Below are 144,179 nucleotides of genomic sequence, written 5' to 3'. Positions count from 1 at the left end.
TTTTCTCTTTATACCTTATTCATGTGAGTTCTTATCCCTGCTGTCCATACCAGCAAAAGTCCTCCCAGAACATTGACAGTCATTTTCTGCAAGAAACTAGACACAAGTGACAATGGCTTAAGGGAACCCTGAAATTAACATATTAAGCTTCCAGATATCCTTCCTCATTCTCTGAAGCACAAGTTCCTTTTGTGATGATATTTTGTTTATGTCTTAACAAATAAAGCTTACCTGAAGATTAGAATACAGAGCTAAGTCACTAGAGGCCAGGGAATGGTGGCACACACTTTTAACCCCAAGATTCAGGAAGCAGAGGCAGATAAATCTGTTAGTTCAAGAACACTTTTGGTTACACAACTTTGATCTTGTCTAAAAGAGAATTAGAACTCTCAACAAAGATGTTCCCAGGACTTGGGTTCACATACCTTTAATGCCAGCACTAGGGAAGTGGAGACAGGAGTGATATGGCTCAGTGGAGAGACAAATACATGGCAGGAGGAGACAGGAGCTCAGTGCAGTTTGGGGCAGCAGTGTGAAGCAGTCAGTCTGAGGATGTTGTCTGAGGACAGGATTGCCCTTTTGATCTGAGCATTGGTAGAGGGAAGAAGACTAGTGTCTGGCCACTCTGCTTCTCTGATCCTTCAGCTTTCATCCCATAATAGCTGACTCTGAGATTTTATTATTAATTCCATTTAGACTTATTGCTACATCCTTGCTATTTGTTTCTTCACATATGCCCCGCTATAGTATAGCATACTGATATATTATATATGTCTAGATAAATAAAGCTTGCCTAAAGATCAGAAGGGAAAAGATAAGTCACTAGAGGTCAGGCAGTGGAGGCACACACCTTCAATTCCAGGATTGGGGAGATGGGGCAGATGGATCTTTGTGCACTCAAGGCCTTCCTGGGCTACCTGAGACTGATGCAGAAAAAAATATGGGTGTTGGTGCCTCACACTTTTCATCCCAGCACTAGAAATATAAAATGGGAAGAGAGAGAGGCTCTGTCTGCTTAGTCTGCTTGGTCTGCAGTCACCAAGTACTGATAGAGGTAAGACTTCTCTTAATTTGACTCCTTTGGTTTTCTGGTTTCGAGTTGAACCCCAATATCTTTCTCTGAGTTTTTACTGTTTGTGCTACACTACTGTCAACACAAACCAAATACCAAACACTGTGGAGGATTTTCCCATATTTTCCATTTCAAGACAAAATTAGTTTTGTCAAATATGACCTCAGGATTCACATATTTCATTTTTATCTTTCTAATAAAAATTACTATAGAATTGAAATTACATTGCAGAAATTTCTTGCCCTGTCCCAGTTTTTTGAGGTCAGCTTCTAATATGTTAGGGCAGTAAATGTGGTGGTATGCAAGCTGAGGTGTCAAAGAGTCATTCTTTAACAGAAGCAGGAATGTGTTAGCATCCTTTATCTCCTATGATCTTGATGTTACTATAAAAATGGGAATAATATCTATCTCTTCACATAACGGATGGGACACACACACATATACACACAAAATAGTGTGTAAGTTGGTTTTAAAATGTTAGCTTATGTTCAGGCCACTCCAGCCACTGAAACAGGTAGGCTAATTGTAGATCTTCACCTCTCTGTCTCTCTGCTCCTCCAAATTCAATTCCCTGATCTCATCTACATTTCTGAGACCTCCTCTGGGCTGCCAACTCTCATCTTCATTGAATCACATATATCTTCTCTTTAACTTTTATTCCCCAACTCATTTGCTTGTTCCAGTCCACAACTCTAGCAGGTGCTCCTTAGAAACCCAAAGGACATTATGACAAGGGAAATAAGTAGACTCACTAAAGATCTCCTCTCCAAACATTCCTCTAAATCTAATTCCGCAGTCTCATCCTACCATCAAGAATAGGCGTGACCTCAGGGTTAAAGGGAAGAAAATATATTTCAAAAAAATGTAACTAAAAATAAATCTGTATAGCCATTAAATATCAGAGAAAATAGGCTTAAAATTATAATTAGCCAGAAGAGATAGATTCTTTATTCTCATCAAAGGAAAAGCTCAAGAAAAGGACATTGCAGTTCTTAACATCTAATAATCCAACACAAGGGCACTAAAGATCATAAAAGAAACAATGCTACAGTTTAAATCACATATTTAAATTACACTCTCTCACACACTCATAATGGGAGACTTCATTCCCCAACTCTTGCCTACAGACATATCAGCCAAACAAAAATTAAACCAAAAGACAACGGAGCTAACTGATGAAATAAGCAAAATGAATCAAACAGACATTACAGAACATTTTAATTAAACACAAAAGAATATAGCTTCTTCTCTGAACCATATAAAATTTCTCCAAAACTGACCAAATTCTTAGATGCAATGCAAATCTCAACAGATATAATAAAATTGAAAAAAAAAAAAAAACCAGCTGTGTCCCAACTACCACGTTTGAAGCTGGGTAGCAACAACAACAGAAACAATAGAAAGCTTACAAACTCATAGAAACTGAAAAACCTCACTACTAAATGACTGACAATTGTGTCAAGACAGAAATTTAGAAAGAAATTAAATACTCCCTAGAATTTAATGAAAGCTAATACCAACATAGCTAAATTTATGGTGGACAATGAAGGGGGTTCTAAGGAGCAATTTTATAGCATCAAAGTTTTGGATAGATTTGATGCTAGTAACTTAACTGAAACCTAAAAGCTCCAGGACGAAAAGAATAAATAACATTTAAAAGAAGTAGTCAAGAAGACTAATGAAACTTATAACTGAGATCAATAAAACAAAAAAACACATAGAATAAATGAAAGGAAGAGTTATTTCTTTGAGAAAATCAATAATATTGCAAAACTTTTATCCAAATTAACACAAACACATAGGAAAATATCTAAACTAACAAAATCAAGAAGGAAAATGGGACATAACAACAGACAATGAGGAAATTCATAGAATCACCAGGACATACTTCAAAAAGAAGTACCCTACCAAACTGGAAAACTTAAAAGAAATGGATCATATTCTTGATACGTACAAATAATCAAAGTTAAATGAACATCATATATGCATTTTAAACATAAATGTAAACTCCAATGAAATAGAAGGAATCATTAAAAGTCCCCTCCCAATAAAAACTACAGGGCCATATAATTTTTGTTCTGAATTCTACTAGAATTTCAAAGAAGATTTAATGTAAGTACTTTTAAAATTATTTCACATAATAGAAGGAACAATACTTGCAAACAGAATCAAAGAACACATCAATAGAAAAGTATCCACCTACATCAAGTATACTTCATTCCAGAGATATGTGAATGGCTCAACAAATGTTATTTGATAAATGTAATCTATCATATAAACAAATTTAATGAAAAAACAATACATCATCTCATTAGATGCAGGAAAGACCTTTGGCAAAATCTAAAAACCTTTCATGATAAAACTTATGGAGAGTTTTGGGGAGCAAGGGATATACCTAAACATAATAAAGGCAGTTTATAATACATGCATAGCAAGCATCAACTTAAATACGCAAAACACTATCAGGAAGAAGACAAAGTCATTCAGTCTCTCCATATCTATTTGACATAGTACTTGACATCTTAGCTAGAATAATATGACAAACCAAGGAGATCAAGAGGTTATAAATTGGAAAAGAAGTCAATGATGCAAAATTAATAAAAACTCAGTGAGATAAATTGGGGTTCATCCTGAGGATCTGAAAAGCCAAATGTCCAGCCACTGACTCTTACCTCAGTCTCAGTCTGAAAACGGTAATCCTGTCTCCAGGAATCTCAAAATGAGACTGTGTCTGAGAGCTGTCTCCTCCCTTTTTATAATATTCTCTCGGGTTGGAATTAAAGCTGTGCACCACTGGGATTAAAATCATGCACTGCCTGGTTTCTATGGCAGCTAGTGTGTCTATGTGGGTTAAAGGTGCCTGTCATCATGACTAATGGGATTAAAAGTGTGTGTTACCATTACCTGGTCTGTAAGGCTGACGTGTAGGGCTCACATCTTCAGGTAAGCTTTATTTATTAAAATACAATTGAAATGCCACTACAAGTCAAAGTATTATTTGCAGATGATATCTTAATATACATAAGTGTGTAGTAAGTGTTTGCTCCAAAGGCAATCATGGGCTATCTGGCCAGATGGAGGTGGTACTTCTCATCTGCCAATGTGACCTCTTAAAAGGAAGGAGAGAGGGCATCATGCTCTTAGGTGGTGAAAACTGGGTCAGACTGCGTAACACATCATGTGATTGGTCCATAGATTTCCAAAGGACTCTGTAACTGGATTTACCTATCCTGTATTCGTGAGGGTATTTTCCTCTTTTTCATATCTTAATAAATTCCTATTGCCCCTTAAACAGGTGCATATTGATTTCTCGTTACATAAGTGAGCCTAGTAATTCCAACGGAACTCCTAAATTTGCTAATCACATTCAGTAAAGTGTCTGGATACAAGATTAACTCACAAAAATCAGTAGCCCTCCTATATACAAATAACAAGTAGTCTAACAAAGAAATCAGGGAAACAATATCTTTCACAATAGCTTCAAATACTATAAAATATGTTTGGAAAACTCTAACCAAACAAGTAAAGAACTGTATAATTAAAAATTTCAAGTCTTTGAAAAAAGAAATTGAAGAATACATCATATGGTGGAAAGATCTCATAGGCTCATGGACCTGTAGGATCAACATAGTAAAAGTGGCAATCATACAAAAATAATCTATAGATTCAATACAATCCCTATCAAAATGAAACACAATTATTTTTTGTTTGTTTGTTTGTTTTTCTAGACAGGGTTTTTCTGTGTTGCTTTGGAGCCTGTATTGTAATTCACTCTGTAGACCAGGTTGGCCTCTAAATCACATAGCTCTGTCTTCCTTTGCCTCTCGAGTGTTGGGATTAAAGTCTGCACCACCACAGACATTGAATGAACAATTCTCAGCTTCATATGGAAAAACAAAACAAGTCAAAAATTACAGGATAGCTAAAACTATACTGAAGAATAAAAGAACTGCTGGGTGTATCACCATGCCTGACTACAAGTTGTATGACAGAACAGTAATAAAGTAATAAAAATCACAACATATTGACAAGAAGATAGGTTGATTTAAGAGCCATTAATGAACCCACACACTTGTGTAGAACTGATTTTTATAAAGAAGCCAAAACTATACAGTGAAAAAAGGAGAGCATCTTCAACAAATGGTACTGGTTAAATTGGATGACTGCATGTTGAAGAATTCAAATAAATCCATACTTATTATTCTGGGTGGTTGTTTGAATAAGAATTAGCTCCATAGAGTCATATATTTAAATGCTTAGCAACTGGTACTATTTGTAGGGATTAGGAGACGTGGCCTTGTTCGAAGAAGTGTTTCACTGGAAGTGGGCTTTGAAATTTCAAAATCCCATGCCAGGTCCAGTGACTCTCTCTTTTCCTGCTGCTTGCAGATCCAGTTATAGAACTCTCATCCCCTTATCTAGTTCCATGTCTCCCTAGATTCATGCCATGCTGATAGCAGACTAAAGTGAAACTATAAGCAAACCCCAATTAAATACTTTTGTTTATAAGAGTTGCTGTGGTCATGCTGTTTCTTCACATCAAATATAGGGCTAACAGCCAAATTATCCAAAGTATTCAAAATAACTAGATATCAAGAAGACAAATTGAAACATGGGGTATAAATTTAAACAAATAATTCTCAAAAGAAGAAATTCAAATGGCCCAGAAACACTTTAAAAATGTTCAACATCCTTAGTTACTAGGGTGTTGCAAATACAATCTACTTTTAGATGTTATATTTTACCTGTTAGATGTTCTATGGCCAATAAAACAAATGACAGTTTGTGCTAGCAATGATGTGGAATAAAGGAACAGTCAACAGCTAAAGGCGGGAGTAAGAACTTTTACAGACACTGCAAAAATCAGTGTGAAAGTTACATGGGGAGATGTGAATTAATCTACCCAGGATCCAGGTTATACCACTTTTGCAAGTACACCCAAAAGATGTCTTACCATAGAGACATTTGCTGAATGATGCTCATTGCAGATTTATTCAGAACAACCATAAATTGTAAACAATCTAGATGTCTCTTAAAAGAAAAATAGATACATAAATTATGGAAAGTTTATACAATAGAGTATTAATAGCTGTTGAAAATGAATATCCTTAGTAAGATATTCTTGATACAGAAAGACAAATATGGTATGTGTTTGCTGATTTATAGATATTAGCTGTTAAGTCAATGATAACCAAGTTAAAGTCCATAGAAACACAGAGGCTAGGTATAAATTAAGGAACTATGAATGGATGCATAGATCTCATTAGGAAATGGAAATAGAATAGAAAGATATAGAAGGGTGATGGGGAGTGGAACAGGAAGTTCAAGTGGGAAGGAGACAGCAGTGGTGGGATGAGGAATGGAATATTAGGAGATACAAATAAAATTAATGTCTAGTTGAGGGGTAGTATGGAAACCAAATAACTAGAACCTTCTTAAAATGTGTGTATATGGGACAGTACTCTAAATCACATCCCCAAACAATGGAAGAGACAGAGTCCCAACTTGCCATCTTCTGTCACCAAATGAAGATTCCAGTACTCAGAATGGGTTATATCTAATTGAGTTGTTGGCCAGATGCATACCATAAGAATCCCCAAGCCACTCAGACTGTTGTCAAGATTATTGTTTGCTCTTTGCTATCTGATTGCAAGGCCCCATTGCTAAACACTGCACATACACAACTCATTGAACACAGAGAAGTTAATATGGTGCCTGTAAAGAGCCTCACACCAATGTTCTAACATGTTTGGTATAACAAAGTACTCTGCGAAAAAAAAAAAAAACATAAACATCAACACCACCACAAACCCTTTGATCTACAATGATGTCCTGCCTGCAAGATATTCTACTGCAATGGAGGAGTAATGATTATGAGAGTAACCAATCAATATCTTATTTTACTTAAGGCCCAATACACAAAATGAAACACATACCTGTAACTTGTATCTACATTGGGTGACTAAGAACCAAGATGAGTTAACCCAGAAATCTAGGATAAAACCAAGTACACTGTTTAAAATTAAAAACTAAACACACACAAGCACACATACATAAACACACACATGCTCAAAATGTGGCCACAAAATGACTCTTCTATATTCAGAGATCATAGATTGATGCCTTGCTCAGCTTTCATTAGAGAAACTTTCTCCTGCAGCAGATGGAAACAAATACAGAGACCCATTGCCAGATAATATGCAGACTTAGTGACACAGGAACACTCAGGTTGAAATGCCTTCTCTCTATCAAATCCCTCAGGTTAAGGCTCTCAGAAGAGAAGAAAGAGTGTTAGAGCCAGAGTGGATAGAGGACACCAAAAACAAGGCCCTCTAAATCAACTGAGCTAAGCTCATATGAACTCACAGAAACTTAAGTAAGATACACAGAACTTCACAGGTGTGTCGTAGGTCCTCTGCATATATTATTACTTTCTGTCTATTGGTTTTATGGGATTTCTAAATGTGTGAATTAATGAATCTTTGGTTTTGTGCCTTTTGAGATATTTTACTTCTATTGGTTGCTTTGCCTAACTCCAGTGTGCGTGTGTTAGATTTTTTTCTCTTTTTTAAATCTTATTTGATTATTATTCTTTAAGAAAAGACAAAAGTTTAATAATTCTCTCTTAATTATGCCATTTCCCCACAGTGTTTATGCTCAATTATCCTCTCTCTCTATCTCTCTCTCTCTCCAACTTCAGGTCTTGGTTCTCACCTTTCAACTTGTTTTGGACAGAACCTCTTTTTTGTTGACCACTGTGCACACTGGGGTAGCTGGCTTTCAGACTCCCAGGGATTCACCTATATTAGTGCCCTTTCTGTCCTAGGAACATTGAGTTACAGATATGCATTACAGTATCCCGTTTAATAGGTTCCCTGGGGATTTGATTCAGGTCCTCACACTTGTACAGTAGGCTACCTTCCTAGCCATCAGTTATCCTATTTCTATTCTGCAATTGTTCTAAAATATTTTCTGGGATCGTGAGTAAGCTTTCTCCTGTTATGACAAAATACTGGGGAAAATAGCAGCTGTGCAGCTATCTCCTCCATTCTGAAAACTTCTTCTCTAAAAGAAGAAGTTCATGAGACTCAGGAAGCTAATAAAATATTTACTAGACTCAGGAATCTCATGAAAGTTACAAGAGTTTGGAAAGTCACAAATTTATGTAAGCTTTGAATAATTAATGGTAGATAGGAACCTCATGCAAGTAGAGTGGGAAAATCCAAGTATGGCATTTTCCTGGGAGCTGCCCATATCCAGTTGGATTCTTTGGTAATAAAACTGGCTTTGAGTAACCATGCTGCCATAAGCAACTCCAGTAAACCCATTGTTTCACACACACAAAATGAGTCAACTTCCTATAAGATCGAACCACTTTGGTAGAAGAGAATCTTAATGAGGAATCATCTAAACCAGAGTGGTGTCTCTGTGGGTGATAGTCTTGATTTTTAACTGAACTAGATATTTGTGGGTAGCATCATTACCTAGGCTGGGCCAAAAATTGTATAGTGACAAAAACTATCAGAGAAAAACAAAAGAAAATAAAACAACACCATGCACACACACACACACACACACACACACACACACATGATACACACAAACACATGCACTGCAAGCAAGGAGCCATAAGGTCTTTGCTTAAGGTCCTTAAGCCTTAAGGTCTCTTTGCTCTTGACTGTGATTGCGATGTTTTAAGTTCTTGCCTTGTCTCATCTACCCTCCAATAATAGAAATTGTAAGCCAGATAAATCCCCCTTTCCTTAAGGTCCTTTCACTCATGTATTTGTTACAGAAGCAAAAAAAAAAATTACAAGAATATATTCTTGCTTATATATATGCAGAAATATTTATATCTACATTTATCTATACACACGTGCACACACAGAGATATACACATAGAGATACAGTTGATAATATGAATATTGCATTCTTTTCAGTTAAAACTATGTAGACTGCACTCATTACAAACAAAAGTACTACTGTAAATATTATTAATTCACAGGAATTTCCAATTCCCAGAGTGATAGTCATTGATTTATAGCAGCAGCAACGCTAAATCAAACTTTCAGATTTTAAAGAGTGTTTTCTATTTATCATCAAAAATAAGCCTTTGGAAAAAGAAGAAAATGATGGATTAAAATGTCTTGCGTCTAATTCATGTGGCAAAATGACTATAACTTGAAGCTTATTAAAAATCTACTTTGTTCTGAAACATAGAGTAAACATTTGCTTTTGTTCTTTACCATTGAACCCTAGCAAAAAATTGCACTGATTTTCTCATTCCATGTAGCAAACTATCATATATGCTTAGGTACTTTCAAAATAAGTACAAAATCTTTAAAGGTGTTTTCTTATATTTAAAGCTCAAAATGTGCCTGAAATTTGTAAATGAAAATGGAATAACTCTGTCAGAAATACATAATATTGCCCCAAATTAGAGTTATAGATTTTTAAGATGTAATCATTTATATTTTATATTCATTAATTTTTCATACTGCGGTTAATTCATTGCTAAATTCATATTAACAATATTTAATTCTCATATTTCTTTTATTATTGATATAATTTGAATTTGTTCCTGAAATTGTTTCTTTTCTCCATTTTCTCATCCAGACAAATTGCCTTTAGAAATACTTTCCTAAGCTTCATTTTTATCTACAATCAATGTCAAAATAATAATTATGATATATAAATAGAAAAAAATTTTAGAATAATTTTAATTATGGTATCCTTTATTGTTAAGAATGAACAGAGAAATTTCTGTGGCGGTTGTGAATTTTTCATTAGGTTCAAATAAAATTTTTAAAGATTATTTCAGATAGTTGACTGTCATAATATTCAAACCTGCTATAAAGTTTGCTTTTAAAAAATTTTTTGAATATGAGTTTTGTGGCTAGTCATGTTTATGCCATTAATATTCTAGGCCTAGAAAGTAAAATACACAGAACTTTCAACTCTGTTTTTTCCATTTTATATCATCATCATCATCACTTATGCCCCAACAATTCTTATGCATGCATAGGCAGTCAATTTATGGTGGTTCTCCAGTTGTTCTTATCCTGGGAAGTCCTAGCTGTTTTTGTTATTCCTCTTTGCCTTATGCTGTGCACTCCTCCAAGCAGGGCTATCTTTAGGTGTCTGCCGTCATTCGTTCTCATTACATGGCCAACGTATCTTAGGCGCTACTGCTGTATCCTGTAGTTTACTTCTTTCTGTATATGAGATGTTTGTTAATGTTATTTTTGCACAGCTATCTCTTTGTATGACACCTAGAATCCTCCTAAGACATGCCATCTCAAACACATTCAGCCACTGTTCTGAGGAGCGTTTGTTGTTGAAGTTTTGGAGTAGTAAAGAAGGCAGCTCAAGACAAGTGTCTTATATGCTTGTAATTTTGTTGTTATGTCATTTGCTGACCAAACTTTTCCTAGTGCCTGGAATGCTGCCCTTACTATCCCTAACCACCTCTTGATGTCTGAAATAGATCCCTTCTTGGAACTGAGGTTTCTTCCGGTATAAACAACGTTAGCTGCTTGAGGTTCTGATTTTTTATAACAATGTTAAAATTCTTGTATATTTTTTCCTATATGTTGTATCTCAGTCTTCTCGATGTTCACTTTCATACCAAGGTTTTCACTAACTTCCACCACTCTATTTACCATGGCCTGCAGCTCATTTGGACTTTTAGCTAGTAATGCTGTATTGTCGGGGAAATGCAAGTTATTGATTCATACACCACCTATCTGCATGCCTATCTCATCCTCTAGTGCCGTTGCTAACATCTATTCCAGGAATATATTAAAGAGTATTGGGAAAAGACGCATCCCTGAAACACTTTTATGATTGTCTTGAACTGATGACTTAGTTCTTCACAGACTTTGGCTGATGCGAAGGTATCTTTATAGGCATTACCTAGTATTCTTATTATTTTTCTCTGGGTATCTATAAAACCTCATTGTTTCTCAAAGTCCTTTCCTCCAAATACTATTGAATGCCTTCCTAAAGTCGATGTAACAGACATATAAGTTTTTTCCAAAATCTTTGTATCTTTCTGCCAATTGCCTCAAAGTGAAGATCTGACCTATTGTGCTCTTGAATCAGGACTGGGCAGCTACTAAGATTTCTTTATTTCTGCCCTTGATTCTTTGAAGGATAATGAAGGAAAAGATCTTGCTGCTATGGCACAACAAACTAATGCCCCTGTAATTTGAACAGTCCAATTTGTTCTTCTTCTTGTGTATGGGAATTATGACTGAGTGCTTCCATTCAGTGGGAATCACTTCATGTTCCCATATCTCTTTGAAGAATCTGAGAAGTGTCTTGGGCCCTGAGCCTATTGTAGCCACCTCCAGCTCCTCCACCATGTTGTCATCCACTCTTGGGGCCTTTCTACATTTCGCTTTCTTGATAGCTTCCTGTCTCACTCCTGGCAATACTTAAAATTTCTTCCTCATCTATGTTGTTCAAGTGGTTGCGGGAGTGTTTCTCAATGTAGTCTATATGGATGACATTAGGGTCATTTTATAGGGTGTCAAAAGTATTGTCTCCATCTTTGCTTTACTTCTCCTGGTGGCTGTTAATACATGACCCTGCCTTTCTTTAATCACCTGAATCTGAGGAACATATCTGGCAGTTATCTGTCCGATAATTTCATAGACAAGATGTGTTTATTATGGAGTCTAGAGTCTTTGACCTTTTTGTATATACCTTGTACATACAGCTTTCTATCCTTTGTTCTTCTTTTGACCTCCCTGCACAAGTAGTTGGATGTTTTGCTGCCTGAGGATTGTCTCTTCATTTGCTCTTTTGTTTCCTTCTTCCTTCCTCCAGATTGTTCATCTCTGTAGTAAGTCATTCTACTGGTGTTGCCTGTTCTGCATAACACACATCTTTGGTGCCTCCTGTATAGCTCTTTTGATTTTCTCTCATTTGCTTTCTATATTTGGAAAAAAACATTTTGTTTAATGACTTCCCTCATCTTTTCTTTGGTGGTTCTTTTATACTTTCTCTTTACAGGTGGGTTCATCAGTTATTTAAGTCTGATCTTTCAGTTTGTCTTGCCTGGATTACCTCTTCTAAGTTTCAGTTGAACAAGTTGGTGATCTGACTCTAAGTTAGCACTGGGGAATGATTGGCTGTTTTGGATGTTAGATAACAGTTTCCTGCTGGCCAGAATGTAGTTAATTGTGCCTTTGTCAGGGGATTCCCAACTCCAGTATCTTGATGGTTTGGCCTGCTTGAACTTTGTGTTGGATATGTATAAGTCATTGGAATAGCAGATGTCAAGTAGTCATTCCCCTCTATCATTCTTTTGTCTGAATCCATATGCTCTCATGACACTATAGTCCATTCTTGCTCTGGATTACACTCTTGCATTAAAGTCACCCAATGTGATGAGTATGTCATTCATATGCTCCCTGCTGACCTTATTCTGTAGATCTGTGTAGAAACTGTTGATGACATCCTCTTCTGATTCCACAGTTGATGTGTATACCCCTATGGCAGTTACTGGATATGTCATTGTCTGAAATCTGGCTGATATAATCTAGTCATTTACAGGTCTGTACTGAACATGCATTTTTGGGCAAATTGGATAGCACTAAAGTTATACTTGCTGCATGTTTTCACTCAGTTTATAACCTTGCATCCATTTATTACAAGTTCTTGTGTTCCTGTCCAATACGTTTCTGCCAATCCAATGACATCCCACCTGAAGTGACTGAGCTCATGCATAAGCAAGCTGGTTCCCCTGACTGTGTTTAGTGTGCTCAAGTTCCAGCTCCCTATTGTGGTGTGAAGAAGTGTCTTTCCTGTCCATTTCTACCAGCTCTCCTTCTCCTTTTGGCTTTAAGAGAGAAGCATCATCTATCTGTTCTGTGCTTTGGACATGGATTTACTGGGGCACTGTCAGATTCTGGGATTTTAACCCAAGTGTTTCTGTTGAACTTGTCCATATTGGGTTTCATGGTCAGAGTTGATGAGGACAACAGACTAGGTCTCTTCTTCTTCATGTGGAGCCTTTAGCCAACCAGCTGGAGCTATTTCCACTCATGTATTAAATTTCCCGGCTTTGCAGAGGACTTGACTGGTCATTTCCAGTCTTGCCATTGAGGAAGCAGCTACCAGGCGACCTTTCCTTTTCAGACATAAATATAAATAAAAAGGATTTGATGAATGTGAAAGCACAGGGAGATTTTTGCAATTATGTCACTGAACATGGATGCTTCAAAGAAATCTCACACTAGCTCAGAACTGAGTATAATAGAGGGTTATTTATTTAGGGATAGACTCACAGATCACAATCCTCTGCTGGAATGGGGAACAGCAACCTAATCCCGCAGCCAGAAAAGAGGCTTATGGCTGCTTTACATTGGCATATGTAGTATAAGAGGACACACCCAAATAGGAGGGTAACTTAAAGGCTACTGGCAGTGGTAATTCCTATGGCACATCACTACTTCACAACCTCTACTATTAATTAATTAATTAATTAAAATTAATTTATAGTTATAGATCTGCTGGCCAGTTTCTGTACAATTGATCTGTGCTTCATTTCTCTCCACTAATCCTTTAGTGTTAACTCCCAAAGCTGAGTAACATTCATTGTATCTGACAATTGGGAAAATCCCCAGAACCACAAGTCCCTTCTTGTTTCCTAGAAGGTGGGATCCCTTTGTACATTTCTAGAGGAACGCAAATGCCTTCTTGGTATCCTTTATATGTGTCTTGTTCAGAAGATACTTGGTTTATTCACATTTGTCTCCTTCATGGCATAGAAGTATTTAGTCATCAATTTTCCTCTTCATTGGCTGAAAAACACTTACTGTGTGTGCAAAGAATTGGTTCTCTTGTGGCAGTAAATTGATCAGGAAAGATTTGGCTCTGTGCAGATGCTGTCTTCACAAACCATTCCTTTTCTCTGGACTGTGTATAGGCAGTTCAGGATTCCCTACAGAATGCTTTAGGAATCTCAGTCAGGAAACATGAAAACTAGAAGGGAAAAAATGAACAGCATTATAGAGGACCAGCATGGAACATTGGTTATCAGGGGTTTTCTTCTCTCATTGTGCCACTCATATTATCAAAGAAATTGATGATCTTTTAGCAGTACACAGAGATGCAACAATTGAAGATCTAAAGAAGCTGAGCACAGTCAGATTTTATTTTGTACATTGGCACATTTTACCTCTTGAAGGATGTGTTCATGTTTGTATGTATGTGGATACAAATGTGTAGGAACATGTATAGGTTTGTAAATCTCAAAACAAATAGATTATTATTATTTTTTTTAGGTTTCCTAGTCCCAGTCTACACTTTTCTTATCAGCTTGGTAAGACATTGGTGTGATCTATAAGATGCTTTGATAATGAAGGCTTTCAGAACTGGAATGGGATATTGAAGTACCCAGGAACAACACCAAGAATCATTACTGACCCTAGTGTGCTACGGGAGCACATTCTGCTTCTTCAGCCAATAGCCTTTAAGATACCAGCCCACTGGGGTGTGGTCTCTTATACTTTAAAAATGAGTGGGGTAGGTTGATCCCGAAATTCCTGAGATACCGCCACACTGTTTTCCAAAGTGGTTGCACAAGTTTGCATTCCCACCAGCAATGGATGAGTGTACCCCTTTCTCCACAACCTTTCCAGCAAAGGCTATCATTGGTGTTTTTATTTTAGCCTTATTATACAGGTTGTGTGGGATGTGCTTTATGAACTAGCTCCATCTGTAATCAGGACACTTGACAAATGACTCAGTCAGATTCCCAGAAGTATTTACTAAGCAAGAGTTCCTTACCAAGATTTACATTTACCTTCAGTCAAGAAAAGGATCCAAGATGAAAAATGAATTGTTTTTTCTCTACAATTCAAAAACAAGGTGAAATACCAGGAGTTTTGGAGTAAATGAATTTCCACGAAGCATTATTTTGCATTTTATAGGGTCTTACATCACTCTAAATGTCTTAGCATTGTAATGTCAAGAAAGAAATTTTTATGTGTGAATGTTTAAGAAATTTGGCAATGTTTAAAGGACAGTAAATGTTTTGTGCAATAATCTAGTTAGACATTTTACCTTTAACTCTAGATTTAGATAACATAACTTTCAGAAAGACATAATATTTTTTGTTTGTTTGTTTTGTTTTTTCGAGACAGGGTTTCTCTGTGGCTTTGGAGCCTGTCCTGGAACTAGCTCTGTAGACCAGGATGGTCTCGAACTCACAGAGATCCGCCTGCCTCTGCCTCCCAAGTGCTGGGATTAAAGGCGTGCGCCACTATCACCCGGCTAAGACATAATATCTTTATAACAAATTCTTTTGTGCAGAATATTTGCCCTAAGCAATTCTATGAAAATGAAATGTCTAGTGAAAACTCAAATTTGAGTTATGATCTTAAAATTTTAAAGTTAATCTTTAGTTTTATCTAAGTTATGAAATAAAATATTCATACATAAAAACATTAATATTTTAATGTATTAGCATATTAAAATATATTAAATTACATATTGAATATATTAAACTGTTGAATAAAAGAGCAATAGCTGGGGACCTAAAAATCACACTAAAACATTCTTTTCAGCCAATAGTGAAAATATGATACCTCCATACTAATATTGACTGCTGTTCAATCTTTTCTTATTTTTGTTAGCAAAGTTAAAAAAGGAGGAACCTAAATTGAAAATCTATCTTAAAACACATAAAATTCTCAGTACCAATGTGTCCTAGTTCTTATTTTAAGTATGTCATGATGAATTCTACATCATTCCTTTTTCCCTTGAAACTTAAAATATGGAGTAATATATTTTTTAAACATTGATAAATTATTGTAACACTTTCTGAATGCTAACCCAAAATAAAATGTTATAATCCCAATGCCTTAAATAAACAGCCAAGATAAATTTGATGACTTTGCTGATGTCCTTTTTTCTGGCAAATCTTCATCCAAGTGTGTGTGTGTGTGTGTGTGTGTGTGTGTGTATTTGCTTGTGTGTGTGTGTGTGTGTGCGTGCGTGCGTGTGTATCCCAACTGTTTGATATTGAATTTCTATGTGTTTGCATTGGAGTCTCTCCAATGGCAGGAGTGGTTATTGTTCCTACACTCAAGAATTTGTTTTGCAAGTTTGCAAGTTTATTTTTCATGACTTTCACTTTCATCATTATCACTTTCTCTTTCTTTGCATAATTTCATTTTTTGATTAATTTTCTTTTAAAAATAAGTATCAATCATGAGATGATAGATAATCTAAAATATAGTGTATATACACATGCTGAGTAGTGTTGAGTAAGGAAGAAATCATTTATTTTTTATTTATTTATTTATTTTTGAAATCTTTCATTTATGACAGCATAGATGGAATTGGAGAATATGATGGAAATGTGAAATGCCCCAAAACATGAGAACACATATATCAGGTGTGGCTACATATGCATAGATTATAAGGAACAGAATTTATAGAAGAAAGAATAAAATGGTGCTTTCTAGATGTTGTAGCAAAGTGATAGCCAAAGGCTACAGGGACTTCATTACCAGTAGTGATTTTCCAGATGATGTGAACTACCCATTGTTGAAGATCACTGCATGAGTTGTTGATTGGGCTTGCAGAAGCTAGGCAACTAATTTATTATCTGAATGTGAACTCAATAACTATGTGTCATGACCCTTGACCAGAAACTTTTCAGAGAAATGATGCTAATTGGCCATTGATCAGAAAGTTTGATATTATTTATGATAACTATTGGATTGAATAAAATCAGTAAAGTTTAAATGTCATGCACTTCCAGTTAATGCAGTGTGGAAATTAAGATTTGATTCACTTTGTTAGTAGACACCTTTTATTGACCTGAACCATGGAAATTGAAATTCATTTGTAAGGGGGAAGGTATTCAACAATTCCCGTACACCAAAGGTCCATTTATCACTCTACTGCATAGTGAAACTACTGTTAGATTTTGTTGTTATTTTAAATACAATTTTGTATTGTTTATTTAATTTTAAATACAATTTTGTAATTTTTGTATTTTAAATGCAAAAAATAAAATAATTTTTATTCATAAAGTCATAAGTTTTTGATAATAAAGTTGATTTGGATTTTTTCTTTTCACTTTATTATGTTAATAATGACTTTTAAAAGTCACATGCAATCATCAACTGTTCTACACTATAGACCCTCCTGTGAAAGTTTTTAACATAAGTGTCCTTTATTAAGAAAACATCATAAAAGGATGGGGAAGAGAAGAGAGAACATTAAGAGAGGTGGAAAAACTAAGAAAAAAATAGAGGGAGAATGCTATGTGGTTACAGCTTCCAGGCTGAAACTTTCCACCTTGGAAGGAAGGAGGGAGGAGCTGGAAGGAAAATGTACAGGTACAGTAAGCTAATCTTACAGGAGTCAACAAGCTCAGAACATAGCCAAATATGCCAAGACCTCTAAACAAGATGATAAAAGCAATAAGGAATCCCTGGTGGTAGGCGAATCTCTTTGGTGGAACTGCCTGCAAGTTGAACAAAGCTTTGAGAATAAAATTTTCTAAACTCATCACCTTAGCTTGGTTGGTTTTCTGTGGTGCATTTCTCATTGGGTCCTGTTAGAAACCTTCCACTCATGTTCCCACAATCAACCCCGGGAAACTTGCCCTTTTACTAAGCTAGACTTCAATGGAATTATTTCTGTTGTCTGTTATCAGTGCTCTGTCTGAAGTAAATATATATTTGTTCTTAATTTCTTAGGAAAAGTCACATAACAAAGATAATAAATCCTCAAGAGTCTCATTTTATCAAATGATTCTCCCAGTAAACTTTTCCATTCCCTAAACTCCTTTCTCTAGCAAATTGTCTTCAGTAAACTGAGGTGAATGTGAGCATAAGGAGTAATGAATCTTTTAAGTGGGATCAAACCGGAGCAGTAGCTTTGGGCAGGGTGTAATTCTATGTTCTTGAAGATCTGTGAATATCTTTGATAGAATGCTCTTTTCCTGGACCTTAAACACTGACCAAATGCCTATTGATTAGGATAACTGCAGGAAGGCAGATCTCTGTGCTTACCTAGGTGAGAGGAATGGTGCCCTGGCAGGGAGAAATTGTTCTGAACTAAGAAGTTAATTCCCAAATATGTAACAGAAAGGGAGTCAGATATAGTGAAAGTCTACAGCAAAGGGCAGACACTTTATTCACAAAGCAATAATGCCAAAAAGTCTTTCCTTTTGGTTTAGCCTTTACCAGATCCCTTGGTTATGGTAAGTCACCCACGAAAAGACAACTGAGCCATTACTGTATAACTTTGTGGCTTATAGCAGACAGATGCATAAAACATAAAAATATTTATGGTGTATCATATGAAGCTTGCAGACACACATGTAAACAATATCAAATCAACTTAAATATACCTACCTTTTAAGCGTATAAAAATTCTTCATAGTGATATGCCTGCTCCCAATCTTTTCTCCCAGATCTTTCAAAATATCATTATTTATCACCATTATACTGTATATAACACATTAGAATTTATTACACTTATCTAACTGTGAATAATTATCCATTGAGCATCTTATTATGTCTCCATAAAATAATTAAAGAAGAATAAGTTTTTAAGCTTTCCATATTAAAAATATCAATTTTTAGTATAAAATATATTCAACAAAGAAACAAAAGTACTAAATGTGATTTCTAAAATGAAGCTATACTAATCACCAGTTGGTAGGGTTGTATGAGAAAATGTCTCATGTCACTACTTATTCAGGAAAGGCAAGTCAAACCACAATTAGATGTTAGCTCACACTACTGAGAATGACTATCAACAAAGTACTAAGATCAAGAAGTACTAGTGAGGATGTGGGGAAGTAGCCCACTGGTTCACTGTTTATGGAATTGTTGTCACAAGAAATGGTATGGAATATCCTTTAAAAACACAAACTACTACATGGTCCATATATACCACAACAGGGTATATAATCAGCATGCAGATGGGACATTGGCCTTCCAACATTTATTCTAACACCATTCACAGTAGCCAAGAAATAGAAATAATCAAATTGTTTATGAAGTGATGAACCAAGGAAAACATGGTAGACTTACTCAGTGGAATAGTACTCATTCACAAAAGAAGAATGAATTCTGCTTTTCATGAGAATATATGTGGACTCTCTTAGGAACCGAAAATGATGAGGGTAGGGACATATTGGTTCTGAGTGTTAACTGTGACTCCAATTCCAAATTGTCTAGATCCAAACCTTCTATAATGATGAAATAAAGGCAGATGCACTAGGCTGAGCTCCCAATGTCCAGTTGAAGATTGGAAGGAGTGAGAAAAAGAAAAAAGAGGTCAAGACCATGATGTGGACACCCACTGAAACCATCTACCGGAGCTAATGGGAGCTCACCAACTCTAAGCTGACAGGGAAGGAACCAGCATAGGACCAAACTAGTCCCTCTGAATGTGGGTGACAGTTGTATGGCTAGGGTAGACTGCAGGACCACTGGAAGTGGCACCAGAACTTATCCCTACTGCTTGTACTGGCTTTTAGAGAATGTATTCTCTTTGGATGGATACCTTGCTCAACCTAAATATAGTAGAGAGGGCATTGGATCTTCCCCCAAGCAATGTGCCATAACCTCTCTGAGGAGTAGATGGAGTGGGGTGGGGGAGTAAATGAAGGGACTGTGAGGAGGGAAGGGAGAGGGAACTAGAATTGGTAACTAAAATGAAAAAAAAAGATGGCTTGTTTCCTTTTTTAAAAATAAAAATAAAGTAAATAAAAAAGAAATAAAGGCAAATGCAGGATTTGGCATCAGTTTGGAAACTACACATCAGTTGAATCTTGGGCTGTAGCTTTCCCAAGCTGGATGAGAACCTGCAACAGGGATATCATTAATATATCTTGTTCATGCCGGAGGCATACTTCCTTCAGTGATTCTCTCTAATTTGACCAGATGATTTTTATATAGTCTGAATTGTTGCCAAAATTAATTCTCAAAGATATATCAATTTTTCTTTGGTTTTTCTGAAATGCTACTAGGGAAAACATGTCATATTATGGTCATTCTACTTCAAAGAAGCTTAAATACTGACATTCTATTTCACAGATCAATCTTGACAAACTTTAGACACTTCTTTGGTTGTGCAAACTAACTTTATAATCCAAGTATTCTTTATTGTTTTTAATCCTTTATTGTTTTTATTTTTCTAATCATTTAAAGTAACATTAAATAATATAAGTTAAAAACTGGGATATTTTTTATTAATTCTCTTAATCTGTATTAGTGGAATTTAGCCTTAGATAAGATCAATATAGTTGAATTTAAGGAAGGTACTAGACTAGGCTCAGTGATTTGTCATTTGATGTGAACAACACATGGTTTTCAAGTCTGCTGCTCTTTCATGCTGGAGGGCATCTAATTACTTCTCTGGAATAGATTCTACATATTGATTTACCTTGAGTCTTCTGAAGTGTAAGGTGGTATATAAAATAAACATTGATTTTATATGAACCAAGTAAGTTGGAAATCAGGTCATAGACCCATATTATCTAAAGCAGCACTGATAAAGCCTGGGAAAGGGTTAGTTTAGAAAATAGTAAAAGTCACAGGCTCCATGGAAAGTGGAGACCTAGGTCTTTCCTTGAGAAGGTCAGGCCAGTTGATACATCCACAAAAAGGATGCTTGTGTGCACTTTTTATAAAGACCTATAGCAAAATATCAGAATATCACTTATGTCCTTAAGCAAACATAATAATTGTCTGTTAGTATTATCCAGCAATGATGGAAGGTGGAGGGAATCACATTGTGTCTCTTTCCATTGCCATGTAAACTAAGACAAACTTATCAGACTTTTGAACACATGATCAGTGAAGAGCAAATCTCCTTAAATATTATGGCAAGAAAGGGGATTGGAAGAAAGTCTACATTTCTCACTGACAAATTCTGTAGCAAACTACGTTTTTCTCTAAGACTTTTTATGTAAAAAAATTCCTCACAAAATGTATATGGATTATGATTTCCCATTTCTCTATTTCTCCCAGTTTTTCCCCATCTCTCTTCCTATCTGAATCCCCTTTTATGTCTTTCTCTAGAAAGCTAACAGGCTTCTAAAAGATACAAGCAAAATTAAATAAAGTAAATTAAAATAAAACTAATGTCATCAGAATAGGATAAAACAAACAAATAGAGGGAAAAGAGCCCAAGGGGAAAAAACAAGAAATAATTACAGTGGACAAAGACCCAGTCATTTGCATACTGAGTAATGCCATAAAATCACTAATCTAGAATCCCTAATATATACAAAAGCATCTATAAGGTAAAAAGAGAATATATATTTTTCCATATATATATATATATATGGAAATAAAATTTAAAAAATAAAATAAAAATATGATATAATAAGACAAGGAACCTTCAAAGACATTATTGAGTTCACTTCCTGTTGGTCATCTAGTACTTGCATGCAGCCTACTCTTGAGAGCAGTTTCTTTTTCCCTAGTGGTTCTCCCTTATATAGGTTTGTGGACTCTATGTAGGCACCAGCTTGGCTTCTTCCTGTTCAGTGAATGTGTAAGTGTTATCATAAGCAATGGAATTCTGCCTTCAGTTTGTGGAGAACAACCTACATTCTTGGCCACAACCTGGGTTGTATGCAGGTTCCCATGGGTTCTCTTTCCCTAACAACTCAATTAAAGGTAACACTGTCCCGGGACTGGAAGCTTCAATTAATGGCAAGAGATGTCCAGTGGCGTCTCTGTCTTCCCCATTATCTGTACATTTCATTTAGATTGTCTTTATGTATATATATATTTTAGAGTTTATACTACATTAAGAGTTTATACTACATTAGATTTTCATATGACCCCTGGGCTCCATAGTCTAGCTCACAACTCTGACTACTTTACAGGAGACCAGGCTAGATTAAGGAACCCCAGGCAAGACACTGCCCACCACGCACTAATACTCCTCAAAGTCCAACCAATAGCCAAGGAGTTTACCCACTCCCCTGGGCTCCATATCACAACATAAAACTTTGGCAGAAAACTTCTGTCTTACTGGAGGTCACACTGTACTAGGAATCCCAGAGATCAAGCAAGTACCCAGCATCCCAGGAGCCGCACAGATACTTGAAACTGAAGAAGTGAGAATCCGAACCCCAAACGTTTTATAGACTGCAAAAACCTCAGGGGAGTTTCTCACTAGGTACCAGAATTTCCGACCAGTTAGGCTGTAAGACCAAGAGGAGACAGAAATCAAGGAACAAAACACTCATCCAACAAACACAAACTTGTTTGGATACCAGTATGGAGGTTTCTCAGAAAACTGGATATTGACCTATCTCAAGACACAGCTATTCCATTCTTGGGCATATAAACAAAGAATGCTTTACCACACATCAGAGCAACGCTTGCTCAGTTATGTTTATAGCCGCCTTATTTGCAGCAGTGAGGAACTGGAAACAACCTTGATGGACAAAGAATGAATAGCGTATAAGGACCGTATTATATAAGCCCGTATTTCTACATTGTATGACAGTTAAAATTTTGAGCGACCTGCCACACCAAAGGTGGTCACCTAGCCCTTTGATAGTGAGACAAACTGACACCAAACCAGCCACATAATATTTGAGCTACAGTTTTCCCAGCCTAAAATGTGTGCTGGGGTAAAGGTGGCACAGAAATTATTGAAATAGTCAACCAATAACTGGTATAGTCATATAATGAAACTCATATCATGAAAGGTAGTCCACCTACGGCACAGCCTTGAGGGCTTTGATCCGGAAGCTGGACAGCCCAGAGACTTAGGATAAAACCAAACATGATTAGAAAAAAAAAAGATATATATAGGCAGTGAATGATTCCTAATGATATTCTGCTATAATCATAAATTTGTGTTCATCCCAATTATCACCAGAGAGAATTTCCTTAGCACCTGGTAGAAACAGATGCAGACATCAACAGCTGAACATTAGTTGAAACTTTGAGGAAGAGGGGGAAGAAGGATTAAGGGAGCCAGAGGATTTGAGGGCCTCATAATAAAATCCACAGAATCATCTAACCTGACTTCATAGGTGCTCACAAAGAATAACTGCAAACCAGAGAGCTTGCATAGGACTGACCTAGGCCCTCTCCGTATATATGACAGTTGTGTAGCTTGGTCTTCTTAGGGACCAGTAGTGAGAGCATAACTATCTTTGACTTTGTTACCTGCTCTTTTATTCTTTGTTTTTTTTTTTTTTTTTTTTTTTTTTTTTTTTCTGAGTTCTGAGACAGGCTTTCTTTGTAACTTTAGAGCGTGTACTGGACCTCATTCTGTAGAGCAGGCTGGCCTTGAACTCACAGAGATCTGCCTGCCTCTGCCTCGCCTGGAATTAAAGGCACGCACCATGACTGCCTGGTGAGACCTGCCATTTTTTTGGAGAGAAAGGAGGAAAAATGAAATAGTGTAATAGGGGAGATTCTGAGAGAGACTGTGAGGGGAGGAGCTAGGGTGGGAAAAACATAATATGGATGGATAATTAATTAATTAATTAATTTTAAATTAATGGATATTATTTGAATTCCTCTACATCCAGCCATCCAATTTGACTTGCACCATTTGTTAAAAATGCTATCTTTTTTTCCCACTGTATATATCTGTTTTTGTTATAAAAAAATCAGGAGCCCATAGGTTTTAGGTTTATGTCTGGGAGTTCAATTTGATTTCATTGTTCAGCATATCTGTTTTTGTTGTTGTTGTTGTTAATACTGTATGGCTTTTATTATTTTAGTTCTGTAATACAATTAGAGGTTGGGATAGTAATACTTCCAGCAGTTCCTTTATTATTCAGGATTGTTTTAGGTATACTAGGTTTTTTTGTGTTCCTATATGAAGCTAGAAAGTGTCTAATCAAGGTTTTTGAAGAATTATTTTGGAATATTTGCTTGAACTGCTTTGAATCTTTAGCTTGCTTTCAGTAAGACTGCTATTTTTACTATACAAATTCTATTGGTCCATAGAACCATGGAAGAACCTTCCATCATTTCTTTAACTTAATTCTTAGATACTTAAAATTTTTATAATATGAGTCTTACACTTACTTGGTCAGAATTACCCGAAGATATTTTATATTATTTGAGGCCATTATGAAACGTGTTGTTTCCCTGATTTTTCTCAGTCACTTTGTCATTTTTATATAAGAAGGCTACTGGTGTCTTTTTTTTTTTTTTTTTTTTAGTTTATTGTGTATCCTGCTACCTTGCTGAAAGTGTTTATCAACTGTTCAACTTTCCTAGAGGAATTTCTAGGGTCACCTATATATACTATGATATTATCTGCAAATATAATAGAAAAGTCAAAGACATTTGAACTTCTTTCTTTTCAATTTGTGTCTTCTTGATCTCTTTCAGTATCTTGATGCTCTAGCTAACAGTTCAAGCACTATACCAAATAGGTATTGAGAGAGTCCACAACCTTATTTTGTTCTTCAATTCAGTGGAATTACTTTGAGTTTCTCTCCATTAAATTTTGACTTTGGCCATGAGATCACTGTAAACTGCCTTTATTATGTTGAAGTATATATCTTGTATCAATAACTCCTCCAGAATTTTCATCATGATGGAATATTGGGTTTTGTCAAAGGACCATTCTCCACCTATTGTGATGAATATGTAATTTCATCTTTCATTTTGTTTTTTTATAATGTTTTTTTACATTTATTGATTTATTGATGTTGAACCATTTTTACATCACTGAGATGAAACCTTTTTGATAATGTTGGATGATCTTATTAGTGTGTTCTTGGATTTGTTTTGCAAGTATTTTATTGGACAGATTTTCATATATGATTATAAGGGAAATTGTGCTGTAAATATGGTTCTTTGTTGGGTCTTTATGTGATTTGTGTATTAGAGTAACTGTAGCCTCAGAAAATGAATTGGGTAATTTTCTCCTTATGTTTTTACTTTATGAAATGATTTGTGGAATATTCGCACTTACTGTTCTCTAAAATTCTGGTGCACTTTGCTGATGTCATGTGACCCTGTTTGTTTTTGTTTTATCTTGCATTTTTGTTGTTGTTGTTGTTTGGAGATTTTTAATGATTTCTTCAACTTCAGTAGAGACTATAGGTCTGCTAAAATTGCTTGTCAACTCTGCATTTAAGTGTCATGTATTAGAAAATTAGAAATTCTTTATTTTAGATTTTTCAGGTTGTTAGAGTACTTATTTAAATCTCAGGATTTCTTTGGTGTCTGTTTTTATGTCTCCCTTTTTATCTCTAAATCTCTAATGTTGTTAATTTGGATATTCTCTTTCTTCCTTTTACTTAATTTAGATAAGACTAGCTAGCTCATTCATATTTATTTTCTCAAAGAAACAACTCTTTATTTGATTGAATTTTTTGCAATGTTTTCTTAATTTGTTTGTTTCAATTTATTGATTTCAGTTCTATGTTTGATTGTTTATTCCCATCTACTCCTGTTGTGTATAGTTACATCTTGTTCTAGAGCTCTCAGGTGTGTTGTTAAGTTGCTAGTTGGATTTCTCCTATTATTATTATTATTTTAATGTAGGCACTTAATGCTATGAACTTGCCTCTTAAAATCTCTTGCATTGTGTTCCATAAGGGTATGTTGTATACTCATTTTTATTATAGAAGTTTTTAAAATCTTTCTTAACTTCAGACTTTACCTATTTTTCTTTTAGTAATGAGTTGTGCAGTTTTTATGAGCCTGCATGCTCTATCTTGTTTTAGTTGATGTTTAATCTGAGATGGTTAGAGAGGATGCTGAGTGCTATTTCAGTGTCCTCACAGCTATTAAGATTTTTTGAGACTGAGAAGCTTCTGTAAAGCAAAGGACACTGTCACTAAGACAGAAAGGCAACCCACTGACTGGGAGAAGATCTTCACCAACCCCACAACTGACAAAGGTCTGATATCCAAAATATACAAAGAACTCAAGAAATTAGACCGTAAAAGGTTAATCAATCCAATTATAAAATGGTGCACTGAGCTGAACAGAGACTTTTCAACAGAAGTTCAAATGGCCAAAAGACACTTAAGATCGTGCTCAACTTCCTTAGCAATCAGGGAAATGCAAATCAAGACAACATTAAGATACCATCTTACACCGGTCAGAATGGCTAAAATCAAAAACACCAATGATAGCCTCTGCTGGAGAGGTTGTGGAGAAAGGGGCACTCTCATCCATTGCTGGTGGGAATGCAAACTTGTGCAACCACTTTGGAAAGCAGTGTGGGGGTTTCTCAGGAAAGTCGGGTTCAACCTACCTCTCGACCCAGCAATACCACTATTGGGAATATACCCAAGAGATGCCCAAACATACAACAAAAGTATATGCTCAACTATGTTCATAGCAGCATTGTTTGTAATAGCCAGAACCTGGAAACAACCTAGATGTCCTACAATGGAAGAATGGATGAAGAAAGTATGGAATATATACATATTAGAGTACTACTCCGCAGTAAAAAACAATGACTTTTTGAATTTTGCATGCAAATGGACGGAAATAGAAAACACTATCCTGAGTGAGGTAAGCCAGACCCAAAAAGAGGAACATGGGATGTACTCACTCATATTTGGTTTCTAGCCATAAATAAAGGACATTGAGACTATAATTCGTGATTCTAGAGAAGCTAAATAAGAAGGTGAACCCAAAGAAAATACATATAAGCATTCCCCTGAATATTAACCTTCATCAGGCGATGAAAGAAGACAGAGACAGAGACCAACATTGGAGCACTGGACTGAAGTCTCACGATCCAAAGGAGGAGCAGAAGGAGAGTGAGCACGAGCAAGGAACTCAGGACTGCGAGGGGTGCACCTACACACTGAGGCAATGGGGATGTTCTATCGGGAACTCACCAATGCCAGCTGGCCGGGGTCTGAAAAAGCATGGGACAAAACCGGTCTCGCTGAACATAATGGACAATGAGGACTACTGAGAACTGAAGAACAATGGCAATGGGTTCTTGATCCTATTGCACGTAATGGCTTTGTGGGAGCCTAGGTAGTTTGGATGCTCACCTTAATAGACCTGGATGGAGGTGGGTGGTCCTTGGACCTCCCACAGGGCAGAGAAACCTGCTTGCTCTTTGGGCTGAGGAGGAAGGAAGACTTGATTGGGGGAGGGGGAGGGAATGGGAGGTGGTGGCCGGGAAGAGGCAGAAATCTTTAATAATTAAATAAATTAATTAATAAAAAAAAGAAAATGAAAAAAAATAAAAATAAAAGATTTTTTGTTTCTGAGTATGTGCTCAATTTTGGAGAAAGTTCTGACAGTTTCTGAGAAAAAAACATATTCTTATGTTTTTTGAGGATTATGTGGGGGTATGATATGTTCTTTACATGTCTGTCAGATCCACTTGGCTTATAATGTCAGTTGACCCTTCCATTTCTCTGTATGACTTTGTGAGAATGACCTGTCTATTGGTGATAAAAGGGTATTGAAGTCTTTCACTATCAGTGTTGAGGGGCAATATGTGCTTTAAGATGTAGTGATGTTTCTTTTAGGAACCTGAGTGCCCTAGTTTTTGGTGCAGGCATGTTAAGAATTGTAAGGTCCTCTTTTTGGACTTTTTCTTTGATGAGTATGTAGTATTATTCTGGTTAGTTTTTATTTGAAGTCTATTATTTTAAGATATTAAAATGATTACACCAACTTTCTTCTTAGGTCCACTTGATTGGAATATCTTTGTTCTTACTTTCAGCTGGAGGTTATGTCTATACTTTTAAAATGTGTTTCTTGGATACAACAGAAGGATAATTATGTTTTCACCTTCATTCTGTTAATCAGTATCTCTCTCTCTCTCTTTTTTGGTTTTACTTTTCTGAATGAAGACCACAGGTTTTGAGATATAAATGAGCAGTATTTATTGCAGCTATTTTGTTATTAATGTGTGTTTGTGTGTGTGTGCATGTGTGTGTGTGGTTTCTCCTCTCTTGATTTGGTGTTTAGGAATTATTTATTCCATATGTTTCCTTGGATGTGGAATTTTCCTTCTATTATCTTCTGTCTGGGTATATTTGTAGATAGCAATGTTTTAAATTTCATTTTATCATGGAATATTTTTTTTCTCCATTCAGTTTGATTGAAAAATTTCTGGGTACAGTAGTCTTGACTGGTATCTGCTGTCCTTTAGAATCTGCAATATATCTGTCCAGGCCTTTCTGGCTTTGGGTGTTCTTTTTTGAAGTTAGTAATTATTTTAATTATTTTGTTATTATTATTAATTATTTTAATTATTATTTTATAAGTAACCTGGTATATTTCTCTTAAGCATTTATTATTCTGTTTTTATTGTTTTGATTATTCTATACAAGGGAACGTTCTTTTCTGTTCCAGTATATTTTATCTTCTCTGTTATTATTTTACATTGATAGCCGTTTCCTGCTTTAGGTAAGGGAAAATTTTTTCTATGGCTTTGGTAAAAATATTTTCTGTGCCTTAGACCTGGGTATGCTTTCCTTAGTCTCTTCTTATTAGTATTGAATCTGATCTTCGTATAGTGTTCCAGATTCTCTGGATGATTTTTAGATTATCATTTTCATCAACCAAAGTATCCATTTATTCTTTTTGTCTCCAATGCCTGAGATTTTCTTTTCCATGTCTTGTATTCTGTTGGGAATGCTTGCCTCTGTGATTCCTACTCAAAGTCCAAAAATTTTTCATTCCTAAATTTCCCACAATTTGGGTTTTCCTTATTGACTCACTTTTCATCATTAGACATATTTATTCATTCCCTTTCAGAGTTGGTTTGTGTTTTAATATGTTTACTTAACATATTTATTCATTTCATATTTAAGGAATGCTATTACATCAATAAATGCCATTTTAAAGTCTTTTTCTTGTGCTTCAGCTAGGTTACAATTCTCAAGGTCTACTGTCGAGGGACTGCTAGACTGTAAAAGCAGATTGTCTTGGGTGTTATTGATTGTGCTTTTATTCTGGTCTCAAGTCATCTGGATTGGGGAAGATTGTAATTCTTGGAGCTGGTCTTATATTGCCTTTGTTTGGTTGTTGTTTTATTCCTATTGGTTTTGATTTTACTCTCTAACTCTTAGCAAAGGGTGTTGGCATGAAATTCTGGAATACTGTTAGGTGTGAACCCTGGAGATATATCATTAAATGTGTTTTTAGGTATTGGAGGATGAAAAAAATGGAAAGGACTAGGAAGTATGGGTTGAGGGGCTCCAAAGGAGGGAGGAAAGGACGGTATTCTACTAGGATCTACTTAGTTACTTGGGAATAGGTACAGAGAGTGAGGGAAGATCACAGCAGAAGGTCTATTTTAGTGCTGGGATAAGAAAGTGGGGTTGCCACAATTAAAATTCAAGCACAATTATTTACAGACCTAGAAAGAAAAATACCGAAATTAATATGGAAAAACAAAAACCCCAGGATAGCTAAAATAATCCTGTAAAATAAAAGAACTTCCAGTGGTATTACCATTCCTGATTTCAAGTACTAATACAGAGCTATCCTAATCAAAACAACATGGTATTGACATAAAAACAGACAGGTTCATTAATAAAATAATTTAAAATATCCACATACCCATAAATACCCAATTTTGACAAAGAAGCCAGGAATACATAATGAAAAAAAGAAAGCAACTTCAACACGTGGTGCTAGATATCTGCATGTTGAAGAATGCAAATAGATTCATATTTATCATCTTGCACAAAACTCAAATCCAATTGGATCAAAGATCTCCACAGAAAACCAGATGTACTGAACCTGATAGAACAGAATGTGCAGAATAGCTAGCCTTGAAATCATTTGCACAACTTCCTAAACAGGACATCAACAGTACACAGGCAAAAGACACTGACAATAGGACAAAACGTCAGCCTACAAAATAGGAAAAAAATTTCATCAACTCCATATTTGACAAAGAACTAATATCTAAAATATAAATGAACTCAAGAAACTAGATAATCCAATTAACTACATAATAACAGGCATTCCCTCTTTTAATTTACAGACTTGCGCAATCTCAGTGTCTTAGACACAACATGACAGGGTAGTGCTGACTTTCATCCTGATGTTTTTTCTTCCTAGTTGTTTCGTGAGTGCCTATCTCCAATTTGGTCTTTACATTAAACATTTATGTGATATGGAACACGTCAGATGGGAGCATACGAATCAAATAATCCCACACTAGCTCTGGATAGGGTATACCAAAATTTTTCTTTATTAAAAGGGAAACTCACGAAACACAATGAGGAAATATGAACGAGGCCGACATCCAGGCGTGGTGCGAGGGGAAAAGAGGGACAAGTGAGCAGGACCATGACTTTTTGGTACCCAAAGACACACCCCAACATTTCCAGCCTCTCAAAGGCCATTGGCTGAAGGAGGTTCCCCATCACTTATGAAATTTTGTTGGTAATGTCTACAACATGTTATTTATGACTTTATAATATTACATCTTGAGGAAAATAATTTCATGAAGGAACTTTGTAGAGACCGATACAGCAATGATACTCTGAGGCCTTATATTTTCAGTTTTGATACTGATTTTATATGTTTCATATTCATTAACTGACTTACTTGGTTATTGATCAGTGTATAAATGAACATGTATTATTCAGACTGTTCATCATGCATAGGGTGGTACATATAGTGGTGTAATATGCTTCATTCAGGCACTCATTTGAGAGTTTATTTTCATTTCCCTAAATGGAGTTGCTATAAAATCAAGTAGCAGAGGCCTGTCTTTGAGGAATCATGCCACTAAAGGATGACCCACAAGAAGACAGAGGCATTAAGAACATTCCAAACTCCTGAAACTTACAGAAGGCTTTTAACAGAGCCCCAAGTCACTTATAACCAGCCATTAACAGACAGATCCCCTCTTTGTTCATAGACCCCTGCTCTTACAGCAGAGCAGTGGCATCATCCTGTAACTTGTGTGAAGTTACACAAGGGATAAGTTGAGTTTTGCCAACAATTATGCTCTTCCTTTACAAAATATAATTTATCAATTACAATTGGAAAAAAACTTTATTGGTTATTATTGTGGATTATCTTTTTTAATTGATTTTTATTGAGCTACACATTTTTCTCTGCCCTCCTCTCTTCCTCTCCTTTCCCATTCAAACCTCACCCAAGTTCCCCATGTTCACAATTTACTCAGGAGATTTGTCCTTTTCTACTTCCCATGTAGATTAGATCTATGTAAGTCTCTCTTAGTGTCCTCATTGTTGTCTAGGTTGTCTGAGATTGTGATTTGGGGGCTGGTTTTATTTGCTTTATGTTCAAAAGCCACTTACGAGTGAGTAAATATGATAATTGTCTTTCTGGGTCTGGGTTGCCTCACTCAAAATGTTTTCTGACTCCATCTGTTTGCCGGCAAAATTCAAGATGCCATTATGTTTTTCGGCTGTGTAGTATTTCACATTTTCCTTATCTATTCTTCAGTTGAGGGGCATTTATGTTGCTTCCAGGTTCTGGCTATGACAAACAATGCTGCTACGAACATAGTTGAGCACATGTCCTTGTGGTACAATTGAGTATCATTTGGATATACACCCAAAAGTGATATTACTGTGTTTGAAGAAGTTTGTTTCTTGATTTTCTGAGAAATTGCCACACTGACATCCAAAGGAGCTGTACCAGCTTGCATTCCCACCAACAATGCAGGAGTGTTCCCTTTACCCCACAATCTCTCTACCATAAGTTGTCGTCAGTGTTTTTGATCTTGGCCATTCTTACAAGTGTAAGATGAAATCTCGGAGTTGTGTACTCATCAGATGTTTCTTTAACATGGAATTATCCTCTATTCCATTTAGGTCTTCTTGGGAACAAATGAAGCTCTGAACAGGAGTTGACTGCATGGGCTGATTTCCCTTCATTCTGTGCCATGAGCTGATGTTTTAACATATAATTTGCCTAGACTTTTACTTTATCATACCTGAATACCTCAAATCAATAAGAAATTTCATGGTTGAAGGAGAATAGCCTAAAAATATTTAAGAAAGCACACTTGTTTGGACAGTGTTCTTTATCTCAGCTCTGTTACCTACAATGACAAGATGGCCACATTGATAAAGACTAATAATGTGGCCTGTCACTGCTGAGACTCCTTTCTGTCATCCGTGAAATGCTAATGGACAGAGGACTTCTGCAGAGTGTTTTAGAGTCCTCTTTTAAGAGTCCATGCCTTTGTAACCTAAATACTATTATTAAGCTTAGAAGTGCCCCTGTGACTTTGTAAGTAAAATTAAATCACTTTGTGGCTATTACAGATAAAAAGCTGATGTTTTGAGACATCTTTTTGTGTTTGAAAATATGCATTTGGCTATGTGGGACAGCTTAAAAGAAACTTTATGACTTAACGTAATAAGTAACAGCAGTAGTTCCAAATTGTTTTTAGAGGTCCTCTACTTCTGAAAAAAAAATCCTTTAAGATTGAGTGTGTGACTCTTAGCTAATATATTCAGGCAAATCAAATATATTATTAACATTCTGAAAATCATAGTCTTAGTGAGAGTCTTTCTTATACTATATGCTATTTTATCCTGGCATACTTTTTTTAACTATTCCAAGGAATTCACACTAATATTTCTGCTCTCACATTATATTTGATCTCCACTACACAAAGTGTTCTTAAAAATAGCAACATTGATACAAAATGCAAGTATTTTACATTGTTTTTCTGTACTGTTCATTTCCTAATTTACTCATGACTTTTGGGTGCTGAAACTAAAGTGATGCACAAGACAGAGTTATGTTTGGAGGATAGAGAAAATAAACAATAAAAATAAACAACAAGGCAATACATGCAATTCAGAGACACACAGGCACGTGAAATGGATGAAATGATTTGGTGGACCCGAGATTCACAAGCAGGCAGGGTTCATTTGCTTTTCTATTCAGAAGGAAACACTGAAGTTGAAGTCTGAATGTACTAACATACCATGGAGACCAAGTTAAAGAGAGACAGCATTCTAGGGACAGGAAATTATCTGCAACAAAGACTCTAAAGGAAGATTTAAAAGATTACGAAGCTGGCATGAAAAGGTGATGGACCTTTAACTGTTGAACAGAAAATATACAAGATGAGATTTTCTGGGTTATGCAAGGAACAAATCATGTCATTTTCATCTTTGAATCTAAAGTTGGATTTGGGTTTAGCACAACAAAAATTATTTAAAACTCTGAAAACCAGACATTAGTGTGTCTTAGTAGACACTGCATGAGAAACAACTAGTAAGGAATTAACTCTTATAAGGCTGTTTTCAACCGTAATATTTTCCAGACTTGAAATACCATTGATGCAAAAGGCTGAGATACCCCCAAACAATAGGGATGTATTATCAGTAGGACCTTCTAATGACTGGCATTGTGGGAAGAAGCAGAATTAATCAAGAATGTAGAAAGTATTCTGGAGTAATGCTGTGTGCAATACAATTGAGTAATATGTCCACTGAACCACATCATAGCATCTTCATGCTTTTAGACATGGTATTTTATTCAACATCCCAAACATGGATTCTGCAGCAAAAGTTAATCCTCACATAGCCATAATGAGCTATATTCAGCCAGATTGGTTATAGAAACTGCCAAAATATTTTGACAAATAACTAATAAAATGTTTCTATAATAAAATCAGTAACTTTCTAAACCTTTCTTAAGAAGACACAAAAGTACATGATTTTTGAGGCAGCATCTTACATGCCATAGACTGTTGTGAATGCCAAAGGAACTGACGCTGATCTTTAGACTGCATCTTCCTGCATCCACCATACAAGGACTGGTGTTATAGGCATATATCCCCATGGCTGGCATTTTAGTTCCTGTAATTTTTCGATGTATCATACATACCTTTACAATACTGAAAAAGTAATACCAAACTGTTTCTTGTCTGGGTAAAATAGATGAGTGCTATAATATACCACAACATAATAAATCAGTATATCCTATTTATGGGAAATTGCAAAGAAAATTTATCTTGCTAAAAATTATATCCAAGGTTATTATCTTGGATTGCTTCTTCCAATAGCATATGTACTGAATTTGGACAAGATGAAAATGTCCTAAACCACAATGTTGACAGATAAAACAGTATTTACTTATAATGACTTGAAAGCTGTACTTTGAAAGGAAAAATGTTCTACCATTATGTGGCATAGAAGGGTAAATTGAAGCAACAATATTCTGCGTATGTTGCTGGAGGTTTTTTTGAATTTCTCCACTAGAAGCAGATGATAAAACTTTAATAATGTAGATCTATTACTCACCATAATTTGACTTTAATAAAATTGATGTGCTAAATATCATAATTAATTCACTACATATTATATAGATGACTCAGACTATCACATAGCAACTCTTCAATATTTACAAATATGCAGAAATCAAAACAAAAATTTAGCTGATGGTGGTGACATATACTTTTAATACCAGCATTTCACCTGATGAAATTTATGAGAAAACACAAATGTCAGATACAATACTCCATAGTAAACACTGTGAGGGCTAGATGAGACTCTGAGCTAACACTGATATGCAGCATTTCTGGGATACCGTGGAAACGGAGGCTGTTAGGGTGTACACGATCTTGATATAAGAATGTGCAAATACTCTTGATTTAAAAAGAACACAAATGCAAAGCAAAGTGATCTATGATTACAGAAAGCTCAATAAAGAAGATCATGGGTGCCTTTTCATATCAGGAAAAGAACAAAGATTATTTACAGCTGGGATGTTACAATTATATGAAATGTGCCTGAAGGTACTATTCTGTTTTTCGAGTTCTTTAAGCTCTGAGAATTGATCATTACTTGAGCAGCACAGGATGCAATATGTTTTCAATTTGATTTTAAAACAGAGCTACAGATGTATAGGGTAGGTCAATCGTGAAAGATGTGATGGACTTCCAGTTATTAAATTTCACAAAAACCTGAACACAGATCGTATCCAACAAATCTTACTGAGACTCTCAGGTATGTTAGTCAAGATCCATTTTGATATTGAGAGTCATGTCAGGGTTTTGATGACTTCCATTCACACATACTAAAAGAATATTCTAATCAACCACGTTGAGAACAATAACAGCTGATGTTATCCAACTAGAAAGTGGTTCTTGTAGGTGATTTCATTAATAAGACAAAGATGAGATTTCTAGAAAGATGGAAAATTGCGTGGACTACTCTCCTGAAAGACCAATTGACTTAATATAATTAGTGTTAGAGTTGGGTTAAAAATCTCACTGCTCGCTGGGCAACAGTGGCACAAGCCTTTAATCTGATCACTCTGGAGATAGAGGCAGGCAGATCTCTGTGAGTTCAAGGCCAACCTGGTCTACAACAACCAATTCCAAAACAGCTAGGGCTGTGACACAGAGAAAACCTGTTTCAAAACAAACAAACAGAAGTAAACAAAAGAAAGGAAAATAACATGACTCTATATACAACACAGATGTTTACCATGAAACTTCAACTTTTGAAAATTGCAAATCGGACCTTAAAATATTTTCAGATCCCTCATTTTCGAAGGTTTATGAACATAGTCATCTCAAATATGTCACAAAAATATTTAAGTGTAATAATTGGTACATTCTAGGCTAACACATCAAAACCTTTTTGGAATATTTCCTTGTAATATAACATAATGAATGAATTGTTAGCAGAACTGTGTGACATTAAATTACATTTTCCAAGACAAAAGCACTGTCTGCAGCAAAAGAGACGTCTACTATATAAATATGAATAAGTAATACATTAGTGCTATATAAAATGAAGGCAGTAGTATGAATGCTCTTTGAAAGTGCATCATCAAATTAAACAGTCCTGTTTTTATGCAGCATTATCTTAATGGAAACAAGAAGATAGTATCGATCTTGTAATGAAGAATGTGTCATCTTAGAAAAATAAAGGCCTAACTCTCAAGAGTTCTTTTCCATTACAAACGAAGAAGTATGTAAAGTGGTTTTGATGGAGTTACTGTGGTCACTGACAGTGCTTAGAAGCTGTGATCCACTGGTCCCACATCAAAGTCTGCAATTACACTGTAGAATATGATTTTAACCATGTAGTCACACTTTCTCACAGATATGTTACTTGGTGGTTTTTTTTTCACTTGCCTACAGTCCTGAGTAACATTCTCATGTTATGTTGTAATGAATGATGACTTACTTGCTCCTGTATTTGCATCTAATCATATAAAAGTCTTTAGCACATCCAGTTATTTAAGATGGGTTTGTTTAGAGGGTTAAAGTTTTTCCTTTAAATAATACATTTATAATTATCAATTGTTTCAAGGATTGTGACGCTAGAGAACAAATGTCTCTTGTGAAAGAAAATTAAAGTACTAATAGCATTTAGAGAGTAATTGTTAAAAATAAGACATTTAAAAATGTATTTATTTTCCCCAGTGGAAAGGAGTTCTTGTTATTAATGCCATATTTCTGGAAACTTGCAAACATTTGACTAATATGTCATGAACAATCATTTTTTTTGCTTTTACGTAAAATTCAATTGATGTGGACACATAAAACTATAAATAGACAATTTACATAAAAATCAGTCTATGTATATACTAATATAACACAACAGTACAGTGCTGGGTCAAACTCAAACTACAACTTTATCAAAGAATTCTGTCCTTCAGGATTGACCCTCCTTTACAGCTGTCATTTGCGTAGTGGCTATTCCTCTCCAAGAAGGAGAGAGGTTCTGTCAATTCTGCTCATCTAACACATTTAAAAAAGGAGAGCATGTATTCTTTCTTTATTAGAGGATATCAGAAAACACAATTTAAAAAGTACCTTTGCACATCATTGACCTGAGGTGAATCATGTAGTCACATTTCTGTCAGTTATTTAAAGGCACGGTGTGATGGTAGGTGAGTGGGAACAAGCTATACTGATCGACCGGATCATATTGAGAAACATTCAGGTTCTTTAAGAGTCCATGCTACTCAAAACATAATGGAAAGAAAGGTCATCCAAAAAAACTGAGCTGATATTAACAGGGAAAGTCAAGTGTTGATTCAGAGAACAATAATATACACCAGAAAACCTAGCTAGACTTTGTAAATTATGATTTGATGTTAAAATTCCTGAATCTATCTAAAAGGTTTTTCAAGCATTATAAAAGCAGCCTTCCACAGGAGTTCCGAGGCTGAGTATTTTCTGGTATATGAAGAAAGGGCTCTTATTGTGCTAACAGTGAGCAACATAAGAGGCCCCAACAGGAAACATATGGAAGCAGATTCTTTTAATGACTAGATAGAAACTTAGTAAAGAAATCCAAGTATTCTATGGTTATGTTAGGAAGGTTGGTGGCCAGCTTTCTTAGTCTATCCACAAGATGAGCAAGGGCACTTGCTCATAGGTAGGAATTCAAAAGATGTATCCATCTCTTAGCTAAACTTCTGTGAGCCTGAATTTTAGATCATAGGTTGTGCTCTCAACGGACTCTAAAGCCAATTTGACTGCTGCTGAAGAACAAGATTTTTTCCCTACTGATGTGGCTCAGGGGGCTTCTTTTTTAAAGGATAAATAGGGTTACTTTTAAATAAATGTTTAATAAGAATTGATTTTTTGAAAGCTAATATGTAACTATGGAAAATATCAGCCATGGGTACAATGAAATAAGGCAGCTGCTTTTCTAAATAGAATTAAGTTTCCAACTCCTCACTTAAAATTATAAGCCAGCAAAATGCAAGCAATTATATTTTATAGATACAGCAAATATTTTTTTAAGTAGCAACTTAAAATCCTATGTTTAAATAGTTACCTCTTAAACAAACCCTATTCTGCATAGAAAGACTAGAGGTATAGGATTCTTTTTTTAGAACAAGAATAATTCATTCAGTAAAATTAAGACCAATGGTTTTTCCAGTGTTATAAAATCAAGTATTTTTCAGTTCTCTGCAATTTAAATCATATTAGCATACATTAGTCATATTAGAAACTGAAATTCAATTCAGAGAGTCAGGGAGCTTGCGTCAGGCAATTATTGGATACAACATTACTGTTATTGCTCACAGTTATGTGTGTGTCCCATTGAGAAAGTAGCACTTACATTAGAAGGAAAATGTAAAGCAAGAATATTGCAAATGGCAATCAAAAACCCATTACAACAAAGACATTATTTCCCCTTTTCAGCTTTGTAATAGTTCTCCATTTCCCTTCTTTGTATTCTGACTATGTGTAAATAGCACCCTACAGGCAGAACTTTAATTTTCACTTTGTGATAGGAAAGACCCACAATGGGAGTGAGTAAACGATGCTTAAAAAAAAAAAAACATTGGAAATTAGAGTATGGAAATAAAGTCCTTGAGTTTCTAGCATAAAACCCATGTTAGAAATATGTGTCAGAATATAGAAATTTAGAAATGAGATTTTATGTTCTCATACTTGCTAAGAAATACGTTGGTGAATGGAAAACCAACCTCATGTTTCTATTTTAGATAACAACAAAACAATGTCCACGTTGGAATTTTTAGTCACTTAATTAACAAAAGGGTGCCTGTGAAGGGTCATAGAAAGTCTTATGTAAAATGGTGATAAACTACTATCATACAGAATAAGATCAAGAAGGGCCCAACTTGGTGCAAATACAGTGAGTTTGTATCCATGATTAGCGCAGAGACATCACCTGCTCTCACTGTTGGGAGTCCCATAAACTCTACACCACCCTTATCCCAGCATGTCCCATAGACAGGACATATTATAGATCAAAGGTATATGACTGGACTGATTTCCCACTCCCTCCACTTGAAGTCTTGACTGGTCACAGGAGATTGTCAGTTCAGGCTATGTATATGCTGGGTGAAGCCTCTCTGATGACAACTGGGATAGACAGCAATCTATGAGTATAGCAGAATACCATTAGGCATCATTATTTTGATCTTTTTTTAATTGCCAGTGATGTTAAGCTCTATACTAGGTCTGGCCCTCAACACAGGTGTGAGCACGCTCACGTGGTATGGGTCTCAAGCTGGACCAGCCATGTGGTCAGCCACTTTGTATATGATTTCTGTGTCACCTTTATTCCAGCACATCTTGTAGGCACAACAAGTTGTAGATAAAGGGTTTTGTGGCTGGGTTGGTGTCCTAATCCTATCACTGGGAGTTTTGCCTGGTTACAGGAAATGGCATATGAAGAACGACGCTTAAAAGAAATCCCATATTAGCTCAAAATTGAGAACAACAGAGGGTTATTTATTTAGGGGTAAACTCACAGATCACAGTCCTCTGCTAGAACGGAGAACAGAAACCAAATTCCGCAACCGGAAAAGAGACCAGACGCACTTTATATGGATATAAATAATATAAGAGGCTAACCCAAGTGGGCTGGTAACTTAAAGTCTACTGGCAGTAGAAATTCCTACAGCACCTCCCCTTTTGTTTATATAAGAGAGTTCTAAGCGTAAAACAAAATTATATAAAATAAGAACAAATATATCAAGCAAGAAAGATGTGATGAATGTTTCAATAATTATTCTATCCTAATGAGTTTAAGCCTTGTATAATAAATAACTTGGCCAAGTCATGAGAGGAAAGTAACTACAACTATCTAGTCTTCAACCTCATTGGAGATCTGAGAAGAGAAATAATATTACTTGAGTAAGCAGGAAGTATAATTAAACAACTTCAAAATGTGCAACAAATGACAGAGACAACTGACTACCTGGGCAATCACCCAAAGTCTCATTTTCAATGTTGGAGCAACCAACTTTGACTAAGGCCTAGAGTAACTGACAGATCATTTTCAGAGGCAGGAAATTTTTCAAAACCTTCTACCTCTGTCTTGGCAAGATTTGACAGTCTTTTTTTTTTTTTCTTGTATCCTGCTTGATCTGTTCCATAATCGTGCATTTTTTCAGTGTCAGGTTCCATATTCCAATTTTAGGAGCCTTAACTAAAATCACCCCCATAGATTCCTGGGTATTCCATTGTTCTAGGTTTCTAGCTCACCCCAGAGATGCCCCCTTACTCCAATTTCTCCCTCCATTCTCCTTTCATCTGATTCTTCCTGTTTCTATCCCCACTCCCACACATATATATTCCCTCGTGCAACTATGCTGTCTATTATTTTCCCCATTCACAGTGAGATTCATGTATCCCCTCTCTTGAGCCCTCTTTATTATTTTTTTTACTTTGCATGTAATATCCATGTACAAGTGGGTACCTAATATGTTTGTCTTTCTGAGTTTACCTCACTCAGGATGAACTTTCCTAGTTCCATCTATTTTCCAGAAAAAAAATCATGTTGTCATTGTTTTTAATAGGTGAGTAATACTCCATTGTGCAAGTTTTCCACAGTTTCTTTATCCGTTCTTTATTTGAGGGGTATCTAGGTTGTTTCCAATTTTTGGCTATTACAAATAAAGCCTTCATGAATATAGATGAGCCAATATCTTTTTGGTATGGTGGAGTATCCTTTGGATATATGTCCTGGAGTGGTATAGCTGGGTCTTGAAGTAGATCTATTCCCAAAATTCTAAGAAAATTCCATATTGATTTCCAAAGTGACTGTACAAGTTTGCACTCCCACCAGCAATGGAGGAGTGTTCTTTTTCCTTTTCCTCTCCAGTATAAGCTGTCACTTGTGTTTTTTATCTTAACCCTTCTGAAAGCCATTCTGTAACATGGAATCTCAAAGTCCTTTTGATTTGCTTTTCCCTGATGGCTAAGGATGATGAATATTTCCTTATGTGATTCTTGTCCATTTGAGATTCCTCTGTTGAGAATTCTATGTTTAGATCTATTCCCCATTTTAAATGGATTATTTGGTTTATTCATGTCTAGTGTCTTGAGTCTTCATATATTTTGGAAATCAGCGTCTGTCAGATGTGGAGTTGGTGAATATTTTTTCCCATTATGTAGCCTGCCAATTTGTTCTATTGATGGTGTCCTTTGCTATTCGGCTTCAAAAGTTCCATTTGTTAATAGCCATTCTTAGTGTCTGTGCTATGGATGTTGTGTTCAGGAAGTTGTCTTCTGTGCCAATGCATTCAAGGCAATTCACCACTTTGTCTTCTATCAGATACAGTGTATCTGGTTTTATATTGAGGTCTTTGATCCACTTGGACCTTAGTTTTGTACAGGGTGATTGATATGGATCTATTTGAATTCTTCTACATGAAGACATCTGATTAGATCAGCACCTTTTGTTAAAAATTATTTCTCTTTTTAAATTGTATAATTTTGGCTTCTTTTCCAAAAATCAAGTGGTTTATATGTGTATTCATTTACTTTTTTATCTTCTGTTTGAACCCATTGATTAATCTGTCTATTTTAATGCTAATACCATGCAATTTTTCTTATTATTGCTCTGAAGTACAGTTTGAAATCAGGATTTTTAATACCTATGGAAATTCTTTCATTGTACAGAATTGTTTTAGCAACCCTTGGATTATGTTTAACATAAGAAGAATATTGTTGCCGGGCAGTGGTGGCGCACGCCTTTAATCCCAGCACTAGGGAGGCAGAGGCAGGAAGATCTCTGTGAGTTCGAGGCCAGCCTGGTCTACAAGAGCTAGTTCCAGGACAGGAACCAAAAAGCTATGGAGAAACCCTGTCTCGAAAATTCACAAAAAAAAAAAAAAAAAAAAGAATATTGTTCTTTCAGAGTCTGTAAAGAATGGTGTTAGAATTTTGATGGGAATTGAATGACTATATATAAAATAGTCTGTGAAATAAGTACTAAAATTGTAGTTGTAAAATCTGCATCATTAGTAATATCATTCGAAACGGGGATAATCAGGTATTGTCAGAGCATTTTCAACTGCTCTCATGGGTTATAGAAGAGAAAACTGAAAACCACAAGATCTATCTTGCAAGATCAAATTGGCTTTGGTTTGGCAAATTCTTACTTCAGTTGGTGAATGGGATATGCCTAACTGGATTTCTTGTTATTTTAGCTCCGGTGTCCTCAGAAACTTTGGAATGGTGACATCATCATTCTTTCATATCACATAATCTGGGAATAAGATGGATAAATGTGCTCTAATGCTATAAACTTCATTAAGAAGTCACATGAATCTTCCTGGGCTGGATGTCTTCAAAGGCATCCAATCTTTAGAATATGAAAACCAAGAACAGAGCGTTTTTCTCAAGATCCCTATTCTCCATATTGTCAAGCACATGTCCTTGTGGCACCAGCAATGCAGAAGTGTTCCCTTTACCCCACAACCTCTCCAGTGTAAGTTGTCATCAGTGTTTTTGATCTTGGCAATTATTACTTGAGCCATTAATGGAACCTTCATAAGACAAAGGATTCTCCAGTGCCTTGTATTTTCTAGCCTATTGCATACTGAGAAATAAAGTCATATAGTTTATAAAGTCATATTTTTATAATGCCCAGGCCATAGTATTTTGCTAGAGCTCCCAAGTATAGAGGGACAGTATTCAATATAACATTTAGAAGGATACACAAACCAGAAATTATAAATGTAAAGCCTTATTCTGTCCACATAATTGATTATTAACCTTGACCCTTTTGATTCCTTTGAACTCAGTTTAGTTAATTATTTTCAAAGGTTTAAGGTAATAGTTTGCAGATAATGTTGACTTCATTTGCATACACTTGTGAATCTCCACATTAAACTTTAAATTCTGAAGTATACTTTAGAATATCTTTTCTATCATTGCTGATAGGTTTGGGATGGTGAGATGTCATGGTTCTAAAGGCTCTTGCAGCCAACCCTGAGGACTTGAGTTTAGTTACTAGGATCCACATGCTGGAAGAAGAGAATGACTCCTGCAAGTTATACTTTGACATTTGCAAGCTGTTGGACACAAACCAAATATGCATAAACACATGCAAACACACTCACACACATACACACTCACCCCACACCAATAAATAACTAAATTTAATTTAAAATTTTAGTAATAAAAATCCCAATAGCCTGATTTTTCTTCTCTATATGTTTTCACATTCTCATTTAGGGGATATGATAGACAATTGCTTTACTGTTGTCTATATGAAGTAATGACATATATGAAACCCCAACCACTCCATTCTGCTTGACAGGCAATTTTTTTTTTTTTTTGATTTTTCGAGACAGGGTTTCTCTGTAGCTTTTTGGTTCCTGTCCTGGAACTAGCTCTTGTAGACCAGGCTGGCCTGCCTCTGCCTCCCGAGTGCTGGGATTAAAGGCGTGCGCCACCACTGCCTGGCCAGCAGGCAGTTTTTCACTTAACTTTCATCTATTTTTTTATGATTTGTATTAGAGATGAGGAGCATAAGTGAGAAGAGGATCCTTTATCTGTACCATGAAATCTGAAAAGCACAAGCTCTCAGAAAGTGTACTGACCCTCCTTACCCGTTACTACCTATCTGTTTCATATCTACAATCAGGAAAGGTCCAAAGAATTCCAAATATTAAAGCTATAATTCATAATTCATTCTTCATGGAATAGTTTTTTATTGCTTTTAAATGTGGTCATGTAAGTTTCCCTGAAATTTAAAAAACTTGCTTGTGTCTGCTTCTTATCCTGATAATACTGCTTTCTTAGTTATCACTTCAGTTAATGCTTTGTTTACAGTCAGGGAGGATGATACAATGAAACTATTACTCGCTTTAGTCAAGGAAGATGTTAGTATATAAACACATAAGGGACCTACTACCAGGAGAGCAAAGCTTGAAACTGATGGACAAAACTATTTATTTTTCATCTTTAGAAATGTTTACATGCCAGAAGACCCTTTCTTATGTTACATTGGATCAAATATTTGCAAATGCAGGTTCTAGTTGTTGAAGACTTGCATGATATTAATGTCAAGTGAAAAAACAAGGAAATATTTGTGTGAAATATTAGGTACAGTAAGGAAAATTTTGGTTACATATATATGGCTATAGGACAGAACCACAAGAAAAAGTGTAATTCAGTTCTAATGCTGACAACATATTTAAATCCAACATTTTTGTCTTCATTTGACATCTAAAGCACATTGCATGAGGCCCAGATTGCTGTCACCTTGTATTAATTTTTTTTGTCTCAACTTAACAATTTCCTGGTGATTTTCCCTTTTCTTTTAAAAAATACTCAGAACAATGTGTTATCCTGGTTGGGGTTTTCATAGAGTAAATGACTTATCTGGGCTGAAAGAATAGCAGGTAAGAGGTGGAGTTTGGAGGAAAAAAGAATAAATGAAAAATGAAAATGAAATGTGTGTTCCCAGTTCTGTGAGCACTGTTGATCATAGTAACATAATCCCTCTGTGGAACCCTTACAACCAGTGAAGAAAACAGGACAAAGTAGTTCCAGAAGAAGAATGAAACACCTAACAAGTTTCTCTATAAGAACCTTGTCTGTTAGCCCTGCCCCTATGGGAAAAAAAAAAAACTACCTATTGACCTGTACATGGTTGGAGTGCCTGTCTATAGCCTTTACAATATGGAAAGGAAGGGACTACCAGAAGAGAGAGGAGGTCGAAAGAATAAGAATGCACTTGGATGTTCACTAGAGGCATTCCTGATAGAAGAGCATAGTCAATAAGGCTTCTGAAACCTGAAAACAGGGGGAGGTGAATGACCTGAAGGAACAAGGAGAGAGGGGGGACAGATAGAGAGTGGAGGGGACACAGCAGAAAATAATGGGACGAATATATAAGAATAAGGTATGATAATATATGGGCATGAAAATGCAATAATCAATCACATTATATTGTAAGTTAATGGAAAGTTCATGAGAAATCTATAAAATAAACAAAATTGGAGCAGAAAAATACTTTACAAAAAATTTAAAAAAACACACAAACAACAAAAATAAAGCATTTTTTTTTTGTTTCAGGTCATTCACAATGTCTGAGAAGGAAATAATTCCATAGCAGATGTGATAACAAATCTTGCTTCTTGCATCAAAAAAAACTGATTTAACACAATTGCAGGCATCCATTACCACCTCAGAGGGAACCCAGTTAGAGCAATGTCGGCACAAAAGCCTCAACAAAACCATCCATCCTTTGAAGCCAATATCCTCAGCTTTTGTCAGATTGGTACATAAACTTCTGCTGTGGTTAAAGAGTTACTGGTGGTGAGTGCTTTTCTATGTATCAATTAGCCTTGCCTTGTTTCCTTTACAAGCTGGTGTCAGTTAAATTGCAGACTTCTGATTATATAGATGCCTCCTGACATATACTAAATATATATATTCCAAAGGGGAAAATCACCGAATACAACTGCATCGTAAAAGTACATTTCAAGTAACAATGTATGCATAACTTCTGGGAAAATTGAAACTACATCATAGAATATTAGTTACAATTTCTCTTTCAACAAAGTAGAAATAAGCCCTGTAAGTATTGTGAGGCTATAGAGGGTCATTTTTCACTATCTGATAGATACAGGAGTTTGGGAAACTTTCATGAAGGGAGTTGTTATTGAGTTCAAGGTCTGAGCTATTTCCCCATGCATATATTGCAACCAGAAGGAGACAACGTATGCTTCAGAACTTCTTTAAGAATTTTTTCTCCTTTACAAAGACGTTCTGAATTTAAAAACATAGCAAAGCTTTCATATTTTGTGTGTCCCCACAGGATTCTTCTGCAAGTAAGCAGAGCAGACAGATAACCTCACTTCAGGTCAACAGGGATGCGTATGTTGAAGAAACAACCAATGACCAATTTCTGTGCAATAACTTGAAGGTATGGGGGATAGTTTGCAAATTCTGTCTTCAGAAACATACAGCAAGGCGATAAAAAAAACAATAATTGTATTTGGATAGCCATTACCTAAATACGAGAAGAATGGTAATAATATAATTTCATGTATTTTGCTTCTAAACTGTTTCTTCAAATCTTTAACTTTTTAATAATATGCCTCTTAAAACATAAGTAATTCAGAATCTGACGAGGGAAAGCAAGACTCCATAAAGTACTGATCATGAATTTTTCTCAAGTGCTATTGTTTATGTCACATCTGAATAGGTTAAGAGACCCAATAATTTTTCAGAATTCTGGTTGGGAAACCTTATTGAGCCCAGTAAAGTTTAGAGAAGTGTCAGATTTCTTAAAAGCATAGCAGATTTATAATACAGGGTGAGAAAAATATCCAAACCAACAGAACTGGTAAAAAAAGAGAGAAACTAGGTCCCAAAGGCAGCATAGATATATTCATTCCATGAGGAACAATTTAGGTGTAGACTTAAAGAAGTTAATATCCATACAATATGAAGATGATGAAGACATCATTTCTATATGGTTCTAACCATGAAGTTCAGTTCATAGTCTTTATTGAATGTATACTGACTAAGGCTAAATTCTAAATTTCTATTGAATCAGGCATAGGGTAGTTTGGGACTGCAACCAAGACAGTCAAATGCACATGCGTTTGGTAACCTCTATGTGTAAAATACCAAATGTTTGAGAGATAATTCCACCAAAAAACAAAAACAAAACAAAGCAAAAACCCACAGAATCATTGTTAGCTTTGGGACGGGAGAGAGGAAAGATGTTAGAGAAGAGAGGAAATTGGGAGCCTGTGTTCAGAGACTGTTGTATCATAATGGCTGCAAGAGAGACAGGGTAAATGAACCAAAGTGAGACAGGAAGAAGGATGTTATAAACAATTTTCATAAGAGGACAAGAGAAAAGTGCTTCTGGAACCAACCATTGGGCAGTGAGCTGAGTGCAGCTGAGCCATCGGTAGTGTCAGTTGCCCAGGAAAGGAAAAAAAGATGAATGTTAACTATCTGGGAATTTGGCATTGGAGGACAATAGGGATAGAGTTGTGGAGGCTAACTCAAGACTACAGCAATTTCAAGAGCTATTATTGTAAGGCAAAAGATTAATGGCACTAAGAATGGACTGCTTTTTAATTTCAGTCTCTTATCCATATTAAAAACATTTTTCTGCATTGTGTAAGATAAGAGTCCACAGTTTTGTTTTTGTATGTGGAGTTTTCCAAGAAACATTTGTTAAAGACTTCAATTTTCTTTTGAATTACCTTGGCAGCATTGTTGAAATTCAATTGGCTAAGTAAGTGTGGCTCCATTTTTTTAAACCTCTTTATTTTGTTCTATTGATCTGTTTGTCTACACTTCTATCGATAACACATTGTCTTAATTGTTGTAGAGGTTCAATGAATCTTGAAATCAGGTAATGAAAGTACTCCAACACAACCTTTCATTGCCACAATTGAATAGCTATTTAAGGATCTTCATATTTCTTGTCTTTTTGATCAAAAGTTTATTTCTTTATATACAACATATGCTGGGATTTTGCATAGTATGTCATCTAATCTGTGTCTGGCTATAATTAACAACTTGGCAAATTTAGGTTTCCAATTCACAGCCTAGGCTCCAAATGATCTTTGTGTTTCCTCAGTTATTTTTTTTCTCAAGAGTACACTCATTTTTCTTACAGTGGTGTCAATTTTCTTTTGCACTTTATGATTTGGTTTCTATAAAAAGTACTATTTGTACTAATCTAATTGTATAATTTTATATGATGTTCTTAGAAGCACAATTTACTTTTTTGATTTGACTTGAAATCCCAAAACCTTGTTAAAATCAAATATCAATTCAAATGGCTATCTTTCAGTTTGGGAGTGAATATATATGCAAATTTATTGATCTTTGGATGAAAAGTTTGTAGTGTTTCTTCACAAGGCTAAAGACCTTTTATGTTCAAAGTAATAATAGAGGTTTTTGTATGCCAAAACTTGATATACTATGTATAAATTTTATATACATTTTCTCCTTTCAGTAACACGTATAGTCTATTGCTTAACTCTTTCTGAGGTAAAGAAAATAAACTTTTGTTTCAACCACCATGATTGTTATGCAGCCACGGCCCTCCTGTATGTGCATATTTCTCTGATTTTGCTAGAACTTGGAATTCAGATTCTTCCTAGGTAAACTCAGCAACACTTAAGTAAATACCTCATAACAAAACATTATTGTTATTTCATAATACTGTAACTTCCTCTAGGCTCTACTTATCCTTGCTATATATTTTGCCTATTTGCCTATAAGTTGTTTTGAATTTAGCAAAAATTGATATTGCATTGATATTGATAAGAGAAAATAAAATGAATCTACTGACTTTATGTCTTTTTTCTGTTAATGCCTTCTACCCAAAGTTTGTATCATAATGTATAGGTAGAGTCTTGATTTGAAAACAAAGAAAAATGTCTGTTGATGATATACAGTGAAGACTTCTGTCCTTACTTATACTAGGTGAATTTAAACAAACAAACAAAAAACCACGCAAGCAATAACAACTATATGATACCAGTAAACAAACAGGTTCATGAATCTACTGGTTGTATTTACATGGAGCAATGGGAACACTCCTGAACTCCTCCATTGCTAGCTGGATTGCAAGCATATATAGCCAATATGTAAATCAATTGTCAGTTCCTATGGACACTGGGAATTTATCTTCTTCAAGACCTAGCTATATCACTCTTGGATATATATCCAAGGGATGCCTCAACCCATCACAAAGACACTTGCTGAAGTATATTCACAGCAGATTTTTTCATAATAGACAAAACCTGGGAAGAGCCTAGAAGTTTCTCAATGAAGAATGGATAAAGAAAATATGACAAATTTACATGGAATATTATTTGGTTGTTATAAAATATGACATCATGAGATTCCTAGTCAAATGGTTGAAACTAGCAGTAAGTCATTGTGAGAGAGGCAGCCCAGATCCAAAAAGAACTACAGGAGAACACTGCCCAGAGAATCAACGAACAGGGCTCACAGGCGTTCACAAAGTCTAAAGTGGTAATCATGGAGCCTATGTGGGTTTTCATTATGCTCTTTGCATATTTGTTGTCATCATTTAGCTTGAGGTTTTTGTAGGACTTCTAATCACGGGAGTGGGGGTGTCTCCAACTATTTGCCTGGTCGTGGAACCCTTTTCTTCCTACTTGATTGCCCACTCCAGTGGTAATATGAAAGTTTGTGCCTAGTATCATTGTATCTTTTTATGCCATGTCCTGTTGCCATGTTCCTGCACTTTTCTGAAGGGAAATGGAAGAACAGTAGATATGGGGGATGGGGAAGGGAGTTGGAAAAAGTGGAGGGAAGGGAGAGTGCCATCGAATGTATTGTATAAGAGAAAAATAGATAAAAAGAAGCAGTTGATTGCAACTAATTGAGAAAAATAAATGTTTGTTAATGAAATTGTTGATATGACTTGTATGTGGTATGTGTGTATACTCTTGGTATGTGGTTTTAAAAAATAAATGAGTGGAATGACATTATTAAGGTCCAAGAAATACCTAATGACTTTTAAGGATCATGGTTTAATAGAGCTACTTAAACGCAACTCTTCACTTGGGTCGTATTTCATACATTCTAAACACGGTCCCGTACAACTATTTGGTGGGTCTATCTGCTGAAGGAGGATGGATTCAAGTAGATACTTATGTTGTGTTAGCATCTTTCTTTGGAGGGACTTACATAAGTGACATAGATTCCTCTACAGAATTTCCACCATTTCTTCTTTCTGTTTCTCCTTTTAGCAAAGCTGTTGTGTAAGTATTGCTTTTCAAGGTAAAACAAAATACATTTGGGGCCTTTATTAGGATCCCTTTTTGTTTTATTAATAAAATTGATATGTTTAATTGTGTTAACACTTCTCCATAGAAACAAATACCTCCTGCTCAGATGCTGCAATGATTTCTAATGCATTTCTTCACTTGGAAAATTCTGATATTAGAGAACAATTATATAAGATTTTTATTTCATTTATAGAACCAATATACAAGCAAATTTTTAAGAAAATAAATTATTTGGTTATATTCAATTTTTGAATAGCTTATTGTTCTTTGCTTATAAACTGAGAATTTTTCTTATGTGTAACTTTTTCTAACAATTATACAGCAACAGAACAAATATCCAGAAAGAGTAAAATTAGCTAAGGACCTAGTTTTATCCAATTAATGATAAAAATAACACAAGATTAAAACAGCTGAGCCAACTTTGTGAAGGAACGATAGAGCATTTACTAACTGTATGGAAATAAAATATGCTTGCAATTATGCAAGCCTTATGAATGCATAAGAAACAACTTTTTATTGTTTTGTTGTTTTTAATTTCTTGTTTCTATGGCAACCTCTGCATCATGCTACATATGGTCCTTTGGAGATTTCAAAAATATCCTCATAGAATATGCAAGCTCTCTTACTGTTTTAAAATCCCCAGGGCTAAAAATGTGCTATAGCAAACTATCACAGTTTAAAATTGCATTCAGCTTAATGTTTATAAATATTTAGCATCTATTGAAAATAAGTTTTTCTCTAGGAAAATATGAAGACATTTATGTTTGGCAGTTCTTTTTAATCTTAGCATTACTCATGATACTACTCTAAGCATAAAATATGATCAATTATTCAATAGTAATAGCCTAATAAGCAGCTATATTTTCCAGATCTCCTTTATGCTGAAAAATGGATTAGTAGACACCTCCCTTGGGAATCTTGATATTGCTGTATAGTTCCTAAATTTTATCCTGTTTTGTTTTGAAACAAGGGGATGGTTATAACCTCCATTTTTAATCTATTTTACCACTCACCTTCACCTACATCCTCAATATAAGAAATCATTAAATTCCTTCAAGCTGGTTCCACTTTGAATAAATGAGTAGACCATGTGCAATGGTACACTTTGTTAAGCCAGTTTGTGTTCTTTTACAAAGTCTTAGATGACAATGATGACTGTATACATTTTAAAGGACTAAAACAACAATTCTAGTATTTTTATAGCTAGATAAATAATCTGTATATATACATAATAATGAAAACTTTTATAGCCATAATTCAGTTATTTCTCACTATCCCACTATAACTTATTAGCTGTGACTCTCAACTATTATGTTCAACTATAACAGAAGTATGCACATATCAACACTTGTTATTTGTCTGTATTCCATTACTGTTACCGCAATAAACTATCCTGACAAAAAGCTATACAATACAAGAGCAGGTTGTTTATCTTACAAATCCAAAATATATCCTATACTTTCAAGGTATTCGGGAAAGGAAATTAAACAGCTACTCATATCATTTCTCCAACAAGAGCAAAGTGAGCAAAAATGAATTTTCTGGTTGGCTTGTTTTATCTAGCTTTGCTTTTTAAAAATTTTCAGAACTCCTTGCATGGGACTGGATAGTCTTATATCAATTTACTGTCAAAAAGTGACAGAAATGATCACAGGTCACCTGATCTAGATAGACCACCACTAAGAATTTCTTCCCAGCTAGATTGTGTCAAATTGTTCATTAATACTAATCAGTACACTATTATACCAAAATATGAGTTTATGGTAATGGCCATTTTGTTAACTGAGTAAATAGGACAATGATGTGATTTTTAGAGTTTCATTCATAAGAATATAGCCTAGTTCCTATCACTTAGTTAAAGGTTAAATTATTATTGTTCAACTACAAGAAAAAAATTACCAGGTCACCAAAATGAACAGTTAAAAATCAATGTTATACCTCTTTAACTATATTTTCTCAGTTTTCAGTTCTTCAAAAACAGACTTTGCACTCCTAGCTACAGAGAGTAATTGCCACACAAACATACACTCACTTCTCTGTAAAAGCTCAATACATGGGTTGAACAGAAAAAGTTTAAGATAATTCACCTTGAATCTTACATTGGGTGATTTGACAGGCTTACCACACTATTTGTGCCATCATGTTCAAAGTTTTTGTATTCAAATAGTCCCTAATATAGTTAAGCCATGCAGAATTGCATCCCACAACTTACTTGCTTATAAAGTACAATTTGTTAAGTTGATAAGTTTTATGATGACCTAAATTTAACAAGGTTTTAAATTATATAAGACAAATGTTTGCTTCAGTTTCTTCATGAATGTCTAATATTTTATAAAAACAAAAAAAATGTTTTTATCCTAAACTTAACGTTCATTATATTGTGTTGTGAAGCAATTTTTTTGTAGACTGTGAAGGTGTGTTCTCATTGGTTTAATAAAGAGCTAAATAGCTTATAGCTAAGCAGTAAGAGATTAGGCGGGACTTAAGGACAGGGAGAGAGCTCACTGGGATGTAGATGGCAGTGTGACAGGAAATGCTGGGAGAAGCAAGGTGAATTTGCTATGCTGAAAAAAGGTACTGAGCCAAGGGGGAGTTCATAGACAAAAAAAATATGGGTTAAGTTGTAAGAGCTAGTTAGTAATAAGTCTAAGCTATTAGAGAAGCGTTTGTAATTAATAATAAGTCTCTATGTGGTTACTTGGGAGCTAACTGGCAGGACAGAAAATTCTCCCTAGAATATTGAAATTAAATTGCAATGTAATAAGTTTTCTTTCTTTTAAATAACTAAACATTTTTATTCAATTGTAATAAACAGTGATAATAATCAAATAATAATCATTGTAATCTACAGTTACTAAATTATGAAAAGTTTATTACAATCACATTTCTATTGAAAAAATAGTGTTTTATAATAAAAGAAATATAATGGGATTTTTAAAAAGTAAAGCTTGAGTACTGCTGGAAGGTTAAGGTTACAGCTAATACCTACCCGCCTACTGGGACGTGGCCTCATGGACTATTTATACTTGGATGAAGAAGAATGTCTGGCCCCTTCCTTCCTCTCTCTGCTTGCCCCTATTCCCTGTTTTGGCTGTTCGGTTTGCTTTGGATCTGATCTTCGTCCATCGTTCAAACAGAACATCCGGACTTTGTAAGTCTACCCTTAATAAATACAGATCTGTTTTCTTAGTTCTGAGCTAGTGTGAGATTCCTTTTTTGTTAAGCGTCTGATCATTCTGCCTTTCTTTGAGAATTTTCTACTTTTTGGAATGGAAAAGTCAGCCCTGAGCAAGTTCATATTCTTACTGTGATTATTTCTTTTAATTTTGCTTTTGACTTTTAGTATATTTTCACTACTGATTATTTTTTATTTGATTTTTAACATATTTTGTTGTTGGATTTTTTGTTGTTATAGTAAATAGAAGAAAACAAAAATGTACTCTATACAGTATCTATTCTCCATTATTTATGTGAAGCATATAATCAGATACTTTTAATTTTATTTGATAAAAATAATAATTTAAACTTTGCATTATATTGTCTGTTATTGCAATAAATATTATAGTATTTATGTAAAAGCAAACTCTGTAATCTACATTTCATCTTATTTTTAATTTTTGTCTTTTGAAATTTAAATAAAATTACATTATTTTTCTCTTGCTTTTCTTCTCTCCAGTACCTCCCAATTATCCCTGCTTGACTGCTCTCTCTCAACTTCATGGCCTCTGGACTCTTTTTGCTTTAATTGTTGTTTTATATTTATATACCTCTAAATATGAATGCAATGCTATTAATTTTGTGTACTAACTCATACAACTTTTGAATTAAGAAATTCTCTTTCTACACAAATATTGCTATTGCATTATTATTCTTGTGTCACATATTTTTTCTTTCAAGAACAATGTTGAATTTGTAAACACATTTGTAACATATTTCATTGACATTTTAGCTTATCATTAGTTAAATAATTTAATGTTTGACTTCCCATTCATTCTTTTCTGAGTTACATGAAATTGCATTCTTTACCATTGATCAATAAGATGTGTTATCTTATGTTTGAATTTTGTTTAATAATTATTGTCTACCCAAATAGCTGATATATTTTTTTTTTTTACCATGAACACAAAGATGAGCAAGGAAGTGTAGCAGTTACCTATTGGAGCCTTAATGCTTCAACAATTACTAGCATTTTTATATACTCAGTTTCTTGATCTGTACTCATGTTGTTGTTTTTCCAAATGAGATGTAACTTTACACAGTGTAAACTTTTGAGTTGTGACCATGGATCCTTTGGTTTACATATTCTTTTGGAATCAGTGCAATAATAAATGCTTGGCCTTATGGAGATTCAGAATCCTCCATTAAATACCAACTCATCAACATGAAGAAACAAAAGGTGTAGTTACTCCAGCACAAAATCTAAACAGACAAGTTTAGTTGCAGAGCAGTGGCTAACAACATGGAATTTGGTTCCAGGTTCTCTCAGTTGGTAATAAGTTTTCTGACCCCATTTAATTTATTTAAACTAAGATAAAAATAAGGCTAACCTTAAGGAACTGAACAATAATTCAATGGCTCTATATATGTAAAGTTGTAAAGTAATTAATAGAATATTTAGAATATAGTAAGCTTTATAGAATTATTTCATCCAGATATGCACTCCATAAGGCTAATATCTTGTCTGTTTTACTTACAACACTGGTCTCACTGCCTGATGTAAGACTCAATAAAAAGAAAGGTAACTGAAACACCCTTTTGCATTACTGAAAATGTAGTTCATTGTTCATATTTTGTGTCTATTAACAGTATTATTAGTTATTTTTATTATTACAAAGAAACTGCCAATTCAATTATCCTTCTTGCCAAGAGAAGTATTTTTATATTGAAATTTTTATAGAATTTGTAATTATTTTTACATGAAATTTAAAAAAAAAGAAACTCCTTAAAGAGTAGTGGTTGATTTTATTTCAAAATTATTACCAAGAGGGTATTGGGGCTATCAAATGTAAAGCATAAATTTTTCTTTAACATCAGAAAGCCTATTCTATTCCACATTCCATTATTTATTTGGTTCCATCTGTTCTTTACCAATAGTGGAATATTCTTTAAAATAAACATGATGGTGTAATTACTAAGGTTGTCTTAGGTCTATCAAAAACTTGCAAAGACAATATAACTCACAGCTTTCCTGTGCTTAGCACCTCATATTCTAGATATATTTAGCACAACCAGAGGAATGGGAACCATATCTTACGGTTCACTGAGTTCCACAATTGGTTTGGGTTTTAATAGAGCCATTTTTAGCTCCAAAATTACATTTAGGATATATCACCCTTTATTGTATAAGCTTCTGAAGAAACACCAACAATATCTACTTATGCCAGATAAGGAACCAAAGTCAGAATCAAAAAAATTATTTGGCCCACATACAGTTTGTTCAATTGATTTCAACTAGGGTTGCTTAAAGACATAAGGGTTAGGGGTTATATATAAGGGGGAAAATTAAATGATTAGTCCACCAGAGGAAATGAAATCTCTCATGTAGCAACTGTTGAATATCTATGAAAACCTTTTAGAGAGCGGGGCCTTATGAAGCCCGTGTCACTCCATGATGGAAATAAAGTGGATCCAAACTTGTGCAATCCTATGTTCAAAATTCCATAATCCTAGTTGATCCAACATTTCCAGTTATTATAGCTCTTCAGCTTCTATATTTTATCAGATTTTTATGATTTGGATGACTTTAACAGTCCTTAAATAGTCTTCATTAATTGGTAGAATGCCTCTCCATTTAAACTTGTCCAATTTTTTTTTTTTTGTCAAATTTAGCATGATCATGGAAGTTGGAGAAGAAGAACATGGAAAAGAGAAGTCAACTCTCCTTAACTCTAAGTGACATCATCTTTTGTTTCCTGGCCATGAAACTGTCAGGTATGTATACCTTAGGACTTGTTTCTCTTTGTATGCTCTACTCTTTTGAACAAATACACTTCACACAGCCCTTTGTCAAGGAGTAGGTAGTTCACCCCTTCCAGTAGAAGCACGTACAGAAATTACATAGTATATTTCAGTATTACACAAGCCTGTTCACTCCACTATTTAATAATTCAGCCATGTATTACCAATATGTATTGTACTGGCTGGTTTTGCATAACAACTTGACACAAGTTAGAATCATCAGAGAGGAAGTAACCTCAGTTGAGGAAATTCCTCTTTGAAATCAACCTATATGTTATTTTCTCATTTAGTGATAAATAGAGGAGGGCCCAGCCCATGTTGGGTGGGGCCATCAGAAGGCTGTTGATCCTGGGTTCTATAAGAAGGTGCATTGAGCAAGTCATGGGGAGCAAGCCAGAAACCAGTCCTCCCCCTCTCCCCCATGGTCTCTGTATCATCTCTTGCCTGCAAGATCCTGCCCTGTTTGAATTCCTGTTCTGACATCCTTCCATGATGAAGAGCAATGCTGAAGTGTAAGCCTAAGAAGCCCTTTCTTCCCCAACTTTCCAACAAGTTTTCTAGATTCTAAGGGGATCCTGAGTATCAGAGACAAGTATATTCTCTGGCAAATATCAACATGGAGACACGGAAAAACACATTACATATATTTCTACATATGATATAAATACGTATTCAGTAAATTTACATAAATGAAAAGACAAGACTGAAAAGAAGTAAAGTATTACTTTTGTTTGAATTTTAAATTGTGACCAGGTTTATCTTAAATTTGCATTATTTTTAACAGTCTTTTTAGTCAAGTAATATAGGAAAAGCTGCATCAAGTATGTTCCATATAAATATATTTTTTCTAGTTTTCTTTTCACTATAATTTCTTTGTAACAATTTCTTTTAGCACTATAAATTGGAGTACTGTTTTTTCCATGCAAACTATTATAGCACTTATGCTATTATGTCATTAATATAACAATTAGGACAATTCATCATTGACTGCCTCATGACATAGCTACTTCTTCTTTCTGACCCATATGCATTTTAATTGTTCTTGAAATTTAAATATTTGCCATGTTACCCAATTAATTTTGAATTCCCTGTAGATAAGAGACTCTCCAATAAATCATTGGTTTGCTCAAATTACTCTTTCTTCTCTTTGCAGAAAAAACCCTCAAAAGTTGTGGGATTAATTCAAGAATAAAGCTGTTTGATTTAAGAAAGGCAATTGATTTAAGTTGCAAACCTATTCCTTCACTTTGAAAACGTCCATTTAATGCATTCTGCTACTAGTACTGAGTTTATTGCTTAGAGAAATTGCTACATGTCCCTGATATTGAAAATGAAAGCAGTGGAGTGGCAGGTACTTACATAAGCAGTGAAGAAAAATGAAGGAAGAATAAAAAGGGAAAGAGGGAGAGTTTTAGTGGATTAATAATGTCAGCTGCAAAATGTCATTAAGGAAGAAAGTTGAGAGTGCTGAAGAAAGATAACTTGTAGATAACTGGGAGAATGCCCCAGGCAGAAGGAATGAAGGTGACCATATTCTAAGAATGTGAGGAAGTCACTGTAGATAGAGTGTATAAGAGTGAGAGGAAGAGTGGTTGAGAATGAATTAAGGAGAGGGCAAAAAACAGGTCATGTGAGACTTTCTATGATTTATAATTTATACTGTAAACAGCATATTTTAGGTAAGATAGGGGTACAATCACATGACTATTTATAAATAATTTTTTCAGCTATTGTGGAAAAGTGTTAAGGAGTGAGAATAGACATTGGGAGAAGCATGAAACAGTACCTGGTGAGGGCTCTCTTGACATATCAACCCTTGACAGATAAGTAAAGAGACCCTAATTGTAATCATAGAACCTTCATCCAGTAACTGATGGAAGCAGATGCAGAGATTCACAGTCAAACGCAGAGCTGAATTCCTGGAGTACAGTTGAATAGAGAAAGGAGGGATTATATGAGCAAAGGGGTCAAGATCATGATGTGGAAACCCACAGACAGCTGATCAGAGCTAGTGGAAGGCCACCGACTGAACTAATACCTGGGGAACCTCCATAAGACCAAAATAGGCTCTCTGGGCTCTCTGACTGTGGGTAACAGTTCTGTGGCTTGGGCAGTTTGGGGGCCAAATGGTAGTGGGAACAGGATTTATTTCCAATGCATGAAGTGCCTTTTAAGAGCCCATTCTCTATGGAGGGATACCTTGCTCAGCCTAGATACAGAGAGTGAGGTTTGGCCCTGCTTCAACTTGGTATGCGAAACATTATTCACTGCCCAAGGATGGCCTTACCCTTCCTGGAGAGTAGATTGGGTTTGGCTGAGGGGAAGGGGGGGAAGAAGGGAGAGGGACCTGTAGTTGGTATGTAAAATGAAAAAAAAAAAAAAAACAAAAAAAACCTTTTAAATCAAAAAAAAATTTAAAAAGAAAAAGCAAAAGCCAGTCAACAGATTTCTCTCTCTCTCTCTCTCTCTCTCTCTCTCTCTCTCTCTCTCTCTCTCTCTCTTTGTGTATTTGTGTGTGCACATGTGTGTGTAAATACAACGAGACACAAAAAGAGAGAGTTCACTCAAGAATCCATCCTGTATAAGGAAGTTTCTCCTGAACTACCAAACACACTTCTATGATAATGGTGTCCGTCTCTTTCTAAGAGAAGACCTCTTATGACACAATCATTTGTCCCACCTATAACACTGTAGTGTTGAGGATCAAACTTCCAGAACATAAATTTCAAGCCCTAGTAATAAGAAAGAAGTGTGGTAATCAGGAAAGCAGTGTTCAGAGGAACAACTGAGACAGAGTAAGGAATCACCCAAAGGGAAATGTTTTTGGAAAGGTTTGCTCACACAGTTGCAACATATGGCTAACAGAAAGAGTAAAAACATAATTTAAGAGGAAAATAAAACTACGATTTAACAAGACAAGAAATATTTAGAGAGAAATCTAACATCCAGAAATGAGTAATTCTGTTTAGGACATTTATATTTTAGATTAATCTTAAAGAATGGTGTTAGGGAAGCTTAATATATTAATACATGCTATAATACTAACGGTTTTGGTCAATTTTATTCCTATTATATACTAATTTAGGTTTACAATGGGAGAATAAAGAAGAAAAATTAGGCAACAGAAAATTTCCTTTTTAGAAAATTCAGACTTATACACACTGTTCAGAACAATATCATCAGCTTATTTCTTATTTCATTGCTTTTCCTTTCATCTCCCTCTCAGAACAGGATAAAACCCAGAGCCTTATTCCTGCTAGGTAAACATCATGATGGAGCTACAACAGCATCACAGATGAGGTTTAAATGAAGTGAAGTAAGTGAGGGTCCTCAGTGATGAGATCCCTTGAATAGGTGTGGCATCAATTTAGTTAGAAAAGTTATTTCTGCGGCAGTGTAAAATTTTATGAGCCATCACAGCCTTGACACAAAGTGGATGTGAAGGTAAAAAGCTGGCAGTTGGTGATGGTTTCTGAACACAGGCATGGTAAAACAAGGTACGCATGGGTGGGGTGAGGTAGCCAACTTGGTCAGGGTATGTGCGAGTCCAAAGTGGGGTAAGATTTGACCATAATGTATGGTTAAGTTCTGTGTAAGAGAACTGCTAACTTAAATATTCTTTCTTATTATCTCAATTGGAAACAATACCTAGATTGTCTCAGCATTCAAGGTGAGCATATACACAGCATGAACATAAGTCATAGAGTACCTGTGCTTGTTTTCAGTTTTTATTTGTAAGATGTATTCCATTGTGTTCAATTACCACATCAGTTTCTTTCTCACTTGCCATTCAAATTCCTAGCAAATAGTTACATTTTTGTGAAAACAGCAGACTGATTCTGGTCTTGGTTTCTGTGTTAATATAAATTGGACAACTGCTACAACAATTCCTTGAAAATCTCATTTGCCAAACAGCAGAAGGTATGTTTGTTTCTCCCTTGTATCATGATATGACACTAACTTGCCACATTTTCAATTAGAGGAAAAACTCAATCTGGTTAATAAGTAGCTTAGTCACCAGCATATGGTTATCTCCCAGAGTATTTTGGACACCCTCTAATAGACAAAGTAAGAGGACACATAGATATACAGTGAGACCTACATGTTTGTTAACAAACACATTCACATTGTCCGAGACTAACAAGATGTAAGAGCATACTCTCAGGCCCCCCACAGACCAAACAGCTCAGAGAACCACTAAAATTAATATGGATTTTCTAAAAGCCCACAGATCTTCATTCTACTGTCTGCTGCACACAGAGCAGTTGACCATTCCATACTCAGTAAAGGGAAGATATGGTGGATAGTTTACATCTGTGCCCGGGTGCAAAAGGAAGAGGATAGTGAGCCACTCATATTTTCTCCGTAACACTATACAAATGGAGATGCTGGGGACACAGTTAGATAGGAATTGCTTTTCAAGAGATGCATTAAAACTGTAGATAAATTATAACAGCATCAATATCATCTCTTTTCAGAGCCATTCTCTTAGTCAGATTAAGCTCCGTTATACCGATGATGCTGTTGGTGAAGTATATTTCTGTAGTCTAGTTATGACCCAAGTTTTTCCAAGTGTGGTCTCAAAATGGACTGAATTATAATTGCCTGTCACAGTTAATAAAAGTGATATTCAAGAGTTCAAGACTTACGAAGCTTTAGACCTAGCATTATTTTTTTTCATTGAGAATTTCATATATGTGTATTCACTTCAAACCATGCCCTCTTCTTGCCCCTTCAAATTTATTAGAAATTTACCACCATTTCTCCTTCCCAATTTTATGCTTTTTGTGTCAGAGCTGTGCTTATTTACTTTGGGTGGTTTTTACAAAAAGTGGTGCAAAAATGTCCTCAATGATTTCTGAAAATCTTTTTTAATTCTTTGATAATTTATAAAATGATTTTGGTCATATTTACTCCCTTCCTCATTTCTTTCCAGATGCACTCATCTTTCCTACCTTCCCAACATTGTGTCTTTGTGATCTTAAATTCATCAAGTATAGTTTGATTTGCTCATATACTCTTGGGTATGTGGCCGTCCTACAGAGTAGAGTCTACTTACAGGCATCACATTCTTAAAAAAAGTATCTCTCTCTCTCTTTCCAGGAACTATCCACTTCAAATAATTCTTCAGGTGAGGAGGGAATTTTATGTCTACTTCCCTAATGCCCCGGAACTTGTCTCTTTTGAGTTTGTAGGGATCTTATGCAGGCTTCTGTCAAATCCACTGAGAATTCATATGTAAAATACCCTGCTGTGATGGGGAAACTCTATCAACCAGTCACATCTAGTTAAGATGTGACTACCTGGGGCCAAGATGTGGCTACCTGGGGCCAAGGTAGAAAAACTGGGAGGACCCAGGTAAGCACCCTCTCTGCGTGCCTGCAGGACAGATAGGACATCAGACCTCCCACTCTTGTTGTGTGAGTCTCCCCTTTATATTAATTATAATTTAATATATTAAAATATAACTGTTAAAAAAATAATATACTGGCTGGAATCATGTACTTCTCAGAAATGCCCTGTCCATCGTAGCTGAATTGAGCAAAGCTTTTTCCCCATCACTGCTGTGTCAGTAAAACACTGCTTTAATATAGTCATCTACCACCCAAGGCTCTTAGAGTCTTCAGATCTTTTAGCCCCACTTCTACAGTGATCTATGAGCTTTGGGAGGAGGAGATGTGACACCCTATTTAGGGGTAAGAATTCTATTGTCTCTTATTTTCTGCACTTTGACTGGTTGTGGATTTCTGTGTTAAACTCTGTGCACTTAAAGTAGAAGTGTCTCTAAAGAGGATTGGGATACATAATAATCTACAGGTATAATGATAATTAAAAGTCCATTAAATACTGTGTCCATTTAGCAAATTAATAGAATTATATTCTCCCCTAGGGTTTATGACCTCTTTAGCCACAGGTTCCTGAGTCCAATAACAGTACCAAGAATGGGTGACATATTTCAGAGTATGTTGTAAGTCTTTTCATAAAGTAATTGGCTACTTATATGACAGTCATGCCCCTATTACACCACTTCCCAGGGCAGTCATTGCTTTCGCTCACATGGCACACTGCTGGGTAAAGATGATGATCATTTTCTAACTTGGTCGCATGCATAGCAGCTTTCTATCCAGGTCAATACATGTTTGGTTTCCTTACTCAGATTTGTGGGATCTTCAGGAAAAGGGTTTTATCATCAAGTTGTATAGGGTAACCAGGAACAACAACAATAGCTGTAATATCAGAGGCTGTATGGGACTTTATTGAACAAAAATTCCAAAAGATTTTAACTCATTCCTAGAACAAATCTTTTAATCTGTTAGTCTCTTATGGCTAGTATGGGTATTTCACTCTTTTATACTGTAATTCCTCTTAACCTGTTCTTGTACATGTATATTTGTGAGTATATATTTTGGAATGTTCTACAATAGTCGGTTTCAATATGACTTTTTAAAATGGTCTTTAGTGTTAGTTAGGCCTCTGTATATTTCCTCTCTACCTTGCCTTCCTCTGCCTCCCATTCAACCAATGGTACAGTTGGTTAGCCATTGGTATTTTACAATGGAATTTTTCAATTTTCTTAACTAGGTGAACCCAGTTAGTACTGCCAGTATGAAGATATGTATATGGCCATCTACTGGATCATAGGCAGAATCTCAGGATAAACTAAGGTAAATGGAAGCTCCCTCCTCCTGCAGCCACAAGTGCCAATAGCTGGTGGTAGGACCTCATGAGTCTTTCTTTCATCCATGTTGGAATTCTGATTAGCTTGATCTGTGCTTGTGATTCTCATGCATCAATACTTAAGAAAAAGAACATGTTAACAGATCTGGATTATGCACAACACTAGCGATTGTTCTTCCCAAACCTGTATGGATCAGGATTTTTTTCCAGTTGTATATTAAACTGACACTTTGAAAAACTTGTAAAACTAAACTATTATAAAAATCATTTAAAGTTTAAAAGATAATATCAGATATAAAAGGCCTTAAACTCTGCTTATATATTGTTTGATGTAAGGCTCTATTTTATCTTTCTGTCATTTCATAAATTTTAAATGTAGAGAGAGGGAGAAAATATTTGCTGCGCCTTCTGGCAGCAGTTTGGTTTGCAAACCTGATATCTAAACCTGATAATAACTATTGTGTATCATTTTTGAGACTTATGTCTTATTCTAGGAAATAAAGAAGGAATCTAAAGAAAGACTTTTAACTATAAGATCCTGTTTTCTAGGGACATTCTCGCCCTCCCCCCCGAAAAAAAAGACCCTACCTTTCAAATCATATGCTCAAATCTGAAATTCAGCAGTACACAAATATGGAAATACTTTATCAGTCTTGTGGTCCCTAAACACATAGGAAGGCTCATGTTAGCCTTCCCTCCCCACATATCTACATTTATTTTACCTGTAAAATCTAGCTTCTTAGTTCACTCAATTCCAAACATAGGTTACATATTTTAGAGTAGGTCATACGGTGGTTGTTTACTTCCATGAAGTTTCATACGAATTGAGAAGCAGATGACAAACTGTACAGACACTCTCAACATTCAGGGACCATTAGATGTAGGAGAGTGGCAAACTAACCAACAGAAGTTAGAGTCCCCAAATCTAAGGAATATAAAAAAAAGTGAAATTCACAAATGCATTAACATTAACTTTGTTTCCCCTGCTGAAGAGCAAATTATTGTTAAAAGCATATATGCTTATTTAAGAATGTTATTCTTTTAAACATCTATCTCTTGTGGTAGTGAGAAATAGAATACTGGTCTGTAGATAGTTTTAGAGATAGTTTTAGAGAATGAAGGGCTATAAATCTGCTTATTCCCAACGCTATTAATTATTTTATAAAAACTAACCCTCAAAATTTGGTCAAAGGTATGTTTTATCTCACACATTCTATTGACTCCCTAATTTGGTAGCCAAAGAATGAAAGTGGAGTACACAACAATGTTGTAAAGTCACAGAGAGTGTGTTTTGCTTTGTAGGAAGGGTTGGAGAGAACTGAAATATCACACACCTATCATGGAGTCTGCTTCATCAAACATGGTAGGAAGGAAAAGAACAAAATAACAACACTCAGCAGATAGACCAAACCATTTAAAATGGTAATATACTCAATTTTCATCTCATTCTGCTTCTGACAACCTCTCTCATTTGCTCCTGTCAGTTTCCTGGTATAGTTTGTCAGCTGAATATCAAAACAATCCTGACAAGTAAATAAATATGAAAGTCTTAAAAGATAATTCACTGACAGGAGCCACAACGGCTTGAGTGACAGGCACTGACTGATACTGGTAATGGAATTCTTTTTTATGTTGAGAAGGCAGGAAACCCTCTCCTCTGTTCACCATGGTTAGAGATGCTCTGATTTTCTCCATTGAAGTACACACACACACACACACACACACACACACACGTCTCATATTATATTCATTAACTCATGACGTCCACTTTCAAGGAGAAAATGCTTGCTTTAATATTTAGAATGAAGTAGGCAGGAGCTACAACATCAGCCAGCAATATGTCTCAGGTGCCCTGACATCACCTTATCAACCTTTGTTGTTTACTTATTGTCTTTATCCATTTAATTGTTATTGGAGTAAAAGAGATTAGATTCTGTTGAACTACTTCCCTTGATAACAAAGGCACCAAGGGTTCATTTTCCATGACCTGGTGCCTGTTCAAACATCAATAAATTCATAATGATAGATATTAACCTTTAAATTGTTATGCATTATTTTTGGAAAAGCATTAAACAATTTAAAGTGATTATATACCAATGTACAACATATAAGAATCTCTCCCAATATCTTTTTACACAGAATAATGAAAGGCTAATCTATCTAATATACCAGGTCTTAAAGTGTTGATTGCCCCACTTACGTACTGCCGGCAGTGTGCAAATTTCATAAGTTTATACAGCTATTTCCTTATCATTGAACATGAACATATAAATCCCTTCCAGAAGAAGTAATCTTTCCTTTTTCTCTCACTTAAGAATTAAAACTGCCTTTCTTAGCGTTCCTTATAGGAACATACTTCCTGTGTTTCATCTGAACTCCACAGGGCTTGCTGTAAAGATACCAAGAAACAGATTTCCTCTTTGCTCTCTTTGATTCTCAACTTGGTAGATTTATGTTTGCTCAATTTAAGCACAAAAGTGCTCAAAATACTACACAGAAGTCAAATACTGTACACTTCAAAGAATCTCTAAGGTCTCCTAAACATTTGAAAAAGCAAAGTTGAGCTCCTGACGCCTACTGTTAAGATTGCTGCATGCTACAAAAAATACCCAGTTATATTCTATTACACAGTCCTTCCTATGTGTTCTTCAGGCTGGAAAAAGAAATCATACTTTTGCACAAAAAATATGTAATTATAACATAATTGTATCATTCTCCTTTTACCTTTCTGTCCTTTCAAATCCTCACATATGACATTTCTTGTTCGCTTTTGGCTTCCTGCACCATTTTAATTATTATAGATATATATTTCTAAATACATAAATACAACTTGCTTCTACCGGTAAAATATTATACTAAATTCAACCAAATTGTCAAATGATTAGGCAAGCAATATATACCTAATGTCATGCTAGAATGCAACTTAGTTAAATGTTCCCATAATTTTCAACTTTATAAATCCCCGTGACTTCTCTGAAAATACATCATAGGCAGGGTTTAGCATTTATTAATTTGTATTCACTTTTAATAAAGCTTTACTGTGAATGTGAAGAAATTATTGTTTAGGAGAAACAAGATTTACTGTCAATATGGACAAACCCTAAGCAAATGTTACAGGTTGAAAAAAATTTCAATATAATTCTTAGTATAATTATGTGACTCTGTAATAGAGTTTGAAGTCAGGGATGGTAATGCCTCCAGAAGTTCCTTTATTGTATAAGATTGTTTTGGCTATCCTGGGTTTTTTGTTTCTCCATATAAAGTTGATTATTGTCCTTTCAAGATCTGTGAAGAATTTTGATGGGATTTTAATGGGGATTGCATTGAATCTATAAATTATGTGAGCATTAGAATTTTAATATATTTTCCAGAATTATTCTTATTTTGATGTGCTTATAATAGATTAAGATACCTTAGTTATCAATATTTTCTTTTTGTTGCATGAAAACAAACAACAAAATGGAAAAAAAAACCTTTAGTTGAACCAAATATTTTTATTTATATTTAAAATGTAGTATTATGTTAGAATTTATTTTATGTTTTCTAAGTATATAATTTTGCTAGGTTAAATTATAGGTGAAGCTATTATGAAAATATTTAATAGAAATCTAATACTCTACTTGATAGAAATCATACAAAACCAATATCTCATGCTATTTCTAAAATCTTTAACAAATTATTATTTGTGGTAAAGATTCAACCCTCTGGCAGAGAAGTGTCCTACTCATTGTGTATGAAGAATCTTTTAGACATAAACATTTTAAAAATCTGATAATGAAAGGAAGGATTACTGAAACCTCTATTATGCAACATATAAACACTGGGGTTATCTTTGAAAGAAAAAAATTTGCTGCTGTTTTATTTTAGTAAATCTGAATATTGGAAAAGATAAATGAAATAGACATTGTTAGGTTAATTTACATTATGTTTTAAATAAAAGAAGGAAGGTGTAAGTCATATATCTTTGAAGGGGGGTTTTGGTAAAGGGAAGAATTCTAAGGCAGAAGACAAATGCTTATCTTTAACATCTTATTTACTCTTTGTGGGTAGTGGGGAAGTAGGTATGCCAGTGCCATGGTAGGTATGCATGTGCAATCAGAGGGTAACTTGTAGGAGTAGGTTTCCTGAGGTTGAGCGTACGTCATCAGGTTTGGTGGATGTGGCATACTCACTGAGATCTCTCAATGACTTGAGAACTACATTTTTAATAGAGGTAGCTGTTGTTAAAGCTTCCAGAATGAAAGACAGTTAAAAATTTTCAAGTCCCAGAGCATTGGTCAGCATGTGTGGAAACATAAAATAGAAGCTTCTGAGAATAGGGTAGGGCATTTAGGCAGAGGTAGGAATATGCAGGGCATTATTTAGTAAGTGAAAGGTTCCTGTTTTGTTTTCAAAGCAATGAAAAATAAACATTAAAATGTTTGGGATATCTCTTGTCATGTCTAACTTAAACTTTTTAAAATAAATTTTTATGTATTTTCCATCCTGACCTCAATTTCTTTTCCCTCCTTTCCTTCCCATCTTCTCCCACCTCTCTTCTCCCCTCCACCATTACTACATCCTTCTGTTTCTCTTTGAAAAAGGGCAGGCCTCCCATGGATATCAAACAACCATGGTATATCAAATTGCAGTGAGAATAGGTACTTCCTATCCTATTAAGGCTGAATGAGGCAACCTGATAATAAGAAAGCATCCCAAAAGTAGGAAACTGAGTCAGAGAATGCTCATGTTCCAAATGTTAGGAATCACACAAGAAGCCCGAGCTAAACAATTGTAACATATGTACAGAGAGCCTAAGTCAGTTTCCTGTAGGCTTTCTGGTTTTTGTTTCAGAAGATGTTAATTGATTCAGTGGGTTTTTTTCAGGCATCCTTGATCCCTTTTGTTCTTTTTTTTTATTTTATTTATTTTTTTTTATTGAAAAAAAAATTTTCCGCCTCCTCCCCGCCTCCCACTTCCCTCCCCCTCCTCCCTCCCCTTCCCCTCCCCCCCACTCCTCTTCTCCTCCCTCTCCAGTCCCATGAGCAGTCAGGGTTCCCTGCCCTGTGGAAAGTCCAAGGTCCTCCCCCCTCCATCCAGATCTAGGAAGTTGAACATCCAAACTGTCTAGGCTCCCACAAAGCCAGAACCTGAAGTAGAATCAACACCCCGTGCCATTGTCCTTGGCCTCTTGTCAGCTCTCATTGTCCGCGATGTTCAGAGAGTCCGGTTTTATCCCATGCTTTTTCAGTCACAGTCCAGCTGGCCTTGGTGAGCTCCCAATAGATCGGTCCGACTGTCTCAGTGGGTGGGTGCACCCCTCGTGGTCCTGACTTCGTTGTATATGTTCTCCCTCCTTCTGCTCCTCATTAGGACCTTGGGAGCTTAGTCCGGTGCTCCAGTGTGGGTCTCTGTCTCTATCTCCATCCATCGCTAGATGAAGGTTCTATGGTGATATGCAAGATATTCATCAGTATGGCTATAGGATAGGTTCATTTCAGGTTCCCTATCCTCAGGTGCCCAAGGAACTAACTGGGGACATTGCCCTGGGCATCTGGTAGCCACCCCAAGTTCAAGTCTCTTGCCAACCCTTAGGTGGTTCCCTTAACTAAGATATGAGTTTCCCTGCTTCCCTATCCAACCTTCCTATATCCCCAATCATCCCGTTTCCCCAAGTTCCCCTCATCCTCTCCTTCACACTTTTCTTTCTCCATCTCCCCTTACCCCCATCCCACCCTACCCCCAAGATTCCAATTTTTTGCCCGGCACTCTTGTCTACTTCCCATAGCCAGGAGGATAACTATATGTTTTTCCTTGGGTTTGCCCTCTTGTTTAGCTTCTTTAGGACCACATATTATAGACTCAGAGGCCCCCTATCCATAGCTAGAAACCAATTATGAGTGAGTACATCCCATGATCTTCTTTTTGGGTCTGGGTTACCTCACTCAGGATAGTATTTTCTATTTCCATCCATTTGCATGCAAAATTCGAGAAGTCATTGTTTTTTACTGCAGAGTAGTACTCTAATGTGTACATATTCCACACTTTCTTCATCCATTCTTCCATTGAAGGACACCTAGGATGTTTCCAGGTTCTGGCTATTACAAATAATGCTGCTATGAACATAGTTGAACAAATGCTTTTGTCATATGATAAGGAATCTCTTGGGTATATTCCCAAGAGTGGTATTGCTGGGTCCAGGGGTAGGTTGATCCCAATTTTTCTGAGAAACCGCCACACTGATTTCCAAAGTGGTTGCACAAGTTTGCAGTCCCACCAGCAATGGATGAGGGTACCCCTTTCTCCACAACCTCTCCAGCAAAGGCTATCATTGGTGTTTTTGATTTTAGCCATTCTGACAGGTGTAAGATGATATCTCAAAGTTGTTTTGATTTGCATTTCTCTGATCGCTAAGGAGGTTGAGCATGACCTTAAGTATCTTTTGGCCATTTGAACTTCATCTGTTGAGAATTCTCTGTTCAGTTCAGTGCCCCATTTTTTAATTGGGTTAATTATCCTTTTAAAGTCTAGTTTCTTGAGTTCTTTATATATTTTGGAGATCAGACCTTTGTCTGTTGCGGGGTTGGTAAAGATCTTCTCCCAGTCAGTAGGGTGCCTTTTTGTCTTACAAGGGCCATACCTAAATATAATTAAAGCTATTTACAGCAAGCCAACAGCTAACATCAAATTAAATGGAGAGAAACTTAAAGCCATCCCACTAAAATCAGGAACACGCCAAGGCTGTCCACTCTCCCCATACCTCTTCAATATAGTTCTTGAAGTCTTAGCAATAGCAATAAGACAACATAAGGGGATCAAGGGGATTCGAATTGGAAAGGAAGAAGTTAAACTTGCGTTATTTGCAGATGATATGATAGTGTACTTAAGCGACCCCAAAAACTCCACCAAAGAACTCCTACAGCTGATAAACGCCTTTAGTAATGTGGCAGGATACAAGATCAACTCCAAAAAATCAGTCGCCCTCTTATACACAAAGGATATGGAAGCAGAGAGGGAAATAAGAGAATGATCACCTTTCACGATAGCCACAAACAGCATAAAATATCTTGGGGTAACTCTAACCAAGGAAGTGAAAGATCTATTTGACAAGAACTTTAAGTCTTTGAAGAAAGAAATTGAAGAGGACACCAGAAAATGGAAGGACCTCCCTTGCTCTTGGATTGGGAGGATCAACATAGTAAAAATGGCAATTCTACCAAAGGCAATCTATAGATTCAATGCAATCCCCATCAAGGTCCCATCAAAATTCTTCACAGATCTTGAGAGGACAATAATCAACTTTATATGGAAAAACAAAAAACCCAGGATAGCGAAAACAATCTTATACAATAAAGGAACTTCTGGAGGCATTACCATCCCTGACTTCAAACTCTATTACAGAGCTACAGTAATGAAAACAGCGTGGTACTGGCATAAAAACAGAGAAGTCGACCAATGGAATCGTATAGAAGACCCGGATTTTAACCCACAAACCTATGAACACCTCATTTTCGATAAAGGAGCTAAAAGTGTACAATGGAAGAAAGAAAGCATCTTCAACAAATGGTGCTGGCACAACTGGATGTCAACCTGTAGAAGAATGAAAATAGACCCATATCTATCACCATGCACAAAACTCAAGTCCAAATGGATCAAAGACCTCAATATCAATCTGAACACACTCAACCTGATAGAAGAGAAAATGGGAAGTACCCTACAAGATATGGGCACAGGAGATTGCTTCCTATGTATAACCCCAGCAGCACAGACATTAAGGGCAACATTGAATAAATGGGACCTCCTGAAACTGAGAAGCTTCTGTAAAGCAAAGGACACTGTCACTGAGATCCCTTTTGTTCTTATAATTCTCCTTCCCCCTCTTCCTCATGATTCCCTGAGTTTTGCCTAATGAATGAGGGTAGGTTTCTCAACTTGTTTCCAACAGTTGTTCTATGAAGCCTTTCTGATGACAATTGGGCTAGACACCAGTCTATGAGTATAGCAAAATATAATTATGCCTATTTTTTTTGCCAGTCATGTTTTGTTCTCTGGGCTTTTCTGCCTCTGGGTCCTGAAGCTCCTGGTACTGTTGGGGTGGGCTCACTCTCTTGGCATAGGTCTCAAGCTTGAATGATCATTGGTTGGCCACTCCCTCATTTTCTCTTCCACCCTTAACACAGCACATCTCATAGGATGACAGAAGGTTAGGTGGTTGGGTTGGTGTCCCAATATCTCCAGTGGAAGTCTTGTCTGATCAGAGGAGGTGGCCAGTTCAGGCTGTTTTTTTTTGTTGTTGTTGTTGTTTGTTTGTTTGTTTTTATTTATTTATTGGTAGGAGGTTATCTGTGTAGATTCCTTGGAGTTTTCCTTGTACGAGGTTTCTACGTGACCCAGAAATTCCCTCACCCCCTCACCTTTCTAGTCATCTCTTTCATTACTCTACCTCTTCAACCCCATGACCTGATTCTTCATTTTCCATTACCACCCACCTCCACCTTACCCAGGAAATCTCTATTTCCCCTCACCAAGGAGATCTGAACATCCCTCCTAGAACTCTCTTTGTTACCAAGCCTCTGTGGGGCTGTGAATTGTAGCATACTTATACTTTAAGATAATATTCACTTACAAGTGTGTACATATCATGTTTTTTTTTCTGGGTCTGGATTTCCTCACTCAGGGTTATTTTTTTTCTAGTTATATCCATTTTACTACAAATTTCATGATGCCATTGTTTTTAATAGCTGAATAAAACTACAGTGTGTAAATGTACTACATTTCTTTATCCATTCTTTTGTTGAGGGACATCTAGGTTGTTTCCAAGTTTGGGATCTTAGGAATAAAGTTGCTATGAACACAGATGATCCAAAGTCTTTGTGGTATGATTGAGCATATATGCCCAAGAGTGGTATACTGTGTCTTGAGGTGAATTGATTCTGATTTTTCTTAGAAACTGCCATATTGATTTCCAAGGTGTTTGTACAAGTTTAAACTCCGATCAGCAATGGACAAGCACTCCCCATGCACCACTTCCTCTCCAACATGACCTGTCACTTGCATTTTTGATCTTAGTCTTTCTGATGGGTCTAAGATGAAATCTCAGAGTTGTTTTGATTTACATTTCCCTGATGGCTAAGAATGTTGTACATTTTGTTAAGTGTTTCTATGTCATTTGAGATTCCTATATTGAGAATTCTCTCTATCTGTACCCCATTTTTAGTTGGTTTATTTGGGTTTTGATCCCTAATTTCTTGAGTCCTTTATATAGTTTAGAAATTAGGCCTCTGTCAGATGTGGGCTTGGTGAAGACCTTATCCAATACTGTAGGTTGCTGTTTTGCCCTATTGACAGTGTCCTTTTACTTACAGAATTTTCCAGCTTAATGAGGTTTCAATTTATTAATTGTTAATCTTAGAGCTTCATGTATTAGTGTTCTATTCAGAAAATTTTCTCTAGTGCCAACATGTTCAAGGCTATTTCCTACTTTCTCTGCTATCAGGTTCAATGTATCTGAAATTATGTTGAGGATACTATCCACAGAAACCCTGAAACCCTATCCTGAACCTCTCCAAAGTAATCAAAAGAAAAGAAAGAGCTTTGCCAGTAGTGCAGATAGTGATTGATTTGTTTTTCCTTCCTTCCTTTCTTTTGATGTTACTATTAACAATTAATAAATTAATTAATTTACATTCTAGCTGTAGATTCCCTTCCCTCTTCTCCTGCCAGTCCGTCTCTCCCATTCCCACTCAGTTCTTACCCAAAAAACCACCCTGCCTCAGTTTCTGTTTAGGAAAAAGCAGGTCTCCCATAGATAATCAATGAAACAGGACCTATCAAGTCCTGTGTATTAAAAATGGGGAAAGTGGCCTCGTATGAGGAGTAGGGTCCCAGAAGCTAGTATAAAAGTCAGAGACTGTCCCTGCTCCCACTGTTATGAGTCCCACAAGAGGACTAAGTTATATATTTATAGTGACCTTTTTCATATTACCAAAATAAAAACTGTAGGTTTGTTGGTAATAGTAGTTGTAAATACTAGCTTCAGAGATTTTATTTGTTCATTGATTTGCAATGTAGATATATATTGTTAAATAGGGGAGGAAAGAAGATAGTCTGAAGTTTGAGAAAACATAGAATTATGTGTGTTGATTTTTTATAATGTATATTTGTGAATACAGCTGTATCTATTTTCCTTGCAGAGCCCAACTGGTCTCTTTTGTCACATTAAAACTCATTTCAGCTGAAGAGTTTCCTCATTTGTACATGAGGTCTTCATTGTGGGATAACACAGCAATGTAATAGTTATTTCTTCTTTAACACTTGAGACAATTAAAAGTATTTACACAGTTCTAGAAACTTCTTTAAATCCAATTAACCAATTGTTAACAATCCTTACATGGTTACCTGATGACCATCAACCCGAGGTCTTAACAATTACTCAATCTACAATTCCTCATTAGGAAACATCTCTTGGTAATTCAAAAAATCAAAAGCATGAAATATTCATTAGGTTCTATCTATAGGAAAATCTAATTTCTTCACCAACTACCATGTGATAACTACACCCTGGATAGTAATCTCGTGCCACAGGATCTCAAGTCAGCAAAAGACATGGTCTGTTCATTCAAAGCTGCTAAAATTGGCAGTAAGGATCTTGTTCTAAAATACTTAGGATATTAAACTACTTAAATTGTACACAGACAACTTGAGATGAGTCTATTTTGTGCTTAAGTAAGTGAATCAATTCTCCTTTAAGTGAAGGCAGTATTGTTTTTCCTAAGAGTAGCCATTAGGTAAATTTTGCGTCTGGGACTATGGTGTCTTAAGTGCTCAGGGAAACAAATGTGATTTCTATACACCAGGTTTTGTCCAACAAATGTTCAGTGTATGCCCTCAGAAGTGTGTGTACAAATAAGGTTTACAGTGACTCATTAGATTATCTGTTAAAGTGTTTCTTTGGTTCATAAAGTGTGACATGGAATCATGCGATGAATTCAGTTTACAAGCAAAATCTCCTCTACCATAGGCAGAAAGTCAAGTTGAGCCATATCTATTCAGCCCTTGATGTTATTTATAATTACTTCTTTGAGGAGAGTGACAGAAAGGAACTATAAAGTAGCATGTATTTCTAAAAGGAAATCGGATAAAAGTCTATGATACACACTTGTGCATAGACAAAGCTAATAAAACCTAAGCAGCATTTACACTTAGCCAGGCTTCGCAGCAGAATCTCAGCCCATAATATGTGAGATGGTTTTATAGTGTGCTTAACTTGTACTCACACTATTTTGGCTAATATTCAGGAAGTTTTGAGAACAACATATGATGTTTATATATATAAAAGTTTAGCTAAGAATTCAGAATCTTCTTGGATATATTTGTTGTTGGTAAACCAAGATGGATTGATAGCAGATACGCGGTACTTGAAGTCTGTGTCACATGACTCACAATGTTCTCATGAACTTCCCTAACACTAGACATTAGACTGGAATTGGTATTTCCCAACATTTGAACTGATGACTGATGGTTACTTATTTCTTTATTCTGTGGTCCAATTTCAATTAGAATGCTTGTCTCTTTACTGCTTTCTTCACATACATAGGCCAGTTAGTGAGATCCTTTCCATCAGTCTAATATGTAGCTCACAGTAAGCTTAATTATCATTTTGTTCACTATAGGTGTGGATACACACACACACACACTATATATATATATATATATATATATATATATATATATATATAAAATCATCTTTGTCTAGCTATTCTTTGTTAATGGGGAATTCCACACAAACAAGCCCATCTTCTTCAACAGTCCTTCCTATACCAATGGAAGTGGAATTCAAGAGGACCTGAACCCAAATAAAGGTGGTTTCAATTTCCCTGTTCCATATTGAGCAGCTCACCATGGTTCCCTTCCAGTGAGGGTTTGCTGAGCTCAAGATGTTTGACCTTGACAGTTATAATCTCTTGAACTGGATTTTCTCTTCTCCTTGATGAAGTGATGCTAATTCAGACTGTTTCTGATGCAGCAGACACTACTTTTCACTTCCTTTAACTCAATGCCTATCCATCTGAGGACAGGCAAGGCTAGTTTTCTGATTGAGGTATATTCGTATTTTTTTTTTTTAGGTTAGGAATTCCCACCCACAACTCATTTCTAACATGGAAAGGAGAACATTATCTTTTAGTAGAAACATCCTCAGTGAGAGTCTTTGGGCAAAGTACATAACTGATTTCTTCACATATTTGGCCCAAGTCCATTGTTGCAGTCATCACCAGGCATTGGAATTCAAATAAGAAAGGTAATACACAGACTATATAATAGTATAAAGCATGATGAGTGAGATTATCTGAAAGTTTTGTGAGATTTATGAATGGGATGATTTTCTTTTTACCTTTTTATACTTTAGGGGCCCATCACCAAGCCCCCAATTGAATAGATATGGAGTCTTACTCTTTCTTATGAATGCCCGTCCATAGGCTTCTTTCTTACCAGCTTTTCTTAAGTTATCGCATCTACCTTTTGCCTCTGGGCTTTTACCTTTCTCTATTTCTTTATAACCTTTCCTTCCTTTTTAATCCATGTCTGTCCGATTATTCTCTCTACCTGCCATTCCCTTCTATTCTCCTATTCTGTTTCCTGCCTTGCTGTTGGTCATTCAGCTCTTTATTGGACCAATCTGCTGTTTTATACAGGCTAAGTAACACAGTTCCACAGAGTTAAACAATGCAATGCAGCATAAAGGAATGCAACAGAACTTTGTTTCATTAAACAATGTTCCACAGCATAAATAAATGTAACACATTTTAAAATAATATTCCACAACATTTAAGTATCATGTGTACACGTATGCACACACACACGCACACACACACTCACACACAAACATATCTGATATTTCAAATGGGTTTGGAAAATCTTCATAAGGGGTCAAATATTTTAGCTAATAATGATTTTCATGAAAAAGTATAATTATCATGGCCCCACTGCAGCCAGAATCTGTGCTGATGTCCCATGATCCTGCTACCATAAAAGGCCATACAGACACCCATGAGGAAGGGCCAAGTTAGTACCTCAGGACTATACTGCTGTGGTGGCAGTGGTGACATTCAGACCCAAATGCTGCTAAGGACCATGCTGTGGTCCATAATCTCACTACAACTGGGAATCTAACCTGAAGTATGGGTCCTGCACTGCCACTAATGGTCACATACAGGCCCGGAGTTAGGACTGCACCCTGAGTACTTGGCGGTGTCTGGCCAAAATTATCCCCACCTATGGTCATTTCCTCCACCCAGAGCTAGGATGTCATCTGTGCTTAAGATGCTGCCAAGGGCCATGTGTACAGCCATAGCTGTGATCTGTGTTGATGTCTGTGGCCAGTGGCACTCAAGAGGCCTTTAGAATCATGCTAGATAAAATCAAAGCACTACCCTTCAATGCCCTAGCAAAGCCTCTTATGGCTTACTTCAGCAAGAGAACTGGTCCCTGCACTCAGAAGAGAGAATCCAAACCACTCACCATAGTAAAGGTGAACCTACCCTCAGAGCATGCATGGAGTTGACGCTACCACAGCACACAAGGTAGGTGGCTCTAGTGACTTGATTCTACCTGCCTGGCCAACATCCAGGACCACAACTGGGACATGGGTTAATTCACCCTAGCATCTATCATTCTACATCCTGGTAGAGCTCGTGAAGAGACTGGTCCTGTGGAATGATACCCACAAGATCTCCAAGGCATATGAAACCCCAGAAGAGCTCTGGTGAAGATCGATGAGGATGGTGTACCAAAAATCAGAGGCCTTGAACCAGACAAATAACTCGCTGCAATGAACAGTTGCCAATCAAGCTGATGGGACAAAGGGGTGTACTATATAACACATTGAATCCTCCAGTGTCTTGCGGATGGATAAAGAGAAAATGAAGAGGCAGGAATGAAGGAAAAGCGGATTTTGCTGTTTCAGGTATGTCTTTTTTTCTGTAATGACATTGTTTTGTTGTTATTATTGTTTCCTTGCTTGCTTACTTTGTTTCTTTTGTGGAGAGATGCTACATGAATAAAAGGGGGAATCTGGTCTAAACACAAATGGGGTACATGATTGAAACCCCCAAAAGCTTAATTAAAAAAGAAAGCAGTATGAGCAATCCATCCATGATAAATAAACCAGTAATCAGCAATCCTTCATGGCCTCTGCATCAGCTCCTGCCTCTGGCTTCCTGTTCGACCTGTGATCTTACCCTTACTGCTTTATCATTATGTATTGTGAATGAAATATGAAACTGTGACTGAAATAAGCCCTTCCTTCAAAAGTATAATTATGTATATTTATGGTGGATGATTACACAAAGTCTTTAACATACCATCACTTATTTTCTCTAAGGAGATAATGGACAAATTTTTATTAAAAAGAGGATAACATTAAAAATTTGCAAGGTAAGGTGAAAATAACGTATCACCCCACATCTACTATTTAACTTTGTTCTGAATGGCCCACAGCCTGAAGATGACCTTTCTGTATAAATTACACAGTGGCAATGCTCATTCTGTATTTATTTTGGAGAATAGTCAATTTCAAAGATGCTAAGGTATTTTAGGGTACACCATCTAGCAAATGTTAAACTAAGGAAATACTGGCAAAGCACAACCAACAACCCAGAATGTAGGATTGGGTGTCAGGAAGCAAGACGGTCACATTTTTGAGACTGAACTCTTGGGCATGGTGAGACCATGACATAAAAGAAAAGAAAGAGATGAAAAGAAAATAAAAACTAATCTCAAACACAAATAGACTAAATTTTGATATTCACATTGAAATGTGATTTCCCTTTATAAAACTTTTAACTTCCTGTGTAAATATGGAGTTCTATATTTTTGAAACCAGTAAATAGAATATCTAGTGATAATTGGGTCATTGGTGCCCAGTTGGTTAAAATAGATTATTTTTGTTTTGCCATTACAAACATCCAGCCTTGGTTTTGAGGAGAGGAAAAATAAATGACACTGAAGACGTCAAAGTGAATAGAAGGTTCACATGCCAGAGAGCAATGCTGAATTAGATCTAATGGCTCCAGAAGAAATACAGCAAGCGCAGATGAGAGAGAGAGAGAGAGAGAGAGAGAGAGAGAGAGAGAGAGACTGACTGACTGTGTTTGGAAAACTACCTGAACAGAAGGACACAAAACAAGATTATGATTTTCATTGTACCTGGTAACAAACAGAACATTTGTTCAAATGCATCAAAATTGAATGAAATAGCCTCAGGCATATTGGGAAATTAATTGATGGAACCTGTAATAACTGAGAAGCTGGGTCCTAGGAACACAGAAAAACAAACTTATCTATGCCCCCTCCTTTTTTCTCATCTCATTATCTTCTCTAGTTTCTTTCTCCCTGCCTCATTTTCTCTCCACCTTTTGCCTCTTTAATCACACATTTCTTTACGTCTGATCACTTATGCCTTTCCACATCTCCCTCTAGAAAACCTTGCACCTCTTATTTCAACTCTGAGATGAACAAAAAATCAAAGTGATATATCACATGGAAATGGGGGTTTAGTTTTTTCCAGTACAAGAACAGACTTCACTTTAAGCCATGCATGACGCTGACCTTTCTGGAATGCTCATCAGTCACACTGAGTAGAAATCTATGGCACATGGATATACATTGAAATTTTGTTTTGGGATATTGTGATTTTTGAAATGTCTCAGATTTTCAATTTTACCAATTTAAATAAGGTAAGTTTGGTTATTTAGAAAGAAAGGCATTCACAGACATGCATACACAGAGATTATATAGTCAGAGGTTGAATATGTGAAAGATAAAAGCTGAAGTAAAGCAGAATGGAAAATGGTACTATAGGATGACCAAAATAATAAATACAAGGACATTAAGGAATAAACAGACTTTGGCAAGAAGATGAAAGAAATAGCTAAATGTAAGCACAAACAAGTGAATATACATACACACAGAGGCAGAGCTGGGAATGGAGGTGGGAAGGGGAAGAAGAAAAGCAGGGAATGAAGATAGCAAGAAGGGGACAGTGCAGACAGAAAGACCTCAAAGATGAAAAGAAAGAAGGACTTTGAACTAGTATAGTTCAGTATGGCTCAGATTGTTCTGAGTTCCCAAAAATAAATTACTGATTATTGAAATTCTCACATGTTATTGGGAAATTATCAAGGAAACAATGCTTTTCTGTTTGGGGAGACTTTACTATATAAATCTTTAAAGCACTCTTTTCATATTGTTACTTTTAATTTGGGTAATATATAAAATTACCCAACATTAATTTATTATGACTATACAAGGTTCCTTTTCCAAATATTATATTAGATACATTTAGACTAGCAAACAACAATATCCTATGAACACTGGGAGGAACGCAGAGTCAGCACACATATGTAGGCAGAGAATGCATGTTTGTTTCCCAGCTTTTCAAACCCAAATATTCACACAAAACTATATTAATTATAACACTGTTTAGCCAATGGCTCATGCATATTCCTAGCTAGCTCTTACATCTTTTTTTAATATTTATTTATTATGTATACAATATTCTGTCTGTGTATGTGTCTGCAGACCAGAAGAGGGCACCAAACCTCATTACAGATGGTTGTGAGCCACCATGTGGTTGCTGGGAATTGAACTCATGACCTTTGGAAGAGCAGGCAATGCTCTTAACCACTGAGCCATCTCTCCAGCCCTAGCTCTTACATCTTAAATCAACCATTTCTGTTATTAACTTATACCACCAGGCTCATGGTTTACTGGTAAAGTTCCAGGGCACATGTCTCCTTCAGCAGCTACATGGTGTCTCTCTTACTCTGCCTTCTTTTTCCCAGAATTCAGTTTAGTTTTCCTGACAAACTATTTTCTGCCCTTCCACAGACCAAAGAAGCTTTATTAACCAAGCAGTTCAGGAAAGAGCACTTTCTTGCTAACAAATTCCATAAGGGGCTTTTTCAATGCCCATCAGCCTCTTTATTGTTTGTTTGTTTGTTTGTTTTTTGAGACATGATTTCTCTGTAGTTTTGAAGCCTGTCCCAGAACTAGCTCTTGTAGACCCGGCTGACCTTGAACTCACAGAAATCCAGCCATCTCTACCTCCCAAGTGCTAGGATTAAAGGTTATCTAGCTCCTAGCAGCCTCTTGAAGTAGATTGGTACTGCCAGGAGCAGATGTATCTCATTGCCATGAAAAGTTGTAATTTCTTAAAATATTTTACATGTCATATTCTCTTAGACTTTCAAAGGTGTGAAGAATGCCTATCCATCTGAAATATATCTCTGTACATCTAGAAAACCTACCTAACATGACTACAATCTTGACTATTATAAATGACTATTAATCTGTATTTTTTTAGCTATACATAACATTTTTAAATGAACTACACAAATACAATATCTTAAACAAGAGCAAAAGTAAATGTAACAAAATTTACCTTAAATTTGTATCAATATTCTAAGATTCATACCAATGCAAAGCATTCATCTTTATAGAATATCCCCTTTTAAATGTAAAGAAACATTCATAAACAATCATTTAGGGAATTTGAGCATTCTTTTCTAGACTGCTCCTGCTGATTGGGTACACTGTTATTCAGGTCTTTCTTGGGGTTTTATGTGTGGTAGGTCCAACTCAGCCATCAGTCCTGAGGCTGTCATGGATGTTGAACCATTTGGGCCATTGCTTTAAGGGGTCTTGTTTTTTTACCAAAACATATTAGCTGATAAGGAACTCACAGTTTTTTATCCTCTGTGAAAATAAAAGTAGAATCTCTTTTCCAAAGATAATATCCTTAGACCCAAATTTTGAAGTCAAGATACCTTTAAACTATATGTTTGTTTAGCTTAGCAGCCCATACAATAAAACATTTCTCTGTACTTAGCTCATTCACAGTCAAAAAATGCAGAGAAATCACAATAATATACATAATTCAGACTCTCTGTGTATATTCCATCTTTATGTGACTCACTTCTTTTACTCTACTACTTTTTCTGCAAGTTTAATATTTATTTTATTATTATTACTCCTTTAATCTGGGACTGTATTCTTTTATATTATAACTATCTATACTCTTTTTCTCTCTCCCTTTTAAGCCTACATACATTTATTCAACAGTGTGACCCATTTAAAGGTCTTTTTTTTCTGAATTCTTTATTGTATGAACATCTGTAATTCTGATCAGGAATCCCCCCCCCACTTTTAAATGATAATCAGGTGCTGTAAGAAGTCTTACAGCTAGTGGTTTCCTATCCACTGGGGCGTGGCCTCTTGTGCTATATATGCTGAGGTGGAGCTTGCACCCGGCCTCTCTGTTATGATTGTGGATTTCGGTTTCTGGTCTTCATTCCAGCAGAGGATTCTGATTTGTGAGTTTACCCCGAAATAAATAAACATTTATTTCTCAATTCTGAGCTAGTGATGGATATTTTAAGTGTCTCTCTTTAAGCAAGCATGGTTATACCCTACTCTGAGACCCTGTTTTTAGACTCTGCCCAGTCAAACATGGTGGAGGCATGTTTACTGCCTCTGAGAGTCATGCACACCACCCCAGCTCCAGGGTTACATTGGTCTATGTCACAGTTAAGCAATTTGTAACATAGACCCCATTTAAGAGCTCAGCCTCCTGAAAGATCCAGAGCTGTTTATGAAATACCTTGAACCAGAAAATCCTGCTCTAAAGAAGCTACACAACCTTCCCTGCCAATCCTGAATCAGGAAGACCTCTCTTAAAGGAGTCACAGTGCCCCTGATTGCCACCAGCAAACAGAGTCCATTTGAAAAAAAAATGTGGCTACCAAGAAGCTGCACTGAACTCTGTTCTTCGTTTCTAGAATTCCTTTCCAAGCTCTCTCAGGTTATATGTGAATGTAGTTGCCTAATATTGGTCTCAATTTGTAGGCTGGAGATTGCTTGTTCATTTCCCAGCAACCCAGACCTGGATTATAACACAATAACTATATTAATTATAATACTGCTTGGCCAATTGCTTAGGCACATTTTTAGCAAACTCTCACATCTTAAGTTAACCCATTTCTATTTTAATCTATGTATTGACACGGGGCTGTGACCCACTAGTAAGGTTCTGGCTGGTGGCTGGCATCTTTCCGTTTCAGCAGTTACAAGGCATTACCTTGACTCCACCTAATCTTTCCCTTTTTCTCTGTCTTTGTTATGATTTCCTGCCAGGCTTTACTCCTCTAGTCCTTTGAATGAAACAGCTTCTTTATTAGTCAATGATAATAAAATATATTCATAGCATACAGAGGGAAATCCCACATCACACATGTACCACCTATTTCAAACATTCCTAGAGCTGAGAAGACAGACACAAAAAATAAATAAAAAAACAATATTAACAATAATTAAACATACATTTATGTCTATGTAATATAAAAATTAAGCACAGCATGTGTTATGTTCTCGTATATAGTTCATATCATAATCTCATAATTTTTATAAGCATGTTGATGTCAGTCTAATAACTCCAAGCCAGTCACTCTCTGCTGGATCAGTGACATGTTGTCTCCTCTTGATTATATGGTATTGTCTTGTTTGCTGGTTTACAGTCCATCATTCCTGTTGGAGAATGTGAGCACTGGTAAAATGGGGCTCAATAAGTCTTAGTCACTGTTATTAAATCCCTTCAAAGAGTGCCTTGAATAGAATAATTGTTCTATGATGAAGCACAGAGCTGTTTTATTCCCTGGCAGTCACTCTGAAGGCATCCTCCTCTGCTACTTTTACTGTAAATTTCTTCCAGGTTTCTTATCTCCCCATTTCATGTTCCAGTAAATGAAATTATGTAACTTTGAGTAAGATCTTGTGAATTATAGATTTCCTTTCTTGTTTTATCACCAAGGTTCTTATAGATGTGGTTGTGAATTAAAATTAGAACATATCCTGTGATCATTTTCTTGCTATCTGGTAGTGGCTTTCTCATAAATCATGACCAAGCAGTAGTTTTCAATCATTCTTATTCAATAATAATTGATGTTCTAACCATTGACCCCAAGTGTCATTTTAACACAGAAGTTAAATTATCTTCTCTAGTTTTGTACTTTGTTGTTTCCCTAATTATTTTAAAGTCAATCATGTATCCTACTGCTCTGAACTAAACATATGTTCCTCCATGTGTTTCTCAACTATGTATCTAATTAATTAGAATATTAGAGTCACTGGCAAAACAGTAAGAGTCATTTTCTTTTATATGCAAAAGCAATACTACATGATGTATCCCTTAACAATATACACCATTCATATACCTGGAGTCTTACAAAGTCAGATCTTGTAGACAGATTTACATTTTAAGTGGAACATACTGCTATTTCATCACCATTACTGTTAACTAAGGCAGTTTTCTTATAAAATAAAAAGAAGTTCAATACACACACATGATTATTGTTTTTCTTTTCAAATCAATTGCTTGGCTTGATTCCTCAGAAAATAGTTGAATTCTTTGTCCAACTACAAAAAAGATGTCTATAGTTAGGCATATTACTTCAGTATTAGAACTAAAACAAAGCCATAAGAAATCAATTTTCCTCTCTTTAAATGTCAAAAATATCAAATATCAGGCATTTACCACTTGCCTGGTAATCTCAGCTGCGAAAGACAGCTTGATATTGGCAACATGGCAAAAAAAAAATCTAAACATATCACTGATAAATGCTGTTTTCTTTCTTCTTAGATCAATTGAAGTGGTTTTCTTATTAACAGAACATATTACAGTGAATTCTAGACACTCTAGACTCATCTTTGAACTGAAGAAAGGCATGTTTTCCTTTCATTTATATTTTAAGCCTTTTTTTGTGTGAGAAGTTGGTAAAATTGCTGCATGGGACTAAATGCAAACTCGACTAGATTATCCCTTGTCTGATGGTTCAATGGCATGATGAATCTATTAAAAAGGGAAAACTGCTCAATCATACCTGCTCAACACAAAGAATGTTAGTTTATGTTAGTTGATCCATTGACTTTCAAGAGGTACTTTCAACTATATGTGCAGAGTCTATGAAGTCATTTGTAAAGGGCCATTTGAAAGACTGAAGTGGAATTCTTATAAGTATTATTACCATAGTATGCCACTGTTCATTCAGAAAGAGTTCAACAATGAAAGTCATCTACTAATCTTATTTTATGTGTTCATCTGTTTATTATTAACCTCTTCTCATCTTTAAAAGAAGCAAACATTCAAACTGTCCATGGTATTTGAGTACTACTCTCGGCACATTCTGTACAAGATAATATTGATTATTTTAAGAGCCAACAAAAAGAAATAAATACATTTTTATTTTTGTCATGAAATAATATTATATTTGCATGTTAGTCTCTAATGTCACTGAATTGGCTCAAATAAAACTACACTTATTTTTGGGTAACACAAAAACTAAAAACCAACAATATATTTGTTGGGGTGGACTTAAGGTAACTGAAACATCACCTCATCCTTAAGGGGAAATTGCTATTTACTTTAAAAGGCTAACTGAATTACTTAACAAAGAAAAATATATAATACTACTTATGTCAAGGGAGGTTATTTCCAAAATTCTTTAATATATTCCATTCAAATATTTGCATAAACATGTTGAGATCAGCTTATTTTATAATACTCTAAATGGATACTAATCAAAAGTTCATCAATTAAAGAATGTACAAATAGAAGTTTGTTTATTCTTAAAGCTAAGTAGTACTGGGCATATAAAGAATTGACTGACTATATCACATAAATATAATCTCACAAGCATGATTGTCATAGTTTGGTTGTGGCTTATCTCTTAAGGGTCCATGTGTTAGAATTTAGTCCCCATTGTGGTGATGTCAACATATGGGAGTTCCATTAAAGCTTGGGGACTATTGGTAGAGGTCTTTACAACTTGGGAGACTCACCATGGAAGAAAATAATATGCTCCTTTATGGAATGGGGTTTGCTATAGAGTACAGCTGAAATGGTGATCAAAGAAAGGAGCTACAACCAAGCCCATGTATCAGTTTTTGGAGAAAGCAGCAGGCACAGTATAAGCCCGTCCTAGATAGTAATCACACTGGCTATGAGCAGCCAGACTACAGGACTGGGGTTGCTTGTGTAACTGAAGACCCATCAGTTGCTAGTGTGATCAGAATGCCTACTTGGAAGTTATAAGAGTAAACATCTACTGTACTGTATTCTTGCTTTGGTTGTGCTTCCTTCTCATATAGGAAAACACATGCTTTCTTGCTATTTCCTGTGTGTAAGGAGGCCATATAGTACATTTCTCATTTGGAATCAAAACACTTATCCTGTTAACTTTTCTAAGTCATTAACAAAATTTGCATGGTAAAAGTCTCTTCCTCTAGTCATGACTTAGATTCTCAACCCTAACTTCTGGGATCTCCTGGAATGAGCCAAAACAAAGAAAGCACAAGGAATTAAATGCAAGTGGTTCGTAGTGTGAGAAAAACATCAGCCTTGGGCATTAGAAGTAGAATGCAAGGTTTCAGCTACAGTTTGGTCCTCAAAGGTTCATGTGTCAGACAACATTTCTGGGATATGGTAATGATGACAAGAAAAAGAACCTTTGATAAGAGAGACTAGAAGGGCTTTAGTAAATGTAGCATATGTCCTCAGGTGGAATTAGCACAGTCCTCACAGGCCCTCCCTTTTCTCTGCCTCACTGCTTCACAGCCTATTCCTCCTACATTTGTACATCTGCTACAGGTGAAATAGATGGGTCCTCAATGGATCTAGTGTCATGATGCTTCAATGTTTAGCCTCTAAACCTGGGTGTTAAAGAGATATCAGTTGTTTGTAGTGAATAAAATCAGTAATGATAAACAGAATTATGAGATGCCCTACCTCCATCTAGAGATAGAAAATAAGAAAAAAAAACCCTATAGTTCCAAAGATAATGAAAAAAATAACCTGTATACTGAACAAAATAACCTTTGAGAAAACTTACTGTTCAGAGCCCTTCAGGTGGCATCAATTTTTAAGAAAGATGGACTCCTTCAAGGGAAGATAGTACATACAAGTTGATATGTCTTTATATGATCAAACGAGACACAAGTAGTCTCTCATGAGAGCATTAGAAAAAATGACCTAAAGGGAAAAATGAAATCCTTAGGGCCAACTTATCATATGTAAGAATGTCTGGAGTAATGTTGAAAATAAAGTTGCTCTAGATTTCTCAGTAATCCTGTAAAAAGTCTCCCCCCCTCACCCCTGCCCCGCTTCTGAGTCAGGGAATTGTGTAAAGTAGAAAGGTAAAAACACTGGCTTTCATTTTCCCAAGGAAATAAACTTACACGTCCTAAAATAAAAGCAGTATACATGGTTCTGCTTTATTTAAAGTAGACTATACTAATTTATTCTAAAAGAATAAAGCATAATATAAACCTTTCTTTAATTAGAAAATGAAATGTCAAGTTGATCAATGCCTACAGTCTGTACTACTACTGTCCTGGCTTAACACCCAAGGTGCCATGAATCCTGCCATACCCTTTCCATTGCATTTCAAGGTCTATACAATGACATTTTAGAGACACTGTAAGATTCTAAGTTCAAGAGGAACAAGGTCTTAACCAGCTCATGTAAAGATGTGTTTTCATTGGCAATTGTTAGGGTAAATATCAAAAATGCTTTGTGTTCCCACTGAAGACTGGAAAATCAGCTTCTATTTTGTTTTGCTCTGTCATTTTGAGATCTAGAAGGAGATCGCTTAATTGCATATACATGTCAACACTCCTTTGTTTACCACTTGGCTGTAGATTGTATGATCACCCTTTGTCCAAGTGATCTAGTTTCTGAGACTTGAGCAGAAGAAAAACGTCTCATGTTCTTATAGCCTACATCTAGGAGAGACACCACCCTTATGTAAAAATTGTTCTATGTATAGTGTTAATTGAAATGATGAAAATAAGGATCAGGGTTTGAAGAAAAATGAAGTTATCTTCCTGAGACCTGGTCATATCATCAGGGACAGGAATAATTGAAAAAAAAATGGAACTTTCTTATTGTCCATTTTGTAACTAGAGTTAGTAGTTTATATTAAACTCTAATAGCACAAAATATCCAAGTACAAAGTCTTTGTTTTATCCTGCAAATGTTCTTTTGTATCAGTCCCTAGATGCATAACAATACCTCACTTTAACACATCATTTTCTTGCTGTTTATTATATAACTAATACAATAAATATTCAATACATTGTTGTAGGTTAAGCAAATATATAATATGATATTATATGACAAGTTAAGATAGGCATAACAATTTTCCAAATTCATTGACAGTTTTTTAGGGGGAAGACCACATGTTAGTTTAGTCTAATATTCTGAATACACAGTTATTTCCTATCATGCAGAACAAGATAATGAAGTAAAGGACATGGTAGGAGTAACTTTAGAATTATAATTGCTGTTCTTCCTTAAGTCTTTTGTATTTATGTGACCAATGACCTGTAAAACTACTTAATGGTCAAAAATTGACTAGGGGGATTAAAATGGAATTGTGAAATAAACAACTCTTTGAAAATTGACCTGAGTTTTACAATAACACCAAAATTTTGATTTTGTATTTTCAACTTTGCAACATGTAGCCAATCTAGTAAAAAAAAATCATATAAATTGCATGTGTTCTTTAAAATAAAAGTGTATTGGTTGCTTTAATATCTGCTTGATAAGAGTTAATGCATCATCAACAAAAGTTCTTCTACTTTAAGAATTGTGTCTTAATTATGTTGACCTTTATGATTTTAGAAACCTAATTGTGCATGTGTGAGTGCTTAGTTTAGGCTTAACATCAATTTACCTTGAAAATGGAATAAAACATTCAGCCAATTTCTCTAAGGCCATTCATTTATGTTGTGCATATCAGCAAAATGCAGGGGTACTTGTGCTTTGGCCCATATTCTCGAATTCTAGTAAATAATTGCATACCTCTTCATGAATTTGAAGGTTTGAATTACTAAGGAAACATACACACAGAGACACACATAATTGGATCTTGAGTCATCTGTATAAATATGTCTATAAATACACTTGAGATTTTGGTGATTTACAACCTTGTACAATAAAATCTTATGAAATGTGGACTGAATCAGTGCTGAATATTTGGGCCTGACTGTTTGAATCAAGTATTTAAAAAATAGACTATATTATTAGGAACAGTCATTCTTTATGAGGCAGAAAATAAACAAAAGATACCCAATCTCTTGAGGATAGTACTAGTTGAGATCAACACATATTTCAGAGAGATTTATCAAATCTTTAAGAATATACTGTATAGCTGGCAGGATTCTTTGGGATGTTGATAAGTAGGAATGCCTTAAAATCTAGTACTGTGTAAACCGTGACTCTGGGTTGCCAACATGAGTTTATATAATATTGTATCTCTTAATTTCACCAGTTTAAAGTCAGGGAACACTGCATCCTACTCACTAATAGTTAGGAACTGGATTCAGTGCTGGAGTTGGTATGTCCTTTGTGCAAGAGATGATACTGAATTTATTTTTCTACACTCACTATGCATACACACACACACATACTATATATATATATATATATATATATATGCACTAAATAAGCATTTAAATATTTAAATATTGGTTTTAAAATAGCCATTACATTGATTTCCATTTATGACTGGATCTTATTTATCCAAAGATTTAAGTGTCTATTAACAAACCATATGTTTTAACTCTGAGTTATAACACAAGTGACAGCTGATGCTGGCAAGGATGTGGAGCAAAAGGAAAATCCTCCATTGCTGGTGGGAATACTAACTTGTACAACCACTTTGGAAATCAATGTGGGAGTTTCTCAGAAAAAATGGAAATCAATCTACCACAGGACTCATATAGCCATAAGGTTGCTTATCCTACCACAAGGACACTGGCTCAATTACAATCATTGTGACTTTATTCATTATAGTCAGAAACTGGAAACAACCTTGATGGCCCTCAACAAGATTAAAAAAAATGTACATTTTCACAATGGATTATTACTTAGCTCTGATAAAAACTGACATCATGAAATACGAAGGCAAGTGGATGTAACTAGAAAAAAATAATCCTGAGGGAGGTAATCCAGACCTAGAAAAAATATGGTATGTATTTCCTTACACGTGGATGTTAGCTGTTAAGTAAATAATAATCAAGCTATAATCCATAGACACAGAGAGGTTAGGTAAAAAGGGGGGCTCTGGTGATGTGTGATCTCCCCGAGAAGGGGAAATAGAATAGATTCTGTAGGCAAACTATGCTGGGTGGAAACAAGAATAACGTGGTGGTGGGAGGAAAGAGATGAAAGGAGAAAAGGCAGAGATAGCTAGAATTGGGGAGGACTTAGGGGGTGTTGTGAAAACCTCGTGCAGTGGAAACTTCTTGAAATAGATTAAAGTGACCTTCGTGAAGACTCCTAATAATTGAGAATACAGAGTCTGAACTGCCCATCAGTTTTAGCCAGGCAAGGTTTCCAGTAATGAGACTGGCTTACATTTGGTTAAGTTGTTGGCCAGTCCAGGGGGTGTCCTGTGGAGAAGCCTAGACATCCAAGGCTGATGCAATGACAGAGGGTCACTTTCACTCTCTGTAAACTGAAAGAGGGGCCCATTGCTGAGGACAACATCCACACAAGGTTAGTGAACACAGAGAGGTCAAGCTGGTATCTGCATGGAGCCTTTGCCCCTACATTCTGTTTTCATTGGCATGGAAGGTACTCTGCACTCTGTGAAAGAGAAACCTGGAAACCAATGACATCCCAACCACAAAAGCTTCCACCTAAAATATGTCTCGTCTACAGGGTGTGCTGGAATAATGGTGGTGTAGAATTTGTCTGGTTTAATTTGAGACCCTCTTCACAAGACAGAGCCCATACCCTCCACTGCCTAAATGGTGAAGAACTGGAGATTGGATGTTACAGAGACCTAGAGTAGAACCAAACTCAACTGACCAATAGATAGATAGATAGATAGATAGATAGATAGATAGATAGATAGATAGATAGATAGATAATATTAAATAAAATTTATGAAATGAGTCCCAATTCTGCTATACTCACAGACCAGTACCTTGTCCAGTAATTATCAGAGAGACTTTCTCCAGAAGCAGATGGGAACTGGTACAGAGACGCATAGCCAGACATTTTGTAGACAGAATATTTAAACTGGAGGTCTCCATAGGTTTCCTCCCCTCAGACATCTGGGAACTCCAGGGATGGGGGGAGAAAAGATTGTAGGAGTCAGAGAAGATGGAGGACATCAGGAGAATAAAGTCCAAAGACAAAAGAGCAGGGTTTTCACGTGGGCTCACAGTGATTGAAGCCAAAATCATGGGACCAGCATGGGTGTGCACCATGTCCTCTGAGTATGTGTTATGACCGTTAGTTTCATGTTTTTGTGGGACTACTGGCAGTGGGAGCAGATGTATCTCTGACTCTTTTGGCTGCCCTTGGAAGTATGTTTTTCTAATGTGCTGCCTTGTCTAGCCTTGATCTGGATGCTCAAGCCTATGTCTCATTGTCTCTTGTTTTGCTATGTTTGCTTGATGTCTCTTGGAGCCCTTCTCTTTTCTGAAAAGGGAGGGGTGGACTTATGGGGGAGGGGAGTTGGGACAGTGTATGAGAAGAAATGGAGGGAAGGGAAACTTTGGTTCAGATTTATTATATGAGAGGAGAATATATTTTCAGTAAGAAATATGAGTCTATATTGAAGAAAGAGAAGGAACTAAAAGTATCTACCAATATGTGAAAACCTGGAAAACAAATGTGTTAAGCCAAAAAATTGCAAATTTTGTGGTTGATGACTCAAGCATGCTTCATGTAGCTGAAGACATGACTCAGTGATTAAAAGGGCTTCCTTCTCTCCCAGAGAACATCAGTTAAGTTCAGTTTCCTGTACTCACATTGAACAACTCACAAACTACCTTTGTCTCCAGCTCCATGAGATTCAATTCCTCTGGCCTCCATGGGCACTACACTGCTCTCCTTCCCCCCACCTTCTCTCTCACACACATACACATGTACACACACACACACTAATCAAATATAAAATAAATATTTGATATTTACCTACCTATATCAAATTATTTATCTATTAATTTCATTTAATAAAATCCTATATTTTAAACGCAAGAACATGTTTCATGCTTCCCTCATAAGAGAAGACATATTGTCAGATATTCAATGAAAATGTGTTTTTTCAGCACTGGGTTTGGGTGTATGGTTATCAGGATATTAGTAAGAGTGATCTTAGTAATCTGTCTAGAGCTGTGACAACCAAGAAATCAAAAGCATAAACAAATCATGCTGAAAAAATCATAGGGTAGTAGAAGTAAAACTACAGCAAATTATCTAATATAATATTTATGTATGTATGGTTTGATTGGTTGAAAATGGCCTGTGTATTTTGAAAGGGTTGCAATGATAGAACATAAAAAAGACTCACCTAAATGTTGTAATTTCTTTCTTTCTTTTTTCTTTTCTTTTTCCTTTTTTTCTTTTTTCTTTTTTTGATTTTGCTTTCAAGACAGGGTTTCTCTGTAGCTTTGGAGACTGTCCTGGAACTAGCTCTTGTAGAAGAAGCTGGCCTGGAACTCACAGAGATCCACCTGCCTCTGCCTCCCAAGTGCTGGGATTAAAGGCGTGCACCATCACTGCCCAGCTAATGTTGTAATTTCTGTTTGGTTATAAAGGATTTGTTTTCAAACTGCTCACTTGTTTTATTTATTTGTTTACTTGCTTAACTATTTATTTACTGACTTTAAACTCATATACACCATAGCTGCATAAACAGCATCATTAAAAATAAAGTTTAAATAGAATCATTACTGAACGAGGGTACTTGAACACACCTACTCTAAGGAGAGAGGAGGAAAATTATGGGTCCAGAAAAATATATATTTCTTAGTGGTATATAAGTACCTTGTATTTTAATATGATCAACACTTTAGCATATTATTAGGTCACCAAATTCCACCAATGGGTAATATTATTCACATTTTGTCTCATTAAATCTGCAATTCAAAAATCTACTGTTCAGCATATGGCAGTAATTTGTTTATGAAGAACCTAGCAAAAGATGCTACTTCACGGAAGATATAGGACACTTGATTTCTCTATAGCTTATTCCAGTAAGACTGGCAGGTGTTGTGTGATAATCTTTTTGTACACTGTGAAGATGTGCCTGCTTAAGGTGCTGTCTGATTGGTTTAATAAGAAACGAATGGCCAATAGGTAGGCAGGCAAGAATAGATGGTTCTTCCAGGTTCAGAGAGGAACTCTGAGAAGAAGAGAGATGAGAGATGTCAGTGAGATATGGAGGAAGTCAGATTATATATATGAAGAGAGGTAAAAATAGCAACGTGGAAAAATGTAGATTAAGTTAGGAACAAGCCTAAACTAAAGGCCAAACTTTCATAATTAATTATAAGTCTGTGTCGTTATTTGGAAACTGGCAGTCCCCAAGAGAAAATTTGACAAGAAAGTCCTAGTCAGGGGTAATTGAGATAAACTGCAGCTTAAATGTTGTTCAGATCATTTCATTTTGTGTGTGTGTGTGTGTGTGTGTGTGTGTGAACATGGGTTGGGGCCTATAACAGAAATTCTAAATTTTACTGTTTTATTTTTCATATTAAGCCTGAATCATTACGGTTGTATTGAAAACAGTATGTTTTCAGAAAAGGCCAAAAATAAAAGGCTTGTTATTTGGGTTAAGACAAAAAATAAGGATACCAGAACAAGAGAGATGACTCAGTGTTTAAAATCACAAGTGCTTTTCTTTTCTTCTTCATCTTCTTCTTCCTCCTCCTCCTCTTCTTTTCCTTCTTCTTCTTCTCCTCCTGCTCCTCCTCCTTCTTCTTTTGGCAGGATTTCAGAACACAGCAATGACAGGCCTACAATTCGGGACAAAATAAACCGTCCTCAATTTATAAGAAATCTTCCTACCTTTGCATCCCAAGTGCTGAAATTAAAGATAGGAGCTACCATGCCTGACTACTTGGTGACCACTTGACTTGACTTCAGTTCCAAGATATGTGACAACCTCTTCTGGTCTCCATGGGTACTTGTATTTACAAGTGCCCATCTAAATACACACACACACACACACACACACACACACATTTTAAAATAAATCTTAGAAAAAATATCAAAGGAACTTGTCCTGTAACATAGTAATTATATCATAAAACTTTATAAATAAGTCCTGAGGTATTGACAAATAGTTAATATCATGGACTAGTTGACGTAAATCTTTCCAAAATAATATGTATGTTTTTCCAAATATATATATATATATTGTAGGTAAGAGGTCCATTCATTGTTCAAAAGGTAAATTATAAATGCATAGTTACAGAAGAATTACAAGATGCATTCAGTTTCTAAAGCTATCCTTAGGAATATGTTTCAAGTAGATAAGAGATTTAAACTTTAAAAATGAAGTCTTGAGAATGGGATGTGTTTGACTATATTTTTAACTTGGTCAATACTATAACTATGTTTATTTTTCTTAGAATACTAACTAGAACGCCAGGCGGTGGTGGCACACACCTTTAATCCCATCACTCGGGAGGCAGAGGCAGGCGGATCTCTGGGAGTTCAAGGCCAGCCTGGTCTACAAGAGCTAGTTCCAGGACAGGCTCCAAAACCACAGAGAAACCCTGTCTCGAAAAAACCAAAAAAAAAAAAAAAAAAAAAAAAAAAAAAAAAAAAAAAAAAAAAGAATACTAACTAGAATTCTAATTGGTTAAAGAGAAATGAAGTTAAGATTCAGAACAACTGGAAGAGTAGTAAGTGCTTTTCTCTATCACACGTGTTACAGATGATGGTATCAAAGAGAGGCCAGTGAGTTGTGATGTTCATAACCCTTCTATATGCACCCTGATATTGTTGGATAAAGAAGATCCATGTGCATCATCTAATGGTAGGCCATGGACCCTTAAAACAGAGGGTGTGATGGCTGTGGTTGTTTTCTTTATATTTTTCCTTTCCCATGATCACATTTATTTGAAATTGTTTGACTTAAAATTACCATTGAAGACACTGTTCACCTGAGTGACTGATCCACTTGAGTCCTTAACAGCTGTATCTGATTCTCACTCCAGACTTTCATGTCCCTTAACTTGAGTCACTATTATGTAAGGCTAATTTCTTTTAAAAATATGCTTTATCATCAAGGATCATAGTGATGTTCTTTCCTTGACAGATGCAGAGATTGGTATTTAGAAATAAGGTGCTATTAGTGTCACATGGGGCAAAGGGGAAATGGGATGAGAAACATGAGAAGGGGAGGATGGGAGGACCTCGGGGGATTGGGATGGTTGGGATATAGGAAGGAAGGATACGGGAGCAGCGAAGTATATATCCTATCTAAGGGAGCCATCTCAGGGTTGGCAAGAGACTTGACTCTTGAGGGGTTCGCAGGTGTCCAGGAATATGTCCCCAGCTGGTACCTTGGGCAACTAAGGAGAGGGAACCTGAAATGACCCTATCCTATACTGATGAATATCTTGCATATCACCTTAGAACCTTCATCTGGCGATGGATCGAGGTAGAGACAGAGTCTCAATTTGGAGCAACGGTCTGAGCTCCTAAGGTCCAAATGAGGAGCAGAAGGAGGGAGAACATGAGCAAAAAATCAGGACCACGAGGGATGCACCCACCCACTGTGACAGTGGAACTGATTTATTGGGAGCTCTCCAAGGCCAGCTGGTCTGGGACTGAATAAGCATGGGTTGATTCTGGACTCTCTGAGCATGGCGGACAATGAAGGCAGATGAGAAGCCAAGGACAATGGCACTAGGTTTTGATCCTAATACATGAACCGGCTTTGTGGGAGCTTAGCCTGTTTAGACGCTCACCTTCCTGGAAGTAGATAGAAGACCTTCGTCTTCCCGCAGGGCAGAGAATTTGGACTGCTCTTCAGTATCGAGAGGGAGGGGGAATGGTGTGGGGGGAGGAGAAGAGGAGTGGGGGGAGGGGGAGGGAAGTGGGGGGAGGGCAATATTTGGGAGGAGGGGAGGGAAATGGGAAACGGGGAGCAGGTGGAAATTTTAATTAAAAAAGAATAAAAATAAAAATAAAAAAAAAGAGGTGACTGATTTGTGAATGAGAAAACTGTGTGAGGCAGAAAACTGGCTGAAAATTTGTTAGTCAAGAAAAATATACCATGAAAACTTAAAAATGCAACAAATAAACTCATAGCAGTTTGGAAAGATGTTGACCTTCTTTCTGTATTTCAGAATAATTTTATGTCCTCTATGGCCACTGGGAAGAAGATAGAAGTGAGTCAAATAAGCAAAGCATGATAGAGAGTTGATCTCAATGCCATGAATATGTCAATTGATGTTTCTCACTGTGTATGAAGAAGTACAGAAATATTCTTCCAGATGCATTGTTTAGTAAAAGCCTCCTCAAGGTTTGCTAAAAACAAAAAACACATACCTGGATATAGCTGCTAGATGTTTCTAAAGACTCCCACTGGATATAAGTGCATATGTAGCAGACCTTTTGAATAAGACAAAAGGGTACTCAAAGAATTTATGTGCTGCCCCAATGAAGATCAGTATCAACAATATACTTCGAATTTTGTAAGTCAAGTATGAGGTGTATCTTCTCCTGTACATCACAACTTTCTTCTTTTCACTTGATTCCATTTAACAAGAAATATTAGGAAAGTTTCAGAGAAGCATCCTCAGCCTATCTGGCAACCTACTGCCTCTACATGTGACCGCTCTCTCCATATGATGAGTTTGGATTTCTTCAGAGTTTGTCTCAGAGGAGTTGGACCTCTTCTTAACACAGCATTTATATTCCAATGGCTTCATTAAAAAACAAAAGAAGTAGCACTCATTATTTGAAGCCTACACTCAATAGTTAAACATATCTTTTGTGACATACTTTCTTTGAATCATATCAAAGTTCCAAGACAAATTCTACAATGAAAATGGACCTACCTTCTAATGGGATAAGTGAAAAAAAGATTTACTAGTATCTTGTTTTATCATTTAATGATATGGTTCAGACATTTTGAAGGATAGACTTTAGTGTAAAGAACAAGCAAAATAATATTGAAGGTTCGATGATGTTGTACATAAAACTTGAAATAAAGAAAAATTTACAGGAAACCATTGCTGTGGGACAATAGTTTTATCTTGTAAAAACTTGTCTTGTACCTGTTTAATAAAATGCTGGTTGGCCAGTAGTCAGGCAGGAAGTATAGGTTGGATGACCAGGCAGGGAGTAGAGGTGGGGTAAAGAGAACAAGAGAATTCTGGGAAGAGAGAGAGTCAGTTTGCAGTCATGACCCAGACACAGAGGAAGCCAGACACAGAGCAAACAAGATGTGACTGCCTTGCCATAAAAGGGACCAAGTTATGTGACTAACACAGTCAAGAATTATGGGCTAATATAAGAGTTAATAAGAAGCCTGATCCAATAGGGCAATCAGTTTATCATTAATGTAGACCTCTGTGTATTTATTTGGAACTAAACAGATGTGGCACTTGGTGGAACAGAAACATCAGTCAACAAATCATAATATGATGGGTTAGAAAATGATCCAAAAAAAAGAAAAGAAGAAATTGGTGATCATAGGATTCAGAATATTGTTTCAGTTTGAAAATTCTTTCTATGAAAGGCCAAGAGAAAGATGTTTTAGAAATGAAAATAAAAAGCATATACTTACAACTATTCTATTGTGTTGTTCTCTGAGTAACATACAAAATCTCAAAGAATGATGCTATGGTTTGGAGATGGGTATGCCTACCGAGGATTATATGTAGGTCTTGTCACCATGATCATGTTATGCAGATGGGGGGGGGGCTGTGAGAGGTAAGGCCAAAAATGTGAAGAAAAAAAAGGAATCAAGTCTCCCCCTCTATCATTCTCTATCTTTTTGCCTTGAGGATAACTTAGTCTCTCACAAAACCTGGGACTAGGTTGATAGCCAGCAAGTTTATGTTATCCTTTTGTCTCTGTCCCCAACAATATGTTATAGGCACATGTGGCCATTCCATTATTTTATGTAGGTATTGAATTTGAATTCAGGTTCCCATGCCTATAAAAAAAATACTCTTACTAGTGTGTCACCATACAGATTCCAACATGATAGGAAACCTCCTTCAGTCAATGGCCTTTGAGATGCTGAAGAGGTAGGGTGTGGCTTTAGCTACCAAAAGGCCAGCAGGCCAACCCCCCACACTTGCCACACCTGGATGGATCCCATTCCTGTTGTTTCCTCATGGTAATCCATCAGTTCCCTTTTAATAATAATAAGGTCCCTAAGTAATAAGGTGAACCCAAAGTAAAACATATATAGATACTCCTAGAAATTGGAAGCAGACAAGATTGTCAGGCAAAAATTGGGAGCATGGGGGTGGAGGTGGGGTGGGGGAAAGAGGAGAAGGGGAGAGAGAAGGGGAGAGGGGGAGAGGGTTGGGGAGCAGCTTAAGGGAGTGGGATGGTTGAGATGGAGGAAGGACAGACATGGGAGCAGGGAAGAAGATAGCTTAATTAAGGGAGGCACTGTGGGGTTGGCAAGAGGCTTGAATCTAGAGGGGTTCCCAGATGTACACAGGGATGTCCCCAGCTAGGACCCTGGGCAGTGGAAGAGTGGGTACCTGAACTGGCTTTGTCCTGTAGTCAGACTGATGACTATCTTCAATATCACTATAGAACCTTTGTCCAGCGACAGATGGAGATAGACTCAGAGACCCACATGGGAGCACTGGACTGAGTTCCCAAGGTCAAGTTGAAGAGCAGAAGGAGGGAGAATATGAGCAAGGAAGTCGGGACCATGAAGGGTTGGTCCACCCACTGAGTCAGTGTGCCTGACCTAATGGGAGCTAACCAAATCTAGCTGGACTGTGACTGAACCAGCATGGGATAAACTGGACCCTGTGAATGTGGCTCGCAATTGAGGGAGACCGAGAAGCCAACAATAATTGCACTGGGATTTGTCTCTACTGCATGTACTGTTTTTTTGGGATCCCATTCTATTTGGATGCATACCTTCCTAAGCCTGGATAGATGAGGGAGGGCCTTGGAATTCCCACAAGGCAGGGTACCCTGACCTCTCTTAGGACTGGAGGGGGAAGGCGGAAGGTGAGTGGGGGAGCGGGAGGGAAGTGGGAGGAAGGGGGGAAGTGAAAATTTTGATTCCTATTATTTATAAAATAATAGAAAATTATCGGAAAAAGATAAAATAATAATAATAATAATACCTTAGTATACCCTAATTGGACCTAGTGTGGGATTATTTGATTTACATTCCCCCCATTGGAACCCCAAAATTGGGGCTAAGACCACACTTACTAATACTCCTCCATCCCCCTCCTGCACTCCCAGTTCACCAGCCTGGGCATATTTCTCGACCACCAGTGGCCCACCTGCTACTGCTTAGGATCCCAACTTTCCCTGCAGCAGCCAGGAGCCATTCTGTTTATTTCACATCACATGATCCCCGCGACATTACTCTGCTGACTGCGCACATCGCACACAGCTGGCAACTGACTAGAAAGCCACCATCAACTTCGCCTGTGTATGAAATTGTTTATAATGGCTCATATATTGTTAAACAAAGCATATTTATCAATAGCTAAATTAGGCAACAGTGGGAATCAGCAGTGGGAGCCCTGGCTGCTCAGTCCCTCTGCCACATGACTACAACAGTGACACCTGCTGGCCAATAAAGATTACTACTCCAATTCACTGAAATTTCCTAGGGCAGGTTAAGTAAATTGAAAATTTTAAGTAATATGATGACTAACAATACTACCATTTGGGAATTTCGCATATGCTATAGATGGTATTCTTCAAGGCTTATGTGATTTTTCTTATATATCCATTTATTTGATTTGGGGAATTAGCTTTGTTTTTCATATTATATCTTTAAGAAAATCATTTGATAACAGAGCCAAGAATGATGGACTTTTAGAAATAAATAGTCTTTACAGACTAATAATGAAAAGCTAGCTGAAAATGTTAACACTATTGGAAAGGATAAAATTAATTTGACAGACAAAATCCAATCCATGTCAAAGGGTGCTGAGAAATTATCTGAAGAACTCATACTGTTGAATTTAGCAATCAGAATCTGTTGAAAAGTTATGATAGGTTAATGGATAAGGTATCTCTCCAGGAAGGCAATATGCACACCGTTCAAATAACATCCAAGAGTGAGACATTATCTTTAATGGACAAGCTTCATACCTTGGAATTACATGTGAAGAGTAAGGACCAGAAGCTAAATGAATCAATTAAGGCACTAGAACAGCACACATGACTGAGTATTCAGACTTTACAAAAGTCTGTCCCCTTGCTTGCCACACCTGGTTCCTGGATGGCTTTCATTCCTCTTTTTTCCTCGTGGTGATTTGTGAGTTCCCTTTTAATAAAGAGAACCCTTAGGTTACCCTATTTGAAGCTAGTGTGGGTTTATTTGATTTGCATTCCCCCCATCTGACTCATTCCACTTTACCAACACTTTCATTTTTATGTTAACCAACTTTATTTCCACATTTCTTCAGAATATATATTTTTTTCTTTAGATTATATAATTTTTGCTATGCAATGAATCATTTATTACTGAGTGACTTTAAGATTATAGACAATTCCTTCTTGTTACAGACCAGAGTGTAATTTTAATTTTGTGGACTGCAAATGTCCAGATTTGGAAAGTTGTCTCCTGTTCTTTACCATCACCTTGCTTTACAGTTAGGGAACCTGACATCACTCATCATGGTGATATTATTTTTAGATGAAAGAATACATCTGAGTTACCCAGATGGATGCCCTCTGAACATAGAACTGTACTCATGCTATAGGAGACTAAGAAAGATTTCCAAAGCAGTATGGATGTCAGTGAAGTAGAAAGTCAAACACTGATTATGCGGTAAGACTTGGGACCATTTATAAGGATGAAGTATCCTTCAATAATGAGAAAATAAGAGTAACACAACTAGAATGGTAAATAGTTAAACATAGAATTATATTTATGATATATATTTTAAATAAGTTCACTAGCAGGGCCAGGTATGGTAGCACATGCCTTTAATCCCAGAACATAGGAGGCAAAATAGATAAATATTTTTAAGTCTGAGGCCATCCTGGTCTACATTGTGAGTTCCTGGATAAATATTTTTAAGTCTGAGGCCATCCTGGTCTACATTGTGAGTTCCTGGACAGTGAGGACTATGCAGATAGACCTTGCCTCAAAACAAAATAATGTCTTAAGAAAATATCAGAAAAATATAGAAATGCTTATTTTTATTATTAGGTCATTAGAGTGCAAATATGGTAGTTTTAATTGGCTTATTTTAAAGTAAAAATAGTCACTCAATTCAATTTTTAATATTTTTCATAAGGTAGTTACACCATTGTATACAAGTTGCTAAGGGAAGAACTCACATCTCAGTAGTATAGTGAATTACAAACAAAGGTAAACTCAGGTTTCCTGCTCAAATCATATCATTAAGTGTGACATATACTACATATAATGCATTGAACAATTGAGAAAAAGATTTCAGTATATTGGAATGACTATTATTAGATTTCTGTACATGTGTGAATTTAGGAATTCATTGCAAATCTTTTTCAAATCCTTTTTCAAAGAAAGTTATTCTATAAGTCATATGGATATAAATAATGATTTCGGAAGAAATTTTACACACACAATGACTCTAAGTACCACATTGGAGAGAAGTATAGAAGATGATCCTCAACTCTTCAAGTCTTAACAGTTATACAAATGCAGCTAATTTCTATATTTAGAAAAGCCACTCGTAACTAAAAAAAATGACATTTTCTATACCTACTGATGAGTAGTTTTGTCTCTTTTTAATGATTTGCAAATGTTTTTGTGTCTGTGAGCGTCAAGAAAAGCAATGATCCTGATGGCCAAATTCCCTAATAATCAGAGTTCTAAAGAGATGTTTAGGCTTGTAGCTGTTCTTCAGATTTTGTCTTCAAATTTGTCAGATTTTGTCTTTATTTTCTCTGCTGGAGATGGTGTCTAGCTGCTTGTGCAAGCTGAGAACTGATGCAGCTAAATTCTGTAATCCATAATAATACGTAGCACTGTCACTCTTTTTCTCATGATCCATACATAATGAATCAATTTCAGCTCATGTGATAATCTTGCTGTTAATGAGAGATATATCAGCTAGTGTAATTTTCTCTTTCCATATTGGCAACATTATGAGCATTGAGCCTTATTCTGATTGCTCCCAGTGACTAAATTCATAACTAATTTTGAAAGACAATAGACAACTTCTGCAACATTGTCTCTCTGCTCTTGGGGTGAGGAGACTTGTGCTAAGCTAATTATTGAGCACAAAATGTAAGACCTACAGTCTAAACATCTTTTCTTATTTTTTTCAGATTAAGACTATTGCAAGTATTCTGTGTCCCTGTTCTATCTCACTAGCCCAATACAATTATTATCCTGCCCACTGTCTCTCTGAGTTTAAGTTCTTCAGATTCTCAATGTACATTGGACCATGTAACATTTGGCTTCTATGCCAAGCTTATTTCACTTAACATGATGCCTTTCAAGTTCATCTATGTTGTAGAGAAAGCCAAAATTTCCTCGTGTGTAGAGGTTAAATATAATTTCATCATCAGTATCACATATGTGCTATTTATTCATCCCTTGGTGGACATGTGAGAGTGGAGTCTGTATTCTGAATAAGGTGAACAATGCTGTGAAATTAAAAATCTCTTGTGAATGCTGATTTCATTTCCTTACGATTCTCCTGACCTGCTGTGGGACAATGGTCTTGTATTGTTTTAATAAAATGCTGATTGGCAAGTAGCCAAGAAGAAAGTATAGACAGGCAGGAAGTAGAGGTGCGGTGATGAGAACAGGAGAATTCTGGGAAGAGGAAAAGCTCAGTCTGCAGTCCACACAGAGGAAGCCAGACACAGAGGAATCAAGATGAGCGAGTGCATGCTTTAGAGCTGCATTTAGAGTGTAAGAGACCACGCCCAAGTGGGCTGGTATCTTAAAAGCTTTTGACTAGAGGAGCTCCCACAGCACTGAGCATACAAGATTGCCTTTGGTATGGGTAATCCCTTTTCAATAGAAGCAAAGTGATAGTGTGCTATGGTTTTACATGACGTTTCCTGCAAAGCTGCTGATATACGGCAATTTTTAAACATAGGGTTCACCATTTTTATATCTCTAAAAATGTGCCTGAGTTCTTTTCTCATGTTGTTAATTTAGTTATTTGTTTTACTGTTGAAATATTTAATTTCTTATTTATTTTAGATAACAAATCCCTATCTGAGGTATGCTTTGGAGTATTTTCTATTTACTTAAATATTTGTTTCCTATATTATATTGTAACTTTGCACTAAGTTCAAAGTAGGCACTTAAGAGACAGGAACTGATGCAGAAGCTGTGAAGGAGTGTTATTTACTAGCTTTCTCCTTATGCTTAATTTATTATAACATCCAGGATCATGTGTAGTAAGAGGAGTGGCTGTATCCTGCCACCTAGCTAGCTTAACCTCCAAAATAACCACACCAAATTGTATTAATTAAATTACTGCCTGGCCCATTATTTCTAGCCTCTTATCGGCTAACTCTCACATCTTGATTCAATCCATTTCTAATAATCTGTATGTCACCAAGGGGTCGTGGCTAATCGGGAAAGATTCAGCATGTCTGACCTGGCAGCTGGCTCCATGGTGGCTATCTCTGCCTGTCTTCTTCCTCCCATAATTCTGTTCTGTCTACACCACCCACCTAAAAGCTGCCCTAGCAAAAGTCCAAGGCAGTTTCTTTATTCAACCAATGAAATCAACCCAAATGCAGAAGGACCTTCTACACCAATCATGGAGTTGCTACTTGTCAATACGATGGGATAATTTTCTCAATTAAGTTCCTTCTTCCAAAATCACTCTTGTTTGTGTCAAAGTTAACGTAAAATTACATAGCACAATGCAATTCTCTACCATGTCTACATACAGTTTTCAAAGCACCGTTTATTGAGACTTGTCTTCCCCAGGGTACATTCTTATCAATTTTTTTGGTGATTGCAAAGGAAAAAAATGTATTTTCATTGAAAATATATAGTTCCTCATTATTCCCTGAATAATACTTGGACAAAAACTATTTATAAAGAATTTATATTGCATTAGGTAACATAAATTATATAGAAATAATTGAAAGTATTCAGAGTGATGTGCATATATTTTAAAAGTTTAAATATTGTATGCACCATAAAGGATTTGTCTTTTTTGGCCAGAATTATTTCATTAAGCATCATGCCTTTTAAGATCATCTCTATTGTTGAGAAAATCAAGGTTTCCTTGTGTTTCAGGGCCAAATGCAACTCCTTTGTTTATATCACATCTATTTCTCATCTGCACATTGGTTCAAATACTAAACCACTTCATGTCAAGGATTTTTAGTCAGGTACTCACTATCCAAGGAGATTTGAAAGCAGTAATAATGTACATTCTTATAATCTTTAAAATATTTTGCATACATGATTCTTTTTTCTGTATTTTTCCATTTCATTGCTTTAAAATTCCACACATACATATAATGTTTTTGTCAAATCCACCACCCAATGCTGACCAACTCCTCCTTAATACACCTAATCATTTTCTGTTATAATTGTGTGTATTCCTTTTTTATTTTATAACACAACTAGTTTTCTTAGTACTGCCTGTAGGTTCATGGGTAGAGTCATCTACAAGATCATAGATAGCTTTGGGGGGCCCATATTCCTGAAAGCTGACTGCTTCTCCTAGCAGTTATCAATTGTTCATAATTCTGTATATTTGTGTGAGACTTCATGAGCCCCTCTCTCACCCATACTGAGGTTTTTGACAGTTTTAGCCTGTGAAGGTCTTGTGAATTCAGTCACAGGTGTTGTGTGTTCATGTGTGTGATGGCACTGTTATGCAAGGAAATTCAGTTGCACTACAGACATCCACTACTTACGGCTCTGACGACCTTTCCACATTCCTTCCATAATGATTCCTGAATGTTGGGGAGTGGAGAGGTATGGTAGAATAAAGTTAACTTAGAGTTAAGTATACTACAGTCTCTAATTCTTTTCTGTGAATGAGTTTAGAATCCTTAGATTAATCCCTATTCATGACAAAAAATAGCAATACTATTTCCTGGGCTGAACAGATGTCTCAGCAGTTAAGAACACTTACTGCTGTTGCAGAAGTTCTAAGTTTGTTTCCCAGTACCCACTTAGGAGCCTTCCACCACCTGCAATTCCTCTTCCACAGTTTCTAATACCTACTACTGGCCTCAGTAGGCACCAGGCGTGCTGGCGGTGAACATGCAGGCAAATAGTCATACCCATAAAAATGAAGAAATATTACAAAGTAGCTTCTCTGATAATGGCTGAGGGGTAGATTATTCTACAGATATAAATAATTTTTCTTAATTTCAAAGTCATGTACTTAGACTTTCTTTATCCGAGTCAAAAATCAGTATTTAAGATGCACTGCAAAATATTATAATCTGAAAAATAAAGGTAATCTTAAAAGGTATATTTTATGCTTATTATTGAAACATTCTTGAAAATTAGATTTCTCACAAGTTCTTATTTATGCATGGGAATCTATACAGAAGCTTGTGGTAGGGAAAATTTTACTTTCTCCTGTGTGGTGCTAGTCATATTAGTATTGAACAGTTCAGTAACCATATTAATAGTGAAGTCAGTAAACTGACATGTTGTTATAAGGAAAAGCTGTTATTTCTGTTTGCCAGATTGTTTTTCTCATAGTTTTGGCATATTATATGCTGATGAGCTGTTCTTTCATAGTCTGAGAGGTGTTTGTGACATTCTATGATTTAAATGGCTTTCATCGTAACATTTCAGAAACCTATATCAACCTCCAATATCAGCAGTACATGAACGCATTTTGACATTCTAATTTATCTCAAATGCTGTGGGTAAATTATCTCCTTTAAAAGTCAAGATGTTTATATTTAGTTCAAAGGTTACTTGAGTTGCTTCTTTTTTTTTCTTTGAAAGAAAAATATTCTTACTAAGACTAAATACTTCTGTTTTTGTTTTATGCATGCATTGCATATTCTATTTAAATTTACATAAAAGATACAGTGCTAAATCTTAGGAATTGAGGTGCAAAGAAATAAGAATTCTATTCTTTATTGTACTACTAGACTAATTTTGTTATTTAAATGACACAAATGGGATAAATAGAGTTGAGAAAAATTTAATATATTTAATACTTTTATATTGAAATAGATTTTTAAGGGCTCTAGTTTAACATTTTAGTTTTATCCACATTGTCACATAGGCCTGAGCATGGTTCATCATGATTATTAATTGCTTAGTGAATTATGTTTTACAGATGATTTCATCTTGATGATCCTTATCTGAAGAACTTAAAAAACATAAGATATTTTTAAATAACCTTTACAGCATCTCACTGAGAACAAAGGTGGTCTTAGGAAAATTAATTAGACATTTTACACAGAAATCCTAATGAGTGGTGCTGCTTGCTGGAGCAGGGCAAAAAAGAAAAATACAAAAAGATGGAGATGGACTTTAGGGGTGGCCTTTAAACAAATTATGGAAAGACTGGGTGTTCTTTCCAAACAGAAAAATTCTGCAAAAGCAGAATTATAAATAATACTAGATATCCGTGTCTGGGATGATTGATGGGCATGACTAGAGAAAGTATGTACTGCAAGCAAACATTTTTGGTAAAAGAAAAATTTTAACTTAAAAAATAATAATTTCATAGATATACTCATGGTAGTTGAATATACATGGATATGATATACAATGGATCATTAAAGTGATTGGATACATAATCTCAGATGTCAGATAAGTGGTCTTAGCTGGAAGCCACCATCATTCTAAAGAAGTGACTCAAAGAAATGGATCAGTACAACTAGCAGGGGAAAATATAGAGATTGTCTTCCAATACCAAAAGATTACTACCAATGACAATAGAGTTTTAGTAATTTTTGTAATTATGAATATGTCATAATGTTATGAATGCATTGATACTAACATATTTATGATGGAGGAGTTACTTTCATTTAATAAAGAAACTGCCTTGGCCCATTTATAGGCCAGCCCTTAGGTGGGTGGAGTAAACAGAGAGAATGCTGGGAGAAAGAAGCCTAGTCAGTGAGTCGCCATGATTCTCCCACTCCAGACAGATGCAGGTTAAGATCCTCCCTGGTAAGCCAGCTCGTGGTACTACACAGAATATTAGAAATGGGTTAGATCAATATGTAAGAGCTAGCCAATAAGAGGCTGGAACTAATGGGCCAGGCAGTGATTAAAAGAATACAGTTTCCATGTAATTATTTCGGGGCATAAGCTAGCCATGCGGGCGGCCAGGTGCTGGGGACGCAGCCCCGCAGCTCATATTACAACATATTTATAAAATTCTAACATTCATATTTTTAAAATACTGTTAAATATTTTACTAATATTAATTAATATTAAAAAGCAAATATCTGATATAACATGATGGACAGTTAAGATTCTCAATTGGCTTAGTGACAATGTCCTTTGCTTTACAGAACCTTCTCAGTTTCAGGAGGTCCCATTTATTCAATGTTGTCCTTAATGTCTGTGCTGCTGGGGATATAGGTAGGGAGTGATCTCCTGTGCCCATATGTTGTAGAGTACTTCCCACTTTTTCTTCTATCAGGTTCAGTGTGTTCAGACTGATATTGAGGTCTTTAATCCATTTGGACTTGAGTTTTGTGCATGGCGATAGATATGGATCTATTTTCATTCTTCTACAGGTTGACAACCAGTTCTGCCAGCACCATTTGTTGAAGATGCTTTCTTTCTTCCATTGTATACTTTTAGCTCCTTTGTCAAACATCAGGTGTTTAAAAGTTTGTGGCTTAATATCTGGGTCTTCGATTTGATTCCATTGGTCGACGTCTTTTATTTTATGCCAGTATCAAGATGTTTTCATTACTGTAGCTCTGGACAAAAGAATGATAATATCCTTGGCTTTCTGGACACTAAACAGATGGTGGGGAGAAGAAGAATGGAACTTTCAAGACTTTTAGCTTTCTCCTATGAGCAACCCTTGGAGTCCTAGGATTTATAAGTATATATAAGATAAAGAAAAATATTTGCTTGCTCATTATTCAAATACTTTACTGTTACAATGAAAGGGGTAGTATTGGTGGAGAATTTTATCTCTGGTCCTGAATCATAATATTACCACTTCTTTCCTAGAAAATAGTCAACTGATTACAGGCTATGCTACTTTCTTGGGGTCAGTTCTGGAACAATAAAAGACTCGAAAATGCTAATTCTTGATATTTGCATACCAATAAGCAAACAAAAAAAAAATAAAAAGCAAAAACAACAACAACAACAACAACAAAAACCCAAAACCTGGAAATGCCTTAGTACTGAAAACTGAGGTTCTTAGCCAGGCAATTTTTGTCTGTATTAATGTAAGATTTTAAAATTAGTTCTTGGGGATTTTATATAAGGTGTTTTGATTATATTTACCTTCCCCCCAAACTTTTCCCAGTTCCAGTATCCCTTCCTTTCTATGTAGTCTGGTGTCTTTCTCCAAATAAAGACCAATTTATGCTGTCCAAATATGGAAAATGTAAGGAGCTACACTCTTATTATTTTCTCTTTTATCAATTTTATTGTGCTATACATTTTTCTCCACTCTTCTTCCTTCCTCCCCTCTCTGCTTCTATCATCTCTGGTCATCCCATGCTCCCAATTTACTTCTCTTAGAAAAAAAACTGTACATTTTTCTTCCAGCAATTTAAGGATTTCCCTAAGAAAAACATATGTAGTTTGACCTGGGAAGGGAAAATAGACAAGCTTTCCTGAGAAAATTGGGAGCATGGGGGTGGGAGGAGAAGGGAGGGCAAAAGGGAAGGAGGAGGAGAGGGAAGGGGAGACAAAAAGTTGAGGGAACAGGATAGTTGAGATGGAGGCAGGACAGAGATGAGAGCAAGAAAAGAGATATTTTGATTGAGGGAGTCATTATGGGCTAACAAAAACCTGCCTCTAGAGTAATTCTCAGGAAACCATAAGGAACATCTCAGCTGAGACCCTATGCAACAGAGTACAGGGTGCCCAAACTGGCCTTGTCCTGTAGTCAGATTGATAAAAATCTTAAATGTCACCATAGAACCTTCATCTATCAATTGATGGAAACAGAGGAAGAAACGTACAGCAGAGCACTGGATTGAGCTCCCAAAGTCCAGTTGAAGAGTGGAAGAAATGAGAATATGAGCAAAGAGGTCAAGACCATGATGGGTACACCCATTGAAACACTCTACCTTGAGCCGGATTTGGAAGAAACAAGCATAGAATCAAACTAGTCCCTCTGAATGTGGTTGACAGATACATGTCTGGGGCAGACTGAGGGGCATCTGACAGTGGCATCAGGATTTATTCCTACTGCTTGTACTGGCTTTTTGAAATTCGTTCTCTTTGGATGGATACTTTGCTCAGCCTAGATACAGTAGGGAGGGCCTTGGTACTTTCGCAATGCAATGTGCCTTATCCTTTCTGAGGACTAGATGGAAGATTGGGTGGAAATGTGGAGGGAACAGAAGGAGGGGAGGTAGTGGGATTTGTGATTGGTATGTAAGATGAAAAAAGATAGTTTGCTTTACTTTTAAAAATGTAAAAGAAAATAGAAAAAAGAATTTCCAACAGCTCCTCTGTTAAGGATAGGTCTGAGCCCCAACTACCTTGTCTATGCTGAGATTTGTTCTGACTTAGGCTCACCCAGATCTTGTGCATGCCATCACAACCCCTGAACACTTACATAGGAATCTATCCTGATTTATGAGGAAGACACTGCTTCCTTGTTGTCATCCACTACCTCTGGCCAGATGCCTGAGCATCAGGAGGGTGGGTGGGATACAGTGTATGAAAGTGTCTTTTAGAACTGGGCATTCTCATGTTCAGGTTTCACGTTGCTTTAACATTCATGGAGACCCCTTTAGAAACAGAGTAAACCAGATGTTTCTTCTTCACAAATAAAGAAAGGTCTTCATTGTTACTTCTTTTCCCATTTGCCTGTGGGGTAGTCTATGATTAATGTATATTAGTACAATCTTATTATTTTTTTTATTTATTTATTATGTATACAATATTCTGTGTGTCTGCAGCCAGAAGAGGGCATCAGATCTCATTTCAGATGGTTGTGAGCCACCATGTGGTTGCTGGGAATTGAACTCAGGACCTTTGGAAGAGCAGGCAGTGCTCTTAACCTCTGAGCCATCTCTCCAGCCCCCACAACCTTATTATTTTTCTGAAACAGATATTCTGCAGCTTCTTGTTTCCCCTTAGCAGAATACAATTTAGAGCCAAAAGGAGACCCACTGAAGGAAACACAGTGTGCTAAGCAGGTAATATGCATAACAGTTTCAAATTTCTTCTATTTCTAAACATTTTATGTGGAAAATGTTTAATAATAAACCAACAGAGAAATTTGTAGACATTTACTCTGGAAAACTCTCACATACATCTTATTCAACTTGAGAAAACCATTAAATCACAGTGGACTCAGTGTTTGTCATAACCAAATGATTATGCATCAACAGGTAAGAAAACACCCTTTCATGAAGACAGATTTGTATATTTGTATAATCTAAGACTAGAGTGAATGTCACTTACATTGCTTATACTTCATAGAATAGCTGGAGCTATTGTTTCCTTTCTTTGTTAGTTCTTATAGCCCAGTCTTTTTCCAAAAGAGAAGCCATTACCAGCACTGAAGGTTGAAGACACATCTCTCTGTGAAAAAGCATATCATTTGTTTGGCAGGAATAAAGGAGATTTTTTTTTTTTTTTGCTTGTTTGGTCAGTTGGTTTTCTGTTTTGATGTGACTTGTTTTTATGAATATTTTTCTTATTGATCTATGAAAGTGGGTTAAAGAGTTTAAAAAGGCACTGAATTGTTGAAATTTGCCAACAAAAGCTGAAAATTCAAGTTTATTACATAGTTGTGCTAATGAATATCAGTGTGAAAAGGTAAGTAGTAATACAACTTTACATCTTTTATTTTGGAATAAATCCCCACAGTGCAATAATCTAATGGTCAACTTTTAGATGTAGGTAGTTTATATAAGACATAAAAGTGATAATAAACAACGCTTGTGATTTCCCACACTTGATAAAATTTGCCTTGTGTTTTCATTAATATTAAAATAAAATGTGTTAAAAGGGCTGTGAAATGATTACTCTGGAGACAAGCTTTAGAATTAGTTTCCCTCCTTTTAAAATAAATACAATTATTCAAACTAACAGGGCACATATGAGGGTGATTAATTCTATTTAAGTTCCTGTTGAAAATTCACAATAGGATAAACAACACCATGTTATGAGAGTCATAAAGTAATGCAGATTTAAAACAATATTAGAATAATCAACAACTGAGAAGTTTAACTCAGATATTCTGAAAGAAAAAAAGATAAATTCCAACCACAGAAACAAAGGAATGAGGTAAGTAATCATTAAACAGATCTATGACCTGACTTCTGTAGCAGATTAAGTTTGTCACAACTTTAAATTAAGGGTAATTTATTATTGTGAAAAACAAAGCTGCATTATAGAAGCCACTAATAAGTTTTCCTAATGCTCAGAGCATCAATCTTAAGAATGGAAATCCCCAGTGACAAGACCCAACACATTCATTTAAGTGAATTGGGCTCCACGCCTCATGAACTTTCTCACCAAGAGCAATCAATTGAGGAAAGCAGTGGGGACGAATGCACTTTGAGTGTTAAAAAGGTGTTTATCATAGTAGCTAATATTTTCCCTTGATTTTGTATAATAAATGTTTTCAGTTGTAATAACGTTAAAGATAATAATCTAAAAACCAATGTCTTTGTACAGAGATATTTTATTTCAAATGTCACTCGGTTATGGTCACTGAATGTAGTTCCGCTCCAGACAGAAAGAAAATGTACTGCAGCTCACACTGTTTACCCCAGTTTCCTTCTGCGCCCCTTGCTAAGGGCCTGTTCCAATGAACAAACCATCTTTTGTTCTCGGCATTCCTGAAAGCATCCTTATTTTTCCCTCCTCCCGTGATTTATTTAAGCTTTTCTGAAAATTTCTTACTTTCTTAGCTAACTGTGAATATTTCAGATATGAAAAAAAAATTCAGGGAAAACTTAGCAATCTAGCCTATGCCTGTCTGTTACAAAACATTAGAGATGAGTGAGTATTCCACATCCTGAATTAATTGCAACTCTGGAAAGCATGGAGTCTGATAAGAGAAAGATTGAAATAGTTCATGATGTGTGAACTGACCTTACACATGATCAAGGTGAAGTGAAGCGTGTTTACTTTTCAAGCAAAGAAGATAGCACTGTTAGAAGGGATGGCGAGCATTTTTGTTTTCCTCTAGATAGCTACAAGGCTGAAATCATACTAATTCTTCTATATAACCAGTACCAGAGAAGATGAAATGCTTCACGTACAAGAAAAGGCACACAGGAAAACAAACATTCTAACTACTTCCTAAGTCAACTTGATACAAGCTAGGCTCATCTGGGAAGAAAGAATCTAATTGAGAAACTGCTTCCATGCAACGGGCCTGTTAGTAAGTCTGCAGGGCATTTTCTCAATTGATGACTGATGTGAGAAAACTCATCTCATTGTGAACAGTGCCACTCTTTAGCTGGAGGTCTGTGTTACAAGAAGGGAGATTGAAAAAGTAACAAGAGAAAAAGCCAGGAAGTCAGATTCCCCCATGGCCTCTGTTATTTCCTGTCCCCAAACAAGTAGCTTCCTGTTTTGTGTTCATACCCTGCATTTTGTAGATGAGCTGTGGTGTTAAAGTAGAAGCAGAACAAACTCTCTCTTCCCCATGTTGTTTATGGTCGTGTTATTTTAACTCAGCAATAAAAATACTAAAACAATAAGCCTTGTAGAATGAGCAAGAACCAAAGACTAAATGTTGTCCTCTGTAGCTACAAGGTGAAGAGCAAAATCTGATGTCTATCTATAAAATATGGTAAGTGAACCACATCTTTGGACTTTAGAAACAAATGACTACCCTTTACAAAAAATTCTCATACATAGCTGAGCTCTTGGGAATAAATATTCATCAGCATTTTAAAAATGAAATAACTTATTTATAAACAAGAAGTAGCTAAGACTGCATTTCTAAGGAAACATAGTGCGTTTATAAATTTTCACTTGAGATATCTTTTTTACTTATATTATTTATTTTTATGTTTTAATTAAAATATAGTTACATCAATTGCTCCCTTCTTTTCTCTTCCTCCAATACACCCCACACATCGAGTTCTCAAATTGAAAGCCTCCTTATTTTGGATTGCTATTAGGTTCCTTTGATTTACCTTAATAAATTTAATTTGCCCTAATCAGTATGTATTAATTATATAGAGTGTATATGTATCGACAAATTCATAAATAAAACTTGACGATTCCATTTTTGCTGTTTGTGTGGATATGGTTTCAAGGCTACTTTGTGATGGATAGAAAGTCAGGGATTCATCCCTGGAAAAGGCAAATTTTCCCAGTCTTAGTTCTCATCATTTGCCTGTTGTTCTTTATCTAGGATTGGGACCCCACGAGATTCTCGCCTCCCATGTTAGCTTGTCTGTTAACATTGTCATTGCTCAGGTCTTATTTGTGCAGCTTAGACAATCAGTCACACAGAGGACTTTTGCTACTACAGTGCTTTAGAATATTTCCATGACAATTTCTGCTCTGCTTCCTGAGACGCAAATGTGGGAGCTATGCTAAGGATGTTTTCACTGGGACGAGACTCTTCACAGTCCACTGATCTTTGCATTCATGTGTCCAGCTGTGGATTTCTGTAGAGGGAAATTTCTTTGGTGAAGGACCATAGCTATATTTATCTATGTATATGAAGATAAGATTTAGAATGGAGTTAAGGGATAATACTGGCCTAACAAAGTAGTCATAGTATATTCTATTCTAAGATCCATGACCTAATTATCCCTGCGTAGGTGGCTTGGTTTCTAGTATTAGGCATGCTTGTTCAGTGTGCCTTAAGTCTGCTTAAGGCATCAACATTTGATTTCCATTTAAGTCAGTTTAACAGATGTCTCCCCATTCTGATCACCATTTTCATCCATAGACATCACAGTTGGGCAGGACTATTATTGCCTCCCTTCCTTGAAAATTTGCATAGTACTTTTTAATTTTATTTACAGCTGAATAATATTCCATTGTGTGTATGAACCACATTTCATTGTGCATTAATCTGTTATGGACATTTAGATTGTTTTTATTTCCTAGCTATTGTGAATAGGGCAGCAATAGACATGACTGAGCTGATGTCTGTAGAGTAGAATGCAATATGGTATATATAGTTTTAGTTTTTGAGGATTCTTCATGAAGATTTCCATTGTGGCTGGTCCATTTTGCATTTCCAACAACAATGATCTCTGTTTTCCACAACCTCCCCAACATTTATTGTCAATTTTTCTGTTGGTCTTATCCATTCTTAATATGGAGCTATGAAATCAGTTACCCTCACGGACTTAATGATTCAAATTAGAGGAAATGAAAAATGTGTTATTGAATTTGAGCCTAAAGGCTGTTTCTGCTACTGTCTTTCTGATAGCTCATATAAATTATCTGATAAAAGCAAGTAAAGGAAGATAGGATTTATTTATTTTGGAAAATGGATTGAAGATACCATCTATCATGGTAGAAAAACATGCAACAGCAGAGGCACCAAATGACTGGCTACATTGCAGCTATAGTCAGGAAGCAGAGAGATGAATACTGGTGTTTAGCCCACACTCTTCTCTCTCTTTGTCTTTTTAAATGTAGCCCAGAAATCTCAGTCTGTAGGATGGTTCCGAAAACATTCACGGTGTGTTGTAGTAGACTGCTTGTTTGTTCTCCGCTGCTCTGCCCTGAAATAATCACATAGACACTGTATTAATTAAATAACTGCTTGACCCATTAGCTCCAGCTTCTTATTGTCTAACTTTTACAACTTAATTTAACCAATTTCTATTAAACTGTGTATCACCATGTGGCTCTGGCTTACTGGCAAGGTTCTGCATGTTTTTTCCTGGCGGTGGCTACTTGGTGTCTCACTGCCTCTGACTTCTTTCTCCCAGAATTCAGTTTAGTTTTCCCCTGCCTACCTCTGTTCTGCCTTGCTATAGTAACAAAGCAGTTTCTTTATTAATCAATGGTAATCACAGCATACAGTGGGGACTCCTATATCAATGATGGGACTTCTCTGTTGAGGGATCTGATATAAATGAAGAAAGAGAATGCCCTTTGGGAAGATAGGAGGAGGTAAATACAAAAGAAAAAATAAGGTGGATAAAATAGTAGTAAGGATCTATGAAAAGGATGCTAGGAATTTTACTATTAACTATTTTAACTATTTACTAAAAACTATAATACACATATAGCTTCTCTCATATTTTTCATCCTGACTGCAGTTTCCCCTCTTTCCACTGTCCCCAGTCCTCCCACCACCTCCCTTATCCCCTAGATTCACTTCGCCTGTGTTACCCTTCAAAAAAAGAGCAGGCCTCTCAGGGATGTCAACCAAACACAGATTGACAAGATTCAATATGACTAGGCACAAACCCTTATAACAAGACTGAACCAAGAAAACCAGAAGGAGGAAAATGGTCTCAAGATTTGGCAACAGAGTCAGAGACACCACATACTGGAACTTATGGAGCTATTGCTATACCTGACTGTAAGCTTCACTACAGAACTATAATAATAAAAACTGCATGATATTGGTGTAAAAACAGCTAATCGATGAATTGAATTGAAGATCCAGACATAAATCTACATACCTATGGACATTCAGTTTTTGATAAAAAAAAATAAAACCAGAAAAACACAAAGGAAAAAAGAAAGAATCTTCAACAAATGATGTTAGTCTAACTGGTTATCAGCATATAAAAAATGCAAACAGATCCATACATTTCACCCTGAATAAAACTCAATCCCAAGTGGATCAAAGACCTTAACCTAAAACCAGGTACACTGATTCCAGTAGAAGAGGAAATGGGGAATTGCTTTTAACACATTGGCCCAGGAGACAACTTCCTGAACAGAATACTGATAACACAGGCACTAATATCAACAAGCAATAACGTGGACCTCATGACACTGAAAGCTTCTTTAAGGCAAATGACACTGGCAATGGAACAAAACGTCAGCCTAAGGAATGAGAAAATAATATTTTCATCAACCTCACATTCAACAGAGGGTTACTATGTAATTTCTAATGAACCTTTTCTCCTGGGATAACGCTATTCCCTCCAAGAGTCAAAGACCACTTAATATAAACCCAGTAACAGACATGAGAAGCCCTCTTTTGAGTTGTTCTCCAGGGCTATCCAAGAAACTCCCAAAACACACAGTCTATTGTTCTTGCCCTTGGTTATCTCTCACAGGTGGAAGATAAATCCCTATTGCAAAAGACACCATGCACTTCAGATACAGGGCTGAGAGCCACCTGAGTTAGAACTGACCTGAAAGTTCCCTCCTTTGGCACTGGCTTTATTGGTATCAGAATACACCATGCTGACAATGGATGAAGACTAACAAGAGTCCCTACCCAGTGATGATGGCACCATATTAAATGCTAGCATGGTATAATAACCCAAAATATCAGTAGTGACACAAATACCTTGGCAGTAACTAACTGCTCTTCATTTAGACTTGAGAGAGAGACCGTGCCTGGTACTGTAAACCTAGCTAACTACTCAGTAATAGTGAAGCCATGGTTGTTGGAAGAGAGTCTACAACCATTAATCAGTAAAACAGCATGATCCCCTCTCTACACCAGTCTATAAGCATTTGTTCTATTCCTCATTAAGGAAACTTTTCTTTACAACAGGCTGAGACAATTAGACAGAATTATAACTAATAAAATACAGAGTATTTGAGCCTAGACCCAATGGATATATCTACAATACATCCCCATGCCAGAAGCTCAAGGTATATTGCAGACTGAAGGTGAGAGATTGTCAGAGTCAGAGTATGGGAGAGTTTTTCGTGACAGTGTGTCTCCTAAATGCTACACCCATAACGTCTCACAAATATGAATTTCCAAATGGGAGCTGAACAAGGATAACTCTATTGAACATATCAAATTGGATGGAGAAAATCTCACAAGGCCTCAAACCTATAAAAAGAACTACAAACAACTGAGTAAAAGTTGTGATAGCAGAGGTGGCCTTCCCTAGGGAAGAACACACTAATTAGTTGTTGAGTGACAAATGGTCAGCCCTTAAAACATACATAGAGGTAGTATTATATGGACTGAAGAAACTACATTTAGTAAAATATATGTATATACCTATGCATATGTGCATGAAATAATAGATTTTTTAAAAGTGAAGACCCTTAAATACAGTTCCTTATGTTTTGGTTACCCACAACCATGTAATTTTTTCATCGGTACTTCATAACTATAAATTTGCTACTATTATGAGTCATAATGCAAACATCTGATGTACAGGATATTTGATGAGACCGCTAATGGAGTCATGACCCACAGGTTGAGAACTGTTCTAGGTGATCCCAGATCCAATGTGATTAATGATGGAGACAAACCACATTCTTGAGCAAACATTTTATCATTCTCAGTTGATAAGCCTGCTTATAAACTCTTTAAAGCAAGGAGCAGTCTGTCAGTGACTAGCTCATCTCTAATGTTTGTCTATTACTAGATGTTTATGAAAGAACTCCTACCTAACGCATATCCTATCTTCAATCATGTGTGACCTTTTAAATTACATCAAGTGTTCAGACTTGTTTTTACTGGATTTGCTTCCTGGCAACATGAGCAGAGCAGGAAAACAAAGAAAGCAGGTATTTCTTCTCCTAGCTCACTGCTGCTGCTATGCATGCTATGAGGAATATCGTAGATTACTCTTGAAAGTTTTTGCCTTACACTTTGACATAAATGAAGATCTGAAGACACCTAGTATCATGGTGAGTACATGGTTGCTATTTTATTTTTCTGCTAGAGAAAAGTCTGATTCATCTTAGTCCAGGTTGTAGTGGATTAGAGGTCTTCATTGGACTTAATATCTGCTGTCCAGTGGAAATTATTTCAAGTTTCTTGAAATTGACATTTTCTTTGTCCATGGACCCCAACTGCTATCTTCAAAGTCATTCAGCGATTTCTCTCCTGCTTCAATCTGTCTGTCCTATTTTGGGCTCATCCTCTTTGCTGCAGTTGAGAAAGGTTTTTGCCTATGAAAGATTTTTGTAATTCGATTGGCAGACCAAGCTAATCTAGGCTAATCTCATTAGCAATGTCTCTTTCACTATGGAAAAGCATAGTCACTGGGTCTGAAGACCAGGGTGCTGGCATTTTGGGGAGGTCAATATGTACCAACTACATTCTTTCTAAATGTAAATTCAAGAATAAGAGAAGATGTAATATCCACTGTTTACCATGCTAATTGTTAATATCATGATGGAAATGCACTGCAGTCTAAACAAGGAAAACAGGAGTTAAATTTCTTAAATCCATTCCTTAGTCCAAAGTGAGAGCATCTAATATACAGTGGATTCATTTCCATGGGCCCATTTTCCCTTGTATAGTTTTCGATATGTTTCTTTCCTCTCTTTTATATAAACACACACACACACACAGAGACACACAATTCCATTAATCTTGAACTGCAAGAAGAAGTTTTAAGAGCAGATAAAATAGAATAAAATACAATCAGAATTTGTCTGAAATTCTAGGTAAAAGGCCATATTCTCTGGGGACTTACTGAAGTGTATTTTATAAGTTGTAAGCTCAAAAAATAGTAGCTGTAGTAGCTATCTGTGTACTGTAATAAAAATACAGCCAGATGATATATCCCGACAAATGACTTCCAGTGTGAGAGATATTCTGTATTTCTCTAAGGTATGGGTGGAAGAAGAACAGGAAAGATCTGTATACCTGTGTGGAGAGAACAATAAGCCATTATCTCTCATCAGGGCAGAGAGCCATAGGAAAAATAGGCATGTATAGGTACTGCTCTGTGCTCAAGGGAGAAGCAGATTTGTTAACTGTCTCTTTTTTTTTTGTAGATTATTTAATGTAAAGCTTTGTACTGACTCAAATGTTAATGATTTCTAAAGATTTTAGATCGAACAGTGGGGTAAATGAAGTTCATATAAAGTTAAAAGTTCCTGATACAAGGGGGTGCACAATTTCAAAAAAAAAAACATAAGTGAAGATTTAATCCAGAAAAATTGGATCCATATTATAATAACAATTAATTTTGACTCAGTTCTTTTTTTATAAACTCATGTAAATCATTTCATGTATCTAAGAATGAAGCTGTCTAGTTATTGGTTCTTACTGGTGGTGATTCTCACCATAGCTAGGTTTTAAAAATGTTCTGTGCTCTGCAATATGTTTTATTTTTAATTTTTTTACAAATAAAATTATAGAAAATAGTGTTTAATTAATTCTCTTATGAATTGATAATCAAATATAAAATCTGAATTCTGTACATGTGGATGAAATATAGATTTAATGTTTATCATTAATAGTGTTATCTGGGGCCTGGAGAAATGGCTCAGCAGTTAGGAACACTTCTTGCTCTTATAGGGGACCCAAGTTTGATTTCCAGCACCCAAATGGTTGCTCACAACAGTACTTAATTAGATCTAGGAAATCCAACATCCTCTTCTAAATTCTGAAGAAACAATACACACACACACACACACACACACGAACACTAATAAAATATATACATTTAAACATTTTTAATGCGTTATCTATATTCCTGGGTTTCAAATATCACAATCTTACAGAAAATTTTAGCAACTGATACAGTTCTAAAACTGACTAAATTTTATGATAAATTTAATTTTTGCAGAACTGTTTCATTTTACTCCCACCATAACTATCCTGTTTATATCATGTGATGACCATCTCTTTCTTAGGTAACTGAAATCTATTTTTAATTTCAAAGTTCAGAACACTGAGCAGAAATGAGAACATGTTGTTGCTTCTAGTGGTTTCTCAATAGACCACTTCAGCACAGCAGGAACATTTCCACTTTAGGTCCCTTGCACGTACTGCTCTCTGCCTAGCTTGACTTTTAGATAATATCTAAGTGGATGATTATTTTGTTTCCTTCAGAACATGACTCACTTTCATTCTCTTGGTATTATCTCCCAGCCTAAATTTCAGCTCCTTCACTGTCTTTTTGATAGTCACTCTCTTTTCTGTAATTTTCCTGCTAGCAATTATCATAGAAAAATAGCATTTTCCTTAACTATTTTATATGAAAAAAAAAAGCTTTTTCTTTATCAAAACATGAGAAAAAAGTTTTTCCTTTCTCCTCTATTTCCAGGACTCTAGAACTGGGAACAATGTCCTATAGCAGGCAGTGCTGAACAACTGCATGAATCGAATGCTTCTGAATGAAGAAACATAAGAATACATGCTTATTTTTACTTAACAGCACAATTTACACAATAAAATCAGATTTAAGGCAATCATTTCAGTTGGTCTTCTGCAACTTCTTTAAAACACACACACACTCTTGTTGTAATATGAGCGGCGTCAGGGCTGCATCCCGCCACCCGGCTAGCTTTACCAGAAATAATTACACGGAAACTGTATTCTTTTGAACACTGCTTACCCCATTAGTTCCAGCTTCTTATTAGCTAGCTCTTACATATCGATCTAACCCATTTCTAATATTCTGTGTAGCACCATGAGCTAGCTTACCAGGAAAGATCTTAACCTGCGTCTGTCTGGAGTGGGAGAATCATGGTGACTCACTGACTGGGCTTCTTTCTCCCAGCATTCTGTTCTGTTTACTCCACCCACCTAAGGGTTGGCCTATCAAATGGGCCTAGGCATTTTCTTTATTAATTAACCAATGAAAGCAACAGATTAATACAAGACCCACCTCCATCACACTCTCTCTCCCTTTCTCCCTCTTTCCCTACCCGCCCCCCCCCACACACACACACAACTTTCTCTATTGCATTCCTTGTCCTGGCCAGTCCTTATTAAACAAGAATGTTTTGCCATATTTTGCATGATATTTTCATGGAAATGGATGTCAGCCAATCAGTTGAAACTCCAACTCAGATTGTCATATAGCGTTATGGCATTCCAGAGTTTATAGTGTTGGTTATATGATGAAGAGGATGAATTAATCAACAGTTTGTCATGAATGACTTCCCATTATTAATGATGGCTGAACAAAAGAAACCAGAAAGAAATTGGACAGTGTAGACAAAGAACAACTTACTCAAACAATGTTGTGAAAGTAAAAGAAGAGAACCAAAAAGAAAATTTAGCCATAGGGGCTGGGTCCTACTATCAGAAGAGAAGAATGTAGTTCTTTTTTAGTGTTTTTTTTTTTCTTTTGTTGGAAATGCATTCTAATTTTGGTCTCATCCCTGCCTCTCACATTTCTTCCCATCTCCAGTTCCGTCTGATCTACCCCCATTCTGTCTCTCACTAAAAAACAAATGGGCATCTGAGGGATGCTATATGACTATACTGTATTATATGATACTATAGTATAGATAAAACAAAAACAAATAAATTGTAATAGGACCAAATCAACAAACAGAATGAAAGGGTCCAAGAAAAGCATCAAGATATAAATGTAGACACAGAGACACACTCCTTCACATATTTAGGCATTTCATAAAAACACAAAACCTATATGGGAAAAAACTAAATGAAACAAAAGAAAATAGAAATAGTATTTTTTTAAAAAAATCTCCAACATGAGATTATATGATGAGGGACCTCCAAAGATATCAACGAGTTCATGTTCTGTGGGCCATCTATAGCAGGGAATGCAGCCTATCATTAAGAGTAATTGGTTTCCCAGTGAAACTCCCTTGGATAAAACTCATTTTTCATCAACAAGTACCTATCAAGGGGCGCTAGCTTCTGGACTGGAGATGGGAACTCTAGGAGCCCGTCTGACAGACTCTTGAAGGCTCTGTGCATAGTGCCTCAGTCTCTTTGAGTTCATAGATTCTGCTGTTTAGAAGGTCTTGTTTCCTCGGTGTTTGCCATCCCCTCTGACTCTTACCTTTTCCACCTCCCCTTCCACAGGGCTCCCTGATACCTGAGGAGCATAATTTGATGCAGACATCCATTTAGGGCTGCATGTTATGATGTTTTTCACTCTCTGAATAATGTCTGGGTGTGGATCTGCTGCAGAAGGAAGCTTCCCTGATGATGGCTAACCAAAGCACTGATCTACAAGCACGGCAGAGTGCTCCTAGTAGTCATTTAACAGCAGTATTTGTTTTTCCCCAGGGTCCTTGACCTATCTAGTCTCAGGTTCTTGGTACCCAATAAGCATTTGGTTTGTGTTTCATGGGCCTTAAATTAAATCAGATATTGGTGGGTTATTTCCACAAGCTTTGTGCCACCATAGCAATAGGTTTCTTACAGGTATAACACCATTATAAATTTAAGGGTTTTTAGTAGGTTAGTCTCTTCATTTATCTTTTGGTATTGTCCAGAGTGCCTTCCATTACCAGGAATACTAACCAGTGGGTATGAAGGCTCTAGATACACTCCAGACTCAGTTCAACTTGTTCAAGTTAAGAAAATTGCGATGATGTCATTTGCAGTAATGGCCTGGAGAGATGACTCAGTTGTTAAGAGCACTGCCTGCTCTTCCAAAGGTCCTGAGTTCATTTCCCAGCAACCACATGGTAACTCACAACCACTTGTAATGAGATCTGCTGCCCTCTTGAGGAAGAGACCTGGTTGGTTGTCCTCATCAACTTAGAACATGAAACCTAATGTAGACAAGTTTAACAGAACTCTTACATACAGGCTGCCAGGGCATAAATTTCAAATTTAGTTTTCATTTGCAGTAATAGGGTGTTTGTGAAGAGCAGCCTTTTTAGCAGCCTGGATGGTTTCAGGGTTCTCATCATGTGATTCTTTTGGCCCACAACTCAATTAGATGTAACATATTTATGGTACCGAAACTTCATTTGGTGATGAGAGATGTCCAGTTGCTATTCTGTTTACTTCATTATTTAGCAATTTCATTTAGATCACCATCACATACGTACATAATTTAGGAGGCCTCTACTGTATTAGACTTCCACATGGCCTTTCAAATGACCCTTAATTTGAACTGTTCTTTTCATATCCCCTACCTTGTCCCCCTCTTCTTCCATCCCTGTTTGAGCCTCCCATTCTAGTTACTCCTTCATCCATCTATGATTATATATCCTATTTCCCTTTCCTAGGAAGATCTGTCCTTCCACCTTAGTCCTTTACACTCTACTTAACCTCTGTACTTCAACCTATTGTGGCTTGCTTACAATCGATTTTAGCAGTTAACATCCACATATAAATTAATAAATGCCATATTTATCTTTTCTGGGTCTAGGTTACCTCACTCAGTATAATTTTCTTAGTTCTATTCATTTAACTATAAATATTAAGATTTCATATTTTTAATGGCTGAGAAATATTTAAAAATTGAGTAAATGTACCTCATTATTTTCTTTCATCCATTGGCAGCTATCTATGTTGTTTTCAGTTTCTGGGTATAATAAATAAAGAAGTATTGAACATAGTCAAATGAGTGTCTCTGTAGTAAGATGAAGCATCTCTTGGGTACATGCTCAAGAATGGTATTGTTGGAACTTGAAGAAGACCTATTCCTGCTTCGTGAGAAACCAATACCTGATTTCCACAGTAGCTGTATATATATGTTCTCTCACCAGGAATGGTAGTGTGTTTTCCTTACTATACTTTACCAGCATGAGCTGCTCCATAGTTTACTGATCTTGGCCATTCTAACTGGTGTAAGATGAAGTATCAGAGTAAGTCTGATTGCATTTCCCTGGTGACTAAGGATGTTCCAACATTTTAAGTGCTTCTCCGCCAGTTGAGTTTTCTCTTTTGAGATTCTCCTATTTATATCTGTTTAGCAGTTATAGAAATTTCCTAGTGCAATTTTTGTGGTCATTTATGTATGCTGTCATATGCAAATAAAGATTATTTGACTTCTTTATTTCCAATTTGTATCCTCTTATTGTCTTATTACTCTAGCTATGACTGCAAGTACTTTACTGAATAGGCATGGAGATAGTGAACAATCTTCTCATGTTCCTGATTTTAGTGGAATCATCTCCAGGTTCTGTCAATTTAAGTTGATGCTGGCCATAGACTTGCTGTAAATTGCCCTTATTGTGTATTGATATGTCACTTTTATCTCTAATCTGTCTGAACTTTTGTCATGAAGGGATATTGGACTTTTTCAAAGGCTTTTCCAGCATCTAATGAGATGATCTTGTGGGTTTTCTTTTTGTTATTATGTTTATATGGTGGGTTACATTTTTCAATTTTTGTATGTAGAACCATCCCTGCAACTCTCAGATGAAGCTTACTTGGTCATAGTAAATAATGTTTTTAAATGCATTATTAGATTTCATTGGCAAGTATTTTATTGACAAAATTTGCATGCATTTTCATAAAGAAAAATAGCCTGAAATTATTTTTCTTTTTTGGGTCTTTATGTGGTTTGGATATCAGATTAACTGTGACTTCATAAATATCAATTGGACATTGTTTCTTCTGTTTCTATTTTGTGGAATAATTTAAGGAGTATTGGGATTAACTTTGTGAAAGTCTGTTAGATTCCAGATTAAAACCACCGATCCTAGGCTTTTCTTGCTTGGTAAATTTTAATGAATACTTCTATTTTATTAGAAGTTAGAGATCTGTTTAAATCATTTATCTTATCTTGATTTAGTCTTGATATCTGTATTAATTTAGTCTGTGTTGAAAAAATTATCCCTTTTTTATGGTTTGTGCATTTGTTAGAATATAGGCTTTTGAAGTTTTCCCTTATGATTCTCTGAATTTCCTCAGTGTCTACTGTTATGTTATCCCTTTCATCTTTAGTTTTGTTAATATGGATCTTCTTTCTCGACGATTTAGCTAGTTTGTCAGTCTTACTGATTTTCTCAAACAATAAATAAATATAAGTAAAAATAGAAAATAAATAAACTTTTGAGTTTAATTGATTCTTGTATATTTTATTGTTGTTTCTATTTTTATTGACCTCAGTTCTGAGTTGGATTATTTCTTGTTGTCTACTCCTTTGGGTTGTGAGTTTTTCTTTTTGTTCTAGAAATTTCATGTGTGCTTTCAAATTACTAGTATGAGAATTCTCTAGCTTCTTTCTGTAGATCCATGCTATGAACTTGCCTCTTAGAATTACCATCCCCAGGTTTTATAAGTTTAGGTATGTTTGACTTTTTCTTTAATTTCAGAAATTTTTTAATTCATTTCTTAAATTGTCATGTCCCATTGTTCATTCAGAAGTGAGGTATTAATTTTCCATGAATGTATAAGCTTTTTGTTGTTTCCATTGATATACAGCTTTAATCTGTTGTGGTCCGAAAGCATACAGCATGTTATTTTAATTTTCTTTAGCTTTTAAAGATTGATTTGTATCTGAATATATGGTCAATTTTGGAGAAAGTGCCATGAGGAGTTTAAAAGAAGGTACATTCTTCTGTGTTTGAAAGAAATATCTGTAAATGTCTCTGAGTTATATTTGGTTTATACTATCAGTTAGGGCCAGCATTTCTCTTTCTAGTTTTTAGCTGATATAGTCTGGGTATCTTACCTGCCTACTGGTGAAAGTGCGGTAGTGAAGTTTCTTGCTATCAGTGTCTGAGGGTCAATATGTAATTTAAGCTCTAGTAGGGTTTTTTTTTTTTGTATGTCCTTGGGTGTTCTTGTAATTAGTGTATAGATATTAAGAAACACAGTGTCTTTTTGGAAGATTTTTCCTTTGAAGAGTCTGTAGTGTCCTTCCCTAAAACTTTGGGTTAGTTTTGGTTTGAATTCTATTTTATCAGATATTCAAATGACTCTACTCTCTTTCTTATTAAGTCCATTTCCTTCGAATATTTTTTCATCTTTTTTTCCCAAAAGTGATATCTATCTTTGGCGTTAAAGTGTTTTTCTTAGGTGCATCAATAGAATAGATACTATTTTACATCAGTTCTGTTAGTCTCTGTCTTTTTATTGGGGAATTTAGACCACTGATGTATAGAGGTGCTGTGGGATAATGTTCTTGTACCCTGTAAAGATTTGTCACTTGTATTGATTTAATAAAACACTGATTGGCCAGTAGCCAGGCAAGAGGTATAAGCAGGGTGACCAAACTAGAAGAATTCTGGGAAAAGGAAATCCTCAATCTGCAATCACCATCCAGACACAGAGGAAGTAACATGAGAATACAGCACAGAGAAAAAGTACCAAGCCATGTGGCTAAACATAGATAAGAATTATGGGTTAATTTAAGTTGTAAGAGCTGGTTAATAACATTACTGAGCTAATAGGCAAAACAGTTTATAATTAATATAAGTCTTTGTGTGTTTATTTGGGACCAAACAGCTGCAGGACCACGCAGGGCAGAAACATTTTTTTCTGCAGAGGCAACTAATAAACTGTGTTTATTGAGCAATGTTATTTTGTTCTTATGTTTGTTTACCCTCTCTTTTGACTTGCTGGTATGGAATTATTTGTTTTGTTACTGGGGGTCTGGTTATCCTCTTCTGATTGAAATTTTCCCTCTAATACTCCAACTCTCCTCCTCACTCGTGTCTTCGTCTTAGTCCCTAATTCCAGGATGTATTGCCTGGGAACCCACTGGACAAGCTTGCCCAAGAAGAAGTAGGCTACAGAAGCAGGTAGGACAACTTCCGTTTTTACTCTCCTTCCCTTTCCTCCAAGTCAAGTCTTACATTCTCATGGCCAGATCTGTGGCAGAAAATTGGTTGTGGCCTCTCACTCTGTGTACCCATTCCCAGGAAACTAAACAGATCCTAGTTAAGCATGCTGCCTTCTTTCCTTCTGTGGTCTCATTGATCCTTTTCCTCTAAATCCAGCCCCATTCCTAAAAATCAGCTTTCAATTCATAGAAATACTTCCACATAGAACAAAGAAATAACAGGATCTCAGAAGAATTCTTTATTACACAACACACATCCACCATACCCTCTTAAGAAGTGGAGGGGGCAACAGAATCCAAGAAACAAAACCCCCAACCACCAAAGACAAGACAAATATCAATAGGAGACAGGGACAAAGGAGGAGAGAGAGCTGTAGCTGGCAGTTGGCTACAGTGCTTAGCTAAGACTGGGGAATTGGATTTTGATGAGAGAACAAGATAGGTAGTTATTCTATCTCTTTCCTGAGATTAATGTATTTTTTTCAGGATCCTGATTGGTTCTTGCTAGGGTGTCTTGTTATTAAAAGGACAAACCTGGTCCTTGAATTTCTTTAGCTCCCTGACTCACCCCTGATCATTGCCTCTCACAAGTGTTCCACCACAGTACATTTGCCTTGCTAAGATACAGGTATAATAAGTGCACCAGAGTCCAACAGATGCTGCTGTCAACGGCCTCAAATCTACAGACCTCTGCATTAATTAAAATACTTTTCTTTATGAAAAAAGAAAAGTGAGTATTTTTGTAGTGGAAGAAATGGTTAAATTTCTTCTCTCAAGGCTTATATGAGAGCAGGAAGAAAACCTGTGATGCTAAATGCCCAATGCTGGCTTCATAATGCTTTCCCCTTTGTGACTTTGTCTTGCCTTTGCATTTTTCTAATTTCATACATTTATGATTTGGCAGCATAATGATAGAAACAAAACACAGGTTTATTTGGCCAGGGTTTATAAGTAGTGGTTCTCACAGGCTTTGACAGGGTCCATGTTACATTATTAACAGACTGCTTCTTCATTAGTTGTCGGTATCAGTTCTCACATATTTTGGATTACCAACGTGCACACATTTTATAAATGGAAAACTGGCAAAACTGAAACAACCATTTTAAACTATGGTTGAGAAAATAATCATAAATTATTTCTATAATTAACACAAGGATGAATGCCATCTATGAACCTTCCTACTTGATAAAACTGGATCAAATAATTAGGTGATACTCCCTCAACTGACACATCAATTCACAGGGACACTGGACCTCAGCCTTCATTATTTATCTCAGAGCAGTGCTTAGATGACAGATTCTCATTGGAATAGACAGGTGGCTATTTAAGAGGCTAGCCTACAATATCACTGCACAAAATTCTCAATCTTTTGATATACTTATCCATCACTGCCAAGCTCTGGTGTAAAGTGATTGCAGTAACAGAAAAGCTATGTCTGTGTTCCTGAAGCAGTGGGTGGCTTTGCCTGGCGCTGATGAATTACTGCCAAGCAATACATTGGTCATGCACAAAGCAACTCTATTTTGCTTCCTCTGATTTAGTTAAACTGCACTATGAATCAGTGGTCCTCAAAATTGGCCAAAAAGCCCATCAAGAACAGTGGAAATACAAATACAGGTTTAACTCAGCCTGAAATTTGCAAAATGAAGAAAAAAAGCTGTTTTTTTTAAAAAAAATAGGATTATATTAATAATTCTTTCTTCCTAAGGAAAAAAATCTATGAAATCAATTTTTTCTTCCATTTTTATATAATTCCATAGAAATAAATTGTCCACCATTCCATAGTTAGTTTATAACCTGAACGCTATTCACTTATCATTGTAAACAACGAGCAGACATTTAACTTGCATTAGGCAATTTTCTATTCACTGGAGACAAGTCTGTGAATATAGCAGATATTATTTCTGTTCCTGGGAGGCTTATATTTTCTTAGGAAAACCAGACAGTAAACATACCATTAGTAAAAAATATAATTCCCATTGTTATCTAATATCATGGGAAATGAAGCAAAACAATTTAATGGCTAAGAATGGTGGAAGTTGACACTGAGTAATTGACATTTATGTGGAGACCTTGCTAAACTAGAGGAAAAGCATAGGGAGCTGAAGGGGAGAACAGCATCATACTTGTGTACAGATTCCTACGATGGAAGGAGCATGTTTGGCTCAGAGGATAATGCTGAAGAGGATGGAGGAGAGATCATTAGGAAATATCTCTTGATAGTGAAGTGTGGCTCTACTGTACCTTGTGATCTATAGGAGAGGTTTAAAAGTGAAGAAATACAATGATAGTATTCATCAAATAATGAAATAATGATGAAAACAATCAAGCAGGCTTTTTTTTTTCAACCTCAAAAGGAGAGGCATGCCAGTGTTGGAGCTGGGGAGAAAATATGAAATTGGATCTCCAGGCAGTTCAAATTGGTTTTGACAGGAATAGGCAAGAAAGGAATTGATCACATTCTAATGTGAAGTGAATGTTGTGAGAGATCTTAAAGGTGGCGCCAGTATGAAGTTGGCAAATGCATCACAAGTGATAGTGACTTCTGAACAGGAGAGATCCATGGACTGTGCTGTACACAGAGTTACAGAGAAAAACACAAAGGAATAATTTACATCATTCAAATAGCTGGCATGTTGTTTTCAATCTGACAAAGTATTCAAGTAAGAAGTTGGGAAATTAAAAAAAATAACAAAGGCAGGGTAATTTTTGCAAGATATTTAACATCTATATTTGAAAGTGTCATATCTAATAATAGTAGGTCCCTTAGAGCCCATGGCCTTTCTAACCACAGGTTCTCAGCTCTGATAATGGTGCCAGATATGGATCCCATCTGTATCTTGTATTGTAGGCCTTAAATTCAGTCAGAAAGTGTTTTGCTACTTCCATAACTTTCCTGCCAATATTACATTTTGGAACATATCTTACCAAGTCAGTTTTGAACTTCTAGGCACAGTAAAGAACTTTCTTAACAGCTTCCAGTATCATAGGAATTAAAACCAATGATTGGCAAATGACACAATAAGGAATTAGAAAGCGTCTACCTGTCAAAGAACACCCTAATTTGAAGAAGCATCCTACAGACTGGACAGAAAATTTTCACCAGCTATACATGGTAGAGCACTAAAACTATTATAAGATTTTATGTTACCACAGTCAGATTAGAAGAAGGAGGAGGAGGAGGAGGAAGAGGGGGAGAAAGAGGTGGAAGAGGAGGATAAGGAGACGGAGAAGAAGAAGGAGGAGGAGGAGGAGGAGGAGGAGGAGGAGGAGGAGGAGGAGGAGGAGGAGGAGGAGGAGGAGAAAAATAAGAAGACAGATTCTGATTGGAATGTGAAAAGGACTTAATGTTTGTATTTTTTAAATGGTCAAAAATAAATCAAGGAACAAAGCAATCAAATTGAGGAAGCATAATAACATATATGGACAGTAGGGCATTGACTCTGTTGTTCATCTGTGCTGTTATCCATTCATCAAAGGATTTCCAGAGACCCCAGATATAGACATTACTATATGTTCAGAGGTTTGTGTGTGTGTGTGTGTGTGTGTGAGAGAGAGAGAGAGAGAGGACCTGTGCATTATTACACTTTATGTTAAACTCTCTAATTTCACTACAAAATTCTTCCTGTCTAGAAGCAAAATTTATCTTATTGAAAATAAAGGTGAAATGATAATTTCTCTGTTCATTACACAGAAAAGTTTTCATTCTAGCATTAATTAATGTATTTATTTATTTTATAAAGGCATCTTCTTAAACAAGTAATGTGATGGTCAATATTAATTGTCAATCTGACAGTGTCTAGATCCTCCCATGAAATGAGCCCCAGGGCACTCCTGTGTGGGTTATCTAGATGACATTAACCTCTGGGAATGCCTGTAATGGATTTTTGTGATTGCATTAGCTGAATCAGAAAGAATCACCCTGAATGTGAGTAATACCTTTTAGTTGTGGCTCATATACAAAGAAGACCAAAGGGACAGCATCTGATTTCTCTTATGCCTGTTTGCCTTACCATCTTATTAGTAAGTTCATTTACTCTGTTCCTACTCTTGCTGCTCTGTTCTTTACTAACATCACGACAGAGGCCCTACCTAGGTTACCCCATGTGACTAAAAGCAGTGGATTTCCAGAAGTCCCTGAGACATCTCTTCCAGATTTGGAGTGACAAGACATCATTTCTTATGGTCTAAACAGTTCTGGGTTCTTAGCATATTCTGTGTGAAGACAGGCATCTTTGGATTACAAAAGGCTGCTTCCTATATATCAATGTAATAAAACCTCATTTAATATGTATTTATTTTACTGGTAACATATCTGACTAGTATAACTAGTTTCCTTATGGATTATCTACCCATTTCTTCATGTTGTATTCTTTGTGGAGACAATGTTCATTTAATAGCATACCCATTTTTCTTGTTTTAAATTTATTTATGGCTTTTTCTATTGTTACCAATGAATTATTTTCTTCATGTTTTATTGTAAGAAATTAGATATGCATTTTAGTGTATGGTAAGAATCAACACTGCCTTTTTCATTAATTTACCCAATTTTTTACAGGTTCAATTAATAATATGCTACTAAAATATTAGACAAAAATATGTAACAAAATCAGGTGTCAGATTCATATTGATTCTTCCAATTTAACTCTGTTTTAAATGATGTATGTGTCGTTATAAGTGCAAGTGAATGCAAATGTTAATGGAAGCAAGCAACTTTTATTAGACTAATTCTTTCATGATTGGTAAACTATGGAGTATAATATTTTCTTACATTCATCTTAATGCTTTATGTGCAGGAACTCATCCATTTTTTTTTCTAAAATGCCATGAATTATTGGTCTTCTAATTCCATATGAACTTTAAAGTAAACTTACACATTTATGAATAGTTGATTTGGTAGCTATTTTTCCTGTGTGTCTACATTTAGATAAATAGTTCATTGTTCTTTTCTAATGGTTTTGATATTATCACAATTTTCTCTAAACTTGCGATCCTTGACAAATTTATTTCTGGTTATATACCTCAAAATTTATTTTAAGGAAAGGATGCCCACTTGTCCTTAGTACTTGAACTGCTAATGACCTTTTTAAAAATCATCTTGCAAAATATTCTATTAAACTCATTAATTCAATAGATTTTTCAATTAATGTTCTGGTTTCAAATATTCTCCTCATTGCTTGCCATATTTGGCTTTTTTCTGTGTCTTTCTCATTAAATAGTTAAATTTGAACTTATTCTATTTAAAATAATTTATATTTTATGTTGTACGAGCTGTGGGCGGGCTAGCCGCCACCTGGCTAGCTTTACCCGAAATAATTACATGGAAACTATATTCTTTTAAACACTGCTTGGCCCATTAGTTTTAACCTCTATTGGCTAACTCTTACATATTGATCTAACCCATTTCTAATATTCTGTGTAGCACCACGAGCTGGCTTACCAGGAAAGGTCTTAACCTGCGTCTGTCTGGAGTGGGAGAATCATGGCGACTGCCTGACTCAGCTTCTTTCTCTCAGCATTCTGTTCTGTCCACTCCACCCACCTAATTTTCTGTCCTATCAAAGGCCAAGCAGTTTCTTTATTAATTAACCAATAAAAGCAACAGATAGAAAAATGACCCTCCTCCATCAATTTTACTTCCATAGTGCTTATTAAATTTTACTTCTTATTGACTTCTTTTGCTAGTAGGCCTTATATAATAGTATTTCTTAAAAAGAATTAAGGTTGGATATACCAGACCAATGCCCTGACCCAGAGAGGTCCCAGCTCAAGGCTACTCCCTCTGAGGTACCAGACTCACACCTGTACATGCAGAGATCTTTGGTTCCTGCCTACTCCCTCGGAGGTCCCAGATTCATGCCCAGATCCGCAAAGGAACTGGCTCAGGCCTAGTTCCTCAGAAGTCCTAGCTAGACTCATGCCTAGACCCATAGGGGTCCTGTCATAGGTCTACTAACTTAAAGGTTCCAGATTTATTTCCGTACCCTCAGTGGTCTCTGGTTCTGCCTCACTCGCTCAGTGATTGTTCCCCTGTACATGTTTCTGTGGAGTTCCCTGTCTCAAATCTGCTGTGGCCCAGGTCGCTGGCTCAGTCCTGGACCACCAATGTCCTTGAGCTGGCTGAAGAAATAGAAACTGTCATCAAAAGTCTCCCCCACCAAAAAAAGCCCAGGACCAGATGGTTTCAGTTCAAAATTCTAAAAGATATTAAAAGAAGAACTAATATCAATGCTCCTCAAATTATTCCACACAATAGAAACAGAAGGAACATTGCCAAACTGTTTTTATGAGGCTGTAATTACCCCGATACCCAAACCACAGAATGGCATTACTAAGAAAGAGTACAGACAAATCTCACTCATGAACATTGATGCAACAATACTCAAAAAATACTGGCAAACTGAATCCAAGAACACATCAGAACCATCATCCACCATGATCAAATAGGCTTTATCCCAGAGATGCACTGATGGTTCATTTTATGAAAATCTGTCAACATAATCCACCATCTAAACAAACTGAAAAGTAAAAACCAAATGATCATCTCATTAGATGCCAAAAAAAAAAAACTTTTGATGAAATATAATATCCTTTCATGATAACGGTCTTGGAGAGAGCAGGGATACAAAGAACATACTTAAACATAATAAAGGTAATATACAGCAAGCCAACAGTTAACATCAAACTAAATGGAGAGAAACTCTCAGTGATCTCACTGAAATCAGGGACAAGACAGGTTGTCCACTCTCCATACCTATTGAATATAGTTCTTGAGGTCCTAGTTAGAGTAATAAAACACCAAAAGGAGATCAAGGTGATACAAATCAGAAGTCAAACTCTCACTATTTGCTAATGATATGATGGTTTACATAAGCAACCCCAAAAATTCAACCAAGGAACTTCTACAACTCACAAGCACTTTCAGTAATGTAACAGGATACAAGATTAACTAAAAAAATCAGCAGCCCTCAAGCCGGGCGGTGGTGGCGCACGCCTTTAATCCAAGCGCTCGAGAGGCAGAGGCAGGCGGATCTCTGTGAGTTCGAGACCAGCCTGGTCGACAAGAGCTGCTAGTTCCAGGACAGGAACCAAAAAAAAAAAAAAAAAAAATACACACACATATACACACACACACACACAAAAAAAAAATCAGCAGCCCTCCTGGTCACAGATGATAAAAGGTCTGGGAAAGAAATCAGAGAAACAACATCTTTCACAATAGCCACAAACAGATTAAAATATCTTTGAGTAACTCTAACCAAACAAATAAAAGACTTGTATGACAAGAACTTTAAATCTTTGAAGAAAGAAATTGAAGAAGACACCAGAAAGTGGAACTATCTTCCATGCTCTTAGGTAAGTAGAATTAACATAGTAAAAATGACAATCTTACCAATATACAGGTTCAATGCAATGCCCATCAAAACCCCAGTAAAATTCTTTACAGACCTTGAAAGAAGAGTACTCAACTTCATATGGAAAAGCAAAAAACCCAGGATAGTCAAAACAATCCTGTACAATAAAAGAACTTCTGGAGGCATCACAATCCCTGACTTCAATTTCTACTACAGAGCTATAGTGCTGAAAACAGTCTGGTTGAATGGAAGTCCTCCACCCAAGCTGGGGGCTGAACTTCTGATGATATGAATGGCCTCTGGTCTAGCAGGGATTTGCTGCCTGAATTGGGGCCTGGAGTTCTAGTTGTATATGTGGCAACTGATCTAGCCAGGGATTCTCTGGTTTTACATTGGCTTCAGGGAGCTATCCTGGCCTCTGATGGAGTAGGATCTTTTTGCTGGAGGTAGGGGAAAGGATATGGTGGTAAAGAGATAAAGTGCAGTTAGAGTTATACTGGGTGAGTATGGACGGGGTGAGAGTGGTCTTACCTGGCCCCTGGTTCCTTAGGAGTCTTCTTCCAGATTTGGTATAAGATTTAAGTTCAATAACAAAGATTTTCCACTTAAACAAAGAAAATTTTTGAGTAACAATTATGTGCTCCAAGTAAAGCAGACAGCACCAACAAATATGCGAGAATACAAAAATTATGACAGAAAGCATTCATATAAAAAGTTGTTATTTATGGTAAGGAAGCAACGATTTAGCAAGTAGGGTGACCCCTTTCCCACTGCAGATGTAATGTGGCCTCTCTTTGTTGTAGTGAAGATGGAAGGTATCCAGAGTCAGATGTTTCACTATTCTGTTCACACACACATGTTCAGAGATTATTAGGAATACTGACTTTGGGCTATAAACAATTTTTGATACATAAAAAAGTCTCAGATATGGATCTACAAGTAATATATATTATATATTTCTGATAACTACAACTACAAATAATATATCAGAAATTTTTATTGTAAGACTTGGAAAATATGTTTTAAATAAAAATTATCTAAATATAGTGATGAAGTAAATTATAAAAGAAGACCAAAGTAACTGAGATGACCTCTGTTGAGATATTAATAGACTATGCTACATGTAAAATTAAGTTATATGTCTAAGTATATTTGATAGTAGTGATAGAGATAGTGCATAGAAGTATGATTAATTCAGAAAACAAACTATGCCATGTTTTAAGTTGTCTTAGTTTGAACAATAATTTACCTTAATGTTTTCCTTCTCCCTGATTTCCTCTTTCATTAATGCTACTTAATCTCCAAGGCAAAATAAAGCAAAGATTATTTCAAAATAATGTGTTGTGTAGAGTGTGAAATGTTTACATTTCTGCATCATCTCTAATTTTTCATGCCTCATTCTTTTTATAAAACATGGTCCATCTTAAAGCAAATAAAGCAAATGATATATCTTGATGCATGAGTAATAACTTCCTTGTTTATTTTAAATTCATTGAATTATTGCCTATTATATGATCATCAATATTTACTTGAGGAGTACACATGGGAGGCAAATGAGGCAGAAAATACCAACAAATATACAAGAATGCAAAAATGCTATTAAATATAAACCATATAATATATATAGATATTAATCTTGTTTTGAAAAATTATTGTCTATGGGAGCTTAGAAAAATCTCATCAAATCTTTTCAAGCAATCCAAGCTAACAGATAAATTCCAGGATAATAAGCTTATCCTGAAGTAGCTTCTTTTACCTTGTTTCTTTTACATTTATATGGACTTATAGTCTCCTAAGAAATAGGATGTTTAAACCATAGGTTGCCTAGGAAATTGAATAACGTATTTTCATTTCAAGATTTTCTTTATTGTTTGATAGTTTTCTAAATATATTTCATGAACATTAGTTCTTTTCAGTATTCCTATCCCCATTTCTCTTTCCCTTTCTCTCACTCCCTTTCCAATTCTGCTGGAAAATGTCTAAGATTTTAGTCTCTCAAGAAGGCAAATAATTATCAATTGTGACTCTATGATATTAAAAATACATCTGTTGACATCATAGTATTTCCTCTAGAATATAATGCTTTATTATTGTTACAGACATATCTACCAACTATAGAATACATCTGTAGCATAAGACTAATGCTACAGAAAACAAAGATCACCAACTCACAAAGTGTAGTATCAATTCTATGATTTGCCTATGTTAACCCACGTGTTAACTTTTATAAAGAATCTTTCTCTCTCCTCTCATGAGCCACCATTTTGTTGGCGTGCCATAAGTTGGGAGCCACCTTTTTTGGGGTGGCTATCCTACCTATGGGAGACTCATACATTCTAGCATAGGGCTACGAGGATTAAAAATATTAGGTAGGAAGAACAGAGATAAGAAAGAATCACAGTGATATAGGATATTATTAGGAGGGCCAATCAGTGCCTCCTGCACACTTAGTTCTGGGTTCTGAGTCTACCATCCATGTTTAATTTTCCATGCACTTTTATACCCCAATACAAAATGAAGGACAAAACAAAAGACTGCTCTAACACGATACAAAGGACAACTAAAGCAGTTATTTGCTCTAGTACTTTGAGACATCAAGTCATTAATTCTTAAGAAAAACATTCTGTTGTTTAGACAGTGAACACACCCTAGACCATGTATCCTGAAGGCAGTCACTCCCTAGGTCAAAGCTCCAAACACAAAAGAAAAAGCAGAAATATGCTAGAATTCTCTGACCTTTGGTCAGGGAGGAGAGAATCTACCTGTATGGGCAATCTTAATGTCCAAAATACCAAACAACCACATTCTAGGTCAGGTTGAATAGTCACAGTTGTTATCAACAAGGTTGAGCTAAATTCTCTGACCTTCAAACAAGGTGGAATAGGCTCACATTTTTAAACCTCCACCATCTTCCCAGGGTTTTACTCAGTAATGAGAGCTAGTGTGGCACTCATGTGTTCTGAGGTTCTTCCTACATTGATTTATTGTGTAGCTATTCTACATGTGTGTGCACCAGGCCCAGGCTATTATATCATTTAGTCCTAATTATACTTCTTTTATACAGCTCTTAAGGTGTTAAGGCTCAAAATAAAATATTGATTGTCAAGTCTCAAGTCAGTGTTAAGGCGATAAAATCTTTGTCAAATCTTCTGTCTGATAAAAATCACTCCTGACATTTATCAAATTTCATAATGCATTATCCATCTAATATTTTAATATAAAATTAAACCACCTGCTATATACACATATGTGTATATATAATAATCTAGATATGATTGTATAATAACTGTATATTGTATCTACTTAATATAGATGAGTGCAGCTAATAATGTCTACAAACTTGTGAAAACAGTTTTGGGTAGGGAATGTGTTGGTTTGAATAGGTGTGGCTTTCATAACCTCGTGTGTTTGAATGCTTGACCCACAGAGAGTGGCACTATTAGGAGGCATGACATTGAAAGAGTACTTGTGGATTTGTTGGAGAAAGTTTGTCACTGTAGAGACAGGCTTTGAGGCTAAAGCTACATCCAGTGGTTATTTGTGGATGAAGATGTAGATTACTCAGCTTCTTTTCCAACACCACGTCTGCTTGCATGCTGTCTTGCTTCTCACCATGATGATAATGGACTAAACTTCTGAAACTGTAAGTCATCCCCAATTAAATGTTTTTCTAACAAGAATTGCTATGGTCGTGGCCTTGCTGACTCTTTACAGCCATTAAATCCTAACTAAGACAGAAGTTGGTACTTGCAGTTAGATATTGCTGTGATACGCATGACCATGCTATTGTCCGGAGGAATGTGGACTTTAAGACGATGGATTAGAAAAGCGGTTGAGCCCTTTAAGTGGAGCTTCTTTAGACATGCTAATGAGAACATGGAAAACAGTGGTATTGAGGGTGATATGAAATGTGGGATCCCAACTCAAATTGTTTCAGAGGAGAAGAAAATTTATATGTAATACAGAGATTATTCTTGTAAAATTTTGGTGATTAATGTGGCAGATTTTGCCCTTGCTAAAAATATATGCCCAAGAATAAAGTCAGGAGTTTTGGATTAATTGAATTAGCAGAGGGCATCTCAAAACAACCTAGTATTTACTCTGTTGTGTGGTCTTTAGTGGTTACTCTTATGCAGATCTATAATGAAAATGAGCAAACTCAGCAAGGAGAAATATAAAATTTAGAATTTGAGAGAAAATACTGTTCCAGGAAGTGGAATGGAGCAAAGTCCAGTGTTCAAGGAGACAAACAGTTGAAAGAAAGCCTGATATTAAATGGAATGAAAAGAGCGGTGACATTAGGGAAGCACCCCACCCACCTAAGCTTCTAACTTGAAAAAAATGAATTAAAGAACAGCTTATATCCAGGCATGATTGTACACCTTTAATACCAGCACTCAAGGGTAGTCTGATCTTCAGGGCAAGTTACAGAACAGCTAAACATAGGCAGTAAAGGAAACCATTGAAAACAGAGATTTCATGCAGATGTAACTGACCAAATGGGGCTAGTTCCAACAAGCAGAAAAATTTGTCAGCTTCTGCCATATAGTTCTGTATTTAGAGTCAAGAATAGAAAAAAGGGCTGATAAAATATCCCTCTGTGACTAAGGAAAGCTACTGAGGCCAGATGTATGCCAGGGATGTCCATTCATGGAGGCCCAGTGATGCTGTTGTGTAAAGCTATAAAGATGAAGCCTGGATTGCCTTGGAGACCCATAGAAATTGTAGAAGCTGCCACTGGATTCATTAAAGGAGAACTGCTAACAAGTATTAGAAACAGACCAAAAGATGGATGTATGCTGTAGTCAACAATGTTGAAATTAGTTGGAGATCTGAAAAGCACTTTGATATTAGACATGAAGATTTAGAGTTTGGAATTTGCCCAGCTTGTTTTCAGTCTTCCTTTTGTCCAATATTTGCTCACTATCTTCTCTTTCTCACATTTTGGAATAGTAATATTTATTTTGTACCATTGTATATTGTAAGTAAGTAATCTAGTTTTTTATTTTGATTTTACAGGGGATTACACTTAAGGAAGTACATGAATCTCAGATGTGACTTTGAACTTTGGACTTTTAAAGACTGTTGATACTATGGCAGACTGTGAGGATTTTGAAGTTGAACAAAATGCATTTTCATCAGTTTCCTTAGCCTTGAAGAGAGATTCAACAACCCATTTCTTGCATTCTTGACTATAAAGATAGAACTATGAGTCAAAAGCTGTCAAGAATATGAAACACTTTGTGACTTTGGGATAGAAAAGCAACTTGACACTTTAAGCAGTTTTAATGGGCAGTCCTAGTAGAAGCATAGAAGACAATGATACCCATAGTAATATATTTTATAGGAGTCAAACTCATATTCTTTTAAAAAAAAAAGCATGGTAAGACCTATCACAGCAATAACCCAGTCTGTGGTACCAACTTCTGTATTATTCAGTGTCCTGTTGCTGTGAAGAGATGCTAAGACCATGGCAACTTCTTATACAAGTCCATTAGTGTCATGAGCAGCATGTATAACATTCAAGTAGACATGGTGCTGGGAGGTGAATGATATTTCTACATCTGGATATGGACCTGGTCTGAGCATTTGAAATTTCAAAGCCCACCCCTAGTGAAACATATCCTCCAACAAGGCCACACCTACTCCTGTAGATAGAGGCTGCTTGTTCATTCCCCGGCTGCCCAAACTCAAAATAATCAAATAGAAACTGTATTAATTACAGTACTGTTTGGCCAGTAACTTAAGTGTATTTTTAGCTATCTCTTAAATCTTAAATTAAACAATTTCTGTGAGTTCGAGGCCAGCCTGGTCTACAAGAGCTAGTTCCAGGACAGGAACAACAACAAAAAAAAAGTCTATGGAGAAACCCTGTCTCGAAAAATCAAAAAAGAAAAAAAAATTAAACCATTTCATTTATATTTTACCACTATGCTTGTGGTTTACCAGTACCAGCGTGCAGATGTCTTTCTCTTTTGGCAGCTACATGGCTTTTCCTTGACTCCACCTACTCTCTTTCTATATATCTGTTCAGACTTCCTGCCTGGATTTATTCTGTTAAGCCATTGGCTGAAAGCAGCATGTTTATTAATTAACCAATGGCATTAAAACATATTCATAGTATACTGAGGGGAATCCAACATTATACTCCACAAGGCCTCACTTTCTAATCACTCTCAAGCAGTGACAGTCACTGATAATTAAGCATTCAAATCTGAGCCTGTGGGAGTCCTTTCTATTCAAACCACCACAAATGTGTTCATTCATAAATACAGTTTCACTCAATTTGTCTAAATTCTTCAAATTCTACATAAAATTTTATGACAGATAATTTTTCAAGACATCTGCCATGGTTTTTATACTTTCTGAGGAAAAAGACATACATCAAATGAATTTAATTCATTATTATATTATTCTCTGTGATGGCTAAAGAAATTTCATTTATTCTGGAAGCTGTAAGAATAAGGTTGCTAGTTATTTTCTGGCCACTTAGTTCCAAAATAATCACAAAGAAACTGTACTAATTAAATCACTGCTTGGCCCATTAGCTCTAACTTCTTATTGGCTAACTCTTACATCTTAATTTAACCCATTTCTAGTAATTTGTGTATTGCCACATGGCTGTGATTTACCAGTAAGATTCCAACTGGCATCTGTCTCTGTTGCGGCTACATGTCTTCTCTCTGACTCTGTCCGACTTTTTTCCAGCATTCAGTTCAGTTTTCTCTGCTTAAGTTTTGCCCTGCTAAAGGTCCAAAGCAGTTTCTTTATTTACTAATGATAATCACAGCATAAAGAGAGAAATTCCACATCACCTTCTCTTTTCTCTTTAAATAAAAAGAAAGACTTTAATTTTAACATAGTAAAATTACATATAACAAAACAGGTATCAAGCAAGAATTACAGTTACAATATTTATATCTACTTTATCTTTTATTATAACTAAGGAAAAATGTAATTATCACTTCTTCATCTCCATCAAAGGCTACAGAAGAATATAGTATTACTTAAGTAAACAGGAAGTGCATTATAAGCAAATACCAAAACACTAGAATTGACAGAGACAACTCACTGCCTGGACAGTCAACCAAAGTCCTGTACCATTGGGGCATCCATCTTCAGCCTTCAGGCATCGGGTAGACTTTTCCATGAAGTAGGAAATTTCAAAGACGATTCCTCCAATACTGGCAGTTTGTCAGTCACTTTCTTTTATGTCCTACAGAATGTCTGGCAGACTCTTTCATGAAGCAGGAACCCCTAAGGATGGTCACACCTTTAGGCAAGTTCAGCAGTCATTTCTCTATGGGGCCTGCATGTCCAGCTCATCAAGTAGTTAAGGAAAGAGCAGTTTCTTACCCAAATGGCTACCCAACTCCATAAGAAGCCTCTTTGATACCCATCTTTCTTTTGAAGTAATTGGTACCGCAAGAGGAGTTGTGTCTCATTGTCATGAAAAGTCCTAAGTTATTAAAACATATTAAATGCCATATTCTGAAGGTCTTTGAAAGATTTGGAGAATAACCTATCTTAGGTTGAAGTAATGAGCAAGGGGGCATGGCCAGTTATCCTGCTTTCACATGCTCAGGGTCAGTTCTCCCATGCCAGCACCTTCTGAGTCAGCTCTACTGTGTTGTCCAGGCAAAGTGTAGGGACCACCCTTGTGAGTTCTGCAGCTGATGAAGGACAAGGTCAGCTCTTCTGCTCTTATGACCTCAGGGTTAATTCTTTTACCTAGCCTTAGACATTGATAAGCAGGCAGGGCTGGAGTGCATCTGTCCTTCACCCAGACTATTGCATGACCAATGAGTAGTGGGGATAGCTCTCACATGCTCACAACTTCAAGACTGGCTCATGCACACCTCCACCATGGTTGTCTCTACTACGTGGTGAGGTATAGGCTCATCTCTCCCAAGAGTCACAGCTGTTGGGGGTTAGGAGCAGATCTCCTGTTCTTATGACCTCAAGACCAGCTCTCCCACCTGCCTCAAGCATTAATGAATGGAGGGAGAGACCGTCTTTCATCCACCAATGATACCATATGACATTTAAATAATAGAGATAGCTCTCTCATTCTCAAAATGTCAGAGTTGGTTTCCCTACACCTTAGTTAATAGGATTAACTCTATTGTGTTTGCCAAGGAAAGGGGCAGTGGCTGCAGTCCTGAGTGTTGCAAGTGGTAGGAGACAAGAACAGATCTTCTGGTTTTGGTGACCTCGGGGACAGCTCTCCCATCTGCCTCAGGTGTTGATGAGCAAGGGGTCGGGGTGAGAGCATCTCTCCCCTGTCCATTTTGTCACAAGACAGATGAGTAAAAAGAACAGCTCTCTCATGCTTAGAACTTTGGGACTGGCTCACCCCCACCTCTGCCAAAAGCTTTGGTTGTATTGTGTTGCTCAGGAGCTGTCTAGGGTCTAATTTCTCAAGTGACTGCTCCCTCACCCACCACAAGTGGCAAGGTCAAGGGGAGAGGGCATCTTTCTCTCATCCTCATTATCACATGACAGATGAGGAGGATGCAGTCAGTTATCCCACTCTCCCTCAGCTATTCCTCTGTCCATAGGGTCGTCTCTATTAGGCTACCCAGGTGAGAAACAGGGCTTGTTTTCCTGAATGCTGCACACGCTAAAGGTGAAGGTCAGCTCCCTCCTCGGTCATAGGTGGTAAAGAGTGAGGGGTAAGGTTTTTCTCTTTGGTTTTTTGAGACTGGATTTCTCTGTGTACCCCTGGTTAGGCTGGAACTTGCTCTGTAAACAAGGCTGGTCTTGAACTTAGAGATCCACCTGCCTCTGCCTCCCATGGGCTAAGATTGAAGGCATGTATTACCACTACATTACAATGGGTTAAATTTATGATTTAAAGTTTTCTTTTGATACTGGAAGAATTTCAATTAAAATTATAATTTTAAGGCCAAAACTCAACATGGTTAAAACTGTAAAATTCTAATTCTATAAAAGGTTCTATTTTTTTAAGTGTTAAAGAAATTTAAATACACAAATTGATATTCACCCACTTTATAAATTCAAATTCTATAATGTCCTCAAAACTATACTTGCAATAATGTTAAATACAAGTGGATTTCAGTTCTAGGGACAATCTTTATTTAGCCTTCAATGTGTTTTTAAAGTTAAGCCTAAAGCAAATAAATATAACCAAATAATTTTTCTTTAAAATTGGGTATAGTTAATAAGATAATGGTGATCCTCACACTCCTTTCTAAATATGATTCTTAAAATGTTTAATATGAAGGCTTCCTAATATATTCAACACTGTCAGCTTCTAGAAGGATCTCTTAAGTTCTCTTCCAAAGAAGACTATAGGGCACAAATGACTTCCCTGGCATTATAGTAGTGCTAACCACTGTGCAAAAAATTGCCCCATGCCTCATCTGCAGCCAGGGCCCTGCTCAAACTATGTACAAGAAGGACATTGGATAATTGATTGTCTCTTTTTGTCTCCAGGTAAGCCATTCCTTTGAACTTCTCATTCAAAAAAAAAAAAAAAAAAAAAAAAAAAAAGAGTCTTTCAGATCTCCTAAAGGCTAATGCTTTCCCCTGTCACAATAAGAGACTTAATATTTGCTTATATGATTGCTAAAGACTGACAACCTGGGCCTCCAAGATCAACACAAAAAAGTCATGAGTAATTGTCTAGGCAAATCTCGTCATTTTAATTGATGCAGAGGCCAATTAGATTATACTTCTTGCTCAAATTTGTCTTTCTAAGATCTCTGGAAGTGTTGATGGCTACTATAGATCTATTAGTTTAACAAAGGCAAGCTCACAATTTCTCCCCACCACAGCTACTGCTGCCTGGTTAGTCCATTTCATCTGTAAAAATAGGACCATGCATTTTCTGAAACTCCTAGGTATCCTCCAGTCCATATAGTTTACCTTGATGACAGACTTCACAATAAAAAAAAAATAGAGTTTCTAATTGTTATCAAAGTCTAAATAATTATTTAGGATACAAGTTATAAAAGTCTAAAAATATAATAAATTATGCATGTCTAAAATAATTTAAAATATATTAAGGTCTAAAATATAAATGTAAACTATAAAAATTTAAAATATACAATCATCTATATTTTATTTTAAGTAAATAAAATAAAATCATAAAGGTATAAAAAATTTAAAAATTATAGAACAATTTAAAAATTTTATATTTCTGTCTTTCTCCCTATGCTTTGGTTATATTAAGACTTCAAAAGTTCAGTTTTAGGCCGGGCGGTGGTGGCACAGACCTTTAATTCCAGCACTCGGGAGGCAGAGGCAGGCGGATCTTTGTGAGTTTGAGACCAGCCTGGTCTACAAGAGCTAGTTCCAGGACAGGCTCCAAAACCACAGAGAAACCCTGTCTCGAAAAAACAAAAAAACAAAAAACAAAAGTTGAGTTTTAGCAGTAATCAGTGGAGGTAAGATTTCACCCCATATTCCCTACCTTTACCCCTTGTCTATATTTGTTTAGCAGATTTAAAAAAGAGACCTAAAGACTGCAAATTGTCCCGGATACATCAGCCTCAAGTTGTCCTTTGAAATTAACAAACCCTAGACTTGCTAAAAGATTTCTGATGAAATCTCCTTCCAGCTGATGCCAGCTTTGAAACAGCATTCCAAACCTCCCCAAAGCTACCTTCACTTTCCTAGAACCAGGTGGTCCAGCAAAACCTGGATCTCAGAGCAGATGGACCCTAGGCCCTCCATGCCTTTGACTCACATTCCAGATTTCTGGAGCCCCTAAAACAGCATCCCTATATCAGCTGAGACTACATTGTCTCTTAGTCCCTTATCAAAAAAAAAAAAAAAAAAAAAAAAAAAAAAAAACCCTGAAATGTTATATCCAAAGAAAACAAGTTACCCTTTACCTAACGAGCCATTTCCCTATCAGTGAGGAAGGGACAAATGAGTTCTATGGTGCCTATTAGTATACCAAAGTTCATGCTGGCCTCCAGGCTCCTTCTGTATAATAAATATCTGTTAAAATCAGAGGGTTACCAAAAGGATTACTCAAGATGGTGACTGGGATCTAAATAAGTGGCTTAATTGTAATATCAACCTAAACTTTAACCTTACATAAATATAAGTCAATATTCTAATTCATATCATCTAGAGCCAATGGAGAATATTATGATTAAAAGTACTCCATTTAATGCCAGGATTATAAAACTAGAGCAGACAGCTCTCAGACACAGGCTCATTCTGAGGTTCCTGGAGACCAGATCACCATTCAGACTGAGGTCTAGGTAAGAACCAGTGGTTGGCTGCTTTCCTTTTTGGATTTTCAGAACCCTAATTTCTCTCTCTGAGTTCTTATTAATCATGCTCCAGTAACTTCAGAGGCCTCACTAATAGTATAGAAGAGATGGAAGTGAGATTTTCAAGCATTTTTGACACAGCATAAGAAATTAATAGCTTTGGCAAAAAAAATGATAAATATTCAAAGAATATTGGTACAGATGACCTAGGAAATCTGTGAAACTATGGAAAGACCAAATCTATGAATTATAATGAGTAGAGGACTGGTAAGAAACTAAGATCAATGGCAAGAACATATTTTCAGCAAAAATCATAGAAGATAATTTCCCTACATAAAGGAGGTGCCCATCAAGCTACAAGAAACATAGAATATCAAATAGACTGGGCAAGAAAAGAACTTCCCCACTGTACATTATAATCAAAATTCTAAATATGTAGAACTAAGAAAGATGCAAGGATAAAAGGCCAAATGACATATGAAGCAGACCTATTTGAATGGGCATTTGTCAAGCCAGAGGGGCCTAGACAAATGTTCTATAAAGTCTACATGTTCACATATGCAAGCTCAGAATATTATACCCAGTAAAACATTCAATCACTTTTGATTGAGAAAATAAGATATTCCATGATGAACACACACACACACACACACACATTTAAGCCATATCTAAAAATCTAGTCCTATAAAAGGCAATAGAAGGAAAACTCTAACATAAAGAGGT

The sequence above is a fragment of the Chionomys nivalis genome, chromosome 20, assembly GCF_950005125.1.
Source record: "Chionomys nivalis chromosome 20, mChiNiv1.1, whole genome shotgun sequence".
Classification (NCBI taxonomy): domain Eukaryota; kingdom Metazoa; phylum Chordata; class Mammalia; order Rodentia; family Cricetidae; genus Chionomys; species Chionomys nivalis.
This window is presented reverse-complemented; position numbering follows the sequence as displayed.